A 132,306-nucleotide genomic window follows, 5' to 3' on the forward strand; every position below is an offset into this window, starting at 1 on the left:
CTGTGACTCAGTACCTGGAGGAGAAGGGAAGATGGGAAAGAGTTACCTGGCAAAATCAACAGAGTACAAATACGTATCCATCTCTATGGGCTTCTCAGGTGCCTCAGTGGTTAAAAAGTTCTCCTGCCAATGCAGGAGCTACAGGAGACACGGGTTCCACACCTGGGTCAGGAAGATCCCCTGGAGGAAGAAATGGCAACCCACTCCAGTATTCTTGCCAGAATAAGCCCATAGACAAAGGAGCCTGGCTGGCTATGGTCCATGAGGCCACAAAGAGTCAGACATGACTTAGCAACTAAATAGGCACACATCAATCTCTATATCTTCAAGCTAAAAATATATTTTACATAGAATCTATAAATTAAAATAAACATAAAAATAAAATAAATATGTGCGTATATTCTTTTATGTGTGTTAGAAGTATGCATATGGTGGAATTATATTCTATCATAGAATGTATGGGCGTTTGAATAAGTAAGTGAAAAACAGCCCTTTTCACCATCCAAATTTGGAAATAGCTGAGAGGTAGATAAACAAGTTAAACAGATGGAGATGAAAGTATCAGAGTTATTCTGATCTTCAAATAAGTCATGACACATTAATATCACTCCACAGGCTCTAGAGTCTTGCTTGGTCCTTGCCCCAGTCTAAGCAAGAGGTTGGTGTGGCTGGGGTTGGAGTGTCAGCAGCAAAGATGCAGAGGATGGATGGGTTTTGGATGGGGTTTAGTGGTAGGGGCCTCGGGGCTTGCAGACGTAGATTTGGGTGTGGAGGAAAGAGTGACTCAGCCTCAGTCCCAGAGTCTGGCGCCATGGAGAAGGATGTGGAAGGAAGCCCCAGGGAGTGCTAACCTTAGGAAGGGTCTGCAGCCGCTCTCGGGTTTCTTGGGTCAGCTCTTGGCGAGCCAAAAGATGGGCTGCACTTGGAGAGAGAGTGAATCCCATGTTCTCCTATGGGAGTTCAAGCTTGTAAACTGGGGTTAAAAGCACACATGTCAGAGACTGTTCTAGAATGTACTCCGAGATCCATGAGAAAAGCAAGGAAGAATCGGCCTGGAGGAGCTGTAAGGCTCTTTAACAGTGAGGTGGAGTGTGCAGAGGGGTTGTTTAGACAGAGGAAAGCTGAGCTGAGCTGAAGATGCAAGCCGAGGGGCTGGTACCTGTGATATGAACTCTAGAAGGGCCAGGACCAGCCTGTGCTCAGGGCCCACCCCTTGACTGGTTCTCTTCTGAGTTATTTGTCATAATCCCAGGGCTTGTCAGATAAATTAAGTATCCTTCAAAAATATGATATTTCACATGGATGTTATCAATGGATGACAAATAGGTCTCTCCCAGGCTGTGTGTGCAGAGTGAAGTGAGGTCACTCATGCCTGGACATGAGGAGTTTATGAGTCAGGGAGGAGGGCAGACCATTTTGGAACCTACTATGCCAATACCTGCTTCCCTTGTGGCTCAGCTGGTAAAGAATCCACCTGCAATATGGGAGACCTGCTTCGATCCCTGGGTTGGGAAGATGCCCTGGAGAAGGGAAAGGCTACCCGCTCCAGTATTCAGGCCAGGAGAATTCCACGGACTGTGTAGTCCATGGAGTCACAAAGAGTTGGACACGACTGAGTGACTTTTCCAAATAGGAAAAGGAGTACTTCAAGGCTGTATATTGTCACCCTGCTTATTTAACTTATACGCAGAGTATGTCATGAGAAATGCTAGACTGGAAGAAACACAAGCTGGAATCAAGATTGCCGGGAGAAATATCAATAACCTCAGATATGCAGATAACACCACCCTTATGGCAGAAAGTGAAGAGGAACTAAAAAGCCTCTTGATGAAAGTGAAAGAGGAGAGCGAAAAAGTTGGCCTAAAGCTCAACATTCAGAAAACGAAGATCATGGCATCCGGTCCCATCACTCCATGGGAAATAAATGGGAAAAGAGTGGAAACAGTGTCAGACTTTCTTTTTTTGGGCTCCAAAATCACTGCAAATGGTGATTGCAGCCATGAAATTAAAAGACGCTTACTCCTTGGAAGAAAAGTTATGACCAACCTAGATGGCATATTCAAAAGCAGAGACATTGCTTTGCAGACTAAGGTCCATCTAGGCAAGGCTATGGTTTTTCCAGTAGCCATGTATGGATGTGAGAGTTGGACTGTGAAGAAGGCTGAGCGCCAAAGAATTGATGCTTTTGACCTGTGGTGTTGGAGAAGACTCTTGAGAGTCTCTTGGACAGCAAGGAGATCCAACCAGTCCATTCTAAAGGAGATCAGCCCTGGGATTTCTTTGGAAGGAATGATGCTAAAGGTGAAACTCCAGTACTTTGGCCACCTCATGCGAAGAGTTGACTCATTGGAGAAGACTTTGATGCTGGGAGGGATTGGGGGCAGGAGGAGAAGGGGACGACCGAGGATGAGATGGCTGGATGGCATCACGGACTCAATGGACGTGACTCTGAGTGAACTCCGGGAGATGGTGATGGACAGGGAGGCCTGGCGTGCTGCGATTCATGGGGTCGCAAAGAGTCAGACACAACTGAGCGACTGAATTGAAATGAACTGAACTGAACTGAACTGAGTGACTTTCACTGGCTCTGGTGATGCCAATATCCAGGAGGATAAAAGACCAGGACAAAGTGAAGAAAGGGCAAAGCAATCACTGTGCGTGGGGGGTAGGCTGCACAGGAGGGGGGTCAGGAAAAATCAGTTCCTGATGCACAGTGTCCTGATACACTGCCACAGTGTCTGCTGCCATCTGGTTGTCTGGATATGTGAGGCCTAATTTCTCTTTCATGAAGCCAGTTTCAGAAAGACAGTAAGTGAATATGTGAAATAGAAGTTCAGGGGCATGGAAAGATCCCAGAAGTCCTGGTGTTTGTTTGTTAGGTGTTCTGGGAGGAACGAGCAAATAGAACAAAAAGAAAGACAAATCCAAAGAGAGAGAATAAAAGTGAGCAGAATTTCAGAAAGGGACTAGACAACGGCTTAAAAGGAAGGATGTAGTAAGACATAGGCAAAGCCATCTATATACAGCAGAACCAAAGTAAATTTGAGAGCGTCAGGAACAAAGAAAAGCAAATGGCCCATAAAAATAGGAGCTTTTGAGAGAAATTAGACTTTTTGTTGGTGGAACTGAATGAAAGAAGATAAAGAACCAATATCTTCAAAATTCTCAGGGGATATGATTATGCACCATAGTATTCTATACCTAGACAAACTATCAATCAAGTGAAAAAAAAAAACAAAAAAATTAGAAAATTTACTACTCCCAAAGTTCTTTCTGGAAAAAAAAAAAAATGACCAGAAGACGGACTTTAGCAAAATGAAAAATGAATTTAAGAGGACTGTGTGAGATAAAAGAAGTGTCAATAGGCAAAGGAACCAGCCAAATTCATATGTAAGTTTACATGAGCAACTATTATTTTTAAAAATTGTGGTGCCATTATAATACATTAAAATCTCACATGATTTCAATATGGGAGGTTGTGTGGGAGAAAGAGAAATGACAGGTATAAAAGTATTAAGTTGTTTAGGGACATAACATAGAATATTGATTAGCTCTCAATAATGATATTGGAAAAATACATTATTGAATTTGCATAATGCAAATTCAAGAAGAACCCCTAGAATAAAAAAACAGTGGAGGGGGAGAAAACATCTAAAGAATTATAAGCCTTCAGTTCAGTCACTCAGTTGTGTCTGACTCCTTGCGACCCCATGGACTTCAGCACGCCAGGCCTCCCTGTCCATCACCAACTCCCAGAGTTTACTCAAACTCATGTCCATTGAGTCGGTGATGCCATCCAGCCGTCTCATCCTCTGTTGTCCCCTTCTCCTCCTGCCCTCAGTCTTTCCCAGCATCAAGGTCTTTTCCAATGAGTCAGCTCTAAAGGAGAAAAAGAAGCAGCAGCAGGAGGAAGAGGAGGAGGGGGAGAGTAAGAATGAAAATTCTTGTGTATATGCTTTTGGGAGAGACATAAAAATTTCTCTGGGGCAGATACAATTTTTATTCCTAAAACTGCAAAGCGTAGGCGGCATGACCAGTGTGAAAATGGCCTGAGGAACAGTATTATGGATAACGATATTATCCGCCAGTATTCTGAGAAGCCTGGTCTCCAAGGTTGCTGGACCTAGATATTAAAAGGAAAATACAGCCCTCTCTGGGCTCCTCTTCCTAGTTTGCACCTCAGGCTTGGCTCCAGTGCCAGATGGCCACGGGCAAGAGTAAGGGAAATAAGTGCTGCTCCTGCCAGCTTGAGTGGGTGGCCTCCAGTGGTCTTGGGAAGTCCTCACGGAAGGAAGCTGACGGAATAAACTGTAAGACCACTTTATCCAAAAGGGAGCAACATGGTAAAAACAATTAGTAGAGGACAGGACAGCCCATTGCCTGGTGAGGCAGAGGGTGGGGATGCTGTGAGGACAGCTGCAGGTGCAGGCTGAGTCAGGCCAGGGAGTACCTGTGGATGTCAGTTCAGTTCAGTTCAGTTCAGTCGCTCAGTCGTGTCTGACTCTTTGCAATCCCATGAACCGTAGCATGCCAAGCCTCCCTGTCCATCACCAACTCCCAGAGTCCACCCAAACCCATGTCTGTCAAGTTTGTGATGCCATCCAGCCATCTCATCTTCTGTCGTCCCCTTCTCCTCCTGCCCTCAATCTTTCCCAGCATCAGGGTCTTTTCAAATGAGTCAGCTCTTTGCATCAGGTGGCCAAAGTATTAGAGTTTCAGCTTCAACATCAGTCCTTCCAATGAACACCACATCTCCTTTAGGATGGACTGGTTGGATCTCCTTGCAGTCCAGGGGACTCTCAAGAGTCTTCTCCAATACCACAGTTCAAAAGCATCAATTCTTTGGCACTCAGCTTTCTTTATAGTCCAACTGTGACATCCATACCTGACCACTGGAAAAACCATAGCCTTGACTAGACGGACCTTTGTTGGCAAAGCAATGTCTCTGTTTTTTAATATGCTATCTAGGTTGGTCATAACTTTCCTTCTAAGGAGTTGGCGTCTTTTAATGTCATGGCTGCAATCACCATCTGCAGTGATTTTGGAGACCAGAAAAATAAAGTCAGCAGCTGTAGAATAAGCAAGAGGAGGGGCAAGGCTACACTGATGTCTCTCCTCTAGATTGGGAGGAGTAACTCACCTAGACATAACGGCTGTTCTTTCCATCAGTTGGATGAGCGGATATGGACTGGCCTTCAATCAGTACGGGATTCTCTGGCGTGACAACAGCCACATGACCCAGACACTCTCAGCTGTCATGGTGACCTTGCATTTCTGATGGCTCAGCCCTGAGAAAACCTTCAGTGGCACAGAGGACCATGTAGAAGGTTTTGTGCACCTCAATTGCAAGTCATCTGCTCCAGTGATCTTGCCTGGAGAATCCCAGGGACGGAGGAGCCTGGTGGGCTGCTGTCTATGGAGTCGCAGAGAGTCGGTCACGACTGAAGCGACTTAGCAGCAGCAGCAGCCCCTCCTAAGAAAGTCTGGGCAAAAGGGGCTAACTCCATTCCCCTAGAAGGGGAGGTGAGCAGAATAACAGGAAGGGAGTTTGCCCTTAAAAAAAAAAAAAGTTTTTCCTGTGTGAATGAAACTCCTTAGAGAGGAAATAATATCTAAAGAAGCTTTATCAGAAGCTGAGTCATGTAAAACCCTTGAAGTCCCCGTAAGGAATAATGGGCGCCAGTCAAGATGGATTTGACCTCAAGCAGGCTGAGATTGTCTCATTTCATCAGCTTCAGCTCATTTGGAGGGTGGCAGTGACTCACCCAGATGAGGAAAGAGGGGTGAGGAGGGAGAGGAGGAACAGGGTGGTGCCAGCACATGGCCAACACCTGGGCCCTGCAGCCGGGGGCTGGTTATACTCTTGGACATTGTTTGGTCTTGAGGGAACCCCTCCACCGCCTCCCGCTGGGGGGATGTTCCTGTGTCTTTGCTCTGAAAGCAATGAGGAGAAGGAATAAAAGGTCAGATTTAGGCCAAAGAGGAGGGAGAAAACTTCAGTGTAACTTCAAAGCTTCAGCTATCATTCATGAAATCAGTGAGCCATTTTGTCTTTCAAAGGGAAATATCTCTTCAAATTAATGATAATTTACACTACTTCTGAGCATTTGTCTGGCACGGTTGAAAAGAAACATTGTAAAGCTGCCTTAGCCTTTACAAGATAAGTAATCATTTCTTTACAAGATATGTATAATTATGTGTTCTTTACAAGATGTGTATCATTTCAAGAAATGATACCAAGGCCAGGGCTCAGCTCTCTAAGGGGCTCAGATGCTCAGAGCTGGTGGAGGTGGTGGATGGAGGAGAAGTGGACTGGGGCAGGTGTCCAGAGGGGCAGGAAGGGGTGTGGCGAGAGCTCTGGAAGCACCCAGGTGGCCACTGAGGACCACCTAGCTGGCGGTGATGGGGAAAGCCTGCACTCTACAGATGGACATGGGTCCTGGTTTGGATACCTGGTCCACAATTCAGGAGCTACTTGACCTTGGGCAAGTTAGATGGGCAAATGGCAGGAGTGGAGGGGGATGAGGGCACTCCAGGACCATCACAGTGATCAAATAACATGATGAAATGCTTTGCTTTGTACCTGGCCTGTGGCTGGTGGTAGATAGATGTGGATTCTTTTCTGTATATGAACTTGGAGCTGAGAAGACGGAATCTGGGTGGTGCTTCCTCCCATCCAGGCAACTGGAACAGCCAATTGCGGTCCCAAAGTGCCTGAAGCTCCATTTCCCCATGCTGGCTCTTTGGGGCAGTTCAGGGCTAGAGAGGCTGCCCCGCCCCGCCCCCGCGCCCCGCCCCCGCGCCCCGCCCCCGCGCCCCGCCCCCGCGCCCCGCCCCCGCGCCCCGCCCCCGCGCCCCGCCCCCGCGCCCCGCCCCCGCGCCCCGCCCCCGCGCCCCGCCCCCGCGCCCCGCCCCCGCGCCCCGCCCCCGCGCCCCGCCCCGCGCCCCGCCCCCGCGCCCCGCCCCCGCGCCCCGCCCCCGCGCCCCGCCCCCGCGCCCCGCCCCCGCGCCCCGCCCCGCGCCCCGCCCCCGCGCCCCGCCCCCGCGCCCCGCCGCCCCGCCCCTGGTTCCCTGTCTCTCCTGAAGGCGGGAGCTTGCTCGCCCAGCTGGCTTTGATCAGCCTCTCACTGGGCCACTTTTCTGTCTTCATTTGTCCTTGTTTACGTTTCCTTGCAAACAAATGTCATGCCTTTCCCACGGCTTCTCTCTAACCAGTTTATATTTTAACCCTGTGTAGACAGGGCCGGATGAGACAGGGGATGAGATGGCTGGATGGCATCACCGACTCGATGGACGTGAGTCTGAGTAAGCTGCAGGAGTTGGTGATGGACAGGGAGGCCTGGCGTGCTGCAGTCTGTGAGGTCACAAAGAGTTGAACACCACTGAGCGACTGAGCTGAACTGAACTGAGACAGGGCCAGATTTCTGCTCTTCACCCCAGCCCTATATCCCGGACCCAGTGAGCCAAATGCTGCCTTCTGACATCTGTCCCAGGTCCTGGGCTGAGGGATGTGTCTGTAGGACCTGATATGAAGCATCCTGGGGACGGATGGGCAGGAGGCATGGAGTTTTACAAAATCTTGGGTTTATATGTGTATACATATGTATGTATTTTTCAAATTCAGTAGTATTTAAATAAAACTAGAGGTAATTTATTGCTTGGGGGTAATTTATTGCTTTATTGTGGCTCAGTGGTAGAGAATCTGCCTGCTAATGCAGCAGAAGTGGGTTCAATCCCTGGATCCGGAAGATTCCCCTAAAGAAGAAAATGGCAATACTTACTCCAGTGGGAAATCCCATGGACAGTACAGTCCATGGGGGCCAAAGAGTCAGACACAACTTAGCAACTAAACAACAACAATTTTTTGCTTATTTTCTTACATGTTTATTGTACAAAAATTAAAAAAACAAGGATAAATAAAAGGATGGGGGAACTCCTTTTCCAAAGATAAATGCTGCTCACTTTTTGGTGTTTATCATTCTCAACTTTACATATCTGAGCATGTCAGTCAGTCAGTTATATATATATATATATATATATATATATATATATATATATATACGTGCTAGGTTTCCATAACTGGGTTTGTACGGTACAGTGGACCCTGAACAACCCGGGTTTGAACTTCGCAAGTCCACGTATACGTGGGTTTTTTTCAATAGTAAGTACAACAGTAGGTTGAATCCGTGGATGAGGAATCTTGGATACTAGACGTTATATTCCTATTTCAGCTGTGTTGAAGATGGGTACCCCAACCACCAGAGTTGTTCAAGGGTCAGTTATATATGGTTGTACTTACTATGTTGTGAACATATTTTCCCAAGTTCTTCAGGAACAGCATGGCATCTCTTTGTTTAGTTATCCCATATTTTATTCAACCCAGGGGTTCTCAAACTCAAATCAGTCACACGGAGGATTTACTTAAACCCAGAAGGCTGGATGTACTGGGGTTGAACCCAAGAATCTTTATTTCTAACAAATTCCCAGGTGTCAAGGATGCAACCCAATCAACCAAAATTCCTTTCCTGGGACACTGGTTGCTTCTGAATTTGTGAGCAAAAATAGCACTGTATTGAAAATAGGTCAGAAAAATCTCGGCATACTGTTAATTTCCTGAAAGATAAATTTCTAGAAGTGAGATTGCTGAGAGTGAGGGTATCACAGGTTTAAAGTTGTTGCTGCATATTACCAGAACATTGTTTCAATCTATATTTCTACCAGAGTATGCCGGTCCTGGACCTTGTGTTTGTTTAATTCTTTTTTTTTTTTAAGATAAAATGTGTCCATCTGATCTAGCTAATCTATATAGAAAGCTAAATTCCCCCTCCCACAGGCTGTGTGAACCCAGGAAACAGCACCAACTGCACAGACGCTGTTTTTTCATGTTAATGGAGAAAGGACCCTCCTTTGATCGCATTTTTAGATTGCTGTGAGAATCATGAAATGAGGGCAGGATTGAGTGCCCTTTCTACACTGTGACTCACTTGCAGATGGGAGGGTCTGAGCACCTTCCTGAAGAATTAAGCAGCAGCCCCTCTTGTGGAAACTTCCTGAAAGTTAGAATTACCCGGAGAAATTTGCCTAAAAGGGTTGTCTTCCCAGCCAGAACTGTGGGCTCCATTAACTGTATGCAGGAGGCCCTAGTGGTGGGACAGCAAGTGTTTAACATTCTGTCCCTTCCCTGGGGTGGTAGTGGGACAAGCAGGAAAGACCTTGATTTTAGACTTTGCCAATTACCATGATGTAAATCCTCCCTCCGAGTCCTCTTACAAGCTGCCAACGTGTCATGAAATGTGGTAAAATAATTGGGAATTGAGGAGTTTTGAATATTTGTTACTTTTGTGCATTATATAATCTAATTATAAGTTGATATGATTCTGATTTTGATAAAAGCTGTTTCACAACTGGCTTTCAAAAATTCTTGACAGATTTAGCAATTGGTTTTCGTAAGCCAGTCCTAGCTGGCCCCAGATCACCACCGGCTTCCCCTCTTGGTTATAAACTCATTAAAAATGCAAGTCACTTTCTGGAAGAATAACGCCTGGTTATGCCAACTCCATTTTTTAACATTTGGCTGTGGGCAAAACACTGGCAATCTGAATGATTTGGGTTCCAAACCTTCGACATTTATATATAAAACAGTCTAATGTTAGCCTTTGCAAGGGCTGGGGTCTGGGGTCCTCCTAAGACGTCTGGCTCCCGTGCGTGGCTGCCAAGCTCCTCCAGCACACACTGGTGGTGTAGAGAGAAACCCAGCAATGTGGAGGAAGTAGGCTTTGTTTCCGGAACCTCAACAGTGAGGTCTCGAAAGATGTGTTTTTCAGCTGCTGCCGTCCTTGCCTTTTAATTTTCTTCGCTTGGCTCTATCGCGATCAATTTAATTTGTTGTGGGTAAGGAGGTGAATCCTATGGAGTGATGCTCCTTATCATGCTTATGGACTGTGATTTTCCAAAAAGCTGACCTGATTTGTGTGTATATTGTGGTCCAAATGCCAGCTAGTCATACTCTTTTCACAAAGGCAGGTAAATAATATAAAAAATTATTTTGAGATGTCTATACTGCTGTTTCACTGTTAAGTACCACTGCCTGTGAATTTGTGCTGTATCAATAGCTTATTGTATTTTGTAGCTAATAAAGTAATAATAAATTTACTGAGTTAACTTCAAGCTTTAGGGAATCATTTTAAAGCTATAAACCAAAATTTAAATAATATGCAGATGCTTTTCGTCTTCTCTTGTAAATAACAGACAATTCACTTATGCTCTCTTCTGATCTTCAGCATATTTATCGGATTTCTGACAGCCAGAGTGGGCTGGGGACAGCGTTTGCGGAGAGCTGTCTGTCCCTTGTGATGTGAGTCAGCGCTGGTCTCCTTCTCACCAACGCTGGCAGGGCCTATCTTTCCTTTCCAGGACTGGTGCCATACTGCCCAGGATGCTGGCTGGCTCAGGTGGTCAGGGGCGGGGTGCGTTGCTCACTGCTTTCTGCCCATTCTCTGTGCGCTGGGGGGTGGGCTGCAGCCCAGGGCTGCCTCCTTGACACTGGGACCCTCCACGTCAGCCCTCTGGGCATGCTGATCACATGGAGCAGCCTGCCCGCTGCAGCAAGACCAAGTGAGATTTCTCCTAGGAAGGCAAGGGTTGTTCACCGCAGCAAAACCAAGTGAGATTTCTCCTAGGAAGGCAAGGGTTGTTCAACAACTGAAAAATCAAGCCATGTTAATAGAATGAAGGGATAAAATCATGTCAATAGATACATAAAAAGCATTCTAAAAAAAAAAATCGACATCCTTTCATGATTAAAGCACTCGGTAAATTAGGATTTGGTGGCTCAGTGGTAAAGAATCCTCCTGCCAATGCAGGAGACGTGAATTTGATCCCTAAGTAGGGAAGACCACCTGGAGATGGAAATGGCAACCCTCTCCAGTATCCTTGCCTGGGAAATCTAATTGGATAGTGGAGCCTGGTGGGCTACAGTCGATGGGATCACAAAGAGTTGGACACAATTTAGCCACTGAACAACAACGACGAGTTAGGATTAGAACTTCCTCAACACGAAAAAGGCCACGTACAAAAACCAGCGATGTTGTCAACAGTGAAAGATTTAATGCTTTCCCTGAAGATAAGGAGTAAGACAAGGATGCCAGCTTTCAATGCAACAGGATACTCAAGTTCTTGCCAGAACAATTAGGCAAGGGAAAGGAATAAAAGACATCCGAGTGGAAAAGGAAGAAGTAAAACTATCTCTGTTTGCTGATGACATGATCTTATGTATTAAAACCCTAAAGAATCCACACCTCTGCAACAAAATCTGTTTGAGTAAGCACATTCAACAAAACTGAATTTTAAAGTTGTATTTCTATACAATAGCAATGAACAATCAAAAAAAAAAAAGCATTAAGAAAATGGACCCACTTACACAGCATCCAAAAGAATAAAACACCTAGGAATCAATTTTAATCGAGGAGGGCAGGTTTTGTACATTGAAAATACATACATACAAACCCCACTGTGGAGGCATTGCTGGAACCAGCCTCACGCACTGCTGGAGTGCAGCCAGCGGTGGACTGGTGTGGCTCATGGACTGCCTTACCTGCTGGCCCCTCAGTCTTGGCCTTGGGTTCCTTTCTTGGGAAATTTCCTGTTCTCAAGGAAAACGCAGCCTGACCCAGCCTTCCTGGAAGTCCTCCCACCTTACTCCCTTACATTCCTGGAAGGCGTGGGACCACCTGCAAGGCTGTGGGTGGCAGGCTGGGGAGGGACAGTGGCTGTTTCCCCTGGGACACGTCTACCATCCAATAAGTAAGCCCATCAACTTACAAAAGAGACATTTTCTGAAGGACTGGGATAGGAAAAAGACAGTCTTAAGACAGGAGTCTGCAATAGCCATTCTGATCACAGGGATAAAAAGAAATCATCCCAGTTCTGATTGCCTGGTTGCAGATACCTTGGATGTGAGCTGAAGGCTGCACAGGAAGTCAGCCCAGCGCATTTAGAAATTGTGCTGTCTCACTGATGGTCTTTAGGGTCCTGGGATCTCCCCTTCCATGCAGAAGCCATGCTTCCAGAAAGTTCTCTCAGAACAAGTTAGCAGCTGATGTCCTCAGCGCTGTATCCGAGGTGGCCTATGGCCAGCACATTTTAGACACAGAGGGGAGCAAGAGCCAGCCCTTTCCCCAGAGCTCTCCGTGTGGCTCTCTAAGAACCATCAAGGGGAGGGCCCAGCAGCTGGGGTCTCAGAGCTCCTGGGTACACGCGTGGCCTTCAGCTGGAGTGCCCTTCCTCCCAGCTGAGGTCACCTTTTCAAGGAAATACAATTTGGAAAGACACTTCTGAATCCTCAAAACTTGTTGAATCTTTGCAGTCTCATGGAGCCAGAGCTGGGGTTGAGGGGGCGCTCTGGGCCAGGTTGGGGCTCTGGGGCACAGCCAGGGATGTGCCCGAGAGGCCCACAGGGGTGTCCCCCCTCCCTGCTGCCTAATGACAGAGGAGCCCTAGGCTATTTGTGTGGGCGCCCTGAGGTTAAGGTCAGGGAGACAGCCCCAAACAAACCACAGAGAAGCAGCAGCCTGTTATTAAGTCTGAAGGAAAACAAAAGCAAAAGTCCCTTCCTCATTCACTCGGGGAGGCTGAGGGAGAACTCTTGGTATCACATTTCTCTGCGGCTGAGTTTTCCCTTACGTGGTCCACTGACTCACTTCTTTTTAAATAGTGACAAGAAGCAACAGAAAATGAACTCAAAAGATGATACTTCTCTACTCTGATCCTCAACTTATCTTCTGGCACTTTCTGTGCAGAGTTAGCACAGGCTAAGGTCATAAACAATTCCTGGGAAGTTGGCTTTCACTGGGATGAACTCCCAGTCTGGAGCCTGCCTTATACCTGGCAAGCAGCGTCTAAGGCAACTCACCACCTCCCCACCTCCCTTGGTGTTCAGTCTGACAATAGAAGTGTTTTGAGAGGGGCAGTGACAAGGTGGCCCTAGTTTTTAGTTGAAGGGGGGAATGTTGTCCACTTAAAGCGCTTTACACAGCGATCGGCTCAGCGTCAGAAATGATGTGTCCTGTACACCAGCCCGGGTAACGTCAGGCTCCTTGGCCAAGTGGACGGGCTATTTCTGGAGACTCATGGCTCCAGGATGAATGATCTGATTCTCCCCGTAGCCTAAACTGTGGCACAAGCCCATCTCTAGAGTTAAAAGGGAAGGGAAGCGAGAAGTGGCGTCTCTGTTTCCTGCTGGGGCTGTGGCTGGTTCGCTTCCTGTTAGTTTCTTCTCAGTGGAGAAAGAAAAGGGAGGGGGTGCTGAGAAGAGGAGGTTTTGGAGGAAAAGTGGAGACTGGAAAATCCTCCAGGCCTTCTTGATGAGGTTTAAGACTCGCATGTGATGTGTGAAATGAGTTGGCCAGGAGTCAGAGCTCCGAGAAAGTGCTGTGCTGGTCCTTCTGGGGCTTCGCACACCAACCCTGCCGGCTGCGGCAGTGGAGCATGAAGTTCTTGGCGAGGGTGGAGACCCAGCTGGAAAACTGCGGGGGCTGAGGCATTAGGGGGCTGGGTGGGCCTGATCTCTTACCATCCTCCCCTTCCACTGCCCCCCTCCCCCTGCCCGGGGAGGGCAGGAACCCTGTATGGGTGGCCTCCGATGAGTATCTACTTGGAGCAGAAGATGGGGCCGTGACAGAGAGCCTGCCCATGGCCAGACGCTGCTCAGAGCCCATGTGAAACTGAAGGACAGTGGCGCATTTCCGCACAGCTTTGCTTTAAGCACACACCCCCCCTTCCACCTCGCTTCCAGTAAGCAGGCCAAGAGGAAGAGCGTCGGGCAGCCTGACAAAGCAGTCCTGCCTCCGGGCTTGAGGGCTCAGCAGTCCATCCTCCCATCTCCTATGTGTGCTTGGAGGCCCAACCTCCATCTGTAACATGTGGTTAACAGTGTCTCACTGGTAGGACTGTTAGGGGGGTTAGCAGGAACATATGTAGATTCTAGGGCAATGAAGGAACTGACCCAAGTACCTTTGGAAAATGGTGCTTTCAACTAGAAACTCAATGGCTAAACACAAAAGGAACTGTGTGGAAGCACTGTACTCTAGGCGTTGAAGTAGCTTCCCAAGAGTTAACAACTTTGAAGCTGCCCTACCTGAATGCTGGGGGTGAACAAGCGTGGAAATAGGTGGTGGGTGGTGGCAACCTTCCTCCCAAGTTGCACTGGGGGTGCCGCAGTGATCAGCTGGGTACACCGTAGTCCTGATGCTGTTCAGTGAGCCATTTCACCAGAACCTACATAAACAGTGCGTGGAAAATCAGTCTACTGAATCACTATGGTTGAGTAACAAATCACCCCAAAACTTAGTGTGTGAAGCTGCTCACAGTTTCTGAGGGTCAGGAATTCAGGCAGAAGAAGGCTGAATTCAGAGGTGGTGGCTTTTCTCTCCCTGAGAAGTCTGGGACCCCAGCTGGAAGATCCAAAGGCTGGAAGCCAGAATCACCTGATGGCGCATTCATTCACATGTCTGGTGGCTGGCTGGGGTTTTTGCCGGAACTGTTGGCTGGAACACCTCCACGTGGCCAAGGCTTCCTTACAACATGGCGGCTGGGGCCAGAGGAGAGAGAGACAGAGAGAACCCAGAGGAAGTGATATTGTTTTCTACCACCGAGCAAAGTCTCCAAGCATCACCCCTCTGCACTCAGTTGCTGGAGTCTGTTACAAAGTCCACTCTGGTTCAGGAAGAGGGACTCTGTCAGGGGAGGACTGTCAGCTTCACATTCTAAGAAAAGCCTGTGGGATGGGAGCACAGGTGTGGTCATGTGGGGAAAATACCTCCAGTCACCCATAGCTCCACTGAAGCTTTTTCACTTTCCTTGACGTTACCACTGCTCCCGCTGCGGTGTGATTGCTTCCTCTGTGCCTCCGCATTCATCCACAATACAGACTTGGTTTAGGGTTTTGTGGGGAGGGGTTACATGTTTAGTGTTTACATACGTAGGATTCACTTATCTCTTGCTTTTTTCACTTAACATGAATTTACTTACTAATACATGTAGATCTCTTTAATGCAGTATGCTGCTGCTGCTGCTGCTGCTAAGTCGCTTCAGTCGTGTCTGCCTCTGTGCGACCCCATAGAGCAGCCCACCAGGCTCCCGCGCCCCTGGGATTCTCCAGTCAAGAACACTGGAGTGGGTTACCATTTCCTTCTCCAAAACATGAAAGTGAAAAGTGAAAGGATACCACAGTTTGGTTATGGTGCACTTTAGTTAGCTACTTCTTTATATCGATGGATCTTTGACAAGTTTCTTTTTATTTTCTATTGTGAATACTACTGTAATAAATATTTCTTGATGTGCTGTTTTATGCACTTAGCACAAAATGTGAATGCTTCCCAGGAAGTGATGTTAGTTGCTGAGTTGAAAGAGCCCGCTTTTCATTGTGATGGGTGCTACCAAATTTCCCTTGAGAAAGGCAAGCCACGCGCTCTCAGGTAGAGTATAAACATACTCATTTCACTGTGTTCTCACCAGCACTTAACAACTGTCAATCTTTTAAATTCCTGTCTGCCTCGTGGGCGAAAACAATATACTTACATAGCATGTGTTTTTAATTTGTTGTTTCCTTCCCAGAATTAGGTTGAACATCTTTTCATATGTTTATCAGCCATCTGCCCTTCTTCTCCTGGGGATTGCTTATTCATTTCCTTTACTGAACTATTCATTTCAGTTTTACTAAAAAGCAGAGAAGTGGAAACTGAAACAGTGAGTTTTTTGTTTTGTTTTGTTTTTTTTTAGCAATGAAATTAAAAAGATTCTCAATGCTGGTGTTGACTGATGCATTTAAGTTTAGAAAAGCCACACTATAATAATAAATATTAATTTATATTTTCTTTCTAAATATTTTACATTAGAAAGTTACCCCAGAGTCACATGAAATTAGTCTTAGTTGTTTTATATGAGGTAAGGCCAAAGTTGATTTTTTTAAAGTGAATAAAAATGTTCAGCATCATTTACTGACTGAGTCTTTTTTTCCCTCCTAGACCTTTATTTACTTTATCTCTTAAAAATTCAAATATTAATACATAACGTGATCTTTCTCTGGACTACCTTTGTCTTCCATTGATCTATTTATTTTTTGTGCTCTTACTGTTTATTTTTATAAGGCGAGTCTCTTGATTTATTAAGGGAGAAAGAACACACTTACAGCGCTTCCTCTTCCTGCCAGGGAGCTCTGTCTCTTTACAGGTGCTAGTGTGACTCTCCATCATTCAGTAAAGCTCTGCGGCGTTTTCCTTTACGCGGTGGCTTCTAGTTCTGGAGAGGAGACTACTTCAAGGTGCTGTCTGTGCTGGCGGTGGTTGTGTTGCTTTGGGGATTATTTTCAACCAATCATCTTCTGAGCTGTTGAGAATTTGGGATCCAGAGGAATTGAGTTGGTGAGACTGAGCAGGGGTTGGGGGGATATGGGGAGAAATGTTTTGGGGGAAGTATGCTCAGGACATCCTGGAGCAGAGAGAGATGGCAAGCCGCAAGAGGTGCCAGAGCGACTGAGCGTGGGGTGAGGTTTGTGCAGGAGGAGAAGCAGGAGGGGACTCAGAGTTGAGGGACGAGAACCAGCCTGCCTTGGGGCTGCAGGGATCTGAGGTTCAGAGAGAAGGCAACTGCCCTAGACTGACTCGCCCGTGTTGGTCCATCCAAATACATGTCCGACGTGTCCACCCGCATTTATCCATTAACTTGACAATAATCTCTGGAATCCTCGTGAATGTGTCAATGTATTCTACTAGATGCTGGAGATATGACGGGGGAAATGAATGAATGACGTCTCTTTCCTCGTGGAGCTAACATTTAAGCAGCAGCAGACGAATGCTGGGAAGTGGTCATGCCTGTACACGCACACGTCATAGAGTCTGAGGGGAATGGATTCCAGGAGGCTTGGACAGGAGTCGTTTCAGAGACTGCAGAGAAGAGTGAGCCATGTGGGGCCTAGGGGTGGGCACTCCTGGCAGAAGGAAGGGTAAATGCAAGGCCCGGGGGCAGGAGCACCCCTGGTGTGCTTGAGTCCCTAGGCCTGAGCGAGGGTAAGCAGAGAGCAGGGACACGCGCAGAGGCACCTGGGTCCCCAGGCCACGGAGCGCCAGAAGCTGCAATGAGACAGCGGTGGGGACTCTGGAGCAGTGACGGGAGGCAGGACTGTGGCCACCTGCTGCAGCCACAGTTCAAGGTGGGCCCCTTTGAGGTTCGGTGATGATCATGTGTATGCGAGCATGTGTGCGGTTAAGCAAACGTGGTCTGAATGTGTGTGTGTGTGTGTGTGTGTGTGTCTGAGTGTCTATGTATGTTTGAGCGTATGTGTGCCTGAGCGGTTGTGTGTGTCAGCATGAGTGTACGTGTGTTCATGTGTGTATAAGTATCTGCATGTGTTTTTAGGCATTTGTGTCTCTGTGCATATACGTGTGTGTGTGTGTGTGTGTGTGTGTGTGCACGCGTGCATCTCTGACAACACGCAAAGCAGGGAAGGTCCTGGAGGGAATGAGATCCTGATGGGGAGCCTCTCCTGGCAGCCTGGCTGGGGCTGTGTCCTGGCCACGGGTCACAGAACAGACCAAAGTCACTGATGAGGTCACAGAATAAAGCCAGGAGCCTAGTGACCACGGGCACCTAGCAGCCACCTGGACTGAGGCCAGCGGAGGCTTCAGCACTGGCCGAGCCAACTCTCACCCAACAGCGGGAGCTCTGTGCCCCCGGGCGCTCGGGTCATCATCATGAAGCACCACTTCACAGACCGAAGGGGAGAACAGTCACCCACGGACCAGTCCACCCTCAGCCTGGCCAGCCCGGAGTCCACGGAGGAGAGCGTACAAGCGCACCGGACAGGTCGGTCGAAAGGGAGGGTGTCGCTGGTGTGTCCTTGAGAGGACGGGGTCCTGGAGGGGGAGGGGAGGCAGCGAGTCACCCCTCCGTGTTGTCGCCACAGTCCTGCGTGGGCCATAAACATGGGCCGTGGGTTCCCTGGGGCCGCTGCTGTGAGCACACAAGGTGACTTCAGGAGGTATGAGGACAGCATCCTGAAATGTTAGTCGTATCTTTTAACTTGCTTTGAAAAAACCAGAATTGTGTCGATTCTGTGATTTCAGCAGTGATATAAAAAGTTCCTTCATAATAAATGGATGGAAGCTAATCTGTAACATCATTTTGAAGTGGCCGTGGCTGGCACCCAAGGGTCACACCATCTTGGGGCCGACTGACTGGCACCGACTCTGTCCATATTTCAGTGCTCTGTGCTTCAGTTTTCTAACTTGTCAAAAATCAGAGCAATGCAATTTCTTAAGGTTTCTTGAATACCGAAAGAGTTAAAAATATGACAAGCACTTAGCGTTTATGTGGTGATGGGATCCAATGAGGGTTTCAAGGAAAGTGTCAGATTCCCCTGGAGGAAGATGAGACATGTCCCGCAGATGCCAGGGGGAAGGTAGGGCTGACTGGTCTGGCAAAAGCACTCCCCCTGTCAGGCTTTATTGAGCTGTGATTCGCATATACAAACCACATCAATTTTGTGTACAATTTGAAAAATTTTGGCAGGTACACATTTGCTTAACCACTGTCAATACCATGATGCAGAATCTGTTCATCGCCCTCCAAAAGTTCTAGCGACCCTTTGCAGTCAGCTCCCCTGCTGCCCTTAGCTCCAGGTAACCCCTGCTCTGTTCTCTCTCACTACAGTCTTGCCTTTTCTAGAATGTCATCCAAATGGAATCAAATACTCTATGACCTTTCCCCCTAAGTTCTTTCATTTAGCGGAATGCCTTAGGGACTTACCAACGTTTGGCACGCAACAGTGGCTCACTCCTTCTTATCAGTGAAGAAGATCGTGCTGTATGGATGGGTGTCCCGCAATCTGTATTCAAGTGGTGGCCTTTTGGGGTTTAGTCAAGGGCTTAGATAGTACATTCATACACTATTTGATCTTTGTCATCACATCCATAAGGCGCAGCTACTTCTCTACATTTGACCCTTATCATCACCCCAAAAGGAAAGTATATCATCCTTAATTTATGGGGAAACAGGCACGGAGAGAAAAAGTACCTGCCTGCGGCCCCCAGAGCTTGCATGCTTTCAGAGACCTGCAGTAGGTTGTGGTGCTGATGAAAATGTCCTTCCACTTCTCAGGGCCCATGAAGAGAGAGCAGCTGTCTCCACGGCCAGGCCCAGCCATTCCCCAGGCGGAGAACACCTACTTCTCGGGCGAGGGCCGGCGGATGCTGAGCTGGAGCAGCTCGCTGTCATCCCAGTCGTCCTCTGAGTACCGGTCCTACTCCCAGTACCAGTCTTGCTGTTCCTGCACTCACGGGGACCAGGACGCTGCCCAGCAGAGCATGTGTGCCTTCTACACCCACGTGCAGACCGTGCAGGGTGTGGCCGTGGCCTGGGAGACCGACAGTGGCTTCGAGCCGGTCACCCGGCAGCCTCGCATCCATGAAGCCGAGTTCATCAAGAGGCAGAGGCGGAAAGGCTCCTCCTTTGAGATGGCTTCCAACACGGACCTGCGCTGGGAACTGGAAGCCAGCAAGAGCGCCAGCAGCTCAGAGCCAGAGGACGCGGAGCTGCTGGCGCCCCTGGAGTGCTGCCTGCAGGAGCTGCGGGACACCCCGGACTGGCTGGTCACCACCAACTACGGGCTGCGGTGCGTGGCCTGCTGCCGCGTCTTCCCCACGCTGGAGGCACTGCTGGAGCACGCCCAGTACGGCATCCAGGAGGGCTTCAGCTGCCAGATCTTTTTCGAGGAGATGCTGGAGAGAAGGAGGGCCCGGGACCAAGGGCAGGAACAAGAGCCAGAGGAGGAGCAAGAGAGCGCTTCGGACAGCAGTGAACGTCCAAGGCCCCGTGTCAGGACGCCTTCGTCACAGTCACAGTTGCAGAAGCATTGAGCCGGAGGTATGTGCCCTGCCCTGTCCTCACCTCCGGCACCTCAGTCGCTCCTTTCCCGGCCATCAGGACCAGAGCCACCAGGGCAGGGAGAGACGGATGAGGGCCGGGAAAGGAGGCGAGCGCAGTGTAGAGCTGGGAGGGCCGTGAAGACGTCGGGGAAGTCACCCTCCCAAAGGGCACAGCATTTCAACAGAATCCATTTCAAAACGTGAATCAAGTGTTTCTTACAGTGGATGCAAGACCCGAAAGCCCGCAAGCTTGTGGCCACGGGGATTTCTATTTTTGCTGTTGGGTCAAGCAGGTCATGACTCGCAGGAGAGACAACTCCAAATGAAACTTCAGCCCTATTTTTTTCATTGTTAGGAACGCATCATAGGCCCTAATTCTATATCTTATTTTATTGGAATTAAACTTGAATAGCCCAAAGTTTAAGGCAATGGCTAATGGAGTGAATCATGTTATTGGGTTGGACCCACAGGACATTGCCATTTCTGCAGGTTACTCACTGGCACAGACATCTTGAGAATGGCAGGTTCCCAGAGGTAGAGATGGGGCTGGATAAGTCCTGCTGAGCCTAAGCTCAGCTATGCCAACTGTTTTAAAATATTGCTGCAAAATTTGCCTTTGCCCTTTCATGTGTTCTTTCAAGAAAATACTCGGTGGCCCGCTGTGTGTCTGGCATGCTGGTGGGCACGCACTCCAACTCACAGTGAGAGGCAGCCAGGACAGGCAGTTGCAAAGGGAAGGGGAAGGCTCCCATGGAAGGCTCCCGTGGAAGGCTCCCAAGCTCATGCTGGTTGATAAGGAAAAAGAAAACTTTCCAAAGAGATTGATGCTCACAAAGATTTGGAGGGCAGGTAGAATTAGTGAGACCAGGAGTTATCTTCAGATCAACAAAACTAAGAAAGATGGTTTCTAGGAGTGGGTGAGCCTTGTTAATAGGGAGAGCAAGTGGTATTGAGCTGAGGCTAAAGCATTTCCTATCATTTGTACATGGAGATTGCTGACGGCTATAGGAGAGCAGTGTTGGGGACTGAGGGGGGCAGAAGCCAGACGGGCGCACACACACACACACACAGACACAGACACACAGACACAGACACAGACACACACACACACACACACAGCACTGGACACAAACATCAGACAGCCCTGCTAGTGAGTTTGTCTAAGAAGGAAAGGGATGATAGTTTAGCTGGATGAAAGGAATCTGCAAAAAGGCAAAGATGGGGAGAGAGAGAGTTTATACGCTAGTGGGAATGATGCAGAGGAGGGGGGGGGCTGAGAATGCCAGAAAGATGAGAAAAGAGGGGTCACGTAAGTGAGAGGAGACTGGATCCGACCAGATACACAGACCAGCCCCTGAGGACAGTCCCTTCATGTCCCCTGGCATAGGCACCTGGGCAGTCAGGTCAGGTAAGGCTTGGCAGCCAGAATGATAGAGCTTAACTTTTTTTTCTCTGGAAACTGCAAGGAGCTCTTGAGGAATTTTAAGCAAATCAGGTTGGCCCCTGTGAAAGATCTTTGAGCAGGGTCAAGAATGGATGAGATAACATCCCTGGCAACAAGAGGTGCAGCTGAAGAGCTGGAGGCTCTCGTGTGAGTTCACGAGACTTAGGAGACGGGACTCATGGGTTTGGGGAAGTGTCTGATGAGGGCGGTAAGAGGGAGTTGTCCAGAATGACTTCCAAGTTCTGTGCTTTTTCGCCTGAGTGGTTGGTGAGTGTAGCTTCTATTTTGGAACAAAGGACAAGGTTTGCTGGGATGCCCATGAGCCCACTTTTGAATGAGCTCAGTCTGTGATAGAAACCTTTGGAAGGGAGCTAGCTGGAAGAATCCGGGGCTTGGAAGAATGTTGAATGAGATGGAGGTGGACGTGCGGTCGTCCATGCACGTGTGGTTGCTATGGTGCTTTGCGTGGCCTAGTGTTGGACGCCTTGTCTACAGGTCCCAGCGCAGCGGGAGCCGTGGGGTCATTCTGGAACAGATGTCCACCAGGGGATGAGAGCTCAGCCCCACTTTCAAGAGGCGGCAGGGGTTCAGACTTTCTCAATCCACTTTGAAAGAGGTTGCAGAATCCCCAGGAAGAAGAAAGGGACAGGACAGTGGTCCAAACTTTGTCAAGCTCTTATCAGAAGAACTGTGTGGTGTTCGAGGGAGTCTAGTGGGCAGGGGGACGTCCCTGGTGGCTCAGCTGTAAAGAATCCACAGCAGTGCAGGAGACCCAGGTTCGATCCCTGGACCGGGAAGACGCCCTGGAGGAGGGCATGGCAACCCACGCCAGTACTCTTGCCTAGAAGACCCCATGGACAGAGGAGCATGGAGGGCTGTAGTCCATAGGGTCGCACAGAGCCGGACACGACTGAGTAACTAAGCAGCAGCAGTGAGCAGGTAGAATCCAAGGACAGTCTGGGAGGAAGAAGCTGAGCCAGAGCAAGCACTGGCAAGGAGGAGGACTTTCCTATTTAGAGGTTAGTTGCAAAGGAACCAAAACGAGGCATAGCATGTAAGCTCTGGAATCTCAGCCTTTAAAAGAAAGTGTATTTTTGTGTGCTGCTGCTGCTGCTGCTGCTGAGTCGCTTCAGTCGTGTCCGACTCTGTGCGACCCCATAGGCGGCAGCCCACCAGGCTCCGCTGTCCCTGGGATTCTCCAGGCAAGAACACTGGAGTGGGTTAAACACAGATTATTCTAAGAGCCAAGCATTGTTCTAAACACATTACGAATATTAAGTCATGTAGTGCTCTCCGCAATCCAGTGAGGTGTAGGTCCTATGATTAGTCCTGTCCTATAGGTGAGTAAGCTGAGACCTTGCCAAGGTCATAGGGCTGGTGCACAGCAGAATCAGTTTTCAAACTCAGGCAGCCTTTCTCCAGAGCCTGCACTCTAACCATCACACGGAGAAGGCAAATTGTAACATAAAGACAGATGCAAGGTATTTATAAAAGCAAACATGTCAACTCCACAGGCTGTATTTTCTTTGGATTCAATAGTAGCAGCTGGAGATCAGGGCAAAAATAATGGGTGTTCAGGACCAACGAAAGATGACAAGAACCTTGGGGAAGCAAACTTCTAATGTAGCGGATAATTTTAGCTGACATGGATGAAGGAAGGATGGGGCAAATTTTTTCTTAAGATAATGACTTATTTTTAAAGCGTACCTTAAACTCAGGTAAGTATTCATTTGTGGTTTAAACTTATCATTTTGTAGAGACCTGGGACCTCCATCAAATAAGACGAGGATCAGGGTGAGTAAGGGGAACCTTTCCAGAGGATTGTGGGATCTCAGACGCCCTACATCTTGAACCACTTTACACCCTTTATTTTCCCAGACTATAAAAAGAAATGGAACTTGTTTTATGAAATGTACAGAAACGTGATAACAAAGCCTGACAAAAACGGTGCTGAAAGAGTGAAAAATATATTGATCTCACTTAGAAACACAAAATGATATCAAATCAAATTTACAGCGTGAAAAGAACAGTTCACCAAGACGTGAGTCTGGGTCATCTCATGACTGTAAAGACAAAATTAAATCTAACAATACTTCATATGGAGAGAAGGATCTTATGATAGTCTCAGTGGATATTAAAAAGAGAAATATTTAAAAACCCATACATTTATTGTCAATTGTTTTTCACCTATGGTGCCTAGATAATTCAACCGGGGAAAGAATAACCTTTTCAGCCGAAGCAACTGAATATGCAAAAGAGTGGAGCTGGTATGGTCCCTCACACCATATATAAAAGTTAAAATAAAAGAGATCTAAATGTAAGAGTTAAAACTATAAAATTCGTAGAGGAAAACAGAGGTGTAGGTCTTCATGATCTTGGATTAAGCAGTGGTTTCTCTTAGATGTGACACCAAAAGCACAAGCAAATGAAAATATATAAACTGGACTTCATGAAAGGTAGAGACTTTTGTGTTCATAAAATATTATTAAGAAAGTGAAGAACAATCCAAACAATGGGAGAAGTAATTGCGCGTCACACATCTGATAAAGATCTAGTATTATACAAAATATATAAAGATTCTTATAACTCAATAAAAACCAAGCAACTGAATTAAAAAATGGGAAAAATTTGAAAAGCATTTCTTCAAAGGAGGTATACAAATGACTAATAAACATATGAAAATATACTCAAATCATTAGTCTTTAGAGAAACGCAAAACTACAGTGACATGCCTATAATAAAAATAAAAGATAAAGATATAATAAGAAGCATTGGTGAGGATGTGGAGAAATTGGAACCTCATACATTGCTGGTAGGAATGTAAAATGATGCAGCCACTTCAGAAAATATTCTGGCAGTTCCTCAAAAAGCTAAAAATAAAGTTAGCATATGGCCCAGAATTCTGATAATTGAAAACAAATGTCTGTGCAAAAACTTGTACGTGAATATTCATAGCAACATTATTTCTAATACAAAAAAGTGAAAATAGCGATCTAGTGATGAATGGGTAAACACAATTATTCAACCATAAAAAGAATTCAGTACCAATCTATTCTGCAACAGGGATGAGCCTTGAAGATACTATTCTAAGTGAAAGAAGCTAGACACAAAGGGCTACAAATACATCGTTCTATTTATGTGAAATTTCCAAACAGGCAAATTTATAGTGATGGAAAGCAGATTGATGATTGCTTGGGATTCAAGGGAAGAAGAGGAATGGGAAGTGATTGCTAATCAATTTGGGGTTTCTTCTTGGGGTGATGAAAGCATTCTTGGCAGTGGTGATTACACAACTTTGTGACTATCCTATAAACCACTGAATTTTATGCTTTAAAAACCTGAATTTTATAGTATGCAAATTATATAGCAATTAAAAATATCATATACAACAATAATTCGTATATTATGTTTTGAACTGAGGGTAGAAAATTTCTTCAGATGATTGCTGTGGTTTTTCAGTTGCTAAGTATACCCATCTGAATGCAGAGATCCAAAGAAAAGCAAGAAGAGATACGAAAGCCTTCCTCAGTGGTCAGTGAAAAGAGATAGAGGAAAATAATAGAATGGGAAAGACTCGAGATCTCTTCAAGAAAATTAGAGATACCAAGGGCACATTTCATGCAAAGATGGGCTCAATAAAGGACAGAAATGGTCTGGACCTAACAGAAGCAGAAGATATTACAAAGAGGTGGCAAGAATACACAGAAGAACTGTACCAAAAAGATCTTCAGGACCCAGATAATCACGATGGTGTGATCACTCACCTAGAGCCAGACATCCTGGAATGTGAAGTCAAGTGGACCTTAGAAAGCATCACTATGAACAAAGCTACTGGAGGTGATGGAATTCCAGTTGAGCTGTTTCAAATCCTGAAAGATGATGCTGTGAAAGTGCTGCACTCAATATGCCTGCAAATTTGGAAAAAACAGCAGTGTCTAGAGGACTGGAAAAGGTCAGTTTTCATTCCAGTCCCAAAGAAAGGCAATGCCAAAGAAAGTTCACACTACCGCACAATTGCACTCATCTCACACGCTAATAAAGTAATGCTCAAAATTCTCCAAGCCAGGCTTCAATAGTACATGAACTGTGAACTTCCACATGTTCAAACTGGGTTTAAAAAAGGCAGAGGAACCAGAGATCAGATTGTCAACATCCACTGGATCATGAAATCAGTTAGAATATGTAATTTATCACAATTTTTATTCAACATTGTTCTGAAAGCTACAACCAATTCAATAAAACATGAAACAGAAATGTTATATATAGTGGACAGAAAATTCTGTTCTTCTTTTAGGAAAAGGATATATTTACCTTGGAAGCTCAAATAAATAGAATAAAAGAGGTAACTGAAAGACTGAGACAAAATGGATATCAAAAGTTTCATATGTATTAAATGTGACTAAGAAATAACATGGAAAATTGTCCATTTACTAGATAAATAGAAATTCATGGAAATACTACAGGTGCAATGAAATATCAGTGATTATTTCCAGTTGATAATTGTCAGTAAATTTCAGTTTTCCTGGAACATGCATTATTCTCTGTTTTCTGTTTGAGGAAGTATGGATTTTATAATGAAAAGGCAATAAAACATTTAATCAAACATAACCTGAGGTTAGAAGTGACACAAGGGACCTTCAGCTTCCACATTTGTGGTCTACAGACCACACTTTGAAAAGCCCAGCTCTTGACATCTTAAACTTTGGCTCTTCTGAATTAAATCAGCTTTGATTTTAAGAGCACATTATAATGAATGAGAACGCAGCCAACTCAAGAGTTAAATTGCAAAGCTCTTTTTGTGGTGTGTCCTCAATTCTGATAAAGGTTGAGAGCTGTGAGTTAGAGGGAGATCCTGGGAGAAAACCGGCGGGAGGTCAACGGAGAGAGGGTGACAGACAGCAACACTGGGAAGAGAGCAAGATGATGGAGGGGCTCTGCAGGCAAAGAAGGGGCAGGCATTGCTGCTGTTGCTGCTGCTGCTGCTGAGTTGCATCAGTCGTGCCCAGCTCTGTGCGACCCCATAGACGGCCGCCCACCGGGCTCCCCCGTCCCTGGGACTCTCCAGGCAAGAACACTGGAGTGGGCTGCCATTGCCTTCTCCAGTGCATGAAAATGAAAAGTGAAAGGGAAGTCGCTCAGTCGTGTTCGACTCTTAGCGACCCAAGGCCTGCAGCCCACCAGGCTCCTCCATCCATGGGATTTTCCAGGGAAGAGAATTGGAGTGGGGTGCCATAGGCAGTGCAGCAGGATGAAGGAAAAATGAAGTTGGAGAAGGGAGAGAGAAGGGGGAAGAGAGAAATGGCAGGCGCTATGGAGGATGCATTGACGGGGGAACGTGACATCACCAATGTGGTCCAGGTATGAGGCTGGTGGGAGAGGATGAGGGTCCATCACAGATGGTGGAATCCTGACTGCCCTTTCCATGGGAGTCTCTGAGGTGTTCAGTTATGGATGCTGTCATGGGTTGAATTGTGTCCTTTGCTCCCAAATTTCAAGGTCAAAGTCCTAACCTCTAGAACCTCAGAATGCGATCTTATTTGGAGATAAGATCTTTAAAGAAGTAGGTAAAATGAGGTCATTATTAGCACGGGACCTACTCCATTGTGATTGAGGAGGTTAGGGCGCACATACACAGAAGAAAGGCCATGTGAAGACACGGAGAGGACAGCCATTGGCAAGCCAAGGAGGCAGGCTTCAGCAGACAGCCCTGCAGAGGCCTTGATCTTGAACTTGTCCTCCAAAGCTGGGCACGAAACATGTCTGCTGGCCAAGTCCCCAGTCTGAGTGTCTTGTCAAGGCGGCCCTAACAATCAACTACAGATGCTGAAGAACAAGGGCCAGAGCCCAGCAGGCAGGTCCGTGTGTCTGGTGGCGAGCCTTCTGCGTCCCAGGTCCTCAGGAAAGTGACCACACAGTGAGCGCTCAGTCAGTGCTTGCTGAGTGATATACCCGGAATGGCACGAAGGCATCTGAAACCAAGAGGTTGACTTTTGGCAAATACAGAGTGGCGTACCGGTCCTGAGCATGCAGAGTGCTTTGGGCTGGGGCTGGAGGGATTCTGCATGTGAGCATGTGGCGGCCTGGAGGTTGGGTAAGAGAATATGGTATGTTCCCTTCCTTTCTACTCTAAGCCTCTACTGCTCCCCCTTTCAGGGAGACAGACTGGAAGGGCCCACCTGGAAATGAGCTGGGTCAGGGCTGACGAGCACCAGGGCCCGCTGAGCTGTAGGGAAGATGGAGCAAGCAGTTCATGAAAATGCCATGGTGACAAGATCATGTGTGTACACACGTGTGTGTGTGGGGGGGTGTGGATGAGTGTGTGTGGGGGGGTGTGGATGAGTGTGACTGGCTGTGTACATATGTGTGTGCTGGGCTGTGCTGTGCCTGGCTGAGGTGGAGCACAAGGACCTAGAAAGAAGGTCCATGAATGATGCTCTGATGGGCTTGTTGGGGCTTACTGATGCTTTGTTGCTGGACTTCCCGCAGCACACCCAGGAACTGCAGGGCCAGTTACCATCATCTTAGGAAGAGAGAGAATTACTGACAGCACTATTTTTGCAAACTTGAATACTGTTCTTTCAAACGCCAGGAACTTTCTTACCGGGCCCACATTGACTTATTTTTTGCTGCTTACGCAATGACTTAAATAACAAATGTTCTAGCTTACAGTTCCTTGATGACTCTAAAATAAAAACAAATTTATACATTAAATACAAAGCAATCACATCAGCAATAAAACTCAGATTGGCAACATTAGTTTTTGTCACTGTTGGGCTTGGTGCTGCAAAACCAAGTTGCCTCCTACCTGAGTACGGGATTGAATGCAAGGCAGAGTCTTCTGGGGCTGATGGGTCCTGACCGCAGCATGGTAAGATGACACGATCTCCCAGTGTGGACAGTATGTAAAGCTGTATCATCTAAGGTCATCCCGGTCGCCAATCTACATGCGAACAAGGGCACAGAAATCAAGTGCCACAAAACGTTTATAAAGTGTGTAAGCTGAAAATCCATGTGCTTTAAATTTTTGCCCTAAAGTTGTAAGAATTCTATTAGGGAGCATGGGGAGCCCTGGAACCCTCATTGAGAAATGAAACCAAGCAGCACTCGTGCGGAACACCCTGCCTTTATTCCACAGACACTCACCCACTGCTTCCTCCACAGCCAGGGCCTGGGCTCAAGCAGGAAGGTCACAGAGATGATGACGGCCAGCGTCTGGTCTTGGGGATCAGAGAGTCCAACCGGCACATTTAGGGAGCTGTGTGTGGAGGTTTGTATAGGAACACGTGGGAGCTCTGAAGAGGGGCGCTAGCTCCGTCTTCGGGGCTTGGAAGGCTTCCTGGAAGAGGTAGTACCTCCTCAAGCAGAGTCTTAAGAGGATTAGAAACCCAGCACCTCCCTGACGAGGCAATTAGTCCAGATATCCCAAACTGAGATAGGACTGGGACTCTGAACTTCTAGAACAAAGGCTATCGTTATAAAGAGGGAAAAGGTTTGTTTTGTCCTCTAGAGAGCTCGCTCCTTTGCCCCCACAATCTTCTCTTCAGGCAATTAATGGTTCAGCAATTTCATCATCGGAGAGCCATTCACTGACTTAAGACTTATCCTTCTCTATTTTGATAATAATATCCTCGGAAAGCTCACATACTAATTTAAGCCTTTTACATGAATTAATTCATTAGTTAGCTATAGAGGAAGTCCCTGAGGGAATGGAAATGGAGTTAGGGAGTGACCACGGAGAAGAGTTAGGACCAGATCTCATAACTCCTCTGTGGAGGGGTGGGTGGGTACTAGGGGGAAGGAAACATACCCTGAAGATGTCTGATCTCTCATCCATCCGTGTGTGGAGGGGGGTACGTGTGTGTGCCCGTAGGGGAGTGAGTGGGATGTTTTCTCACTCAAAAGGAGGTTACTCTGGATGCTGCACAAAGCACTAGCTTCCTGCATCTTGTCCTCATCTAGCCAGGAAGGCTGGGAGGAGCAACCTGGCCTGGCTGTGGTGGAGGCTGAGCTATCAGCCAGGCTTCCCTTTTGAGCAGCCCTGGCTCTGTTTGGGCCAGTGTTTGGGAGGCAGCTGAGCAGCCCTGTCTCTGATTTTCCTGGCCCAGGGGAGCTGAGAGCTGGACTCAGCACTCCTCCGCAGAAGCAGAGAGAAAAGCCAGACTGGCGGTGAGAGCCTCGGCTTGGAGATGCCTCGTCCGAGAGCAGCATGCTGGCCGTAGCTGACGGAAGACCGTCAACAGACAGTTTGTCCTTGCGCACGACTCTGAATCTCGTGCGCACGACTCTGAATCTCGTGCGCACGACTCTGAATCTTGTGCGCACACTTCCTACAAACTCCAGAAGCCTTCGCTTGCCTGAGTCAGTGACCTGCCGTCGCTCTCTCCCGTGTCTAACGTGGGCATGGTTGGCATTTTGTGTGCACTGTTAGTTCCCCTGCAGGACTGCCCGCTGCAGTCTAGGGCATTCATGTCATGGTCTCTGAATGTTAGTTGTGGATCCACCCCTCAAATCATCGTGACCAAACTGTCCCACACATTTCGAAACCCCTAGGGGGTCCATGCTGCCCATTGAGGGCTGTTTCTCCAAGGACAGGCTCTGCCAGCCTTGAGCACTGATCCTTCCTTGTTTAATTAAACACAGAGTGATAAGTAGCCACAGCAGACAGTGAAGCTGGAGCAGGGAGACCAGGATGGGTTCATCAGAGCGGGGCTGATGGAGCTCTGAAGCGGGTGGGTGCGGTGCGAAAGCTGCTCCGAGCTCTGGATTGCTGTGGTCCAAGAAAGGCTGCTCTTTAGAACAAATGTATGGACACCAAGTGGGGGAAAGTGGAGCGAGATGAACTGGCAGATTAGGAATGACATCTATACGGCGTTTCCTCCTCCAGGGGATCTTCCCAAAGCAAGGACTGAGCCCAGGCCTCCTGCCTCGGCAGGCAGAGTGTCTCATCCTCTGAGCCGCCAGGGAAGCCCATATGTACAGGTTTCCCTGGTGGCTCAGATGGTAAAGGGTCTGCCTACAATGCAGGAGACCAGGGTTCGATCCCTGGGTCAGGAAGATTCCCTGGAGGAGACGGCACCCCGCTCCAGTACTCTTGCCTGGAAAATCCCATGGACAGAGGAGCCTGGCAGGCTCCAGTCCATGGGGTTGCAAAGAGTCAGACATGACTGAGCGACTTCACACACACACACGTATAAAAAAGAAGATTAATGAAAGCCTACTCTTTAGCTCAGGGAATTCCACTCAGCGCTCTGGTGACAAAGAGGGGGTATGTGGATACACATTGCTGCTTCACTTTGCTGGGCAGCAGAGACGAACACAGCCTTGTAAAGCAATTGAACACCGATGAAAAAGGCTGCTACTCACGGACATCTCAATGTGTGAGAGGAAAGAAGGATCTTCCGCCAGACTCTCCGTTTTTCAATCCCAGGTTAGGGTGAGCGATCTTCTTGATTCTTTTGTTACTTCTGCTTCGGGATTAGCCATCCCTCTCCTTGTTAGCCGACCTTGGTGACCGAGTCTTCAGTCTCCTGGCTCCCTACCCCCACCTCTATTTCTCAGCTCCCTTTATCTGCTCCCTCTTTGTCTGCCTTCTTCTTCCTTCCTCCTCCCTTCTTCCCTACTGTTATGGGCTGAATTTAATCTCTCCCAGAATTCACATGCTGAAGTCCTCAACCATAGTATCACAGAAAGTGACTGTATTTGGAAATGGGCCCTTTAAGGAAGTAGTTAAATTAAAATAAGGTCATTAGGCTGGGCCCTAATCCCATATAACGGGTGCCCTTATAAGAGGAGAAGATTAGGACCCAGACGCACAGAGAAGAAAGAGCAGGTGAAGGCATGAGGGGAAAATGCCCACACACAAGCCGAAGAGAGAAGCTCCAGTGGAAACCAAACGTGCTGAGACCTTGATCTCAGGTTTTTAGCTTCCAGAACGGTTAGAACAATTTATTTCTGTGCTTTAGGTCCCTCAGTTTGTGGCACTTTGTTATGGGAGCCCGAGAAACAGCTTCCTTTCTCCATTTCCTAGAGTAGCCGCACAGCCCCGAGATGTTTACTGATGGCCCACCATGTGCTGGGCAAGAATGCGCTTTCTAGGGCTCAGCACTCAGCCCTTCCCCTGTCTCAGATCCCAGACAATGACCCTGGTTTCCAAGGCATCTGCTATTGGCTTGAGGATGAGTCAATCGTCTTTCCTTTTTCTGTACCCTCACTGTGAGCCACAGCCTCTAAAACTCAACACTTTCCTTGGATTACTGTCAGTAACATTGGAGATATTAGACTCAGTGAAGTCCCTGCTTCCAAACCTAGTGGTGCCCTCTCTGTGATGCCTGGAGGACCCTTGTGACATCTCCCCTCCTTCACTGACGTCACCCACCGTCGTTGGGATGAAGTACCAACTCCTGGATCTGGCATTCGGGAGCCTCTAGGGCTTTGTTCCTGCCTGTACGTCTGCCCACATCTCACTCCCCAGATGCAACTGGTCTATTAAGCTCTCAGGAGCAAGACTTGAAATGTCTGTGTCTTTTAATTTGTTATTATTGCCTTTAATATCTTTGGCCGGTAACATGTGGGATCTTAGTTCCTTGACCACAGATTGAACCCTTGTCCCTGGAGCAAAAGTGCTGATGCCCCTCCTCTGGCCTCCGGTCACTGTACTTCGGCAATCTGCTCCCTCCTCGGGAACAGTCCCTTACCCTCTGCTGGTGGGCCTCTCCCAGGACACTAGAAGGTTCAGCTCAAGGGCTGCTTCCACTGTCAAGGTTTCCAGCAAGACGAGGAAGAGGAAGCAGGCATGGCCTCTGCTGTGATCAGTGATACAGATGACCTGCCCTCATTCCAATCTCTTCTATCTGGAGCCTTCTAGAATCTGCTGCTGCTGCTGCTGCTGAGTCGCTTCAGTCGTGTCCGACTCTGTGCGACCCCATAGACGGCAGCCCACCAGGCTCCTCTGTTCCTGGGATTCTCCTGGCAAGAACTCTGGAGTGGGGTGCCATTTCCTTCTCCAGTTCTAGAACCTAGGGGCCATTTTTCTTATTTTTCCTTCCTGCATCCAGCCAGCCTGCAGAGCCTGACAACAAGCTAACAATCACTGCGAAGGTCAAGGAATGACCTGAATTTGTATCTTACAGCTTGGTTTGCAGGAGCTCTTTCTAGCTGGCTGTACTGTCAGCCTTATAGCCTCACACCTCCTCACCTTTAGGGAAAGACCAGTGCATTCCCCACCCCCTCCCTGCTTGTGCAGGGGAAAGATGCTGCAATTTTTGTCCAAATTCCAGCATTGCTGGCTCGTGATTTCTTCCTCTGATTGGATAGATGCGTCCTCTGTAACCACGATCTCTTCTTTCCTATCCTCTCTCTCATCAGTCACAGCTGAAACCTCTTTTGTCCAAAGTTTACTCTTTGTTCACTCCCTATTGGTGATCATTCAAGCATGCAACTAAGTACTTTTGGCTCCAAAATGCCTGTGAACAGCAAGAAGGAGGAGATCTTAAAAATCACTTGTATAAATCCAGACTGAAAAAGCAACACAGAAATCCGCTGAGCACCTTAGATGGGGGTGTTTACATTTCCTTGGTGCTTTTAGCTTAAGAATATACTTGCTATACACAAAGTCAAGCTGATTATAAAGCCATGCCATCCTCTTTCATCTCACACCCGGCTTTAGCAGACAACTGCATAACAGAAGAGGAAAAGGAGACCTCCACTTCATAGCCTGCCACGTAATTTATTTTAAGGGCACTTGGATTTCTAAGATTCTTTCAGTAGTGACTGATACAGATTCAGGGTTAGTTGAGTAGGGCCTCAGCATAGCTTAGTGTTCACAGGGATCTGGACCAACTTCAGAACAGTCTGAACACTCATCCAGAAACCCCAGACAGGGGGATTTTTAGAAGAGATAACTTTTAAAAATAATTGGATTGTATTATTCTTCTAATTCAGAACACAGTCAGACCTGATGGAGCCAAGAGTTGGACAAATAAGTTGGTGGAGAATTTTTAAACTGTCTTAAGGTTGTGAGTGAGTTAGCAGGCAGCAAGGTGAAGGGAATTATCGGGAAGGCCTTTGCTATTGTATCCAGAATAACTGAAATCCTGAATCTCATCTGGGTCATTGATGGTGTCTGCCCTGGAGACTGGGTGTCTTTCCCTGTTCCTATGTCATGCAGCAAAGGTCGAGATATTCTGGTAGATTATTTCAGAAGCTGAAAAGGACTGAGAGAGAGCTGCAAAGAAAATACTGAAAAGAGAATACTGTTAGGTGTCACAGAACTATAAGAAAAGCACTTTTCAGCCCCTAAATCTCCAGCACAACATCAATTTTGGCAAAGAGAAGGCGAGGCAAAGGGTGGGCCCTTAAGTCTGATTTTGGATTGAATATCTGCTCACTTCTGCAGGGAAAGATATTTAGAAATGATACTAAAGCGATAATTGGCTCCCCTGAGTGTGCCCCACCTGTGTAAAGGGCTCTTTCTACTTTCCACCCACGGGGAGTAAACCGCAAGCACAAAGGTTGAGGTCGGAGGTCACAGAGGACACCACACAGTCCTGCCGCTTGCTTGGCTTCCTGCCCACGGGCAGTCATGCTGCCTTGCCATTTTACATACGACACCATCTTCTGGACAACGAGGTTCAGCGAGGTTATGTTGTCCAAGGACCCACAAGTGGTACCCAGGGTGGGATGCTGGTCAGCTTTCAGAATCAGCATTCCTCCTCTGGCATCCTTTCCCCTGTCTCACCAAGCACTGTCTTCCATAGTCAGAATCCAAGTTCTCCATCCAGACACTCTGTGGCCCAAGAGCCCTGGATAGGAGACCTCTTTGAGCTCAAGCTTACTAACCTGTAAAATGGACCCTGGGACGTCACGGGGGTGGGGTGTGAGGTTTAGTTGCTCATACATGCAAAGTGGTTTCCCAGCTCTGGTCTGGAAGTCTCCCAGAAATGTCTGTATTCCTGGGTGGTAGGATCCCGTTTGACACCAGTTCTTGCCCTCACGTCTTGTTCTTGGCATCAGACCCAGCAACCTTGCAGCCAGTTCCCCACGGACTCCTCGGTTCTGCCACCCTCTGGTGAGAAGAGGCAGGGCTGCTCCCTGCGGTCAGGCTGCCTGGACGGTCAGCCCCGTCCCTGCAGAGCCCTGCTGCTTGTGAGCGTCCTCAGCTAGAAGAGTCCTGTGGACGCTTGGCCCTAGGACTCCAGGAATACCTGGCGTTTGGAGACATCACGAGTGCTGGGCACCCGCTGGCCTGGGCTGCAGGGTGGACTTGTCCTCTGGGACATGACCCGGGGCTAAAAGCAGCCAGCGGGCAGTACCACCTCTGTCCCATGCCCTCCCCACCCTCATTCACTGGTCTTAGAGGGAAGGAGACAGGGGCCATGTTCTCTTCTTCCTTCAGGGGCCCCACTCCAAGTTAGGGTCCACCTTTCCTGGAACCCCACAAAGCCCTCCTTTGACAGACACATGCAAAGCATATCTAACACACATTTTCTTTGCCCCAGAAGTGCTGGACTAACACATTAGTCAGGCTCTGGCCCCAAATTTAGAAGCATGGGGCAGAGATCAGGCACTGACTCAGGGTGAGACGGGCTGAATGGTCTTCTCACCACACCCTGGCTGTGTGGCCAGGAACAGCCCTTTCATCTCCCTGCCTCTGCTTCCTTACCTGCAGCGGTAATAGTAAAGACAGGTGACATTCACCGGCCGGGACCGGAAACAATGCCCTGCTGGAACTGTCTCACTTGATCTTCTTAAGCACCCAGTGAGGGACATACCCACTTCCCCACCTTGCAGATGGAGGAAACTGAGGCGCATGGAGGCTGAGGAGCTGCCCCAGGGTCTCACAGTGGCAGGGTTTAGTGGCATGCTCCAGAGTGTCTAGGCAATGTCTGTGGCTAGGGCACCCTAAGCAGTTATCACAGTTTGTAGCGTCTGCACACTCTGAACTTAACGTGTGTGACTCTCCGTTTTCCAAGCACCCCCATGCACGACATCCCCCAACCCCACTCGAATTCAGCTACTCCTTGGCTCCCAAAGGTCTCTGTGTAGAGACAGCAGGAGGCTTGCTGGGCAGCAGGTTAGCCTTAGGTCCAGGAAATCCCCGCATTTGGTAGTTGCCACCCCCACCCCCCCCAGCTTTCACCCAAGGTTCCAGACACCGTCCGCGTAGCAGTAACTGGCCTGTGATGCAAACTGACCTCCAATATCATTGCAGCTACGTATGCCCTGTGTCCGACCCATTGCCTCCCAGAACCTCAGTGTTCACATCTGTGAAATGGGAGTGGTGAAATGAACCGCCTGCAGGTTTTGGTAGAGGATCGCCGGCGGGGCCTCGCCCTCGCCCGCAGCCCAGAAGCCCTGGCCGGGCGTGGGGCAGGCGGCCGGAGGGGCGGGGGCCGGAGCGGGGCGGGGGGCGGGCGCGGGGCGGGCTGCGCGGCGGCGGGGTCGGGGGAGGAGAGGGGGGCGGGTGGCGGGCAGGCGGTGGCGCTGCTCCCGCGTCACAGCGCCGGGCGCGGCGGGGAGATGCGGCTCCTGGCGCTGGCGGTGGCCGTGCTGCTGGCGCGGGCTCCGGCCCCGGGTAAGCGCGGCGGGACCGGGTGGCTCGGGGACCCTGGGCGGGGCTCGGGTGGCGGGGCCCAGGGAGGCCGGGGCTGGGGACCTGGGACTCGGGCCTGGCCGGGAGGCCCTGACGCCTCCGGGCCGCCCCCTCCCGGTCCCCGTCGGCGCCCGCGAGCCGGGGTCTGTCGGTCCGGGCGGCGGAGCCCAGCGGAGCCTCTCGAGGGTCGGGGCTGCCGCGTCCCCGCCTCCCCTCCCGCTCGGCTGGGACCCCAGCGCTCCGCCGGACCCTCCGCAGCCCGGTTCTCTCCCAGGGGCCAGGCCTCCAAGTGGAGGATGCGAGCGAGTCCTAGTCTTGGCGTGCTTTCTGTTTTCTTCCCAAGTCAGCGCCGACGACTGTTGCAGATTAGTGGGCAGCGACTTCCCTTGCATTCTCTTCGGAGAGCTCTTTGGAGGACCGGTCCGAAGGGGCCGCAGCTGCCGCCGGCCGTGGGGTCTGGGGACTTGATCGCGGGCATTTTGCGATGACCCGTCCTGGGGAGCTAGGGGATCCTCGGCTGGATGAAGCCGGGCCCTTTCCCCTTTCCCTCTGGGGTTTCTGCTTCCCACTCCTAAGGTGCTGAAGACTTTTATTTCCCAAGGCTGAAAGGGCAGTGTTGGCTAGAATAATAGTAATAATAAATATATGGATGGCACTCACATTTCCTGGGTGCCCACTGGGTGTTAACAGTTATCTCCTTTAATCACACAGTGCTTCAAAGTAATAATGACAAGAGTAAATATATATCCAAGTGCTTTGCAAACATTAATTCACTTAAACTTGTCTCTGAGGGAAATGCTTATTATTATCCCTTATTTTATAGATGAGGAAACAGGCCAGGTCCATGAGTTGACTTGCTTTAAGTCACAAAGCTTATACCTGGTTTAGCTGGGATTTGAACGCAAGAATCCTGGGTCTAGACCGCTTTTACTGGCTAGGCTGTGTTGCCAGTGTTTTTTAAGTAAGGGGGCTGATGAACAGAGTTAAGTAATTTTCCAGCATTTGGGTGGGTGGCCCAGCATTTGAGCCAGCATAAATCGGGTCTAATGGGGGAGGGACTTGGTTCCCAGTGGGAAGAAATTTACCCCTTGTCCCCTGGCTGCCAGTGCAGTGGGGTTTCCAGTGAACTTGAAATCGGCCCTGTGGGAAATGTTCTTCACAGTTGTTGCTGTCTTGGCTCACAGTTCCTGGAGGTTCGACTGAGAGAGTTGGGCCAGGGCAGCTCTAGTGGCCAGCAGCCAGCAAGATGCAAGAGGGAGGTGCAAGGGTGTCTGTTCCCTGGGCTCTACGACCTTTAATCCCAGGTGCTGTCAGCAACGGTGTCCCCAGAGAGGGGCTTTTTCCAGGAAACCTCAGGAGCTTTGAGAACTGGAATCAGGGAATCTTTATTTATTTGGCCACGTTGTGCGGCATGTGGGATTTTAGCTCCCCGACCAGGGATCAAACCCACGCCCTCTACATTGGAAGTGCAGAATCTTAACTGTGGACTGCCAGGGAAGTCCCCTGGAATTCGAGAACCTTTAGTCAGCCCTGGCTGTGCCCAAGGCTGTGTGATGATGGGAGCTTCTGCTTGTGCTGCCCTCAGAGTGCCAGTCACTCTTCTAAGCTTTCCGTCCACAGCCCCTGGTTGCGGCACCTCAAGGGAAGGCCTGGCAGGTCCGCTTTATACCTAATTCTGGGCTCTTAACCGCTGCACTTTTCTACATTTCTCTTTGGGGAAAGTGGGGCCTTAGGGGTTACCTGGTCCCACCCGTTATTTTACAGCAAACTGAGGGGGCAGAATATTTACTCAAAGCCACGCTGTCGTCCACATTGATGCTTGAGAACTGTCTCTGATGCCAGATGGCCTCGTGGCTAATTCCAGCCCTGTCATGTTCTGTGTGAGCTTGAGCAAGTGGCTTAGCTTCTCTGGGCTTTAACCCTCTTGTCTGTAGAATGGGGATAAACATACTATGAGGATAAATAAAGAAAACACAACTAAAGTGCTTAGGACAGTCCTTGGTCTGGAGTTCACACCCAGTAAGTGTTAGTGTCCATCCTGGATACGAGCTATTTTAAGGTGACCACCTTAATATGAAGGCATTACCCTGTGGGCTGGATCTCTGCTTGGTACTCGGTAAACACTGGCTTCGAGCGCCATGGGTTTTAAAGTGATACAGTTGTATTTCTTTCATTTGTTTACAGGGGGAACCAGCTATGTAATGTGTGGGATTCAGTGCAAAATGGAAATGCAGGGTCCTTCATTTTAAACTTTTTAGGCTTTTAAAAGAGCAACAGCAGAGATTAAATCAAACGGAGCCCCTCCAAGCTTAAGGCCCTGCGTGACTGCTGATCACGCCCCCGAGAAGCCCAGCCTTCTCCCTATAGATCTCTGTGCGTGTCACTTTCTGTTATTTCCACCTGCCCTGTTCTCAGAGCATGCACACATTTGTCAGTGTTTTAAAGGTGCTTTTCTAAAGTAGCATTTTTATGTATTTAAAAAAAATATTTGTTTGTGCCGGGTCTTAGCTGCGGCATATGAAGTCTTAGTTGCTGCATGTGGGATCTGGTTCCCTGACCAGGGATTGAACCCAGGCCCCCTGCCTCGGGAGTACAGAGTCTTAGCCGCTGGGCCACCAGGGAAGTCCCTAAAGGTGCTTTCTTGTTGGAGCCTTATACTCACCATGCAAGGCGTCATCTTCCTGCTTTTGAAATGAGGGAACTGAGGCCCTGAGGACCTCACTCCTAGTGGAACCAGGTTTCCAGCCTGGCTTTCTTGGATTCCAACCCCTGGCTCTCTGCCCAGTCCTGCCACACCACTGGCAAGGCCCTGGGCCTTGAGCATCCTCGCGCCCAGCCCATCAGTGGAGGGCATATCTGCCTACCAGGTAATGGTACATGTGCTTGTTGAAGAAATAAGGTTCTCTGCAACAGGAAGCCCGACCGTCTGTTTTGGGTCAGTCTCTTTCTTGCCCATGTTGTCATATTCCTCCTTTGAGAACTGGTCCTGGGGGCCCTGACTGGCGTGCAGTGGCCCCTCCTGAGGTCTGTCTGCAGACTAGGTGGCTGCCTGGGCAATGGTGCGGTGCACTTCACTGGAGGATACTGATCTTCCCATTTCCAGCCTGCACTAGGCTCCTCCTGCCTCAGGCCCTTTGCACAGGCAGAACCATCTTCCACGGAGATCATCGGCTCACTGCTGCCCTGAATTTGTGTCATGAGCTCCGCCTCAGCCTTCCACTCACCCTCACCTCCCCAGGGTTTCTTTCCTCCCTGACACACGGAGATCAGAGTCTCACTCTCGGTTTTGTAAGCCCCGCGTCGTTTCTGTGTGGTACGTGACACTTTGTAGTCACGTTCTCCTGTGTCTTCTTCCTGATGGCTGGTGTGGTGTCTTGTCCACTGGACCCTCAGCTCCTTGAGGTCGGGGTGCCTCTTCTCACAGTCCTCGGCGCATGGCTGTTCTCAGCAACTATTTGTCAAGTGATTAAGTGAGCAAAGCATAAGCTGGGGTGTGAGCTGGAGGGAGCGGAGCGCTGCGTGTGCAGGTGGCCGGGGTGGGGGTCTACCTCCCACCTCGCTTCCCGGCAGCGCAGGACCGGAAAGCAAGGAATTTAGTTCTCCAGCACAGAGAGTGACTTCAGTGCTTCTTCCTCCTCTGCTGGAGAGGGGAGACTCTGCCCTGCCCGGGGCTACTCCTTACCTTATGTGGTGTCAGAGTGTCTAGGGACACCTGACTCTCCTGTCTGGTAGCTGGCTTGGTCCACCTTGCCTGCTTTGCCCCTCTGCCCTGCAGGGTGTGGATGCTCTGTTGTTCAGAATGAGACCCAGAGAGCAAAGGCTAGGAGCCCTCCCTAGCACCACACTCTAGCCAGCCTGTCTCTACTGCGCGCCTCTGGGCCGCTCTGCAGTTTCTCTGTTGAGCCGTATGCTGCTGCTGCTGCTGCTAAGTCGCTTCAGTCGTGTCCGACTCTGTGCGACCCCATAGACGGCAGCCCACCAGGCTCCCCCATCCCTGGGATTCTCCAGGCAAGAATACTGGAGTGGGTTGCCATTTCCTTCTCCAATGCGTGAAAGTGACAAGTGGAAGGGAAGTCGGTTGAGCCGTGTGGGGCCTGAGAATTGCCATGGGCAGAAGCTGTGCGCTGCTCTCTAGTATTTAAACATCCAGCTCAGCAAACGTCTGCAAGGCACTGGGTCCTCTACCTGCGTTTTCTCCCTCCCTCGAGCAATGCCGCTTCTCACAGCTGTTTGCCTTTGGGCGGAGTTGTGTTCCCTAGGCTTGAGGTAGTCATTTCCAGTGTAGAGCGGAGGGCATTACCTGGGGCAGTGGCCTTCTGAGAAGGTCATGGTATGCATGGGGGACCATACAACCTGAGAGCCTGTGTCTTTTAACAAAGCTAAATGCCCCGAGGAACCTGTCGGCATTACCGTTCCAGTCACCACCCCCATATTCTCGTGTTGGAAGTAGGTGTAAATATCTGGGCTGGTGGTAAGGCCAGGGCTGAAATAAGCCTTCCTGGGAGGAAGGTTGTATTGCCTCACTGGGGCCGCCGTCACGAAGTGCCACAGACTGGGGGCTTCGCCAACAGAGTTTCGTTTCTCCCAGCCCCAGGGGCCAGAGGTCTGCAGGGCCGCTGTCTTCCGAGCCCTTTCTCCTGGGCTGCAGTCGGCCGTCTTCTCCTTGTATGCCTACGTGTTCTTTCCTCCGTCTGTGCCTGCTTCCTAATCTCGTCCTATAAGGACACCAGTCATGTTGGATTGGAAAAGGAAATGGCAACCCACGCTAGTATTCTTGCCTGGGAAATCCCATGGACAGAGGAACCTGGTGGGTTACAGTCCATGGGCTCGCAAAAGAGTGACTAATCAATGACAGCCTGTTGGATTGGGGTCCTTTCTGAGGGCCTCATTTTAACTTAGTCATCTCACTAAAGGTGCTGTCTTCAGTACAGTCCCATTCGGAGCTCCTGGGGATTAGGGCTTCAGTATAGGAATTTGGGGGGGACACTGTTCCGCTCATAGCAAGGGTCTTTGCACATCAGTGGGAGTGACATGTTTGGGCCATTTGTAAGAGAGGGGCTAACTGAAGGCAGAGAGGCGTTTCCATCTTTGACTGGGGAAGATGGTGCACTTTGCTCCCTTTCCCGGGAGCTGCTAACTCGGCCTGAGCTGCAGAAGTGGAAGAGTTACTAGTTTGCCTCCAGGATGGAATCTGGCCTCCCATGAGGACTGGAGCACTTGGCATGTTCTCCTGGTTTCAGCCACTATAAATAATCCCTCCTTCCTGCAGCGTTAATAGGAGGAGACGAGGGTGTGGGGTCCCGGCTGTGCGCTCATCCCATCCATGCTGTTTCAATTTCCTGCCTTCCCCAGCTCTCCTTGCCTCCACTGGGGAGACCTTGGGGGCAGGCAGAGCAGGACTTCAGTTCTGGAAGCCAGCTGCTCCATCTCTGCTGCTCTCTGCCTGCCAAACTCTTGGGCAGCTGTTGAAGTGGGGTCAGCCTGGCATTTCTGTGCTCTTCAGGGGGCTCCCACCATGGGGCCTGAGCGGACTTTGGGGAAAATGCTCTTGGCCTAATATACCGTGGTGTGTGGGCTGGTGGGCGAGCTGCAGGGAAATGGTGAGGGCAGTCCCTCCTCTGTCCTGTGGGAGTGACTTGCGTAGATAGTGAGATTGTTACTAGGGGGCGTGTGCCTTCCTTGGGTACCTGTTGGTCTGCATTCCCGAGTGAGTGTCTGTCTCCCTGGGTGGCTTTCTCTTTGTCACTGTAAACATACAAGACCTCATTCTTGTTAGCTGAGTCCAGCCAAGCACCCATCTTTTCCTTCTGAATTCACTTCCATCTATTTTTTTTTTTTAATGGTAGCAAAAGACTATCACAGTGCTGTTAGCTGAATAATGACCCCCAAAGATGTCTGCATCCTGATCCCTGGAACTGTGGATGCAGTTTAAAAGGCGCTTTATGGATGTGATTAAGTTAAGGATCTTGGAGTATCCTGGAGTGTCCTGGTGGCCTGGCTTTTAAGAGCTGAGAAGCAGAAGAAAATTGACTCTCAAGTTGTATCTCTGGAGGTGTTCAGTTTATTAAATGAACAGTGGAAACTTTGTGGAAACGATACGTAAGGAGGAGCTTATCACCTGAAGTTTTACCATGAAGGATACTGTTTGTGTTAAACTCTCCCTGTCACCCCCAGGACACACAGGGCCTCACCTTGTTGACTCGCAGCCTCTTCACAGTGGAAGGTCCAAATCTTTACTCTCTTTTTCATCCTTCCTCCTTGCTTACCTGTAGCACTGACCAGGGTTCAAAGTCTTGGGAGCTCTGCCATCCAGGCCCCCAAGTCCCCTCGTGTGACCAGGAGGTGGTATTTCAGGGCTCTTCATAGTTTGGGATGACCTTGGGGACACCTGCTTGTGCGGTAGGGCGTCATGCTTCCTGGAGTTGCTTGCTGGGCAGTGCTGGGATAATGATGTGGGATCTGGTGAGAAGACAGTCCAGCTTGGACAGTAGCAGGCTCTGGGCATCCTGTCCTTCCTGGACTCTGCTGCACTCATGAGCTCCTGGGCTACACGGCTGCAATATGTAATCCCTGCAGATGCCGTGTGGTGTGTCTACTGGGAGAAGACCTTGGCAAGGGTAGCTGGGCTGGCTGATCTTGGGTGGACAGGGAGTGGCGCCCTCAAATGTCAGCTTGCAGTAGAACCGTGGCTGGTGAGAGTCAGCCCTGAGACCAAAGGACAAGACTTCGACCTGGGCCTGGTTTCCTGGAGCACATTTCGGGTTGCTGGGCAAGTCTGGTGCCCCTCTCTGCTCCTGGGCTCATTGGCTCTTTTTCCCTGCACTTCAGCTGTTAGACCATGGATCATGGTCCTAAGAGGCTTGGAGTGAGAGACCGAGGCACCTCTGTCATTCCAGCTCCCTGGTACTAGTTTAACACTCACCTGACCAGTACTGATATCTGCCTTGGTTGTAGCGAAAATAGCTGAGACAGAGAATGGGGCCACAGCGTTGCCTCCTCAGGGAGGCGATGAAACTGATTGAAGCAGGCCTTGGGGAGGCAGGTAGGACACGTGGATTTGATGTCAGCTAGATATTTTTAAGAGCATCCCCAAATTTAAATCTTTATGTGAAATCTCCTGAATTTTAAATATCAGCAACTAACTAAAAAAAGAGAAAAGCACCTAGGCCAGGTGGTCAGTGACTTGCAGGGGATCATCTCATAGGTTGAGGACATGGGGGCCCACAGACTCCATGCCCCAAGGAAGGCTCCCTTGTGAAGGCAGCGTGCGCATAGAAGGAGTGGAGGTGGCCCGCCTCTCTGGCCTGCACATCACTCTGGCTCCTTGAGAGAAGAGGCTGTGTGCGCACCCGGGAGATGGTGGTGGCCTTCCTCATTCTCTTCCTCCCTTTTTTCTCTGCAGAGGTCTGTGGAGCCCTCAACGTCACCGTGTCCCCGGGGCCCGTGGTTGACTACCTGGAGGGGGAAAATGCCACGCTTCTCTGCCACGTCTCCCAGAAGAGGCGAAAGGACAGCTTGCTGGCTGTGCGCTGGTTCTTCGCGAGGCCAGACTCCCAGGAAGCCCTGATGGTTAAGATGACCAAGCTCCGGGTGGTGCAGTACTACGGGAATTTCAGCCGCAGCGCCTACCGGCAGAGGCTGCGCCTCCTTGAGGAGCGGCGTGGGGCCCTCTACACGCTCTCTGTCCTGACCCTCCAGCCAGCAGATCAAGGGCATTATGTCTGCAAAGTCCAGGAAATCAGCAAGCACAGGAATAAGTGGACAGCTTGGTCCAATGGTTCCTCAGGGACAGAAATGAGAGGTAAGAATACGTCTTCTCTCTGGGAAGCGGGGAGGGGGCAAGTCAGAGGGTCTCCCTCCAGCTGGCCAAACAGTGGCCTCCAGGACAGTCCTACTGAGCTAGAATACATCTTCTGGACTCTAAGGGCCAGGCTGTATGAGCCAGGCCATGAGAATGAGGGTTGATCTTTATGGGGATGCTGGCGCTAACCTTTGCTACAGACGTAAAGTCAGGACAGAAGGTGTCTGGCCTCATGCCAGCCAACCTGCCCCTGGGCAAACTTGTTTTGTACCTGAAAGAGGGGACTGGCTGTGTGGTTCGTTTGCCTCTTGCTCAGGTCTGCGCTGCCTTGATTGCTTTGCCTGGGGATGGGAGTGCCGGATGCCTTTGAGAGGAGGCGCACATTGGGAGTGCCTTGATGTGAATTGCCAGGCCTCAGAGCTGGGCAGCCTGGTGGCTCTGATCCATCGCCCAGAGGAACTGATCCAAGCCTCAGGGAACAGCTCACTCAGAGATTCATCCGAAAGTGGGCAAGGGACCAGAGGTGGCCCTCCCTTTCTGGAAACAGATAAGAGGCGTGGGCCGTGTTCTGGAACATCTTAGCTACCAAATGCTATATTTAAGGGTTATCCCTGTTTTTTGGTGGAGTTCCCACGTGTGGCTTGTAGGATCCTAGCTCCCTGACCAAGGATTGAACCTGGACCCAGGCAGTGAAAGCATCAAGTCCTTACCACTGGATCACCAGGGAGTTTTCCAATGGTTATCATTTTTTAACCACTGATGTTCCATTCAAGAAGCCACCTATCGCAATTTTAATAAGACTTGTTATTGTGTGCTAAAATTACATCTTAGATTGCTTTGCACATGAGTTTGGCCTGGTAGAAAATCAAGAGGACCACAAAATAAACCTGATGATAAATCTAATTTTATTTTATACATGTCATTTAAATGAAAAGCAATAGTGATGCTGTTAAAGGGACAGAACCCAGCTGTGAACAGGCGGTTTAATATCTTGTGTGTTACCCCGTGGCTTCCCGGATGACTTAGTGGTGAAGCATCTGCCTGCCAAGCAGGAGACTCAGGAGACTCAGGTTCGATCCCTGGGTCGGGATGATCCCCTGAAGGAGGAAATGGCAACCCACCCCAGTATTCTTGCCTGAAAGATCCCATGGAGAGAGGAGCCTGGTGGGCTACAGTCCGTGGGTCGCAAGAGTCAGAACACGACTGAGCAAGTGAGCACGCATATGTCAAAGTAAATAATTCACAGCTTCATTTGTCTTTGGAGTTTGCTTATCTTCATGTTCTTAAGCACGGAATGATGTATTATCTGAAATGTTGTGCACTTTTCCTCTTTAAGCAAATTAATTCAAGACAAGAAATGACTATTAATATAAATATGTATTTTGGCACAGAAAATAGAAAAATCAGATCACCACAGGCTGAGGAGAGAATCCACTCTGGATATCACTTGGCTCTAAAACATATGATCTTACGTATACCCTTTTAATTTTTATGTTCCGATGTATTCTGGAGCCCTGTGGTAAATCTCTGGGCAGTAACGACTCTCTGCCAATTAGAAGCGATAAAAAGGTTCCTTGCATCCAAGTGAGTGCTGTCGGCACGTCCATTATTTCAGGTGTGTCCCCGTCAGTGAGTGAAGTTGGGTTCCTTCTAGAACATTTATTTGGTTACATGTTACCACAACTTAAGGTGGTTTGCGCAACTACACTGAAACTAATCTCTTTCCCCCACTTCTTGGTACTTTGATCTGCTCTTGTGAGTGTGAGAGGAAGGGGTGGAGTTACAAGGGGGTGTCCAGGGAATTCTGTATAAACTGCAACCGTCACATTCCTGCCGTGTCCCTAAGATGGTGTCTCCTGACACAGTCCAGCTCCTTAGCCATGTGCTTGCAGAGTACTTTCCCAGTGTCTTGCAAAACGAGAAATCTGAACAAAAACTAAAAAACAGACCAAATAGCCAATCTACCCCAACAATTGCAATTTTATTTGCTTTATTTTGTCCGTGTGTGTTTTTGAGTTTCTCTAAAATTGGAATAAGTCCTTGAGCATGTCTGTTGAGGTGACTAAAAAAATAAATAACAAATTATTGGGAAAAAAAATCTATGTTAATAAATGAGTTTGTCCTGGGTTTTTCCGTGGGGACATCTCTGAAAGGGTGTGGCTAAAAAAATATAGGCTGTATTAATTTGGGGCAAAACATAAGTTGTCATTTTATGTTTTAACTGAACAAATCATTAAAGTATGATGGAGAATCGGGGATTTTGAAGAATGGGAAGATTTAAACTGGGGTCTCTGTGAAAACCACATATATACGAGACCGTGGAGGGGGCGAGCTCCTGATTCTGGGAGATGATAATTGTCATCACAGTGAAGAGTGAACATGTGTGACCCTGTAGGTTACTGGGGTCGTGCTGGCCTTATGTTAGAGAATCTGCCACATCCCATGAACCTGCCAGCGTCAGTTTACTGTACGGAGGCAGGAGGCAAGGCAAAGGGCGCCGCGCAGTTTCCTCAGCTGCTTGTGCCACGTGACCATTTCAGTGCGCCCGAAGCCGAGCCTGCAGGGAACCTGGATCCAAGAGCCCTGAGTGCCGTGTGGTGTGGGAACCCTCTGGAGAGGTTTCCAGGAGGGTGGACGTTAGGTTTTATTTCATTTAATTGTTTCATGAGTGATTTGAAAAGGGGGCACATATCACCTTAATGAACTTTACATAAAATACGAAACTGGGAGATGTTCTTAACATCAACAAGGAATAACACATGACAAGTGGGAATCCAGAGAGGTGAGTGATACGAGCAGGATTTAACAGAGTGAGACTCAGTTTGGAAAACGGCAGAGTGATGTACATCTAGGGGCTCGCAGGCAGTGGTGGAGAGTCAATAGGAGGCTGTCCGTGCAGGGACTTCGGTGCTGTCAGTGGCAAATTAGATGCTCATCTGTAGGGTGACAGGGGCTTCCCTGGTGGCTCAGTAGGTAAAGAATCCGCCTCTAATGCAGGAGACCTGGGTTTGATCCCTGAGTTGGGAAAATTCCCTGGAGAGGGAAATAGCTACCCACTCCAGCATTCTTGCCTGGAAAGTCCCATGGACAGAGGAGCCTGATGGGCTACAGTCCTTGGGATCACAAGACTTGGATACAACTTAGTGGCTAAACCCCCACTGCAGGGTGATACGGCAGAGCAGACGGCCCATGTTATTTCCATCCATGTACAAACTGGCCTGGTGTCCCTAAGAAGGAAGTCAGCTGTGTTATGTGGACTCCGCTGGGGAGACACTAGTGTTCACTGCACAGTCTATTTGGGGAGCCTCATTTGTAGAAACACATATTCGATCTAGAAAAGAGTAGCAAGCATGATAATGGAGTGAGAGGCAGCCCTCAGAGGACGATCGGTTTAGCCGAGGAAGCTTTGCTGGGCTCAGGGAATTGCGTATGGACTAGAGTGCTTGGTGGATTCATTTATTCCTCACTCAGTGGGGATTGGTTTCCTGGAGCACCTGCTCTGTACCTTGCTGTGCCAGAAACTTGGGGACACAGGGCGGATCTGTCTATAGGGTGGCAGATACAGAAACAGATATGATGTCACGGTGTCCGGTGCAGTGATAAAGGTGTGCTTGGAACAGTGTGTGAATGCATAGGAGGCCCCTAAGGATGTGAGGAGCTGGCAGTGCTTGAGCCGCCGTTGGCGGTTTATGTGGGGCAGTGGATGAGATGAGCGGCATCTTGGTGGGTAGGGCGTCCCACAGCAGTGAGTCAGGACTGCTGGAGTCTGAACTGGGAGGCAGAGGTGGCAGTGGATTGTAGGGGAAGCAGGCTGGGCTGATGGCAAAGAATTTACACTTGATACTGTAAGCTAGTGTTCTCAACCTTACCTAATGATCAGTATCACCAAAGCCAGATTCTGAAGTATCTGCCCTAGAGATTCTAGTCTGTTCAGCCTGGGTTGGAACTTGAATATTTAACATCCAGTCTAGGTGATTTTCGGGGCTTCTTAGGTGGTGCTAGTGGTGAAGAACCCACCTGCCAATGCAGGAGATGAATGAGATGCAGGTTGATCCCTGGGTCGGGAAGATCCCCTGCGGGAGGGCGTGGCGTGGAGAACTCCACGGAGAGCTACAGTCCATAGTGTTGCAAAGAGTAGGGCACAAGTGAATTGACCTAGCACACTAGGTGGTTTTATCATCAGGTGTGTTTTGGAGACTCTTTTCTTTAGTCCTTGGCAAGTCCGTGAAGCATATGCAGTCTTTTGACAGAGCCCTCTGGGAGGACCAGGCTACAGAGTGAAGAGGCAGTCTTTTGCGGTTGCATGGGCTTTGTGAGAGTGTTAGTTGCTCAGTCATGTCCGACTCTTCTAGACCCTATGTATTGTAGCCTGCTCCTCTGTCCATGGAATTCTCCAGGCAAAATACTGGAACGGATTGCCATTCCCTTATCCAGGGAATCTTCCCAACCCAGGGATTGAACCCTGATCTCCTGCGTTGCAGGCAGATTCTTTACCATCTGAGCCGCCAGGGAAGCCCATTGCACAGGCTTTAAATGATGCCAAATTGGGTAGTAGGAATGGAGAGACATTAGAGGTCAAGTAAGAAGACTTTAATAACTGGATGCACAAGGGAGAAAGCTCTGGGGTGATACCCAGGAGAGTAACACAGTGTGCCCGGGGAGGTTGCCACGACCGGCAGAGGGAGCGTGAGGACGGAGCTCGTCCACAGGGACACTGGGAGTGAGCTGGGGGGAGGCCACCCACGGATGGCCAGGAAGTACGCAGAAATGTGGATCTGAAGGGCCCGCCTGATCCGGCTTGTGAGAGCTGAATCTGAGTCAGGCAGGTGAAGTCACCAGGGGCTGAGCTGATTTCCCAGGGGCAGGGGCCAAGGCGAGGAGCCCCGGGAAACACCAATGTTTGGGGCAGCAGATGGAGCTAGCTTGGCGTGGTGTCTGGAATGGGCTCCTTTGGGCCAACCCCATGGCTGCCTGGAAAGGGCAAAGTCTTTTCAGTAGGAGAGCAGCAGCGGAGGGTAAGGACGCAGCGGCTTCTTCCTCGGTCCCAGACAGTCCCACAGACTGGGAAATTCAAAGGTGCTCCAGGCAGGAAGGAGGTGCATTGGCTTGATTCCGCTGCTAGGTAAGTCCTGTGTCCTCTTTATCGGGAAAATGAGGAAGGGAGACTGACTGATAGCCGTGGGTGGATCGAAGGGGCGGTCCCTCCCTCTGGGGTCACTGCAGGGCCCCAGCTGCCCCCAGGATGGACGTGAGATGGGAGAGGTGAGTGGGGGTCTTCACTGCCAGGGTGGGGTGAAGGGCCTCTCTCCAGCCCAGACCACAGGGACCCCTCATGTGGCGTCTGAAGTGCCCCCTCCACCCCACACCTTGCTCTCCCCGCCTTCCAATCTGCACTTTGATTTGCCATCTTAACAGCTCTGTTCCCTCTGCCTTAGTTCCAATAAATACTTTCATGGTGGGGAAAAAAAAAAGGTCTCTAGGAAACAGCTTCTGGCTCATTCATCATGAGCAGGGCAGATGCAGGGGCGGACCTCACTGGAGGTGAGACCGGAGGAAGTGAGCTACACAGCCCTGCCCTGGCCGACACCAGAATATGGGGAGGCCCAGTCTGGAGTGCCGCGCGCCCAGCATGGAACAGGCCCAGCGAGGCTGCAGCTGATGGAACAGGGAGGTCAGGATGGGAACAGAGGGAGCATGGGCAGTGACTTGGGGTGATTCCCAACAGGGAGATGAAGCTGTTCAGCACAGTCTCTTAAGAGGAGCCTTACTGATGGTTGGGAGGGTCAGGGTTTTCTGAATTGGAGGCTTCATAGATTGATGAATGCAAAGTTTTCCAAATGTTCTTGGTTCCTTTAGGCCAAAAGAAATAAATAATAAGTTTGCTTTTTAAGTAGTTGGGTCCAACAGCCTTAAAAAGGATTTCTGGTCTAAACACAGAGCATAACGTATCCCTAGGCATGGAGACGAGCTGTTGTTCCCTTTGGGGTTGATTCCAAGATCACTTACAAGTCGAGGTGAAGATTTGCTGTTTTAGGGGGCCACCATCTGTCTCTAGGTGCAAAACAATGAATTTTAACCACTTGTAATCAGTTTTTTCACACATTGTGATACTTTCTGACAGTTACATTACCCTGTCCCTGTAGACACAAAGGTGTTATAGCATCTGTCCCTGCGTTTGGCCTGTGCACCCACCCCTGAGTGGTACTTGTAGTGCCTCAGGCGTGCAGTTTATAAAGGAAGCTGCCTGTCTTCCTTAAGCCTTTCCGCACAGCCTTCGCCCTGTCTGCCCCGCGTCGCTTCATCCAGGTGTGTGCTGGTTGGCTCTGTGCCTGCTTTCTCTAACCATCCTTGGCCTCCCTTTTCTGCCTCTGCTCCCCAGGCTTTGGCGGTGTCTCTGCCTCTGTGCCTTTGCCACCCTGTCTGATGCCCCAGCGGCCTCCCACATCTGTCCTCCTTTCTGCACTGATCAGCCTGGTCTCTCTCAGGACACGCAGACCCTGGATAGTTCTAATCACGAGGACAGCCCTGAGGGGGTAGACCAGCTCCTAAGCCTGGATTTTCTTCAGGAGAGTTTCCCAGATGAAGCCTGAAGATCCCTGGGGCTCCTGGTCAACGATAGGCTCCGGCAGAGTCCTGGGTGCCACGTGTCCCTAACAGTTGTTGACACGGGCCAGTTAGGGGCTCTGCGCGAGGGTGCCACATGGCCCCTTTCCACCAGGGAGTGTGGGCCCCAGGGTCTCAAGAGTGGTGCTGCCATCCATTTCGGCCTCTGTTCTTAGGGGTAGAGCAGCCTCCACTCCTGGTTCTCCAGGCTTTGTATAGAATTATTGTCAATGGCTTTTCAGCCTGGTTCTGCCACCCACAGATTCAGAAGCAGTCTGATATTCTAAGCAGAATTGAATCTCCTTCCTTTCAGATGGAGATGTTTTCATTAACAGAGAAAATGCTAATAATGGAAGCAATTTGTAAGGGCTGTCTCCTGCAATTTAAACAGTATTTCAGTCTAACCCCAAATAACATATTTTAACAAACCATATTGTTATTTGACTTCAGATTATATAAGCAAGCTTTAAATGTTACAAGTGGACAAAGAACATGGAAAACTGTGTTTACCCTAAATGTATTTAGGGGAAAAGATGAAATTATAATTTCTTATCTATTTAACCCTGAAATATTAGAGAGAATTTAATAATTGCATCTGAAAGTACCACCACAGGGAACTGATATTTTAAGTTTCAGTGGAAGAAATTAAATAATTCCTTTTTCCCCAGAGACACAGAGCAGATAATTAGGAATGAGATTAACTAAACATTTAGTGGGGCTGCTTAATTAAGCAAGCTCACATCCTGATGTTTAAAGTGTCAACAGGTCCAGATACTCAAAGGGAACAGATTGACAACCAGCGTGTAATTTAAACACAACTTCAAACAATCCTTCATCGTGTCTCTCCTCATTCTAACTGCCATGGTCTTGGAAGAATTTAAGAGATTGGAACAAACTCAGGAGCCTGTATGAAGCTCCAGTTCATGAGCCTGTGATCCCTCTGCTTTGCCCAAAGAAAGGTACATGTGGGGAGGCTTGATCCCCACTGTCCTGGGACCCAGCCTCATAATCTGGAGGAGAAGTATGTCGCGATGGGTGTATATTTGATAGACTCTACTGACACAGCTAATAGAAAGTCTGGAAAGGCCGTAGAGGAGGCTAACACTCACATGAGAGTGAGGAAGAGACAGGCCACATTCTTGGGGGGGCAGGAGAGCTTCAAGTGGAGGATAAGGCATTCCGCTGGGGCCGCAGGGGGAGGGGGGCTCTGCGACTGCGGGCCCCGCCCCGCCAGGAGCGGAAACAGCCGGAGCAAAGGCCTGGGTGAGGGAGAAGAGGGGTTTGCAAACAGCTGAGTGGAGCTGGGCGCGTGTTTGCGGTTGGTGAGGGCTGAGGTCAACGGTGGTAAGAGGAAGCCCTGGTCAGGGACCTTGACTCCAGGTGCCCGGTGGAATTCTCAGGCACACCCACATGCCTGACACGGACTTTTTAGATGAAGGACTGAATACTCATGGTTTTGAATAAAATGCCATTTTAATTACTAGTAGCAAGGAGAGGAAGGTGGTAGCAAGAAGATAAGATATAGGGACGTCCTGCTGGTCCAGTGGGTAAGAATCTGCCTGCCACTTCAGGGGACGTGCGTTCAGTCCCTCCTCCGGGCAGATCCACAGGCTGAGTGACGGGGAAACTAAGCCCGTGCACCTCAATTACTGAGCCCATGTAGAGCCCGTGCCCGCAAGAGAAGCCCCTGCAATGAGAAGCCCAGACGCCACAACTCGAGAGTAGCCGCCACTTGCCGCCGCCAGAGAAAGCCCCCACGCAACAGCAGAGAGCCATCAGAGCCAAAAATAAGTAAAATGAGGATAATATATAGATCTATCCCAGGGTCGTGTCTGGAGAGGGCTTGGTAAAACTTGCCAAGCCTTAAGTTTTAATATTTTCTAAATACACATGGCCATGGGCAGAGAAGCCTGGTAGACTACAGTCCATAGGATCGCAAAGAGTCGGACACGACTGAGCGACTTCATTCATTTGCATTCTGTAGCTGATTCCATTTTGGAATGCACAGCTCTTAGCCCACTGCCTTGTCACAATGGGAAGTCTATTTAATATGAGTATTTGTTTGCTCTATTGCTGTATTTTCTAGAATTTATCTTAGAGTGAATGCGAAGGAAAGAGTGGCTTAAAATAGACAAAGTTGGAGCTTTTCCTTTCTCATTAGCTGCTCCATCACTGCAGGTCACCCAAAGGTCCTATGCACACATATGGCTTTGCCCAAGCCCTGAGAGAGACCGCCTTCAGCCTGAGGCTTGGAGGGTCAAGGGAGAAAGGAAGCAATAGGCAAACTTCAGAGAGCAGAAACAGAGGCGGTCTCTGTGTCTCTCTGGGTTTTCGTTGCCTTTCTTGAGAACACTGAGTCAGTTATAAATAGTGAGGAAGCAGCTACATTTAGTTTTTTCCTTGGGAAAGCATCTCATCGTTGAATAAGAAAGGTCAGTGAAATGACTGTATTAAGTTTTGAATCTGAGCAAAGGTATTGCCTCCTCTTTTTTTTTTAATTTTAGGGTCTTGCGCGTATTTCGTATCACTAGAGCTCATAACTCAACCTATGCCCTTCAGTTTAATCCAGGGAAAACAAGAGTAACAGCAAGACCTACAGCATAAACATTTTACACAAGTGTTGTTTGCAAAGAACTCCACAAGAGTCCCTTGATAACCTGTCTCTGCGCAGAAATACAAGGCGAAGAATACAGCTTTCTCTGGTCCTTGCAGACTTTTCTCTCCTATTACTCTATGCAGAATGTTGCCAGCTTAAGGTCTGAGGGCTTCCCGCCTCCATCTGTAAGAAACTAAGACCTCTCTGGCCATAAAGTGATCGTGATAGACCCAGAGCCAGCAGCTCCAAGGTTAGAGCCCTCCAGAGAAGTCAGCTTCAAAGGCCTGGTGAGCTGGTGTGATCCCACTGCTTCTGATGCGGATCTTCCATGGGAAGCAAGGTGCTGGGTAGGCCTGGGCTCCCTGCCCTGGGCTCTCTTCTCAGCCTTCTACAACGTAAGTTGGTCCCAGGACCAAGCTTTCTCTGGGATACCTTGACCCACCAATACAGCATCATAGTCATCCCATTCATCCATTCAAAGTAACTGTGACTTGTTACGGACTAAGAAGGATTCTGGGACGTGAAAACAGGCGCAGTTCCAGCCTGCATGGAACTTCCTTCAGCTGGAGGAGGGGGATGATGAACCGGACCAGTGAGCAAAGCGTAGTGATGCATTCTAAGGCAATGCATTCAGCAGGGAGAGAGGGTATGAAATACTAGGTAATCACTGGAGGAAGGCCTCTCTGCCTCAAATTCTCTCCAAGTTTGAGTCTGCCTTTTGGGAGACACATTATCCTTTATAGACGGTCTGCTCTTTTGAAAATAACTTCCTTGGAAGCTGTGTTCTTCACCTTGTATTTCCCTGCACTGAGACATGTTATTAGAGGGCTCTTTTGGAGTCCTGTGTAAACAACACTTGTGTGATAGTCTTATTCCTTAGGTCGTGCTGTTGCTCTTGTTTTCCTTGGGTTAAACTGAAGAGCCTTGGTTGAGTTTTGAATTCTAGACCCTAACCTGGACTAGACGGGAGATTGAGGCCTAGGGTCTGGCTCCTCATGACCTGAATCCCCTCTCCCATGTCTCTTGGGACTCACCTCTTTCTGTCCTAGGAGTGTGTGAGGCAGGGCTTCTCCATGAGGCTTCCTGGGACCTCGAGCCTCCGAATTGCCACAGCTTTGTGCTCCCTAATCCCTCCCCCAAAATACTTAAACCAGAAGTTCAGGGATCATGCCTGGGAATCCTCAAGAGGCCTAATGATTTCCTCTGTACACTAATGTGTTAAAAACCTTGATCTTCGGGCGCTCAGTGAAGGTGGTAGAAACAGGAAGGTAAAGGCGTGTCTCACAGATCTGGCGCCAGTCCTCCCCGCCTCTGGGCTGCTGCTTCCCAGCCTCCTCACTCCCCTGTCTGCACCCAGGCCCTCCCCACGCTTCTCTCTACCAGCTCCTGCCTCCCAGAAGGTGTTCTGTGTCAGAAATGTGCTCCTCACTTTGGATGTAGCCCCTGGTTGTAATTGAAGCTCCTTTAATCATAGGATTCTTTGTGAAAGGAATTGGAGGCCCAGGTAAGCAGGTGGGAAAGAATATTGGGAGAAAGGGGGCTTTCCCAGGGCCTCCAACAATCCTGAGCCCACCATTCCATGAATGATGGGGTTGGGGGTGGGGTGGGGTGGGTCAGTCCTTCAAAGCAGGCTCAGATAAAGGTGTCTGTATCACTGGTGAACGGGAGACTAGGGAGGGAACAGGAAGTCCCTCAGTTGAAGGGCTTTGTCACAAGGTCTTGGCATGAACTTAGGGGGACACAGTCTGCCACAGCCTGTGAAATCCGCCCTCCCCAAGGGAGTCTGCAGGATGCTCTGTCCGAGTCAGAAATCAAGGGTCTCAGATTTCACACCTCTCTGCATGGTGGTTGCCCCGCAGGTCCCAGCAAAGGATACTTGCCTAAGATTCCTTCTCTCCAATCTGCTTCCTCCAGACACGAAGCTGATAGGATCGTCTTGTCTTGGTGCCTCTGGGCTGTGTTCTTCCAGACAGTTTGATCCTGAGGCTGCTTTCAACCAGAGGGCCAGGATGTGGTGGCTCTCACAACCCACCCCTCTTAAATTTCATCTGATTCTGCTGTCTTGGGGGAGGAGCCCAGAATGCCTGTCACTGTTATCAGGCCACCACCTCACCAGAAGGGCAGCCCACCAAGTGCTGGGGTCCCCAGAAAGTTACAGAGCCATCAAGAGGTCAGCTGATGACTTAGCTTTTGAATGCTCTTTGCTTTCTCTTTATCCTGTGGCCCAGACCCATTGATAAATGGGCACAGGAGTCAGAACTCAAAATGCCGACTATGTTTCTGATAAAGCTGTATTGAGAAGAGTAGCTTGGTGCTGAGGCCAAACTGGGCTTCCTTTTGCTTCTGTGATCGGTTTTACTTCCTCTTTCCAGGCCCCATACCCTGTGGGAGGAGGTAGTCCTTGTACAGCCCTCCCTCACAAGACTTTTGGATGCAGGAAGGATGGAAGAGGCAAGCCTCCCTGGGAGGCCGGGCTGGCACCATTCCTAGCATCTAGAGTAATGAACCTTCTCCAGGAGGGCACGCTGCCCAGCCCCACATTAGCTCTTGGCTGAGAGGCTGGGCTCTGAGCACGGGGCAAGACAGAGGCCACCTTGAGCAGGGCATTGGCCTGACTCTCTGGACTCAGACATGTGTGGCTGGACAATGTATCACATTCACTTTGAGATAGCACAGGATTAGCAGCTGAAATAAGATAGCTACGCCGAACCTTGGGAAAATCTCAAAAGCTCTGGCAGAATTGATGTAAAAATTTTCTTTTTTGTAGGAACAGATAAGATTATGACCAATGTTGCTGATCTTCATATGCCAAACAAGGTTGCTGTACTTTCCCATAAAGTAGCCACACTGGAGAGAAATGAGGAGCCTCCACAAACTCCTTGCTTAGAGTCCCTCAGCTTTGAATCCCAGCTTGTTGGTTCTTTCAATACCCATTTCTACAAGTCCACTGGGGAGACCTTATTTATTACCTTTAATCCCAAATAAGGCGAAGGGACTGCAGACATTAAGCCACAAGGGAAGGAACTCTTTCTTATGGACCATTTGGACATCTGAAGAGTCACACTCTGAGACACAGGGCTGACATTAAAGGGCCATGCTATAATTAGGTGTGGGAATTAGAGCAGGGAATAAGAGAGACCAAGTTGCTGTCTTATGGGGCTAAGGAGCTAAGCTCTTATGGAGCTGTCTTACGGATAAAAATGGCTCATTAGGTCTCAGGCACTGTTCTGAGTACTTTCCATATATTAACCCTTCTGGCTTCACACTCATCCTGAACTTATTATCATCCCTGTATAACAAATGGGGAAGTTAAGTGACTTGCCCAAGGTCACATAACTAGCAAATGGCAACTTAGTATTTCAACCCAGTGCACATCAGTGCATCCCGCACTTCAAAGTGCATATGATTCAGCCGAGAAATTTGGGTTTAAAAGCGGATTCTGACCCAGTAGATCTGGGTTGGGGCGCCTGCAATCCTGTAGTTCTGACAAGTTCTCAGGTGATATTGGCGCTGGTGGTCAGTGGACCACACTTAGAGTCGTGAGGCTCTGGACCATGATGGGTGTCACTGATCTCCTGAAATCTAAGGTCCTCAGAGGTCCATTTATTTTCCTTTTGGTATTGTCTTTATTAAGACTCTGTGGTTGTCCTAGCCTGGGCTCAATTCGTTGAAGATAAAAACTCATTCAAACTAATTCAGGAGAGAGGTGGGAACGGTTTAAGGATACAGGACTGATGGGATGCAAGGTTAGAAAATGACACGTCAGCCTCTTGGTGCCCAGAATCCGTCAGGATCATGATCTCCGTCCTCTGCCTTCCTTCGGCAGCTTCTGCCCTTTCTCCATTTGCTTTCCTGTTTTCCAAAACGGCTGCCACCCCAGAGTCCATAGACTTTTTCAACCCCAGGACCTACAACCACCATATGTTCAGTTCAGTTCAGTCGCTCAGTCGTGTCTGACTCTTTGTGACCCCATGAATCGCAGCACGCCAGGCCTCCCTGTCCATCACCAGCTCCCGGAGTTCACTAAAACCCATGTCCATCGAGTCGGTGATGCCATCCAGCCATCTCATTCTCTGTCGTCCCCTTCTCCTCCTGCCCCCAATCCCTCCCAGCATCAGAGTCTTTTCCAATGAGTCAGCTCTTTGCATGAGGTGGCCAAAGTACTGATGTACTCTGTTTAAATTCTTGAAGGGGGAATCTGATCAGTTGCTCTGACAGTAGATTATACGGGCTGTGGTTGGGGCAGATTAAGCAGGAAGGATGTTAGATGAATTGTCTGACATATCTAATAATGCATGAAAGACCAAATGTCCACTGAGGGTTCGTTCCCAGATGTCCAAATTGCTTTCTTTCAGGGGCCATCAGAAAGAAGTAGGTCATTTATTTACTGGACATCTACCAGCTGCCAAGCAGTGTGCCCCAAGATGGTGATATGGAGGTATCACCTTTTTGGTTTTTGGTTTTGAAAAATTTAGGATCTACAGGGAGGGGAGTTGTTTCCCACAGGACAAAACCTTCCTTCTGAGAACAATTATAAAAGCTGAAAAAGTAGTCTGCATTTCAGTTTTCTTAATTTATCAGGATTTTTTCCCTAAATTTATCTTTATTTATATTTCATAGATAATATTTGTGTGACGTAATTACACAATGCCATATGTGCCTATGTATTTCAGCTATCCTAATTGTTCTCTGAAGGACAGATAGATTGACTGCAGAGAAGAGCGGTGACGGAGTCTAATTGTGAAAGTCATTTATAAGAAATTCAACCATTCTTATGCAGTGCTTGACTGCAAGGAGATCCAACCAGTCCACCCTAAACGGGATCAGTCCTGAATATTCATTGGAAGGACTGATGCTGAAGCTGAAGCTCCAGTACTTTGGCCACCTGATGCAAAGAACTGATTCATTGGGAAAGACTCTGATTCTGGGAAAGATTGAAGGCAGGAGGAGATGGGGACGATAGAGATGAGATGGTTGGCTGGCATCGCCAACTGGACGGACATGAGTTTGAGTAAGTTCCGGGAGTTGGTGCTGGACAGGGTGGCCTGGCGTGCTGCAGCCCATGGGGTTCCAAAGAGTCGGACATGACTGAGCAGCTGAACGGAACTATGCAGTGCTTGTTTAGAAAAGTTATGCAGAAAGTGACAATCAGGTTGTTTATGAGGCAAACAGCTTTTGGCCGTTCTAACTGTGAGATGAAAATTGGAAGGTCTATGATAATTACTTGAGACTTTCTATTGGGGATCCTTGAAGTAAGGGCAAACCAGAAACAGACCATATCCTATAAAAACTGAAACTCAGCTTCTGAACAGTTCATACTCTCATTGGATTAGGAGAGCATCCTCCTACTCTAATTTCCTATGAGGAAAAACAAAATTTCATCTAGAGTCTCCATGATTTTCCATATACAATGTCTGGCATTCGAGTTAAAAAATTATCAGGCACATCAAAGGACAAGATCAAAATGAAAAACAGGTAACAGGGAACACTCTTGCATTGCTGGTGGGAATGTAAACTAATACAGCCACTATGGAAGACGGTAAGGAGACTCCTTAAAAAGCTAGGAATAAAACTACTGTATGACCCAGTAATCCCACTCCTAGGCATATACCCTGAGGAAACCAAAATTGAAAAAGACACATATACCCTGATGCTCGTTTCAGCACTGTTTACAATAGCTGGAACATGGAAGCAACCTAGATGTCCACTGACAGATGAATGGATAAAGGAGCTGTGGTGCATATACAAAGAAATACTACTCGGCATAAAAAGGAACACATTTAAATCAGTTCTAATGAGGTGGATGAACCTAGAGCCTGTTATACAGAGTAACAGTAAGTCAGAGAAATAGTGAATATTGTGTACTGACACATATGTATGAAATCTAAAAAGATGGCTCTGATGAATTTATTTTCAGGGCAGCAATGGAGAAACAGACATAGAGAACAGCCCTGTGGACATGGGAGAGGGGAGGAGGGAGAAGGGGAGATGTATGGAGAGAGTAACGTGGAAATTTACAATACCATATGTAAAATAGACAGCCAATGGGAATTTGCTGCATGGCTCAGGGAACTCAAACAGGGGCTCTGTGATAGGCTGAAGGGTGGGGTGGGGAGGGAGATGGGAGGGACATTCGAGAGGGAGGGGACATGAGTGTACCTATGGCTCATTCTTGTTGATGTATGGCAGAAAACAACAAAGTTCTGTAAAGCAATTATCCTTCAATTAAAAAATTAGAAAAATAAATAACAATTTAAACAGTCTTAAAGAAAAACAAACAATAGAAATAAGCTTATGGGTGATGCAGATATGAAAGCTATCAGGCATGTATGTAAAATAGTATGATTAATATGGTTGAAAAATTAGATGACATGCTGGAGAAATTCATCAGAGAGTGCAGGCTTTATAAAAAAAAGAGTTAAGTGAATGATCTATAACTGAAAAAAATACCATAAATGAAATGTTAAGCTTAGTAGATGGGTTTAAAAGCAGCTTAGACACAGGTGAAGAGAAGATTAGTGATCTGTGTGGTAGACCAATAGGAAATACCCATCCAAGACCTGGAGAAAAATAAAGATGGAAAAGTCAGATTTGGAACCCATGGCAATAATAATATAAAAGTTGGGGGGGGCAATAAATAGAGTTAGAATTTTAGGCCATCCTCGTCATATTCCTTTCCTCTCGTATTATTTGGGTCCTAGATTCTCTTCTCCAGAACTCTTCAATGCAGTAACCAATGACCACGTGTAACTATTTCATGTAAATCAATTAAATTGAAATACAGTTACAAATTCAGCTCCTTAGTCCCATGCAGACAAGTCGCGTCTCACTTGCTCAACAAACGTGCAGCGGCAGCTGTGCATAGGTGCTGAGCGCTTCCCTCACCTAAAGTTCCACTAGACAGCGCTCTCATCCCCCGACACTTACGTTTTCCCATTTGGTTAATTTTTAGATTACCCCTGTACATGGAAGCTTTCCCTGGTTCTAGACGCTTTAGTATTACATTCAAGGCTTGAAAAAGTAGTGAGAGTGTTAGTTGCTCAGTCATGTCCAGCTCTTTGCAACCACATGGGCTGTAGCCCACCAGGCTCCTCTGTCCATGGAATTCTCCAGGCAAGAATACTGGAGCGGGGAGCCATTCCCTTCTCCAGGGGATCTCGACAGGGATCGAACCCAGGTCTCCTGCATTGCAGGCAGATTCTTTATTGTCTGAGCCACCAGGGAAGTCCTGTAACTCAGTTGTGCTTCCTGATGACTGAAAGCAGGCACAGTGAATTCAGTGCTTAACCACTCACTGAAAGCAGACAAAATAATCTCAAAATCAGATGCATGCTACTGTGTGACTGTCTTACATGGAGAATGGTGCTCAGAGTACTGACCCGGAGTCATCAGAAGACCTCAGGCTTCTCTAGAGATACCCAGCAAGTGCACTGCATTTTGGAAAGATGTAGTAAGTATTAACATATGGGGTGAGTAGGATTTCTACTGAACTGAGTACCAGAAACTTAATTCCCTTCTCTGGTCTCTTACTTATCATGTGTAAGTCATTGCATCTTCCCCTGGCATGTGAATTGTGGCAGTTAAATGTGGTTTTTGCAAATGTGAAAATTACTTTATAAATGTAAGTGCCATGTATCCCATATGATATGATCTTTTGGACTGAAATGGACCAGGTTCATAAACCACTTCATGCTATGCAACTTCTTTTTTTTTTCTTTTTCTGTCTTACAGTGATTTCCCTCAAATCTTCTGAAGATTCATCCTTTGAGAAAAAGAAAGAGACCTGGGCATTTTTTGAAGGTAATTCTTACTTATTTCTTTATTATAAGATGCAGCCTCACTTTCAGATAATAGGAAATGAATAGAATAAGAAGAAAGGACCCCGACTTCTTAGTTTTTTCCTGACATCGAACAGTTTTCTTGCTTTAAACATAGTCAGGAGTAGGATGGGAATCCCTGGAGGTATCAGTCCACAGATTTTGAAAGAACAGAGTTGAAAGCTCCAATCTGCATAATTTGGCGTTGTTTGTTTTTCTTCACGGTTCCTCCTCCTAAGTGATATTAAGGAGAGACCTTTAAGCAATATAAAAAGGCAAATTACATCTACTGTGACTAATTTTATCTCAGGTGTCTTAAGAGTTTGGGATTCTGGAAACATTTGTAAACCTTAAGCCAGTGATTTCCACCCATGTTAGAGTCACGTGGGAGCTTTAAAAATACTGTTGCCTGAGCCACATCTCTAGAGATTCTGGTTAAGTCGGAACTTGTTAGAAGTTCTTTGTGAGATGCCGGCCTGCAGCCATGGCCCTAGAGAGATGTTTCCCAAATCTGGTTCCAGACCAGCAGCGCCAGCATCGCGTCAGCAGCAGCACCCCTGGGAGGCTGTTACAGACGCACTGTGCTGTGCCACCACGCTTGTGGAATCAGAGTCTCTGGGGGTGTCACCCCCGGAAACCTCGGTTTTAATAAGACCTCCAGGTGATGCTGATGTATACTCCGACTGGAGCTTTAGAGCAGTGATTCTCAACAGGAGGTAATTTTGTCCCTCTAGGGGATATTTTCCAAAGTCTGGGTAGTTTTGGTTGCCACAATGACGTTTTGGTGCTACTGGCATCTGTTGGGTCTTAGAATGCACAGGTCAGCCCTGACAGCAAAGAGTTATCTGGCCCCAAAGTTCAAGAATGCCCAGGCTGAGAAAGTCTATGGCCTTAGAGTATGGACAGCTCACAGAAATTATTGTAAAGTGGTTGAAGATTGTGACTGTAAGCAATGAAAGAATGTACTTGGTGAGATCTCAGGCAGGACCTTTGATCAGTTAAAAGAAAACAGATTAATGTTGAGATGTGATCAGGAAATTGTGAAGGATTACATCTTGCGAGGCATTGCAGTTTTTGATGATGTCTGGACCTTGCAAAAAGGATCTAAGGAGGCCTGTGTTCCTTGGGGCTTCACCATCACCTTTTGTTAACTCAGTGAATATGAGAACATGCTCATGGCAGACTGCACTTGGATTCAAACCTGCCTTTTCCAATAGCTTGTTAATAACAGTGACTTGAGGAACTGTCTCCCTAAGAAAAACGTAACCATAATTATGAACCTGGTTTGCAAGCCATAAAGTGTCATTCAGGTAGGCCATTAGGATTGTTTCATTCTGAAGTCATAAATATTGCATTTCTCAGGTTGCACGTTACTGTAACAGTGATTCTTTGTATTCCCTGCCTTTTCTTCTGCACGTTTTGTAGATGGCTTTTTCTGTATTTAATGATCTTCTCCAAGTAAAATAATCCACAGTTCCCTCCCTTAGCCTTTCATTCAGTGAATACCCATTTGTTAGCAAAGAGATGTGTGACTTTCATCCTCACAGAGTGAGGCAGTAGAAAAAGCAATTGATGTGCCCATATTCTGAGGCTGCCCTATAACCCAGGCAGTGGGAAGCGGGGCACGTCTGGAGATATCCTGGGGCTCTCTAAGACAGGTCACTGGCAGATGTGCCAGGAGGAGCCCTGTTTATCATCCGATGCATAAGGATACCCTGGGGGGTGTTGTTAGCAACCCAGACTTTGGGTTGCCCCCCACTCCCACCCCTGCCAGTAATCTGATTATTACATTTAGGAAGAGATCAAAGAATTTGCACTTCATCAGGGCTTGAGGTGTTTCTGGTGCAAGTGATCCGAGGACCGTTTGAAAATACTATGGCCCCAAACCCAAGACTTTATATATTTGGAAAGACTGTAGCATTTAAAAGTCTGTACACACACACCTTGCTGTACAATCGCAATCTCTAAAACATTTTGTATAATTAATGCTTACTTTTTAGTTCATGTATGACTACAGAATATCAGGGTTACTCTCAATCTAACTCTACACCAATCTGTAGCCCATGGTCTTCTCCACACAGAGGATTCGGTTTCTACAGAAAAGGAGGACTGGGATTCTCAGTGTATATCCTGCCTCAGAGCAGCTGTGTCCAAAGTGCTCTTTCCTTGTGATTTCGGCAGCAGCAGCATCTGTGGGTTTTGCTTTTGTAACCCAGCCACAGTGCTGACGAGGTCAGGGGTACAGCTGAAACTCGCTGGCGTCTGATCCCAGGCCTTTGCCCTTTCGTTCCTGGATGGGAGAGCAGCGGCAGCGCTTGAGGACGGATATCTGTCCTCCTGGGACTCCGCTCAGCCTGGCTGCATACCTGCACCACGAAAAAAGCATTGTCAGGCCTCTTGGTGAGATGCTGGAGTAGGCCAAACTCCCTCCGGGCTATAGCTCAGGTATTTCGCCCCAAGCAAGATATTATTACCGGCTGGATAAAAACGTGAGTAGAAGGACCTGGTTTTCTCCACAGAACTGCAAAATAGGGATTTGTAGTTGCCTTGGAAATATTGAGGATGGACATTAATTTTCTGGATCCAGTGGCCCGGGGGGAGTTGAGCTTCTTCCCTGTGCTGAGGAATGCTGGGGTCACTGGGTTTCAAAGCAGTGCTGAATTCTCCAGCCAGGCTCCTGGTTGCCCAGCAACAGGTGCGCAGGCTGCCTTTCATGGGGACTGCTCTGCCTGGCCTGGCCTGGTGTGGCCGGGCTCTCTGAACGGATGGGAGCTGGCGTGCAGGCACAGCGCACCACATCTGGGCCTCCCGGGAGCGTGCACATCACTCCAGCCTGCTGGCCCTGCCATCTGCTTCAGGGAGGCCTGGGCTAGGGGCGGTGGGGAGACAACTTTCTGCATGGCGGCTTGCAGTTGAATCTAACAAAGACGTTGGTGTCTTTGGAAGTCCAGCAGCAGAAGATGAAACTGCACGTGATGTCGGAGAACATAGCAAGATTTTTAGAATTATTTTGAATGTTCAGGTGTACGTGGTATTTGAAAAGCTAAGCCCGGATTTGGTTAAGTGTAGATGTTTTGTTCAGCTTGAACCTGAAGGTGAGGATTCAGCCTCCGGACAAGCATTGTTTGGCCTGGCCCGAGTTTTACAACCTCTGAGCTAACATTTATAATGAGAGAGGCGTTTATATAAAAAGTAAAGGAAAAGGTGAAAGATTGGGCAACTGTGGGCCAGTATCCAGCCTGAGAACGGCATCTGGAACCATACTGTGTCACCCGGGGAACACTTCGGCTCTAGCTTGCTGGCAAAGACCATCCTGGAGTCTTAGTCATCGTTTCCGATGGCTCAGGGTTTAACCTTTGTTTTCTGAGAAAGACAGGGGAGGTGGTTTTAGTGTTCTGAGCAGTTCCAGCAGGGAGATAGCCTTTCTGCAGCAAAGGGATGCTTGAAAACAGAGGGAAAAACCAGCAACCGGGATGCTACCCAATCCAGGGAAACCTCAGGTGTTCCTGAGCTTTATCTCCTCCTGAAAGGTGATACTGTGTCATGTTCCTGTGGCTTTGAGAGCACAGTAGAGCAGGCCTGCTCTGTGCTAAGCCTGTGGGGACCCACGTGAGGGTGGCTGGTGCCTGCTGGCCAGTGTCCACAGCCCGGAGGGCCTGTGTGTTTGGTGGTGCAGCTGAGCCTTCCGGACTGGCCAGATGGTCCATGACTCTGCAGCCGTGGCTGCCTGTGGAGAGGCCCTCTGTGCACGCGGAGGAGGCTGTGATCTGAAACTGTCACGTGGGCCTCCTGGAGCCCGGTGCCTCCTGCCTGAGAGTGAGCCACAGATGTCTGTAGGAGGTTTTGGGGGACACTGGTGGAAGAGCCTCCCTGCGACCTCATCCCTCTTTGGTTCCTGCAGTCCTGAAACCAGAGACACCATCTGATGAAGAGGGGAACTCGTGACTCAGGTGGCTCTGCTCCATCGACACAGAAACTTAAGGAAGAGAGCTCTTCTGTCCATCCCAATCCTGAAGCCCAGTTGCCATTGCCTTTTGCTCCCGGGGCCTGAGTCTCGGAATCCTTTTGAGACAGCTGCTGCACCCACCTGCCCGCGTTCTGCCTGCCTGGCACTTTGTGTTGTTTCTCAGCCTCTAGGGCCAGAAACAGCTCTGTAGTCCTGTTCCCGGAATAGTTTGCTCAGCAGTGTGTGAACCCAGGGCTGGCCGTATGTCATTCATGTTCTGGCCTGTCCTGTATCCTGTCATGAGTCCCAGGCTGCGACCTCTGCTCTGTCCCTTGGAACTTCATGTTCAGTGGAAGCCCAAGCTGGTCCCCCTAACTGCCCGCTTCCAGAGTTCTCTGCTGCATTAAGCTGCAGAGCCCACGCATCTGAGACACAGGCATCTCTTTAGAAAGGCAGTTTTGATCTCACTTGTGGGAGACGGTTTTCTCTGTGTCTCCTCATACCCCACTGAGCTCCTTGACTCCAGTTATCTGGCTTTGTCCCCACCATCCTACAAAAGGGGCTTTCCTCCAGGGCTTTTCCAATAGCTTCCTAGTGGGAAAACCCAATGGTGGTTACCAGTAGCACTGGACGCGACTGGGGGAGCTTTCTTGTGACATTCTCCTGGCTCGGCTTCCACAGCTCTCACTCGGTCCTCCTCGGCTCCTGTGCCTGGCTCCCGCTCCATTTGTAGGTTCTCTCTCTATTGCACCCAGCCAGCTGCCCTGCTCCCTAAATATTGCCGGACGTGCTTCCGTCCCCAGCAACCTTGTCCTGCTCTGCTTTCTGTTGATTGAACCCAGCTCTCCTGTATTGCAAGCAGATTCTTTACCCTCTGAGACACCAGGAAAGCCCCTTTCTATTGATACTTAGCTTATTTTTAGTCTAGGCTTCGAAGTTGCCTTCTAAGAAGCTAACTCAGGCTAGCTTAGGTGAATATGCTGGCTGAGCCTGAGACCAAGGGAGGCTCTCCAGGGATGGGACTACCTAGGGCCTCCCAGGGGACCCTGAGATGTGTGATTCTGTTCCCTTGCTTCTCCAGGCTTCCATGCAAGCCAGCCACCCCAGGAGGCTTACGGCTTGCTCTTTCAGCTTCAGCACTTAACCAGCTGCTTCTCCCTGTCCTGATGGCTTTACAAATGTGCATTCTTGCCAACTCAGCAATTCCACATCCAGGAACTTAAATCTTGAGAACACAATGTGAGAGAGTCATTAAACTTTAAGGTTATGAATACTCATCTTTAGAATCATTTCTTATAGGGAAGTTAGGAACACTTTGAGTAGCCAATGATAAGATACTAAGTTACTCATGATGATGTATTCATGGCGGAAACTTTTATCATATTTTTCAAAATTAAAATAACTCTTTGAAAAGATCCTAATGAGAAAAAATAAAAAACAAGGTATAAAACAGTTATGATCTTAAAGCTATATGCATATACATCATAAACTGTAGCACCTCAGAGTGATGGATGGCTGTTGACTTCTCTCTTTCTTTTTCTGCTTTTATCCTCTCTCTGCATTTTTGCATTTTCTATGTTATTTTAACTACAGCTTATCACAGTGGTTCCTGCAAACCTCCCCGAGCTGGATGGGTCCCTCTTCTGTGTGTTTCTGGTACTGGGCACATATTTCTGTGGTTTGGGTACCATGTAGCCCTCTGATTTCTTGACAAGAAGACATTTGGATGTTCATTATTATATTTCTGTACTTAGAAGCAAACTGAATATCAGTTCAGTTCAGTCCCTCAGTCGTGTCTCTCTTTGCAGCCCCATGGACTGCAGCGCACCAGGTCTCCTTGTCCATCACCAATTCCTGCAGCTTTCTCAGACCCATGCCTATTGAGTCAGCAATGCCATCCAACCGTCTCATCCTCTGCTGTCCCCTTCTCCTCCTGCCTTCATCTTTCCCAGCATCAGGGTCTTTCCCAGTCAGTCAGCTCTTCGCATCAGGTGGCCAAAGTATTGGAGCTTTGGCATCAGTCCTTCCAATGAATATTCAGGACTGATTTCCTTTAGAAATGACTGGTTTGATCTTGCTGTCCAAGGGACTCTCAAGAGTCTTCTCCAACACCACAGTTCAAAAGCATCAATTCTTCAGCACTCAGCTTTCTTTATGGTCCAACTCTCACATCCATACGTGACTACTGGAAAAACCATAGCCTTGACTATATGGACCTTTGTTGGTAAAGTAATGTGTCTGCTTTTTAATATGCTGTTTAGGTTGGTCATGGCTTTTCTTCCAAGGAGTAAGCGTCTTTTAATTTCATGGCTGCAGTCACCATCTGCAGTGATTTTAGAGCCCAAGAAAATAAAGTCTGTCATTGTTTCCATTGTTTCCCGTCTATTTCCCATGAAGTGATGGGACCAGATGCCATGATCTTAGTGTTTTGAATGTTGAGTTTTAAGCCAGCTTTTTCATTCTCCTCTTTTACTTTTTTTTATCAAGAGGCTCTTTAGTTCCTCTTCACTTTCTTCCATAAGGGTGGTGTCATCTGCATATCTGAGGTTATTGATATTTCTCCCTGCAATCTTGATTCCAGCTTGATTCCGATCTTGATTCCAGGCTGAATATGTCTGTTGGCTAAAAACATTCAAGTCAGCAGAGAAGTATTTTTGATAAGTTCAAACATTTACAAAGTTCAAATATCTGTGGCTTTTTGGTTTGTGAGCTTTCCTGGTAGCTCAGATGGTAAAGAAGCTGCCTGCAGTGTGGAAGACTTGGGGTTTGATCCCTGAGTTGGGAAGATCTCCTGGAGAAAGAAATGGCAACCTGGGAAATCCCATGAACAGGGGAGCCTGATGGGCTACAGTCCATGGGGTTGCAAAAGTCAGAAATGACTTAGCAACTAAACCACCACCACCACCAAACTTACTGATCAGTTTGGAAATGTTGACATCACAAACTGTGGAGACATACAATTCATAAACGTGTTATGTCTTGCCATTTATTTAGGTCTTCTTCAGTTTCTTTCAGCAGCCCGCTCACTGGACTGGACTCGGAGGAGCCTGGCGGGCTACAGACCATGGGGTCTGTAGCAGAGACGGGACGTGAGCCGGGCAGGACTGAGGGACTCACACTTTCACTTTCACTTTATTTTTGCTTCGCAGAAGCTTTAGATAATGCTTCCAGTTTCCCTTTCAGTTTTTGGGCAGTTTGGGCATTTTATCAATTGGATTAATAAGTTGATCACTGGAGTTTAAGAAATGGCTGTATATATTGTTATGGGCTAAATGTTCGTGTCCCCTAAAATCTGTGTATTGAAATCCTAACCCTTAATGTGATGGTATCAGGAGGTAGGGATTGGGGGCGGGGGGGGGGGTAATGAGGTCATGAGCATTGAGCCCTCGTGAATGGGATGAGTGTCTTTATATGAGGGGACCTGTGAGAGCTTGCTTGCTCTCTCTCTGTTCTCCTTCACGTGAGGATACCAGGAGAAGAAGTCTCCAAACCAGGAATAGAGTCCTTATCAGACACTGGACCTGCCAGTGCCTTGACCTTGGGCTTTCTAGTTGCTGGAACAGTGAGAAATAAATTTTTGTCATCTAATTCACCTGGTCTTTGGTATTTTTTTAATAGCACCTGGTTTAAGATAGATATGAACATGATTTAAACTTTGGACTCTAAAGCAAGCTTATTTTGAGACATTTGTAGATTGATGTATATTTCTAATAAGTAATACAGAGATTCCTTGTACCAGTTTCACCCTTTTATCCAGTTTCTCTCAAGGCATCATCTGGAAAGACTGCAGTATGACATTGCACCCAGGATATTGACACGGATACAGCTGAGATACGGAATATTCACTACAAGGCTCCCTGATAGCAAGACCCACTTTTTTCCCACCCACTCCCTCCTTAATCCCTGGGAACCACTAATCTGTTCTCCATTGCTACCATTTTTGTCAGTCCAAAATACTTTGTGTAAATAAAATCATACAGTATGTAATGTGGGGGGATTTTTTCCTCACTTAGTATAAGACCGTGCTAAGAGTTGTTCCCTTTTATCACTGAGAGGTGTTTCATAGTGTGGATGGAGTGCTGTTTAACCATTCACCCACTGAAGAACATCTGGGCGGTTTCCAATCTGGGGCTGTTATGAGTAAAACCGCTACAAACATGCACAGCTGGGTTTTTGTGTGAACTGAAGTTTTCATTGCTCTGAACGAGTGCCTCCAGAGAGTGACTGCTGAGCTGCATGGGAGTTATTGGTGTGTCCTTTTAGAAACTGCCACACTGTTTTCAGAAGTGGCTGTACCATTTTACTTTCTCACCAGCAAGGTCCGAGTGACCCAGTTTACTCCTATCCTCATCCGCATCTGTTATCTTCCTAGTTTTATTTGGTTATTCTGATGTGTACATGGGACATCTCATTCTTCATATGGATACTTATAGAACACAAGTCTTAAGTTTTGATGAAACCCGGTTCAATAAATGTTCCTTATTTTAGTAATGCTTTGGTGTTAAGTCTAAATATTCTCTGCTTAGTTCTTGATCTCAAAGGTTTCGCTTCTCTTCTCCCAGCGGTTTTCCTGTGTCTCCTTCACATGTAGGCGTGGGTCGTTCCGAGTTGCACTCTGATGCTGTGTGGAGCTCTTTGTCTGGGGCGCCTGCTCTGGGCGGCCTGTCCTGGCGGTGACCTTCGTGCCCCTGCCTTTCAGATCTCTACGTGTACGCTGTCCTCGTGTGCTGTGTGGGGATTCTCAGCGTCCTGCTCTTCACCCTGACCATCATCTGGCAGTCTGTGTTTAGCAAGAGGAAATCCAGAGGTAAGAGCATGGATAAAGTCATGTCTGGAGTGGGAGCGGAAGCAAACCACAGACAGACGGAAGGCGGCCGGGCAAAGTATCACTTTGGTTGAAAAACGCATCCTGCGTCGGGGGTTATTTACCTGTGACTGGTAAGCAAAGTGAGTGGGGGAGGTATGTCTCCCTTAAACTCTGCTACAATCACCCGTAACCACTGTTGACATCATTGCAGCCCCCCCCCCTTTTCTTAAATCCCTTCCTTCTGCGGTTTCTGAGCACCCTTAACCTCTCTCTTCCTCTCAGAAGAGTCTGTGGAGTCCAATGACCCTGGCTTTGATTCTGGTTCTGCTGCTTAAGACTGGGTTTTTAGACACATTCCTTACGAATTCTGAACTTGGGCTTTCTTATTTTATTAAATGACATGGAATGGACACCACCTTCTTTAGACTGAATATTGCTGTGTGTTCTTAATTTAATTACGGCATCGGACACTGTGCCTGGCAGGGATTAGAAAGGCTTCCCTCCCCTTCTCCTGTCCAGTCTGAGCATTCACTTCATTCCGCCTCCTTCCTTGTTGATATCCATGCCCCCTGGATTCTGTCTTCAGCCCCTTCCTGCTTTGACCTTTCTTCCTTAGGGACTGCAGTCATTGCGACTGACTCTTATCTCCCTATGAATACTGCCTGCTCTCTCTCCCTAGCCCCCTCCTCTCACCAAGCCTCCATGACACGTTTCCATCAGCTCCTGTGTGTTTCCTCTGAAATACCCTTCCTGTGCCCTTCCACTTAGGAATTTCTGAAATAGACGGGGACAGTGCAGCTCCCAGAGATGACCTGGGTAATAGCTGGGCTTTGGAATTAAAATAACTCCAGTTCAGTGACAACTCTTCATGTCCTATCTGATGACTTACCTGCCATGTCTCACCTTCTCCGTCTAAGTAGTGAGGAGTACAGCAGTGTATCTGTCTCACAGGACTGTTGTGAGGATTAAGTTAGAAAAACACAAATGAAACCCTTAACACATTCTGGTTCCCTGTCAGCACCCTGTATTTATGATGACATGTGGGTATAGTTATTAACATGTATAATGGTTACTGTTAGCCTAAGTTCATAAAGCTGGCAAGTATTACATTTGGAGCTCATGGCTTAAGGGGCAGATGAAACAGGGACACTGGGCAGCATTTCTAGAGGGGATTCTCTGCAGAGGCAGGGCTAAGGGAACCAGGGAGAGATGGAGAGGGAGGCCCTCAGGAACCAGCACCCATGGGATGCTGTGTCCACCCTAGACCTTAGGGGACAAGAGGAGGAGAGGTTCTGGAACGTGTGAGAGCTGCAGCTTTCAGAGAGTAGTCACCACTAGGAGCCTCGGAAGGACCTAGCCAGGCCAAACCAGGCGGGAGCAGGGAGTGAGCCAGGAGCCTCTACTCAGCCCCTCCCTGCCCTCCTCCTTCACATGACCCGGGGATGCTTTCCTTTGGTCCTGCCACACAGACCTGAAGCCAGAGGGAAGTGCGTAGAGGTCGGCCTCCAGGGCCTGAGTAGAGTGGAGAAGAGTGATGATGACCCGGATGGGAGCACGGAGCCCGAAGCACTGGAGACAGAGCCAGAGCTATAGGCAGGTCCGTTCTCCACAGCCCGAGCCCTGCCCACTCTGCTTGGCGCGTGTGTGCGGCGTTCCAGGCGCCCCCCTCCATGCCTGTGCCCGCCTTCTCCACGTGTGCAGCCTTTTCTCCTGTTGCAGACCCCTGATGACTTTGATGAACTCGTGGTGCGTGTTGCACACGTGCAAATGTGTTTGCCTCCCTGCAGGCGGATAGCGTGCAAGGCAGGGACCGTGCCTCTGACCCATTCTGCTTGGAATTTGGCAGATGACAGCTGCTCACCAAATGGTGGGCAAACGGCTTTGTCTCCCAGCTGCTTTGCTCCCAGCTGCTGGAGTTCGGATGCCACATGGGCAGTCCCCAAGCCTGTTTTGCTGTAAAGGCATCTCTTCCTGGGCTCAGGCGCATAATGGAGAAATCTGCCTGGAGCTGCAAGTCCTGTTAGGCTGTGGGCAGGAGCAGGGAAACAGAGCCACATAGGTAGTTCAGTAAAAGTCCTTCTATTCCAGAGTCAAAAAGGCAGACCAGGACACATACTCCAGGCCCCTCCAAGAGCCACTGGGAACCCAGGTCTTAGCTGCCCTCAACCCCCTGGGAGTGGGCCCAGATGGCCTCATGTGTACCTACATGCAGCATCTGAAACCCTGTGAGCTGTCAAGGGCTTAGCCTGAGCACCCACTGCAGGCTAGACCCCTTGTTGGTCCCTCCACATTCTCATGAATCCTTACTGCCAGCCCGAACAACAGCCCTTGTTGCTCCCTTTTGACTAAGGACACAGCTGGGGAGCTTGTCCAAGTCCCCAAACAAGGGAGTGGGAGAGCCCAAGCCCAGCCCCATCCCAGCCTTCGTGTTTCTGCTCAAGAAAACCTCAGCCATCTGGGGACGGACCTTGCTGAAGAGTTTTCCTTTAGCCTTCCATGTGGTTGTTGCTGAGGTCCTTCCTAGATAGCAACTCATAGCTCCCACAACAACTTGGGGCTTGGCATTGGTCTGGTACAACTGGGGTTAGCCCTCACCTGGACATGGTAGCCTTAGAGCAGATTGGCCAGACCCTCAGGAGCAGATCTCAGAGGCCCTAACATTGCTCCAGGGACTGGCAGGATGGGGGCATGGCTGTGACAGGGACAGGCCCGGGGGGATGACAGCCTTCAGCCTGGGTGTGTTATCTGGGACCCTTAGCCATGCAGTGCATATAGTGTGGCCCGAGCTGAGGAGGCAGAGAAAGGTGGCCAGAACCTTGGGCTCCCAGGTATCTTCCTATTAGAAGAGGTGAGAGAAACAGCCCTTCCTTTTGGAGTCCTCAGAGTCCGGAAGATCACACATTACCATTTAAAAGCACCACATCCTGAATTTCTGCTTCTATGCCTCTGTGTACAGCGGTTGCCTTGTGTGGCACCGAGAGCCTTTGAGTCAAGAGCCCTGGGTACTAAGCTATGGCCCGTGGTGGAGACTGGCTCCAGAACCACCCTTTATTGCTTTTCTCCTCTTCCTGGTCTCCCTTCCTCACTCACCAGTGGGTTTCCCAGGATTCCTTCCCACATAGACTCTGCACTTGAATCCTTGTCTTATAGACAAACTCTGCTTCTGGGGACCCCTAGCTAACACAGGTGACGCAGTTGTCATCAGCAGTGATTATGCTATGCATGTGTAAGGGAGACTCCAAGCGAGGTCTAGTTATATTTCTCTGTAAAATAGTATGTGTATAAAATTTTGCATTAAGGTTTTAAAGATGTCCTTATTCCACAGGTCTCTAGGTATTAAATTGTTTTTTGGATTGAGTTTTCAGTAAATATTGCGTGATTAGTAAAGATTTAGAAAATGAATATAAAATTAATCAAAACCACATAAATATATTATAAATTTAGATAAATAATTAATAACACAAGAAGTAAAATGTTATTGGAAATGGATTCTTACTTTACTTCATATAGCCTTGTATGGATTTACGTAGTAATAGAATTGAGGCATCATTTCTATTCTTATATTGTAAATAGATGTTAGCTCTGCAAAACCTCAGTATGAAAAGAGGCAGGAATGGATGGTTTCCCTACACTACTCAATACTTTAAACTGCTTTCAGGTTATATGTCAAAAGTCATAATGATCTATCATGGAAAATTATTTTAATTCTCTACCAGCTGACAACTGGGTTAGCTCATATTTCAATCCTTGTTGAAAGCAAAACATTGGAAACCTCTCCTCTAGTGAAAAGTTTATGTGCCCAGTCATTAGTCATTTGCTTTCTCAACACTGACACCGATAGTCCAAATCATTTATTGATTCATTGAGGCCATTGACGTGCCCACTGGCTTTAAGCCCCAGGACAGGTCTCTGTAGTACAAGTCAGGATGGGTGAGAGGAATGCCTTAATTTTATGAAGGAGAAAGGCTCATTTAACAGGGAGGGAGGGAAAGGAATACAGCCAGAGCTAGGGCAAGTTCCAGGGGAATGAATTCTAAGGAAAGAATACCATGGGAGGTGAGGATGCAGAAAATGATGTCCTTAAAACTGTTCTTTCCAGGGGTATGCAAACCCCAGGCTAAAGACCACTGACCTATATAGTAAGCTTAGGATAGTGCCAGGAAGACATGGTGAGTTCAATAAATATGAACTATGATTTTATTATTATTGCAACTGTAAATTAGCCAGCAAATAGTAGGTATTTAGTGAACACAGTGCAGAAAGAGTTCAGTTACTAACAAGGGGTTGGATCAGATAAACCAAAAGAACTCCCCAAAGCTGAGACTCTGTCATCCTGGTCTGGAGCCTGCATGGGTCACCTCCGTCACAGATCACTTCAAGTGCAGGAGCTTGAAACAACTGTTTTGTTTGCAGATCAGGAAGGTGACCTGGACTCAGCTGAACAGTTCTTCTGGCCTCAACTGGATCACTTACGCAGCTTCAGCCTGCTGGTGGGCACTGGGGCCTGGCTGCTTTGGGGCCTCAGCTGGGACGTCTCATGTCTGTTCCATGTGGTTTCACCTTCCCGAGGGCTAGCCAGGCTTGTCTGTGCGGTAACAGAAGAGTTCTCTGCAATGAGAGAGAGAGAGCACAAGCCTCAAGGCACAGGGCCTTTTATGCTTCTGCTTGTGATTCTTTGGCTAATGTTCCATTGGCCAAAGCTCATCGCATGGCCAAGCTCGGTGTCAGGGTAGGAGGGAATACATAAGCATGTGGAGAGATAGAAGATATTAATGTGTGATTCACTGGGGCCATTGATATAACACTTTCCTGCACAACTCCAGGGCCCTGTGGCTGTTTCAGCTTTACTTCTATTTGAGGTAAGTTCAACAGTGAGCTTAGATTGGACACTTATTAGGATAATTGCCTAGGTATTCTTATTTTTCCTCTTCAGCTAGAATTTTTTTTTCCCCCTGAAGGCTACCTACTGTGGAGAATGTCATTGCAAAAAAAAAAAAAAAAAAGATCATCTTTCCCAGGGCCTCCTTTCAGTCCTGGAAGAGCTTTGATCATAGAAAGAAAACCCACTTTATAGAGAGGAGCATCTAAGTGGAAACAAGTTGCCCTGAGAACGCTTTCTCATAACTAAGGCAGAGCTCTGAGATTGGGTGACTCTGTCATTCCAGGACTCTTCAGATTAGAATCCAACTCAACCTGGCTTGCCAAAAAAAAAAAAAAGAGCATGGGGGCTATGTGACCAGGAAGTCCGAGGTTCATGGCTCCATGCCTGGCTTGGTCCAGGTTTTGAACGATGTCAAGTGTCCGTGGCGTCCTTGCTGTGAGTCTCCTGTGCTCACCCAAAGATAACCTGGAGAGGCGGTTAGTGCAAATGCTGGGCGACACCTGGCCACCCGCATTTCCTAGCAGTTCCGGGGCACACGTGTCTAAGACAGTGTATTTACCATCTGCAGTTCCAGGGCACACGTTTCTAAGGTCGTATTTACTTACCATCTTCTGTTTCTTCTTCCTTTCACAGTGAGACACTATTTGGTGAAATGCCCTCAGAACAGGTAAGAATATTTTCTTCCTTTTTCCATGTAAAATCTTTGCTGTTTTACTTTCTTCTGATATTACCAAGAAATTGTTTAAATTCGTATGTTTATCTTAAGGTCTGCATATTAGTTTATAGATCGACCTAAAAACATGTATTCTGCATGCACTCACATGTGTCCAGATTTCAGACTCTGGTTCTCACTCCCAGAGGGGCCGGTGCACATGTGACTCATGCTGGCCCAGTGTGCCTGCTGGAGGAGGCTTGGCACCTGCTCCCCAGTGTGGGAAGGGACTGGCAGATGGACTGAACCACCTTGATGCCTTCTGACCACAAACACCCCTGATCCCTTCCACCAATGCCTACTTGTTCTGTGCCCTACTCTACAGAATGTGTCCATTAGTGATGGCTGTGCCAAGAGGCCAGCCTTTTAGTGGATGGGACACACCTTGCAGGTAACAATAGTTGTAGTAGACACTGCAAACTCGAGAGTATTTAGAAATTTGAGACTTTTTTCCCAGACAGGATGAGTAAGATCAGTTTCTCCCTGCTCTTCTTCCCTGCCAATAAGCATAACTATCAATTCTGGAAATAATATAAGAGACCAACAAAGGAGGACTCTGAAAGGTAGTAAGAAGAAAATTATGAGAGGCAAAGGCAAAGAAAAAAATCTTAAAAACAACCAAAGAGAAACAATGTATTACCTACAGGGAAACACAGACTTGAATGACAGTGCAGTTTTTCATCTAAATCCGTGGAGGGCAGAAAGAAGCAGCGCATTTTTCTATACAAACAGTAACAAGAGAGGTGGTAGTTAATATCAAATAAGATATCCTGTAAGACAAGAAATATTACTAAAGACGAAGAAGGAAGTTTTTTTAATTATAAAAGATGAACTCATCAGGATGATATGACATGTTGCCTGGGCCTAGCTACAGAGCCTCAACATACGGAAAACAAAAAACGGAAAATTGAAAGATTTTCAATTATTCTAGAGCAACAGCTGGAAGTGCCAATGCTCCACTCTCAGTAATTGATAGAGTACCTAGGCAGAAAATCAACCAGGACACAGAAGATGAAGCAATTTTACGTGACAAGTAAGAATGATTTGCCCAGTGATTGCATAATATATTCTTCTCAAGTGTATTAGGAACATTCTCTAGGATAGACCATATACTAGGTCATAAAACATATCTTTATAAAATTGGGTATTTTATTTATGTAAGAAATCATACCAAGTCTGTCCTCTGACCACAACAGAATAAAATAAAAATTCGTGACAGAAAGAAATCTGGGAAATTCCTCAATGTTTTGAAAGTTCAAACAACATACTTTTAAATACTGTGTGGGTCAAAGAAGAAGTCAAAAGAGAAATTAGAAAATATTTTGAATTAAATAAAAATGAAAACACAGCATATCAAAACTCATTGGATGCAGCTAGAGCCGCAGGATGCAGCTAGAGCCGCAGGATGCAGCTAGAGCCACGCTCATGTAAGAATTCATGGCCCTTAGGTGCCGAGATCAGACAAGAAGAAAAGTCTAAAGTCGGTGCGTTAAGCTTTCACCATAAGAAACTAGAAAAAGAAGTGTGAGTGAAATCTGAAGTAAGAAGAAGAAAGAATATAGTAGAGATTAGGGTTAGGGTTAGGGTTAGTAGAGATTAGTACAGAAATCAATAGCATGGAAAACGCATTCACGAGAGCGCGCACGCACACACGCGTACACAGAGAGAAGTATCAGTGAAATCAGAGTTGGTTCTTTGTAAAGGTCAGTGGACCCGACAAACCTTAAGTTAGATTGTCCACGAAAATAAAAAAGAAAGATGAAAACCAATTACCAAAATTAGGAAGGAAAAAAGAAGTTCCTACAAACCCTATAAAAATGAAAAGGTTATAATACTTATAATCCAAATGTATTCTAACAAATTAGACAACGTAGATGAAATGGAAAAATTCCTAGAAAAACAAAAATTTTCCAAAACTGATTTAAAAATAAAGCTATAATCTGAATACAGAGAAGGCAATGGTACCCCACTCCAGTACTCTTGCCTGGAAAATCCCATGGATGGAGGAGCCTGGTGGGCTGCAGTCCATGGGGTTGCTGGGAGTTGGATATGACTGAGTGACTTCACTTTCAGTTCTCACTTTCATGCATTGGAGAAGGAAATGGCAACCCACTCCAGTGTTCTTGCCTGGAGAATCCCAGGGACGGGGGAACCTGGTGGGCTGCCGTCCATGGGGTCGCACAGAGTCGGACACGACTGAAGCGACTCAGCAGCAGCAGCAGCAGTATAATCTGAATAACCTGTAATAAGTCAAGAAATTAAATTGTTAGCAAAACACTAAAAAACTCGTAAATATAATAGTAATGAAAAGGAGTACATTCACAGATACAGAGAGCAAACGTGGTAGTCAGTGTGGAGAGGGACGGAGGAGGGGCAAGATAGGGGTAAAGGGTTAAAAGGCACAAACTGTTCTGCATAAAGTAGGTGTACCGCAAGGATATATGGAACAACACAGGGGATACAACCAGTGGTTTTCCCCAATATTTTATAATAAGTATAAATGGGATATAACCTTTAAAAATGTGTATCACTATGTCGTATACCTGAAACTTGATTAGGATCGTACAGCAACTGTACCTCAATTTTAAAAATGAGCAAAAAGATTTGAATAGATAGTTCCCTAAAGAAGACATGTAAATGGCTAACAAGCTCATGAAAATGTGCTGCATATCATTAGTATCAAACAAGTGTGATTAAAACCACAATGAATGCCACGCCGCCAAACGCCCACTGCAATGCTGCGGTGAAAAAGGCAGTGTCAGATGCTGGCCGGGATGTGGTGCGGCTGCACATTGCTGAGGAGCATGTACAATGGTGTAGCCGCTTTGGAAAGACAGTGCGGTGATTTCTTAAAACAGTAGACATAGACTCAGCCATACTCACTATTATTTATTTGGCAAGAGGAAACTTTTGTAGAGTGACAGAGATGTTCTAAACCTGTATTGAGGCAATGGTTGTGCAACTTTATAAATCTACTGAAATTATTGAATCGTATGCTTATGATCAGGGAATTTTATGGGGAGTAAATTATGCCACAAGTGGGCCTTAGAAAGCATCACTACAAACAAAGCCAGTGGAGGTGATGGAGTTCCAGTTGAGCTGTTTCAAATCCTGAAAGATGATGCTGTGAAAGTGCTGCACTCAGTGTGCCAGCAAATTTGGAAAACTCAGCAGTGGCCACAGGACTGGAAAAGGTCAGTTTTCATTCCAATTCCAAAGAAAGGAAATGCCAAAGAATGCTCAAACTACTGCACAATTGCACTCATCTCACATGCTAGTAAAGTAATGCTCAAAATTCTCCAAGCCAGGCTTCAGCAATGCGTGAACCGTGAACTCCCTGATGTTCAAGCTGGTTTTAGAAAAGGCAGAGAAACCAGAGATCAAATTGCCAACATCCGCTGGATCATGGAAAAAGCAAGAGAGTTCCAAAAAAACATCTATTTCTGCTTTCTTGACTATGCCAAAGCCTTTGACTGTGCAGATCACAATAAACTGTGGAAAATTCTGAAAGAGATGGGAATACCAGACCACCTGACCTGCCTCTTGAGAAATCTGTATGCAGGTCAGGAAGCAACAGTTAGAACTGGACATGGAACAACAGACTGGTTCCAAATAGGAAAAGAAGTATGTCAAGGCTGTATATTGTCACCCTGCTTATTTAACTTCTATGCAGAGTACATCATGAGAAATGCTGGACTGGAAGAAACACAAGCTAGAATCAAGACTGCCGGGAGAAATATCAAGAACCTCAGATATGCACATGACACCACCCTTATGGCAGAAAGTGAAGAGGAACTAAAAAGCCTCTTGATGAAAGTGAAAGAGGAGAGCGAAAAAGTTGGCTGAAAGCTCAACCTTCAGAAAACGAAGATCATGGCATCTGGTCCCATCACTTCATGGGAAATAGATGGGGAAACAGTGGAAACAGTGTCAGACTTTATTTTGGGGGGCTCCAAAATCACTGCAGATGGTGACTGCAGCCATGAAATTAAAAGACGCTTACTCCTTGGAAGAAAAGTTATGACCAACCTAGATAGCATATTCAAAAGCAGAGACAATACTTTGCCGACTAAGGTCCGTCTAGTCAAGGCTATGGTTTTTCCTGTGGTCATGTATGGATGTGAGAGTTGGACTGTGAAGGAGGCCGAGCGCCGAAGAATTGGTGCTTTTGAACTGTGGTGTTGGAGAAGACTCTTGAGAGTCCCTTGGACTGCAAGGAGATCCAACCAGTCCATTCTAAAGGAGATCAGCCCTGGGATTTCTTTGGAAGGCATGATGCTAAAGCTGAAACTCCAGTACTTTGGCCACCTCATGCGAAGAGTTGACTCATTGAAAAAGACTCTGATGCTGGGAGGGATTGGGGGCAGGAGGAGAAGGGGACGACAGAGGATGAGATGGCTGGATGGCATCATGGACTCGATGGACGTGAGTCTGAGTGAACTCCGGGAGATGGTAATGAACAGGGAGGCCTGGCGTGCTGCAATTCATGGGGTCGCAAAGAGTCAGACACGACTGAGCAGCTGAACTGAACTGAAATTATGCCTCAGGAAAAAAAATTTTTTAAGCATATGCCCTGAAAAGGCTCCAGTATTGGCATTTCAGACACTGGAAGAGGTTATGGCTCGGGGGACGCCATAGGCTGTGGGGAGGTCAGCCTGCCAGTGTTTCTCGGAACTTGCATCTAGCGTCTGGCCTTAAATCCTTAGCAAGCGGTGCGGGAGTCTGCTTCCTTCCCTTCCCTCATTTCCCCTCAGTTGCGTCTATTCTGAGCTGGTGCTGATGTTATAAGTACAGTGAGGATGTCACCCTAGCCCCGTGGGCATTAGAGCTTGGTCTCCCCTCAGTCCTGCAGAGCCAGAGGTCAGAGATGAGCACAAGGTCCCACTCAAATGCTGCCGCCTTGACCCGCTGGTGCCGTCAGCGAGACTGGGTGCCTGAGCTAAGCTCGTCCCGCGACCTGTCTCCTGTTGGGCCAGCCCACAGATCTGCCTCTGGAAAACCTGCCTCTCTCACCGTACCCCAGGACCCTGCAGGGACTGGATCTGCCCTCTTACACCTGGGCGCTCTTCTGGCTTGCACTCAGCTTTCTGTAAAGAACCTCATGCTGATTTGCTTAGTGCAGGCTGTGCTCTGCCACGGGGCCTCTCCTGTGAACCGGTCAGCCCTTGCCGTTTTGACTGGCCTTGACCTGAACTGTGCTCTGCCGCTATAGCCCAGGCGTTTCTTTTTCCTGTCCCTGTTGTGCCAGGGAGCTCCCACCTCTGGGCTCCATAATCAGTGCTATGGCAGCGGGCCCCTGGGCCCCTCAAGCCACGACTGGGATGAATGTCTGTCTTTGTCCTCTGGCCACTTCCTCCTAAGGGAGAATGGGCAGAGAGCGCAGGCAGGGGAGGGGCCCTCAGGAAGAGGCCGCGTGCTGGCCTTGAGGCTGTGGTCCCGAGAGCGAGGCCTTGCCAGGTGACTGGGGCCGAACATGGGGGCGCTAGGGGATTCCTTGACTTTTTGAGAGAAGTTCAAACAGGAGGAAAACAAGTTTCATCTTCATGTGTGCCGGCCCTGAAGTCGGAAACTGCCGTCTCCTGGGAGGGCGGCCTTGACCTGCAGAGCTGGAGGACTGTTCCTTTCCCACGGCGGATCACCCTCTCCCGGAGCAGACACTTGGGCCTTAGCAAGCATCTCAGGGCGCTGCAAGATTTCAGCTATCTGGAGAGCAGCTCAGCGGATGACTGTGAAACTGTACCCCAAAGCTCCAGAAAATCGGATTGGAAATGCAAGGCCACTGATTTCGTGGATGTATGACGTGCTCCCACTCTCGGCTGGAAAATCCCTTGGGCAGAGGAGCCTGGTGGGCTGCCGTCTATGGGGTTGCACAGAGTCGGACACGACTGAAGCGACTTAGCGGCAGTAGCAGCAGCAGCTCCCACACCGTGACTCCTCCTCGGCGCACTCAGGGGCCTCTCTTCAAGTTCAGTCAAGCTGTCAAGAGGGAGGATGGGGCACAAAAAGGCAGTTCCCAGCCAGCACATTTCCTGACCTTTTGCTTGAACTCGTCTTATGCACTTGAGATAATAAAGTATCTCCAAGTGGGAGAAATTAAGGTGGGCGTTATGTTATCTGTGCTGATAACAGTTACAGCTGAAGTCGTCCAAGCTTTCTTCATGTTTTCTGGTGCAAACACTTTCTCAAGGATAGACAGTCAGGTCAACAGACTCTTTACATGTTGGATAAATTATAGGCACAGCTTTACTATGTTTTATGAGCTTACGTTAAAGCATTTTTCAGTCTTTTCTGAAACATCAGAATTTTATAAACATTTTAAAACATACTTCACAATCGAAGTATGGGATTACTAAGTGATTTGTTTAGGGTCTTGGAGAGAAGGCAGAGATGTGATTTCAAAGAGAATATAAAGATATGTGCTCCAAACTGGGGTATGTGACTAGTTGCTTCGTGTGTATTGCAGCCAGCTGAAGCCTAGTGAATAGGAGCAGTGTTATAGAACATTTATTCCTTCTGTGAAGGGCCGTCTGCTGTGATGGTTAGAGATTCTGTGGCCAGGCACCCTCAGTTCACATGCCAGCTCTGCCACAGACTGCTGTGTGCCTTTGGCTAATTTTTCAACCTCTCTGATAAAATGAGGGCAATCATAGCTCTAGCAGGTAAGGAGTTGGGAGGATTTCAAGAGTTGGTCTGTATAAAGTGCTTCCAACAGGTAAGTGGTGAGCTCTGTGCAAATAGTCCTGTTATTATTCAGTCAGTACTTATGAGTGTTTCTTCTGTAGGCTTGTAAGGCCCTTTGAATGAGTGTGAAATAACACCAGCCCACGCCTTGAGGTCTGGGAGACCCAGAGGAACCAGGCGGTGGCTGAGCCGTGGCCACAGCGCTGTCGCGGGCACCCAGCGGGGGTGCTCCCAAGCCTGTCTCAGGGTCTCCTGGGGCTGAGGTCTGGGCTGGGTCTTGGAGGTTGAGTTAGAGCATTCCAGGAGAAGAGGGATGGGGGCAGCAGCACATAGGAGTGGGGCGGGAAGAGCACGGCTGGGGAAGGGGTTTCGCCCGCGGGGTGAGGGATCTTGGAGATTCAGGGCAGAACAGCAGGCTGGTGAGGCTGGAGGTGGTGGCAGGGCAGATTGCAGAGGGTGGCAGTCATCGTATTAAAAGTGATCACAAAGCCTCATGTATTACATGCCTGGCGCAGTGCTAAGCACAGGACACACACCATCTTCTTCTGGCCTCACAGCAACCCCATGAGTGGCTGCTGTGATTATCCCCATCCTACAGATGGGAAACCAGTCCCAAAAGAGTGTGGATGTTGGTGAGGTCTCCTGACCAGTGAGGGCAGGAACAGTACGGCTACCAGCCCAGGCCCCCTGGCTCTGGGGCTCACACGCTGGCCCAGGCGTCCTGGGGGGCTTGGGTCTGACTGTGAGAGCTCTGGTATTGGCAGTCACAGAAATGGACGAGAAGTGGGTGCTGCAGGAGAGTCAGGGCGATGGAAGGGGAAGCGGAAGGGGCGTGGCTGGAGATGACTGCAGCGGCTCTGCCTCGTCCCGACTCCGGAAAGTCCAGTGAGCTCCGGTCATAGGCATCGATTTGTAGGTGTCTTCCCTTGTGACCACATTCAGCTGAGCAGGCCAGGGGGTGAGGGCTGGGACGACAGGCTCCCGGTGTGTGTCTCCTGGTCTCGCTCCCTGCATCCCTGAGGACATCGCTGTGCTGTCTTATCCTGGCCCACCCGGGGGCTCAGGCTCACCTCCCTCCTTTCAGAGCCCCAGGCAGAGGCAGGCAAGGGGAAGACGGCCGTGGTGATGGGATCTGGTTATTCCTGGAATAACACGAAAAGCCTCCACCTGGTTTTGGCATCAGCTGGAACTATGCCACCTGCTACGTGGTGGCATGGGAGCAGTCTCTCAGCTTCTGTGGGACTAGGTCACTCTCCACCAAGTGGGCATCAGCTTGCCTTTGTCCTGTAGCTCAGGGTTGTCATGAGGGTTTAATGAGATAATACCGGCTGTGGACTAATTCCTCATAATTACTCATCAAGTGCCCGTGTACCTCTGTGGCCGAACACTTGATGGGGTTTATTTCTAATCCTCATAAAAAGCCTGCTAGGTACAAATTACTCTCCCCAGACTAAGAGCATGAGTAAAACTGCCAACTCGTAGATGAATAGCTAGCCCTCTATACTATTTACAGACCTTTGGATTGCAAGTGCAGATGGTCCTACCCAAGAGAAGGCTTGGCTGGCTCCTGGCCGGGGTGCTGCAGGGTGTGGGCCTCCACCAGGGGACACTGGGCCCTCGGGGCCGTGACTTCTGTCCCCAGCCTCCCCCCAGGCTGCGCTGCCTCCAGGTTTTGATGCGACTCCAGCCAGTCCTGCTCCCCCCAGGAAAGGAGAGGTGGCTCAGGAGCCTTCACCCAGGCCTCATGGAGGACTCATCTTGCTTCCCCAGGAAGCAAACACAATTGCAGTCACTGCTGTGGGACCAACCTGAACCGTGCTCTATGGCCAGAGCGTGAGGTTGTGCTGAGCAGGGGTTGGGGGTCAGTTGAGCAGGGGTTGGGGGTCAGTGCCACCCAAACGGGTCCCTTCAGCCGTAGAAGGCAGTGAGTGGATGCTGGGCAGATAACCCCAGGGATCTCTTTTTGCCATTATGCTTATGACCCAAAGCCAACCCTGCGTGGAAATGGTGAATATTAAGGAAGCACCTCCCAGTCTTACCAGTCGGTGTTCAGAGATCTTAAACTTAAAAACTAAACCTAAGCCTGTGTGCAGACTCCGTGAGAACTGGCAGGGACTGCAAAGGACGAGCTCTCATGACAAGACCAGCAGAACCTCTGAGGTGATGTAAACCATTTATGATGAAAGGCCAGGGGGAGGCCTGGACAGGAAGGTGCCTTGGCAATTACCTCACAAAGGAGCAGCTCTTATCCTGATGCTCTTCGCAAAATGCATGCAAGAAGGTCGTATGCAGAAAGTGATGCATCAGGACCCCCAGGGTCTGCAGGTCCTTTGTACGTGCTCCCACCCTGGTGCAGATTTCTGAGAACTCTGCCAAGTCCAGCCAGCTCCCTGTTCAAGGAGAGCAGATTCCATAATAATGATGATACCAATGCTGGTAAGACAGTCATAGGCGACACCCATTTAGTGCTTCTACTTTCCAGAGGTAGTTCTGTGTGTTTGACATAGTGTGATGTATTTATGAGAAAAAGTCTTTTCAAGGAAAGCACCATTCTTCCACCTTGAGAGTGAAGTTCTCCAGGCTGTACAGAGCTCCTGGCATGGACTGTGGATGACCTTGTGTGGCAGTGGAAGCCTATGGAGCGCCTTCAGAAACCTCAAGCCAGATGTCAAGAAGCTCACCCTGTTTGCACTAGTCCTTGGCCTTTATCGATGGCAGTTGACCTTGGTGAGGGGGGGCCCGTAACTGCAAATGACAGTGAGTTGCTAACATAGCTGTCGTGACCCACAGCCCCCTACAGACCCTAGCACTCAGTCCGGCCTCTCTTACCAGGACAGAGCTCTCAGCAGCTGCGTTTAGTACAGACTGGAAATGCAGTGAAATGCTGATGACGCCTTCTGCTACCTTCTCTTTAGGAAGCTGGTTTAAGCCCAGAGCAGCCTTTCTGGATCTGGCTCTATCGACCTTCTTCCTGCCCTAGTTTTCTTGCTCTCTGTTGTCTGGGCTGGGCCCAGAGTCCTTGCTTCAGGGCCTGGCGGCAGATGGAACTGGTTCAGATCCCAGTGTGCCTGCCTTGACCCCTCTGAGGCTTCGTTTTCCCATCTAGGAGGGTCAGAGGTTACGGCTATCAGGTACTTTTCACAGTGCCTTGCGTAGGGGAGACTGATAAATGCAAATAAAAGGAGATATCACATTTTTCTTTCTTAAATGAGAGAAATTTTTTAAACTGATAAATCTGGGGTTAAAAAGGATGAAAACATGAATATGCTTACCCATTGACCAAGTGGCTATAAAATAGTACTAACTTGTCAGAAATCATTTTGACAGTGGGTATCGAATAGCCTTTAAAATGACCCTTTTTTTCTGAACTAATACTTCTAGGTCTAAGAATTCAAAAAACAGAAGTCTAAGAATGGAAAACCATTATGCACAAATATATTTATAGCAATGTTATTCATATATCAAATTGGGAAACAGATGCTTAGATGCTGGGGAAAGGCTAAGTAGACTGCAGCATGTCTTGTCATTAGAATAGTAGGAGGGTATAGCAATTTGGAAAATGTAGATTAAGTAAAAAGAAGGATGCAAAATTGTAATACAGTTTTATTTTTTAAAAAACAATGTAGAAGAGCTAGGGAAGAGTTGAAATTTAAATCCATGCAAAAGTTTGCCCATGGATGTTGCTAGCAGCTGTTTATTCATAATCTCCAAAACTTGGGAGCAACAAAGATGTCCTTCAGTAGATGAATGAATAAACAAACTCTGGTACATTCAAACAATGGAATATTAGTTGACATTAAAGAGAGATGAGCTATCAAGCTATGAAAAGACATGGAGAAAACTTAAATGCATATTTCTAAGTGAGTGAAGCCAGTCTGAAAAGGTTCAGACAATGTATGGTGTTCTGGAAAAGGCAATGCTATGGAGACAGTAAACAGTGGCTGCCAGAGATGGGGGAGAGGGATGACTAGGTGGAGCACAGAGAAATCTGGGGACGTGGAAACTATTCTGTACCTTACTCTAGGAATGGATACACTATAAATTTGTCCAAACCCATAGGATGTACACCACCAAGAGTGAACCGTAATTAAACAGTGACCTTTGGGTGATAATGATGTGTCAAAGTAGTTTCATTAATTATCGCAAATACACCCTTCTGGTGGAAGAAGTTCATGATGTGGCTGGGCAGTGGTCTGTCTGAAATCTCTGTACCTTTTGCTCGGTTTTGTTGTGAACACAGAACTGCTCAAAAAAGAAATAAAACATAGAAGAGGGAAAAGACTGGAAATACTTACAAAGGTTACGACAGACTTATTGTTTTTGTTTTCATGTCTGTAATTACCATTTTAAAACATGAACATGCATTAATTTATAATGGAAAGAAAAAAAAACATTTCAAGAGTTTAAGATGCTAGGAAATCAAGCTGTACGTGTGGTTGTGTATTTAAACAATCCCGAGGGTTTCTGATCCCTTTTTCCCTCTTAGTGGCCAGGGTTTTGTAAACACACATTCCTTTTGGCTATTTGTGAATTTACACAGTTGACCTTATCCTTAAAGTCATGGCCAGTTAGAGTTTCTGCCCGATAAAAATAAGCTGTCTTTGGGGACTCTTGGTGTGAACTATGTTCTTAGAAATTTCCCCACTAGTCACTGTGTGACTCAGTCTTTGTTATTTTAAAACTCTGCTGCTGCTGCTGCTGCTAAGTCGCTTCAGTCGTGTCCGACTCCGTGTGACCCCATAGATGGCAGCCCATCAGGCTCCCCCGTCCCTGGGATTCTCCAGGCAAGAACACCGGAGTGGGTCGCCATGTCCTTCTCCAGTGCATGAAAGGGAAAAGTGAAAGTGAAGTCGCTCGGTCGTGTCCGACTCTTAGCGACCCCATGGACTGCAGCCCACCAGGCTCCTCCATCCATGGAGTTTTCCAGGCAAGAGTACTAGAGTGGGGTGCCATTGTAGGACTGTATTAAAATAGCCTATTTTCTTTTATTAAATGTATACATATTTAGATAGGTATTTGTGTTTAATTTACTGTTTTTCAAAGATCATTCTGTCACATGTGTGCATCTAAGTCGCTTCAGTTGTGTCCGACTCTTTGCAACCCTATGAACTGTAGCTCACCTGGCTCCTCCGTCCATGGGATTCTCCAGGCAAGAATACTGGAGTGGGGTGCCAAGCCCTCCTCCAGGGAATCTTCCCGACCCAGGGATCAAACCCGCATCTCTTATGTCTCCTGCATTGTTGGGGGGGGTTCTTTACCACTAGCACCACCTGGGAAGCCCCTGTACAATCACATGGTTTAGTAATTTAAAAGTTAAATAATTAATTTTAAAACTATATGTGCAGTGATAATTCTCCCTGTCCAGTCTTCTATCTCTTTAGTTCCTCAGCACCCGCATTCTAAGGAATACTTTTTAAATTCTCTAATGAATATTTCCAAAGTTTCTCTATGCTTGTGTACATAAATACTAATATATATCATTTTCTCCTTTTTTTAATACAAAAAGTGACACGTTTTACACATTGTCCAACACCTAGCCTTTTCACTCAACAGTGGGTCTTTCCTTATCCTGGTATAAGTAGCTTCCTCATTCCAGTTTCAAAGGACCCTCTGTGTGCGTTTACGGATTCGCCATAATTCCCTTCCTCAGTCCCGTGCTGGTGGACAGTTGGGTTGTTTCTAATCTATTGCTGTTACCAATAGCACGATAATGACTTATATGGACCTATTGTACCCATGCAAGAATATCCACAGAATCAATTCCCAGAAGTGAAACTGCCAGGTCATAGAATATAAACCTTTCTAATTCTGATAGCCCTGTGATCCTGATTGCTGAATTACTCTGCATCAGGAAGGGTTTCCACTTGTACCCTCAATACTTCTGAGTGCCTGACTCCTCACACCCTTGCCAAAAGAGTGTTCTGCCTTAAGTCTGATAGTTGCCATTCTGATGTGTGCAGAAAGGAAGTGCAGTACATTTTTATTTGGATTCCTCTTTCTTGAGGAGGTTTTAGCACGTTTTCCTAGGTATGAGCCTCTCCTCTTGGGTGAAAACTGTTTACCGCCTTTGTTCATTTTGGTTATTGGGTCATATTTAAATGGATTTCTAGACGTCCTGTGTATCATGGAGATAGCCTCTCTCGGTAACTGTACTTGCCTGGCCGATTATGTGTCCGAGGACAGGAGAGGCACGCTCCTCTGGGCTGTTGGAGCCAATAGGACGCACCTGAAATGAGGCTGATGGCCGTTCAAGGAAGTGTGTGCGCCCTGTCACGCCGGTGGCCCTGGCAGCAGGTCTCACGTCCGGCCAGTCTGGGCTTGCAGTTTCTGTGTTGTGTGCTTACAAACTGTGGCTTAGGGCAAGCCACTTGGCATCTCTGACTCTTGGTATTCTTACCTGTAATATAAGGCTTACCCATTACTTTGGGTTATAATGGATAACACATAGAATATGATACTACAGTGATTATGTAAGTAACCACCCAGATGAGTGAAAGCACTCACCATGAGGATCATTTCTGGCTCTGCCTTATAGGTGACGGTGCAGCGGGAGGATATGGCCAATCACGGTGGCCCCGGGGGTCCCAGCTGCAGTTCCCCAGGGTCCTTTCTCACTGGCCCAGGGGCTGCTCTGTCTCAGGATCGTGAACCACAAAGGCATGTGCAAGGCATGCTGGTGTTAGGGGATCTCAAGGAGAAGTTTTTAGTGCTCTCTGAACACCCTACTGGTGATATAGCCAGACTGAGTAGACCCATTAACTACGTGTAAACCACTAATCTATACATCCCCGAACAATGTAAGCAAGCTGGCCCCGGGTCTCTCCAGAGATTTTGGAACTTTACACATCACATAGTCCTAGCTAGCTCGTCTCATCATCCTTAGCCAAGGGTCAGTACCAAGCATCCCTGGAGATAAGCCAGAGCCATCTCATTTCAGCTCTAAAAAGCTCCTGCCTTACATAGGTCCGTCTGGGTTCTCAGAAGCTGCTGCTTGGAACAAAGCTGCCTTTGCCTTCACCTGGGCCTTTTCCTTCTACAGCTCGGGGGAGACGGTCACAAGCGTGACCAGCTTGGCTCCACTGCAGCCCAAGGAGGGCAAGAGGCGGAAGGAGAAGGCTGACGTCCCTCCCGCAGTTCCTGCCAAAGGTAGGGAGCTAGCCAGTGGTCACCGCGTGTGAGCGCAGCACCTGGGGCCTGATGTGAGCTTAGGGCGGGAGATGGACAGATGGGGATGCAGCAGTCCTGATTGTGTGGCCTGGAAAACTCCACCTAGATTCTCATCATATCTGAGCCCTGTCCCTGAGGCGGGCTGGTGGGGGGTGGCGCCGCTGGCCACACACGGCTTTAGCAGGGAGCTGCGGGGGTTGTAGTGAGGGGGGGTCAGCCTCTACAGACTGTTCCAAAGTGTATTTCCTTCTGAACTACTAACGTGATCTGCGCAAAGCAGGATGGGGCAAAAGGGTGTCTGTTCATTTAAGGGGAAACGTTTCTCTGATTTTTCTAAGGATAAAAACCAGGTGAGCAATGTAGTTTGGCTTTGTTCTAGGGATAAAATGAGGGTTATTCCTTGACTCGAAGGAATCATGACGGAGCAGCACAAATAAGGGAGATGGGCATTTCCTGAGGCAAGAACTACAGGTGTCTTTAAATAGTTCCGAAAATAACGGTGGCTAATTTAGGTCATACCTCAAAGGTTTTGATATAGAGTTGGGAATACAAGGGTTGCCCCAGTGAATAATTTAATAGCAAGACAAGATCCATTGTATTCCTCAGCTGGGGCTCTCTAGGGTGTCCCCTAAGCGCCCATTGAGCCCTGTGGCAGAAGGCAGTGGTGCTGAGTCTGAACATACATCAGTGGACAGAGAGGCTGGGAGGCACGGGCCTCCTGGGAGGCGTGACACGGGTGGGTCTGGGAGGGAAGGGAGTCCCTGCTCTGGGCTGGGCAGTGTACTGATGTGGAGTCTCATTCTATCAGGGTGGTCAGTGCCCTAACGAAAGACGAAAGTGAGACTCAGAGAACCACGTGGGAGAGCCTGACTTTGGGTTCAAGTCCCAAATCATTTAAATACTAGTCAGTTACATGACATTGCAGGAAGAGCCTTGGTTTGCTCCTCCATTAAGTGGGGACAATAAGACCTTCCCTAATGACCTCACAGGGTGGCTGTGAGGGTCAAAGGTCACCACTGTCAGGGTTAGTGTGCAGCTAGGAGGAAGCCCCAGGGAAATTTCCAGTCTCAGCCTTAACCAAGGGTACTTGGTTCTCACCTGCACATCTGACCTCTTTGTAGCTGGTGGTGTTTTGTCGACCTTGTTGAGGAGAGAGGAGGACATGTCCAAAGGCTAGGAGGGGACCACCATTCCCCAAAGGGCAGCAGTCCAGCTGTTACCTGGATCAGAAACTAAAGTTCTTCCACGAAGGCAGGAAGGGGCCCAGAAGACTCTGTGTCTGTGGTGCTCATGGTGTGTGGACTCTAAGGGTCCTGGGAGGAGCTGCACACTGAACCCTTGATGTGTTCCTACAGCTCCCATCGCCACCACGTTCCATAAACCGAAGCTGTTAAAGCCACAAAGGAAAGTCACCCTGGTGAGTAACCACGTTCTCTGTGCTGTCCCCCAAGCCCCAAACGCACTCCGTTCCAAGGAGCACCTTGATTAACTCAAAACATGCTCCAAGTTCTTGGTGCTTCGTCCCCAAGCAAAGCCGTTCTCTCTTCTTGGGTCAGCTTTTGAGCCAATTTTTCTCCATACCTAGGTCCCAGAGTGGCTTTTAAAAAATACATGTGGGATTGCTTTTTATCATCCATGCTCCTTTTTGTAAAGAAGGAAAAAAATCACACTCTGGAATGAATGAAATATAAAGTGGACCAGCTGGTATAAATTTGTCTTGATAACCACTCTGAAGAGACTGCGGAAGAATCTTCCAGAATATATGTCGTACTTTTCATTTTGAAATACTTTTTAGATTTTCAGAAGCGCTGGAAAGATGATACAGAAAGTTCCTGTCCACTCTGCGCCCAGCTTCTCCTAAGGTTAACATCTCACAAAGCCGTGGTGTATTTGTCAAAACTAAGAATTTAGCCTCAGCATATATTACCATTAACTGCACTCCAGATTCGGGTCAGATTTCAGCAGTTTTTCCATGAATGTTCTTTTTCTGGTGCAGGATCCCATCCAGGCTAGCACATGGACGTCACGGTCCTACCTCCTTAACCTCTTCCAGTCAGGACCAGCGCCTCAGCTCTGCAGCCTTGACGCTTTAAAGGGTCATAGCTGCATTTTTTAGAATGTCCCTTGATTGGGGTTTCTCTGAGGTTTTCTAATGATTAGAAATGAGGTTATGGATTTGAGGGAAGCGCAACACAGAAGGGGCATGCCTTTCTCGTTGCGTCCCATGGCGGGGACCTGCTGTGACATTCACCTTGACCACTTAGTAAGGGTGAGTCTGCCAGACTTCTTTTTCCTCCCCGTCCTCCATTAGTTAGAAGTCAGTCACTAGGTCCCGGTCACACTCGAGAGGAGGAGAGTGAAGCTGCACCTCTTGAAGGGAGGGAGATCAAAGACCTTGGACACATATGAAAACCACCAGAGTCATAGTGTTTTAGGGGAGACGCATCCAGCCCGTGCAAATAGTCTGTTTTTCCTTGAACTTCCATCTACTCATTTGCGCGTTCGTCGGTGGGTTTTGCTTGTAGCACTTATTACTATGGTGAGTTAATGCTGATTTCCTGTTTTCCTCAACCCGCCTCTGTTTACTACTTAAAAGTCTTCTACAAGCGAGAGCTGGCTCCCTTCTCTCGTTGATTTATTCACTAATTTCTTTACATCAGTGTGCATACATGGAGACTTAATTTCTTTTCAATGTGTGCTTGTACTGTTTTTCGTTTTGTTGCTAATTTTGTTCAGCAGTTGTATGTTTGTGTGAGAGAGAGAGAGAGACAGAAAGAGAGAGGGAGAGAGGGGCGGAGAAATGGGCAAGCTTATTCTGAAATGTGTATGAATGGCAAAGCAAAGAAACAGAAAAGAGGAGAGTTTGTATATGCCAGTTCACAAAATTTACATTAAAACCGTAGTAACTGAGCCTTGTAGTAAGTAACTGGGCTTCCCTGGCGGCTCAGACAGTAAAGAGTTTGCCTGCAGTGCAGGAGACCCAGGTTCCCTGGGTCGGGAAGATGCCCTGGAGGAGGGCATGGCAACCCAGGCCAGTATTCTCGCCTGGAGAGTCCCATGGACAGAGGAAGGAGCCTGGCGGGCCGCGGTCCATGGGGTCACAAAGATTTGGACACTGCTGAGCGGCTAACACTTTCACTTCGCTTTCAAGTAATGGTATTAGCACAAGAATAGAAATATAAACCAAAAAAAGATAACGAAGAGCCCCAAACTTATCTGCATATGTATTGTCACTTGATTTTACGACAGAAGTGACATTGCAGCGCAGTGAAGAAGGGATTATCTTCTCCGTATATGGTGATTATCTTTTCCGTATATGGTGATTATCTTTTCCGTAAATGGTGATTATCTTTTCCGTATATGGTGATTATCTTTTCCGTATATGGTACCGTATATATGTGGTACTTCATGCCACACAAAAAATTAATTAGTATGAAAGGTAAAAATAAAGCTTCCTAAGCATAATGTATCTACACAAGTTCAGGGCAAGCAAAGATTTTCAAATCTGTAATGTTGCGAGCTTGATGGTTGCAGTCAGCACCTGTGTCCTTCTGAATCCAGAGCGTAAGGTTTTAACCAGCTTATTCAAAGCTTTGTCTCGGAGGGAAACCTGAATCTCTGTGCATGACTCTGACGTCTTCTCCTGGCTCAGCCTTACCCCTGACCTCTTCTGTGCCCAGGTTACCTGCTGTTCCTCTGGACAAGATGGCTCCTCTGTTTTCCAAGAGAGAACCTCCTTTTCCCTGCAATGAACTGTGGGTTCTGTTTTCATGCAGTGTGAGTCCATCTGGTTCATGTCATCAAAAATCCCTCACCATTTCTGCTCTATTGACTATACTGGTCTTGTCCTCAAATACAGCAGCAAAGGTTTTGCTAATTTCAATAGATCTGTGGTCATTCAGTGGACTTTGGGAAACTCAGTTGAACACAGAGGCTGAAATGATCCACTTTCTTAGAGCATCCTGCATCCTGCCCATGAGAAGCAGACTCCTCCGATAGTCTGAGCTTAGTCTCCCAGCTCTGCATGCCGCTGCACGTGTGTGTAGGTGTGAGTGCATTTTTCCAGATCTTTTATTCCTAACCCATGTATTTATCAACAACCTCAAGACTGGTTATAGTTTTGTAAATTCTCCCCATTTTACATTCTAAGCTATTCAGGGCCTGTTGTTTCTAATCTAATCTCTTACCCCTTGTGAAAACAGAAACTGCTCTTTATTGACGGTCCATTGATACATGCCAGGGATATATAAGAAAAAGTGCTTTTTTGCATGTCATCGTATTTAATTCTCACAGTAAGTCCCCCCATTGCTAGACTTGCCTGTGGGGACACACAAATACTCTGCTTAAGGAAAGCGAGTTCCTACAACCCACGGCGGGTAGCGTTGCGTCTCTCAGGAAGAAGGGCTGCTCCCCCCGGATGGAGCAATGTCAGCAGCTCTCTAGTTCACAGCGACACAGTGTGGCCTCCTTCAGCAGTTTGGGGCCACTGATAAATGAAGTAGATTCAATAGCATTTTCAAAAATAACTGGCTCCAATCACACGTTTCTTTGTTGTGGACTTTTTTGGGAGGGGTGGTTAAAACCCCCTTCACATCTAAATTGGCCCCACATGAGGTTTTTTTTTTTTTCATTTTTCATCAAATTTTATTTCTTCAATTAATTTAATTGGAGAATAATTACTTTGCAATATTGTGATGTTTGTACCACGCATCAGCATGAATCGGCCACAGGTGTACACGTGTCCCCTGCATCTTGAACCCCCCTCCCACCTCCTTCCTGACGCTGTGGACTTTTTGTTTGTTTGTTTGAGCTGGTGTGCTCCTCTGGGACAGAAATCCTTCTTGATTTGCACAGAAAGTAAGTCAGGGCAGTCATATATGCAGTTCAAAATGGATTGTTTTATGGAAATATCCATAACGCTGTTATTAAATACCAATTTTCCTGTCCTTTGATCATTTAAGGTATGAAAAGACTTAAAATGTTTTAAACCAAATTTTCCAGAAATGAGTCAATTTGAAGCACCTGCAGCAATACACAGTAAAGGAAAGAACTGACTTTGAGTGTACCTCTGCCTGATCAGCAGCTTAGAGTCAAAAATGCCAGGCCTAGCGTCTACAGGTTTTGGTTAATATTAAGATTTATTTTCCCAGTAGGCCAGGATTGACCTCAGTCTCAATTTGGTCGATATTTATCTCTCAGATCAATAAGTCTTGATGGCAGCTGAAACTACAGTCAATAGCTACCTGTTGACTCACAAAGGCCTTGGTGGGTAATTTAGAAAATAATTTAGCAACATCTGTTCTTTGGGATCGGGTACCAGTTTAGGTGTTTAATTCTATAACTGCTGCATTTTGCCAGTAAGTCCATAATACAGTGTTTCCTGGAGTGGTCAGGGGCCACAGAGCTCTCCAGCCCCCCAGCCCCTCTTTCCAGAGTGATGTTGACACATGCTCACCCCAAGAAAGCAACCTGCCCACTGCCTCCACTGACTCATTGGCAAGAAGGAAGAATCTCCGTTTATTGAGCATTTACTGTGTATCAGCTCCTCTGTTAGGAGCTTTGCAGGCTCCATCTCCCTCATCTCAACCACACATGCCAACTCTCAGCAGACCCTCGGACTCCAGGCAGAAATGACAGGCCTGGGTCCTTGCGTTTTCATCCTCAAAGCTTAACGTCTTGTCTTATGTTTCCAAGATAACATGGCATTTTGCAAGAAGTATATATACCAGAGACTAATAGTGGTTTGAAAGAAAAAATGATAGGACTCAAGAAGAAAAAAGAGGTGAGAAAGGCATTTCAGACGGTTTATAATTGAGGTGTCTAAACTGCCTTCCCCTATTTTAACAAAAGAACCGAACACAACAACCTGTTCTCAAAATTAGCTTATGAAGCCGTGCCTTGTCACCAAGGGTCCTTCTGATGGACGGTGTGTTCCTTTTGTCTAACAACCTGGAATACTGACAATGAATCATTATTCCAATATATCAGTGGTTCTTCATCCTTAAGGGGCCAGGACGCACTTTCCCAAAGCTCAAAATGTGTATCCTTCCAGTTGGCGGTGGGGGGATGGACACGGCCTTCAGGGGACCCCTGTTTCCTCCCCGTGGTCTTGGGATCCCTGAACCCACTGAGATAATTTGCACACTTCCAGAAAAGGCTGTTGTCGCCTCCTTGTTTCAGAAGGAGCAGAGTGCGTTTGATTTCCTTTTCTTGCCCTAGGCCATTTACTGATTCAGAGACCTCGTGGAGGAAGAGAAAGCAGTCTCTGATGGGGAGGCGAGACCTCAATAGCAACAGGGACTGTGAGCTGGAGGGTCGGGCTGGCAGCATCCCCAGAATGACTCATAGAGGGTGCAGCCCGGGGGCTCCTGCCTCAGGGTCACGCCTCCTCACTGAGGCTCCCCCAGTGGGTCACCTCTGTTTCCTCTCTCTAGAACCAAGGCGCTCGCCTGTAGCAGTCTGTAGCTAGAAAGATCAGACTACCCTTGTTCTCTAAGGAGAAACTGTCCCTTGCGAGCAGAAGGCTGAAGACACGGGGAAATCAGGAGCATCAGGGGCTTGATTACAGCAGGTTTCCTCGTGGGTCTCTTGCATCCTGCCTTCCCTCGGATCCATCTCCTGCACTAGTGCCTGAGGGTCCTTCTCAAACGCAACTCCAGCCCTGTCATTTCCCTGCTTGAAACACTCCTGTGGTTCCCCCTTGCCTCCAGGATGAGGCGCGGCTTCCTGCGAGCGCCGGCTGTCGTCGCTGGTCTCCCGCTCCACCCCACCACCCGCCACCCTGTGTGGCCCAGGTCCCCTCACTGCTGGCCCCATGGGCTCCGTCCTGCACCTGCTGCCTGGCCCGTCCTCCCACAGGGCTGCTCTCGCCTCCAGCAGGCAGCTCACACACCACTTTCTTTCCTGAGGCCTCCTGCTCCTCCTGCCCCACCTCTTCACTCATCTGGACTCTCCTAGGCATTGGTGCCACCCTCTATGTCGGGGACTTGCCAATGCCAACTCTCATGGCACGTTTTAGTTAATCTGTTCTATCTAACCCCGCAAGGCACTTGTCCCTGGGAGTAAACGTGGGTGGCCGGCCGTCACCCCAGCTGACTGCTTTCCGTCTCGGCTGTCACCCGTCCCCAGACGGTGAGGCTGGCTTCCGCTCCTCCACCTCCTCAGAGTGTCACCTGTCTCTGGGTCCTCTTCTCCTTGAACACGTCGCCCGGGAGGCTCAGCACTCACAGGTGCAACAACCACCTGTGCAGCGCGTCAGTTTCCTAATCTCAGTCTTCAAGCCAATTCCACAGTGGTTCTTCTGACCGCTTATGAAACATTCCCCAGGGGGCTCCTCATGTTCCCAAACTTAGGCACACAAAATTCATCACCTTCCCCCGGTCCTGCCCCGCCTAGGATATTCCCGCTGTCCAAACTCTAGGCGCCTTCTCCCCCATCCGCATGTCCATTGGTGCCCGAAGGCTGTCTATGACTTCTCAGGCCCCTGGCTTGTCCTTTCCTCCTCCCCGGCCACAGCTGGCCCCCGTGCCCACCGCCTCCCCATCCATCTGACTTCAGGACCGCACCCCCACCCCCTGAGGGTCCTTCAGCACCTGGCCTCACCTGAATCTCAGCACTTCTCATGCCTGACTCAACCTTCTTCCTCACTAGAATTACATCGTGCCTTTTTACAAAGTGACCGTTATGTTTCTCTTACTGTGAAGGCTGTATGTGGTAGACACCTTCACTTCAGTTCAGTTCAGTCGCTCAGTCGTGTCTGACTCTTTGCGACCCCATGAATCGCAGCACGCCAGGCCTCCCTGTCCATCACCAACTCCTGGAGTTCACTCAGACTCGCATCCATCGCATCAGTGATGCCATCCAGCCATCTCATCCTCGGTGGTCCCCTTCTCCTCCTGCCCCCAATCCCTCCCAGCATCAGAGTCTTTTCCAATGAGTCAACTCTTCGCATGAGGTGGCCAAAGTGCTGGAGTTTCAGCTTTAGCATCATTCCTTCCAAAGAAATCCCAGGGTTGATCTCCTTCAGAATGGACTGGTTGGATCTCCTTGCAGTCCAAGGGACTCTCAAGAGTCTTCTCCAACACCACAGTTCAAAAGCATCAATTCTTCAGTGCTCAGCTTTCTTCACAGTCCAACTCTCATATCCATATATGACCACTGGAAAAACAATAGCCTTGACTAGATGGACCTTTGTTGGCAAAGTAATGTCTCTGTTTTTCAATATGCTATCTAGGTTGGTCATAACTTTTCTTCCAAGGAGTAAGTGTCTAGATTTCATGGCTGCAGTCACCATCTGCAGTGATTTTGGAGCCCCAAAAAATAAAGTCTGACACTGTTTCCACTGTTTCCCCATCTATTTCCCATGAAGTGATGGGACTGGATGTCATGATCTTCGTTTTCTGAATGTTGAGCTTTAAGCCAACTTTTTCGCTCTCCTCTTTCGCTTTCATCAAGAGGCTTTTGAGTTCCTCTTCACTTTCTGCCATAAGGGTGGTGTCATCTGCATATCTGAGATTATTGATATTTCTCCCGTCAGTCTTCATTCCAGCTTGTGTTTCTTCCAGCCCAGCATTTCTCATGATGTACTCTGCATAGAAGTTAAATAAGCAGGATGACAATATACAGCCTTGACGTAATCCTTTTCCTATTTGGAACCAGTCTGTTGTTCCATGTCCAGTTCTAACTGTTGCTTCCTGACCTGCATACAGATTTCTCAAGAGGCAGGTCAGGTGGTCTGGTATTCCCATCTCTTTCAGAATTTTCCACAGTTTATTGTGATCCACAGAGTCAAAGGCTTTGGCATAGTCAGTCAAGCAGAAATAGATGTTTTTTTGGAACTCTCTTGCTTTTTCCATGATCCAGCAGATGTTGGCAATTTGATCTCTGGTTCCTCTGCCTTTCTAAAACCAGCTTGACCATCTGCAAGTTCACGGTTCACGTATTGCTGAAGCCTGGCTTGGAGGATTTTGAGCATTACTTTACTAGCATGTGAGATGAGTGCAATTGTGCGGTAGTTTGAGGATTCTTTAGCATTGCCTTTCTTTGGGATTGGAATGAAAACAGACCTTTTCCAGTCCTGTGGCCACTGCTGAGTTTTCCAAATTTGCTGGCATATTGAGTGCAGCACTTTCACAGCATCATCTTTCAGGATTTGAAACAGCTCCACTGGAGTTCCATCACCTCCACTAGCTTTGTTCGTAGTGATGCTTTCTAAGGCCCACTTGACTTCGCATTCCAGGATGTCTGGCTCTAGGTGAGTGATCACACCATCGTGATTATCTTGGTCGTGAAGATCTTTTTTGTGTAGTTCTTCTGTGTATTCTTGCCACCTCTTCTTAATATCTTCTGCTTCTGTTAGGTCCATACCATTTCTGTCCTTTATCGAGCCCGTCTTTGCATGAAATGTTCCCTTGGCATCACCAGATGGTCAACCCCGAAATCAGATTGATTATATTCTTTGCAGCCAAAGATGGAGAAGCTCTATACAGTCAACAAAAACAAGACCGGGAGCTGACTGTGGCTCAGATCATGAACTCCTTATTGCCAAATTCAGACTTAAATTGAAGAAAGTAGGGAAAACCACTAGACCATTCAGGTATGACCTAAGTCAAATCCCTTATGATTATACAGTGGAAGTGATAAATAGATTTAAGGGACTAGATCTGATAGATAGAGTGCCTGATGAACTATGGACAGAGGTTCATGACATTGTACAGGAGACAGGGATCAAGACCATCCTCATGGAAAAGAAATGCAAGAAAGAAAAATGGCTGTCTGAGGAGGCCTTACAAATAGCTGTGAAAAGAAGAGAAGCGAAAAGCCAAGGAGAAAAGGAAAGATACAAGCATCTGAATGCAGAGTTCCAAAGAATAGCAAGAAGAGATAAGAAAGCCTTCCTCAGCAATCAATGCAAAGAAATAGAGGAAAACAACAGAATGGGAAAGACTAGAGGTGTCTTCAAGAAAATTAGAGACACCAAGGGAACATTTCACGCAAAGATGGGCTCAATAAAGGCAGACACCTTAGACACTGAAAACACTCTTTTAAAGTTTTTAAAAATTGTTAAAACTTTTTTTTAATTGTTTAAAAATTTTTTTAAATACACACAATATAAAATTTAGCATCTTAGCCATTTTTAAGTATGCAGTTCAGTGGTGCTAAGTATATTCACATTGTTGACAATTTCCAGAATTCTTTTCATCTTGCAAATGCCTGTACTCATGAAATAATTCTCCACTCTTCCCTTCCCCAGTCCCTGAGAGCTACCCTTCCACTTTCTCTATAAATTTGACCACTCTGGGTACCTCCTATCAGTAGAATCATTTGGTATTTATCTTTTTGTGATTGGCTTGTTTTACTTAGTATAACGTTGTCAAGGATCATTTATGTTGCAACGTGTCAAAATTTCCTTCGTTTTTAAAGCTGAATAATATTTTGATTTATGTGTATTTGTTACATTTTGTTTATCCATTCATCTGTCGATGGACTCTTGGGATGCTGCCGCATGCTATGATGAACATGGATGTGCGTTCTCACCAACGGTGCACAAGGGCTTCCTTTTCTCTGCATCCTTGCCAACACTTGTTTTCTGTGTATTTTTTTGTAGCCTTCCTAATGGGTGTGAAGTGGTGTCTCATTGTGGTTTTGAGTTACATTTTCATAATGATTAGTGATGTTGAGCGTCTTTTTCATGTGCTTTGGCCATTTGTATATCTTCTTTGTAGAAATGTCTGTTCAAGTCTTTCCCCATTTTTAAATCAGGTTTGTGTGTGTGTTTGTAGATGTTGCTTTATATATTCTGGATATTAACTCCTTTCATGTATATAATTTGCACATGTTTTCATCCATTCTGTAGGTTGCCTTTGCACTCTGTTGACTATGTCCTTTAATGCCCAGAAGTTGTAAATTTTGCTTAACGCTAGTTTTAAAGTCATAGACAACTTGTCCATCACTGTGTCCTCAGTGGGGGATCCGGGATCTGCAGACTGTATGTGGAGTGGATGAATTGAAGACAAAGATCTGAGACTGCAGCTCTAGGTCCTCAGTGCTCAATGTGAGGTCCAGGGACCAGCAACGTGGGCATCACCTGGGAGCTTGTTGGGAAAATAGCGGCTCAGGCCCCACCGTAGATTTACTGAATTAGAATCTGCAGTTCAACAGGGTCCCAGATGAATCCGATGCACCTTGACGTTTAAGAAGTACAGTTCTGCGTAACTTAACAGACAGTAGCCAGCTCTGGTTGGGTTATTGCTGGCAAGACCGAGTCATCACTGGCCTCCTCCAGAAACAGCTATACTAACACTTTAGTAAGACAGGTCAGCCCACTTGGGAGAATGGTGAATTTTCTCGTTATCAGCAGAGATAATTAAACATGAGAATCTGCTTCTAAAGGGTATTGTGACTCTCCCTCATTCCTGAAAACCTTTCCTGGATAGCTCATCCCCATCTCAGCTTGGTGTAGCCCTGTCGTTTGGCCTTCTAGGACCCCTCACAGTCACAGGTAGAGAATTCTGACGTGTAGGGAAATGTGTAGCCAAGACCCATTTGCCTGGGATTCCCTTGGGTTTATAAAGTCTGCAATAAACCTGCCTCCTCTCATGGAATCTGAAAGATCAGAGAACGTAAAACTGCCAGAGGATGAGGTTCATTCCATCACTGTTGAAGGGAACCTGTCTTAGGAGAGGGCCTTCCTTCTGCCCAGTGTCAGCCCAGGACTGAGATGCCAGCTCTGTTCAGTGTTTCCCTGGTGTCTGGAAAGAACCCCCCTTCTTCCAGCTTAGTTTTTACTATCCAGAATGTACTTCTAAGACCAAAAAGAGTTTTTCTCTGATCAGTAGCGGAAAAGGGCTTTGAGGCCCATTAGACTCCAGTGATGGAATTCTGAGAAGATTTTAATAATAACCCAAACTCCAGCAAAATTATTTCCAGAGGACACGCATTCAGGTTTCTTGAAGGATGTTTATAATAAGCTGGAGAATTTCTCTTGTTGTCGTTAAGTGTGCTAGCACTGGTTTCAGTTGAATTCTACATGAAAAGGATATATTAACCTGCATAATATATGATCATAATCTCGATTTAAAATTAAAAAGAAGGAAAAGACCCACAAGCACATGAGCAATATATCGCCCAAAGTAAAAGCCTTGGGAAAAAACAAAAACTATGCTTGTCCCACGCTAGTCCCATTTTTAGAGAGATAAAAATTCTATGCCCCCCTCGGTACACATGCACATCCCATTATTGTCACGGGGAGTTATGTATGTCGACGAGGGAAGAGGAGATGCCGGGGCTTCGGAATGGATGAGAGTGGGGGAAACAGAAGTCGTTTCATTTCATGGGCTTTCTTCAGTCAGAGCGGGAGGGGCGAGCAGCTGGGTCTTTCACGACTGAGGTGTGATCACCAGGGAGGCAGGATCAGGTGTCTCAGAAGTGGCAGTGGGAAGATCCCGAATCAGGGGCTCAGCCCTGACGCCGGGTGGTCACTTCCCCGCAGGCCAGGAGGCTGGTTCTGGTGTCCCTCTGCTGCCTTGCGCTGTCTCCAGACAGCTGCTGGGCTGGAGGCTTCTCAACTGTATCACAGGCCAGTGGAGGTTGGTCAAGACTCTGATGTTCTTAAGGATGGCCCAAGTGAAGCCACTGCTTTCCGGAGTCTTTTAAGACTGGTAGCACCCTAAGCACTCATGGGGACCTTTTTTCGGGAGACAATGAGAATCCTCTAGAAGTGATACAGAGGGAGTCTCTCCCGTTCTGTTCTCGAAGGGTAGCGCAGCTGTGTGCTTTCAGGAGGCAGGTGGCGTCGGGACTGACCGCCTCGGAAATGCGTCCCTCCCATTTGCTGCGTCACGGATTCATTGGAATTGTTTGGCTGTTTCACGTTCGGCGTTGACAGGGAGCGTGCGAGTTGCTCTAGGGGTTGCAGCGCGGGCCTCTGACAAAGGTGAATAGGCGTCATAGAGGTGAGCTGGGGCCAAGGACAGCCCAGGCTGAAAGCAGGCCTGGAAGTCCGGCAGGGCCAGTCCGCTGAGTGACTCCGCCTGGCCACGCAGACCCACCCTGCCTTTGGGGGTCTTGAACCCACTCTGGGGCAGGCCCATCCCTGTGTGTCTATAGGGAATGTCCCTGTGAGAGGCAGCTTGCTTTCCATCTCAGCTCAGCTAATTTGCTGCCTTTATTGGGCACTTCATTGTTGGGATCGTTGCACTGCCAGGAAATTTTTTTTTAACTTTTTCATTCTGTTTTATTTTTGTAATCTCATGGAGCAATATCATTTGTATTCATATTTGATTTTTTTTTAAAGCCTATTTCATTGAAAACTTCAGTTTTGAATGCAGAGCACTTCAGAGTTGTTATTAGAAGATTTTTTTCAATCTCAAATAGAGAATACGAGAAATGAAGTACCATCTTGGGGGAAAAAAAGAGTAATGAAGCATCATCAACCTATAGTATCTGTAGCATCGAGCTAGGCATCCAGAACGTCAGGAAGAAGATTTCTACGTGAAGCTCAGTCAGTGGCAAACTAACGGTGTATTTAGGGGATTCTGTTTCCCTAGCCACATTCAGTGCTCATTTATTATTATAGTTTCCTAAAGCTGAATTGATAAATTCTAATAAGCACGTGTGTGGCAATAAGAGACAGCCCTATGAGTTAAGATTATGGAGCATGCATAGAAAGATGATGAGTGCAAACGATCAATTCAGGCATAGGTGCCCGTTGCCCGTGTTACACATAAACCCAGCCAATAAACTAGCACGCCTGCTGCTGATTTGCGTTTGCGCTTCGTGCGTGCTTTGTGCCTTGTGCGTCGTGTGTGACATATGCTGGTGTTGGTAATGGTGTTGGTGCTGCTGGTGACGATGGTGGTGACAATGATGGTTTTGCTGGTAGTGGTACACACACTTTACTTTGATGGTGTATGCCCATGCAGTTACTACCCCAGCGCTTACCGATACAAACACTGAGTAGCTCCTATGTGCCAGGTAGCGCGTAGGTCGGCTATCTTTCTAGGAGCTGAGTTGTAGCGGCATGCTCCAGCCCACTCCTGTCTACTAGAGAGAGGAAATCTCCCTGGCATCTTGAAATCAGCCACTGTGGGAGGATTTACATATGTAAGTCAGCAAATGCTACAAATGAATTTTCTTCTTGGGGGGTCAGCTGCTCAGCAGCTTCCCTGCATGTCACGGGGTGCAGAAGTGGATACATTTGACAGAGCCCCTGCTCCCACTGAGCTGAGTGATGTGGTGAGAGGCTGGTTCTTGCACTGGCTTTGGCGCTTGCTAGCTATTGGCCCCAAGCTTGCCATTTCTTGTGAAATAAGGATGGCAGTAAGAGGACTTTATGCAAAGAGCTATTGGTGCGCTAAGTAAACACAAGGTGCCATCATTGTGTTCCAGTGTGAGAAGACAGAGGATGTACAGTGTACAGTGTACAGATGATGTACAGGACCCTCAAATGTACAGCGCTTCTTAGTGCCGAGGGTGATATGCGCCCTGCAGAGCGAGAGAGCAGGGTAGGGAGCCAAGCAGGGACGTGTTTGATGGGGTGGGGGCTGCCTTGGAGCCAAGACCTGATAATGTGAGGAAGCAAGCCGCACTGCCATGTGGGGAAAGAACATTCCAAGCGGAGAGCATAGCCCAGGCAAAGGCCCCACACAGGAGTGCTGCCCAGGTGTGTCCAAGAAACACAAGGAGACGAGCATGGCTGGAGCGCTGGTCAGCATAGGGGACATATGATGTGAGCTGGGGACAGAGGAGTCCCAGCTCAAGATCCGGAAGGATGAGGATCTTGAAAAGGACACTGGATTTTATTCCAAGTATGAAGAGAAACAACGGGGAATTTTGTGCAGAGCAGTGACTGGCATGGTCCAACTTATCTTTTTAGAATGACTATCTGTCCCACTATTAGAAAATTTCCTGATTTTTTTCTGGGCAATTGTCTGAGCTCCAGTGGCATCCAGCAGTATCTGGTACATGATGTTTTCCAAATAATCTCTGACTATCTTCTTTTCTCTGCTCCTAAATATTTCAAAGGGACCAATTGTTAAAGCAACACTTGTTCATTTCTATGATAAAAATTATAGTCAGAAGAATAACTGAGCACTTGTGTAGCACTTGCTGTTTAGCTGCCAGGTAATTTTCTAAGTACATTACATTTATTAATGCATTTAATCCTCAAACTAACCCTGTGGGATAGGTACTAGTATGGGTCCCACTTTACAGATAAAGAAACAGAGGTATAGAAAGGTTAAGCAACTTACCCAAGGTCACACAGACAATAAGTAAGTCAGTCTCCCAGAGTCCTTGCTCTTAAGTACCACCAGGCAGACCCTTGCTCGAACCGATGAATCCAAGTGTTAAAGATTGAAGTTGATTAGAAGATTGGGATTCAAGAGTGAAGATTTTTAAAGTGGACTTCTATATGGAAGTAGGTAACCAAACACTCTCTTATTCAAAGCATAAGCGTTCTCTTGACTAATACTGCCAGGAAAAGTACTTTTGAAGACAGCTGGGAAAACATGCATCTGGGGTCCATGGGGAAGAGAAAGTGAGTGACTGTATTAGATCATGGAGCTCTCACTGCGACACTGTGAGAAGGGTCACGTATCAGGACCCTCCCCAAGAGCGTTGTCCATAATTACATTTTAGCTTCCAAAACATATGTTGGTGAAATCTAGAGATATCCATCTGTCTGATGACTCATAAGCCTTGGGCCTTTCAGGGCAGAGCTTCGTCACCCTCTAAAGCCTGTCCTCAGAGCAATTAGCCAGGGGCATGTGACTTTCCATCATGTCAGATTCATTCAGGGAATTCACTTTGCTAAACATCCTTTGAATTCTCTAGACTCGGAGCATGATGTGAATTTGCTCTGCTCATGGTCTCTGAATGACTTCATCCAACCCAAGGTGCCAACACACCTGGATAAGACCTTGAAACCTTTATCTTCATCCAAGGCTTCTCTGCTGAGTTACAGAGGCTTTCTAATCCTTCCAGAGTCCTACATAACACTGGGTGTTGACTGTTAGTCACTGGGTAACCATGAGGAGGGGAAGCCGGGTGTGAGGTAGGACTCTGCAAGGCTTATAGATGGCTGGAACAAGGAAAGTGGGCCTCAGAGAGCTCCGCCGTCTCCACGCACAGCAGTGGACAGTCCTGTCCTCTAGGTTCAGCTTGTCACGGTGTGCCTAGGTCTGCAGTCACGGCTGCCTGCTGGGCTTGGGAGTGCAGCTGGATGCCAGCCCCAGCTAAGGAGGATGCTGCTACAGGCAGAGGTCCCAGTGTGCCGCTGACCTCAGCTCCAAGGAGATGGTGAGTTCAGCCCTGGCGTGTGGTTCTAGCTGCAGGGTACCTCGGAAAACTGCATATTCCTACCTGTTCAGTGGGCACCTCTAATCAAGTCTGTTGCCACCCCACATGCTGCCTGGTCAAAGCAGAGCCTGTACCCTTTCCATCCTCTTCCCGTACTGGTCAGAGGCACACTTGCTCCTTTCTTGGGGGCTAAGAGTCCTTTGGGGGTAAGACTGTGGAGAGAGACAAGGCGTTGCCTGAAGGGATTCCAACGAGATTCCCTTCCTCATCCGTCGTCCTCCGATTGGTGTCAGCCCCACGTGTCTGCCCTCAGAGCCTCTGTCCCCCCACACTAAGCCAGGCCTGGAATGAGCATGGAGGTAGGCAGCTCTCCCTGCCCCATTTCCCCTTTATCTGGGGCTCACCTGCCCATGAGCAATGCAGGCCTGTTCTGAAAACACGCTCTCCAGAGATTCGTACCAGCAAAGCTTCCCTGTTGTCTTGGAAGTTCACTCTTCTCCTTTGGGATCTCAGGGTTTGCTGTCTGCCTGGCTGGCTTACCTGGGTGCAGTGCGTCCACATCAGAGTCCTAGTCGCTGCTGCTGACCCTGCGCTTGTAAGGTCAGGGGACTGCTCCTGAGCAGAGGGTGGATTCCAGGCAGGACCGCCTGTCTCTGAGTCCAGGCTCTGCCTAGCAATGGCTGCAGGGCCTGGAGCCATGAACTGCCTTTTAGAGCCTGTTTGCTCCTCTGTGAAGTGGCCGTGAGCACTGGCCCCACCTCCCAGGACTGATATGTGAGGAGTGAGTGAGTTAATGAAGATCAGTTAACAGTCTCTGAGTTCTGTCTCAGAAGGACCACTTCTCAAACCCCGCTGTCTGTTGCCTCTCAAAGTCACTTCTGGATTGTGTCCTTTGTACCATTATTTAACATATCTGTCTTGGAAATGTGTTTATTTTGTTCATTTTGAGCCTTTATTTTCATTTAATGTGCACACCAGGGAACTCTACTTTTTCCTTCCATAATATGTTCAACTATAAATAAATAGGCCATTTGACAGACCCGTGGAACTCAAAATTAAGTCAAGTTCATTTCCAAGGCAAGTTGATTCTTACAGAACATTTAAGGAGTTGGGACCTACAAGTTTCCACTAAAGGCTTTCCATCCAATAGAGCTTCTCTGAATGCGCAGCCCCTCCCCCGCCGAGTGCTCATAGCTGCGCATGTGTGGATGTTAGGAGGGGAGCGTTTGTTTTACCAGGTACTCCTCTGTTGAATAAAAAATGAGCACTTATCTCAAAAGGGGAAGAGGAAGTCTGCCCTCGATAATATGGGTAATATGTAATTCTCTCTTGGGTAAATAGACTCCTGATCGTGCAGCTCGGTAGAACGGCAATCACATTTGCAAACTCTGAGGTGACGTCAGCGTAAACATCCCATGTCCTGGTTATTGATCTGTATCTGCAATAATGGTGTTACCCAATTGAACTTCTGACATTGGAGAACTTGCAGTGGCTGCAACTGCATTTTTCTTTTATTCCTGAAACTTAATTCAACTTGCACATCCATCTGTGATCTCTATGAAAGGGTGTTGTTTTGCAGGAGTCTGCATAGAATGTTAAACCTCTCTCTTTCCTGGTAGGAAAGTTATTTCTTGGCTTAATTCCCGAAAAACATGCCTACAAAATGAAGCACTTAGAAACTTCCAATGAGGAGCTTGAAGTGAGGTGTGTTTCCAGGAGGTTCACCACTTCTGAATTCTTTGAAGCTGACTTTTCTGGTGTTAGCTTTAGCCAGTAAATCCTTCCCCACTGACATATGTTCCATAATCATCACTCTAAAACTGAGGGTAAGTGGGGCTTAAATGAAAAATGGGAGATCCAGCCTGGAGGCTGTCGTCTGCTGTAGCAGCGTCTCACCACTGGCAGAAAGGAAAGGCAGGGGCTGGGAGACATGGCATTCCAAACTCTGATGCTTGCAGACTCACTTGGTTACACCTGGAGTCCAGAAGATTCCATCACTATATTTGAAAACTGGTCTGTGTGATCATCCTTTCCCAGTTCTTCTGAGGGGATGTCGTGTAGTGTGGGAGTTTACTTGGGCACAGCATCAGTGAGAATTTGAGTGCAATTCTGGAATTGCCGAGTCCCCTGGGGACAGTGAGAAGGTAATTACTGGACCACCAGCATCTACTTGAATGGCTAAAATAAAAAGTGCCGGCAATACCAAGTGCCGTCATGTCTGCAGAGCAGTGAAAGCTCTCAGTGTTGCTGGAGGGAGGCAAGGATGGTGTGGACACTCTGAGTGGATAGTCTGGCAGTTTCTTTTGAAGTTAAACATACTTTCCATACAACCCAGCAACCCTATTCCTGGGTGTTTACCCTAGAGTGACGAAAATCTCCCACACAAACCTACAATGAATATTTCTAGCAACTCCGTTCATAATCACCGAAAACTTAGAATGACTCAGATGTCCTTCAGCAGGTGAACAGATAAGCAAAATGTAGCTCGTGACACAGCATGGAATGCTTAGTAATCCAAAGGAGCAAACTGCTGATACGTGCAGCCACCTGGATGGCACACGAGGGAATTATTCTCGGAGAAGAATGCTGGCCCTACAAGGTTACACACCATATGATGCCTTTCACATGACATGCTTTAAGAGAGAAAGCCTCAGCGACAGCGCACAGGTCAGGGCTGCCGGAGGGTCTTGTTAGAGGGAGGGTGGGACTGCAGAGGTAACATGAAGGCAGGTGATGGGACTGTCCTGAGTCCTGTGGGGGCAGTGGGCCCAGAAGCCTGTTCTCGTGTTTGGATGCATGCAATGGGGATCCATTAGGAAGTCACTTTTACCACGTCTTTTAAGAAAATTAAAGTAAGAAAGAAAGAAAGCGAAGCCACTCAGTCATGTCCGACTCTTTGCGACCCCTTGGACTGTAGCCTTCCAGGCTCCTCTGTCTATGGGATTTTCCAGGCAAGAATACTGGCTGCTGCTGCTGCTGCTGCTGCTGCGTCGCTTCAGTCGTGTCCGACTCTGTGTGACCCCGTAGATGGCAGCCCACCAGGCTCCCCCGTCCCTGGGATTCTCCAGGCAAGAATACTGGAGTGGGTTGCCATTTCCTTCTCCAGGAGATCTTCCCAACCCAGGGATTGAACCCAGGTCTCCCACATTGTAGGCAGATGCTTTACCATATGAGCCACCAGGGAAGTCTCTAAATTAAGAAGTGAAACAAAATTCTTGGTGTCCCTGGAAGACATAGTAGGAGGTGAGAATAGATGTTTAATCCGAGCTCGGGGGGTGCACCATGCCCGGGTGAACCTGTGGGGTGGAGGGGCGGGAGGTGCCACCCGCATTGGAGAGCATAGCTGCGGGGCATGGCTAGAAAGATTTAAGTATATATGCACATAAATAAATTAATAAAAATTTATGATAAAAATCTCCTCATCCTTTGGCCAGGGAGCAGTTTGCCCCTGTTCCCATGCTCTGCAGTCAGCTACTAGGTGACGGCGTCAGGGCCACACTCCTTACCTCCTCCCCATGAACACGTTCACTGAACTGAGAAAATTTCCTTTCATTCTTGCCTTTCTTGGGTGCACTAACACGTGTCTACATCTGAGCCTCCATGCCCTCCTGCTCATAGAATTCCACTCCAGACCAGGAGAGTGGGTTCTTCATGACTGGGAGGAAATGGATGAAAAGTGAGATTGAGGACACATAAAGGGGTTCAGAACCTACAAGACACCAAGCAGTTGACACAAATACCAGGCCTCTTTTGGAGGAATAGAAGGAGAAATAGGCTAAGGGTCTTTCAGGCCTGGAGAAAGGAAAAAGAAAGTAAAACCAAACAGTCCTGGGAAAGAGGCCTGTTGCTTCTCACATGTTTAGAAGGTTCTGGGGCTTCTTCTAAGGGGCCCTTACCAGGACTTCCGGCTGTGGGTCCCCAGCCGCCTCCTGTTTCTGGGAAACGCAGCAAGGGCAGAGCCAGGTGTCAGGCTCACGTCTGCGGCCTGGAAGTCCTGCCTTCACACTTTGTGTTTTCAAGTGCAGGCGAGAGCTGCTGTCGGGGTGTTTGTTTAAGTTTGTTTTCTTGAGTGCTGATGTCCCGTGTACCTGCTGCACCCCCAGGACTAGGACAGGGGCTTGAAGAGGGCCATCTGAGGGCCAGAAGCTGTCAGGGAGCTAACTGAAGTGTGTCTTGATTCACTTTCAGAGACCCACTCGCTGCACTCCAGCTCTTGAATTGCCATGCGCACTAGGAGTACTTCTTTCTCTTACATCTAAACACTTCCGTGTTGGCAAGAGATCACCTGAAATGCAGGTGGGGCCGGATAGCAGGCCCCTCACCCTGGCTCTGCGCCGCGGCGGTTGCCCCCTAACCTTGACCTTCCGCTCCCAGCTCTGCAGGCTTCCCTGTTGTTGCTGTTTGTTGTTTTAGTCACTAAGTCAAGTCTGACCCTCTGTGACCCCATGGACTGTAGCCCAGCAGGCTTCTCTGTCCCTGGGATTCTCCAGGCAAGAATACTGGAGCAGGTTGCCATTTCCTTCTCCAGGGGATCTTCCTGACCCAGGGATCGAACCTGCATCTCCTGCGCTGGCAGGCAGATTCCTTACCGCTGAGCCACCAGGGAAGCTGAGTCTTACCTCCTCTCACTGATATGCCAGTATTATTCTCTAAGCTACTTCTTAATGCACCGCAGGCTTCCCCTAAAGCATCAGTGCAGAGAAAGGTAGCTGAGTGAAAACTGGTGAGAAGTCTACATCTCCCCCTTTTTAGTGGCGGTAAGAAATTTATTTCTAGCTAAACAAGCTGGGAAATGTAATTAAGCACATGGTTGATGGGGATAGCCAAGGATGCATGCCAGAAAAACAATAGGTTCTTTAAAGGTGCCAAGGACTGGTATTATGCATCTCCTGTTGGAAACTGTATACACGTCCCGATTCAGAGCCTCTTGTGTGCTGCCTCACATCTTCAATCAAATTATTATATTCCAGAAATATGCATAAGGGAAATGATTCAACACATTTTACGGTGGGTTGTTGCTTGTAGCAGTAATTGAAGTACCTTTCCACTTATGAAAGTACTAATTTTATTTGTTTTTATTGCTTTTCTGGATGCAATTATTTATTTAGTGTGCTTTGGCTTTATTAAATTATGTTTACTATAGGAACATCATAAAAATGTATGAAAACAACGCATCAGCCAAGCCAGCCTGGTGACCTGTATTGAGAAAGCTAGTGTTATTTTTCATATCCAAACATAATGGAATAACTTAAGAATAAACAGATACTCTATGCCAGAAAACAATGCAGTTTCAGAGTAATGTAATAAAACACCTGGACAATATGATTTCATAAATCTTGGTTCTAAAATTTACATGAGTTGGGCTTTGTGTGCTCATTTGAGGACACATGACATTTCTAAATGGAATCATTATAACGTGAAATGTAACTAAACCGAAAGACAGGAGGTAAATGGCATTTTTGTTGACTGGTGAGATGTGAATGACTAAGAAGAACTGTAAAGATTTTTGGCATAGAAGGACAAGCAGGAGGCTCTGATCCATGTAACTGCCCTTAACACTGAAATTTAAAAAGAGCCAGATAACTGTGAAGGCCGCTTGGTGGTGTCCCTCGCTGGTAGGTGCTGGCTGCCGGCAGTTCTTCACATCCTCCCTCCTGTGCCTTAGAACGATGCTCCATCTCGAAAGAAAAGAGTTTTGCTTTTGGCGCACATTTTAAGAGACTTAATGTGGATGCGTACGGTTTATTTGTCCTGAATTTTGGTGAGTTAATCGAGGCATAGCACAGAAAAATGGAAACAGAACTATGACAACCCAACGAAAACCAAAAAAGAAAGCAGAGGGCGTGACAGTGAGCTGTCTCTTACAGCTAGACATCAGTGGCTAGCTGTTACTTTTCTAACTGCGAATTAAAATGAATTAACCTGCTGTTAAATAATGTACCATCTACAAGAGTCAACAAATAGATACCATAAAGGGTGAGTCTCTCCCCAACCACATGGTTTACTTCCCCAGAGGGAACCTTGAAGACCAAGTTCTCGATTTCCAGGTAAGTTTCAAGGGTTTTCTGAGCACATAAAATATATACACGTGTATTTACTCCCGTACACACAGATTTACACGATGGTAAAACACACAGTAGTCATGTGGCTTCATCATCCTTTTTAAAGACTGTGCCAAATACTTCATTAAGAGTGCATCGGGCTGCTGCTGATGTCCACTGATGTGTTTCCCGTTTTCCGCTTGTACCAATAACATTTCCACCACCAACATACAAGAGGACTTGTTTCATGGTGTTTCTTTTCGAAAACTTTTAGCTTGTCAGCTTGAAAGACAAGCACTGATGTCTAAGTGATTCTGAATCATTCTTGTCTTATTTTGAGAGAGGTGGCGTCTCATTTAATACATGTGAGAACCTTTGTATTTCCCTTCCTGTGAAGTCTCTGATCCTGTCTCTTACTCTTTGCTTAATTTTCTAATGGACTGTTGGCCATTATTGTTATTCACTTGTAAGACCCTTTGATCTGAGTTGTGAATGTTTTGCTCATTTTTTCCAATTGTCTTTTGACTTTATTTAGAGAATATTCTGCAATATATCGCATGGAAATCTACATGTCATTTTTCTAGTGCTCCTGGGTTTTGTGTAAGACTTTAAAACACATGTTTTAAATTGGTGAGATTTTAAAAAAATGATTTTTAAATAATTTAATAATTTTTAAAATAATTGCTGAGATTATTTTTTAAAAATTTCCCCACACAGTCTTCTAGCACTTTTGAGTTTATTTTCCATGTTAAAATGTAAAATTTTTGATTTATCTGGAATTTATCTAATGTGAAGAATGATGTGAACAATATGACTGTTTTCAGTTGGCTACCCAAGTATCCCAACACCATTTACTGAAAACTAATATTTGGGTTAATTTATGCATGTTTTCATCAATCCCACTGATGTCTATTCATTTGTTGGTATCCAGAGTTTTAATTATAGCAGCTGTATATTTTTAATGACGCTGGAGTTGGATCACAAATTATTCTTTATTTTAATCATTTTCCTTAATTATGTTAAGAAAGAAATCTGTGACTGTATTATGTTATCAAAAATTATTTTTAACAAAAATTTGTAAATTTTAAATGCCTTTCCAGTATCTAGAGATAACCATATGGTTTTTCTCTGTATTACTGTTATGAATTATATTAACAGATTTTTCTAATACGGAACCATTCATTCCACTCATTTATTTATTCCATTTATTCTACTCCTAGAATAAGATCCATTTGAGCACGATTATCTTTGAGTGTGCTTGTTTGGTGCTGAGTAAATCTGATCTACGCTAACTTACACACTAATAGATGAGACTGTTCTAAAGCGCGTGGCGTTCTTCCTGTCTTGTAATGCTCTGAATCAGTCTAATTACATTGGGAGTGTCTGCTCCTCACAGGGGTTTCTCTGGAAGTCCTCCTGTGCTGCCTGCTCTTGACAGCATTTCTCTCTTCTTCCTCTCTTCCTCTGTTCCTTCCTTTCTTTTCATTGATGGAATCCGTACATTCACGTGCCAGAGTTTATAATTTATATTTTTCTAGAATATCCCTCACTTTATCTTGTATTCAAGGTTTTTGCATTTCCCATTCCATTCATTTCTGCTCTTTCCCTTCCTATCTTGATTAAGTTTTTGTTTTTTTCACTGGTGTTTTTTAAGCTTAGACTTTAGGATATTTTTATTTATTCTCTGATTTTTCTATCTTCTGACTTATATGTCTAGTGTTAACTTTTTTTGGTTCTTCCTCCTGCTTTTGTTTATTCTGTTTTTTTTTCTAACTTCTTAAATTGGGTGTTTGATCCATTTCATCCTTATTGTTTGATATAAATAGTTAACGTTACGACTTTTCTCCAAGTACTACATTCTTAGGCTCTGGCATGTAATATTTATGTTCTTTGCCATTATTTTCATCATATGCTGAAATTTTAGTTTTATATAGATTAAGTCACTTAAAATTTCTAGGTGACAGCGTTCCAGTTTTGTCGTTAATCTCTAGGACTTCCTGTCTGCCTCTGTTTTATTCTTTCCAGCAGAGACTGTCCGTCACATTACTTTTACTCTGGAATTAAAGTTGACTTTGTGGCCTCACGTTGAATCATTTTTTGTAACTGTTCTATGACAACTTATATCATATGGTGTTTCATGCAGGACACCGTGTTCTATATAAGATGACAAGATGTAGCTTCAGGTTATTTAAGTTTGCTGCTGCTGCGTCGCTTCAGTCGTGTCCGACTCTGCGACCCCATAGACGGCAGCCCACCAGGCTCCCCCGTCCCTGGGATTCTCCAGGCAAGAACACCAGAGTGGGTTGCCATTTCCTTCTCCAATGCATGGAAGTGAAAAGTGAAAGTGAAGTCGCTCAGTCGTGTCCGACTCTTAGCGAACCCCATGGACTGCAGCCCACCAGGCTGCTCCGTCCATGGGATTCTCCAGGCAAGAGTGCTGGAGTGGGGTGCCATTGCCTTCTCCGTATTTAAGTTTCACATATGCCTTAAAATTTTTTGTCCGTTTATTTCCCTTTGAATCCCCAAAGTGCTATGGAAATACATGCCTGACGAATGGATGTGTGATGCTGAGCTCCCTGTGGTAGCCTCCAATTGTGTTGTGTTTTGTCTTATAGCCAAAGATTGCAGAGGAGAACTTGACCTACGCTGAGCTGGAGCTGATCAAGCCCCACCGGGCAGCCAAGGGCATCCCCACCAGCACAGTCTATGCGCAGATCCTCTTCGAGGAGAACAAGCTGTAACTCTGCGTCCTATTTAATCTCTGCCACTCCAGTTATTTATGAAACTGTGGATACAAAGTCCTTACTTTTGTATTCTCACTCGTGCCTTCTGCACGGTGGGAGCCCCTTTCCAGCGGCATCTCAGGTGCCTTCAGAGAGGCGTGAGGCTCCTTTCTGTGAAGAGCAGGGGCCGCAGCCCTTTGGATAAATCTCCCAGGACAAGATTTTCTGGGTCTGAGCCCTGAAGGGTGAGGACTCTGATTCTCAGACCATTCAAGAGGATTTTCTGCTGAGCCAAACCCCTTTATATTTTTTTTTCTTCTTTATCTTTTGTTTCTTTTTTTATCTGAATTTTAATCTTCTACCCTCCCTGTATTTGTGATATCAAGCTCATAGTATATAGCTAGAGGAAATACCGTTATGGGCCCAAGTGTGAGATGGTAGAGGTGCACTAATTGGTTTCCAAAGGATCAGATAACATTGCCAGGGCACCCAGAGCAGCATAAAGTGCTTATTGTGAGCAGTCATTCAATATAGCATCTCTTGTTTTAAATAGATGCCCTGACCCTGCTGACTCAAGGGCAGAGAGACAGCTTGTGGGGCAATCTGAGGCCTAAGCTGACAATGAGCTATCTGGATACCCCAGTGCCCATTTCCCCACCCGTTATTGTCCCCAGCCACAGGACAAGTAGAACATTGTTCATTCTGAAGTGCTTCCACCCCTTTGGCAGGGGGGCTTATTCCTGTACAGAGACTATTCTCTGAGAAGTTCTCACTTACCCTTTTCCAAAAGGAGCAGGGTGGTGTGCTTTTGGTTGACAGAATGGAAGAAGGGGGCCTCCTGGAAGTGTGCCAAGGTTACTAACTCTAATTGAACATCCATTCGTGTAAGAGCAAAGTCTTCTGACTGCTTCCCTAATGGTAGGAGAGTAGGAAGTCTAAGCCAGGCTGGAAAAACGTGTCCTGGACAGCCCCTCACACCCTCCCGCCGTGCTGGCCCACTACAACGTGCCTTGCTGACTCAACTTTGCCTGTTAATTCGAACGGACTTGAGTGGGAGAGACGCAGGGAAGCCTGGCAAACAGATCTATGAGAAAGTTGCTCTGTGGACCTGTAAGACGTCCGTGACCTCACCGTTCTGGAACAGGCCAGGCTATCGGCTGTGTTGTTAAGGACATTTACTGTGTGAGTGTACTATGGGTGGGTTTTTACTGCACACTACAGAAATTGTTTGGCTTTGTAATGGACCATGTATATATGTTAAATTATATATTTTAAACACAATCTGAATGTGAGTTGTGCCCCTCTGTACAGCCATGTGAACTTGGTTGAGGTTCTTATCCCCTACTAATCTCAGACTCTCTATTTATACAAAGGTGAGTTAACCTCTCATAGAATTCTTATAATGGGATAATGACTTGGAAGATTCTGGATCTAGAAATTGCTACACAAGTACACTATATTAACATGCATGCTAAAACCAGTCCATATTTTTAAAATGAAGTGCCTTTACTATTTAAAGCTCTCATTGTGTTAACTTTAAAAAGTAAATATTTGTCCATGACCTCAGCTCTATGGTAACTTTCCCAAAGCCCCAGGATGGCTTATGAGTGCCTCTCGTGGTTTCCTGGAAAGGATCCAAGTCAGGAGCAGGTGACGATTTTCCAGAAGCGAAAGTATCCTGACTTTACGAAAAGGAAGCTATTCTCCGCTGCCTGTGCCTGCATCTCGTACTCTCCTTCTTGCCAAGTTTCCAAGGTAGTGAGGAAGCTATGCAGTTTTTGAAGAAGAACTCACTAGAACTTTCCAGACAGGAGGACATCATTTAGAACAAGAGAAAATACAGTCAGTACATCTTTCCTATCACAGTATCCTAGGCATCCTGTCGTGTTTTATCATGGCACTCTTCAGCAGGACATAGTTACACGGTGCTGTGAGGAAGGAAAGTGATTTCCTGATTTGCTCAAGGAGCTATTAAAATGTAGATGGGTGGGGCCCTAGGGGTAGCAGGTGGGAGTGGGGAGTGGGGAGTGGGGCGTCTGAAGAGGTGATGGAGAGAGGGTGATGGATAGGAGGCCTCTGGGCCTCTGCAGAACTGAATCGAACTTCGATCACCTGCAGACCCATGTGTTAAATTCAGTGGGAGCTCTGTGTCATCACATATGGAAATGAATACATTCCGCTAAGAAGAGAGCGAGTTCTGAAGAGCCTGTAGGTTAAAATCTAACAAGTCATTGTTATAGATTCAATTCAGACTCTTGCTCCAAAACTCTGGTCATATTTGCATGAATCCGTGCTGAGGTGTGCGAGCAGGGGGTCCACTGACATAGGGTCTAAGAAGAGGCTTCAAGAGCAACAACTCCTACTGAACATGCTTCCTAAGGGAATCACGGGAGCGCTTGGCAACATCGGAGCACAGCCTGCCCCACTATTACCTAGAAGCAAGCTGTCCAAACTCTGCCCAGAGCTGGGAGCAATGGGTGATTTGTACCTAGTGCTTCTTTGGGATGATAAATCTTGATGTTATTTTCAGAATAAACTTAAAAATAAGTCTCCTTATTTGTTTTCTATCAAATACACCACTACACCTATATTGTCATTTCTAAAGATAAGGAATATATATCATTCAAATGGAAATTAGGAAAAGTTCTTCACTGTGTTTTCGCTGTAAAGCATCTGTGGGAACAACTGTAGATAAGCAGTTTTCAACATGGACAATGGCTTGTACATTTACATGAAGGACAAAGAACCCGTTGCTCAGAGTGGAATGCAGCGGCTCCTGCAGGCAGGGTGCACCGACTCTCAGATTTGGTGGGGATTTGGTTTTGGTCATGCGTGGTGGAATCATCACAGGAAGCAAGGATGGGGAAGGGGTATCCCCAAATGAGACTGCCTTGCCAAGTCACAGCCCTGGACCCTGAGCTAAAGCAGTTGTGATGGGATTTCTTTTAGGTCACATTTTCATTAAATCATCATGTCTCCGTTAACTCACAGGGCAGAGAAGAAAAAGCTAAGCCTAACCCCCCTCTCATATTCATTGGTGTGAAAATGGCACTGGGCACTATATATTTTTTAGTACATAGTCATCAGCCCACACGTGGATGAGCCCAAAGACTCACTCAGGACAAAAACACTAAAGCAGCTGGTGCTTTTGGGGACTGCCCATGGCTTAGTTCACCCCTGTTTCTAACATGCATGACTACAACCTAGGTAGGGCCAAGAATGGGACTCACGCCCCAGGCCACAAAAAACGGGCCAAAGCATGCATGAGGCCTGGTCTGGGCTGATCAGAATTCTTAGGAGAAAGAGAGCATCTTAGAAGGCAGCTAAGCTTGGAGGCCACCTGTCAGAGCCACCTACAGCAACATCTGCCAAAGGGTGAAGCCTCAGTGAACACAGAGACGCTGAGAAAGCAGTAGGTCTTGGGAACGCAGAGAGAAGCCCAGCCTGCAGCCGCTAAGATCCCCCAGACTCTTCTTTTCCCTTTAGATCTTCTTTTGATTCAATAAACTAGCCCCTTCTCCTACTATCTAATTCCTGGTTTTGCTCAAGCTGGTCAGGTTGCGGTCAAGAGAATTCTAACTAAAACAGTATTCAACAAGGCTGCTTCCCAAACTAGGAAGCAAAAGAATTACGCTGAGGGCACCACCCAAGGAGCCCACTTCCATCATATCCAGCATCCAGAATTGTAACCATGAGCCTGTGCCACAATCTGCTTCTCACTCAGTGGGCCCCTCACAGGCCCCTCACGTGGAGAGGGACTGGCTGGCTTCAGGCCCGACGTTCTCCTAAGGGAGGGCCTCTTGGGTTTAGAGGAGGGACTCTGGCGGTACTGAGCCACTCTGGCGGAAGCCGCTCTGCTAGAGTGAGCACGTGTGAGCACCGTGTCACACGGATGTGGAGGGAGCCTTTTTGTGCTGGCTGGCTGTGAAGTTGAGGCTGGCTTCCACACAGAGTATGCTGTCTTTCCAGTATCCCTGACCCAGCACCCCCTGACCCAGTGTCCTCGGTCAAGAGGGAGCCTGTTAAGATAAGGCAGCCATGTGGTGGGGATGTTGACGCTCCCCCTCACCCACCATAACCCCTGCAGCCCGCCCCACACATCAGACAGAAGCTATTCACCAGGCTGGGAAACAAAGAAGAATTTCATGTTTTGGAGGAAGGATCTGCCTTCAGCCTGGGTGTGCTAAGCTCTGGGGAGTGTCCAGATGGATAGGATAGACTGGTGTTCCCTAAACTTTAACATGTGCACGCATCTCCTGGATCATGGAAACAGTGGCTTGCGTTCAGGAAGCCTGGGAAGGGCCTGGGTATCTGAGTTCCCAACAAGCTCCCAGGGGATGCCCATGCTTCTGGTTCCTGGGACTGTTGGAAAATGCAGATCTGGACCCCCTGGGGAGATGATGGGCGTGGCCTCAGAGTAGGAGGCACAGCTGAAGCCCTGACAGGGAGCTAACTCCCCCGGGGAGGCAGTGCAGCCAGGCGCCGTGGGCGCTCCTCTGCCCGCAGGTCTGGTCCAGGAAACAGGCGAGGTGACTGAGGGGTACCAGAGCAGAGCAAGCTTTCGGAGGAGTCAGAGAGGAGCCGGAGAAAGCTAGGTCTGGGAGTTTCTGGAAGGAGAAGGGGCCCAGCAGTGTGTACTCTGTAGTGGTCAAGTAGAGCAGAGGTTAAACTGCTGCTCCTTCTGAATTACTTGCTCATTTCACATTTTTGCTCTTGGGCTTCCCAGGTGGCTCAGGCAGTAAAGAGTCAGCCTGCAATGTGGGAGACACGGGTTCAGTCCCTGGGTTGGGAAGATCTCCTGGAGAAGGAAATGGCAACCCATTCCAGTATTCTTGCCTGGGAAATCCCACGGACAGAGGGGGTCACGACTGAGCGACTAACACTACACACTTTAAATTTTTTTTATTTATTAAAAGATTTATTTTTCTGGGATAAACAGTTCCCCAGACGCACAAGCCTAACAGACTTTGGCACTGAGTGTGTCTGCCCTGCTCAGCCAATTTTCTCCAAAGCCATCAGTGTCACTCCACGGGGTGAAAGATTTGGAGCAGACTCTTGATCAACGCACAGGGTGGGGTTGGAGGGCAGCCACGGCAGGTTTCTGCTCCTTCTGTGGTCATTGATAAAAGATGACTTAGTGCCTGCTTTCTAGCAAACACGGCTCCACTAGCTTCACACTGACGGAGTGTCTGGTTGTTAAATGTTAATGTACTACGTCCTATACTTTAAATAGAATTAGAGATGTTTGCAGCTTTGGCTAAATGCACCTTGTTCTTCCACATTAAAGTTTGTTACAAATGTCCTCCACCAGGAACCAGGAGAAAAACTCATTAGGAGCTGGTCTGTGTGGGGGCCATGGTTGCTATTGAAGAGCTGGCGTCCTATTTCCGTTTATTAAGGCTTTTTCATTGGCGGGGTGCTGGGTGTGATTGTTCCTTGTTTACGGGCACGATTAGAATCTCAAGAGTTTATGCAGAAGTTTATACTGTGTGTCTGAGAGACTGATGCTGTCTTTGGTTTTGCTAAAGGGGTCCACGATGCCCTTTTAGAGACTCTGTGCCAGGACCCTCGCTGCCAGACCTCCCAGAGCGTCCTGATGACGTCGGCCACTTTGCAGCTGGGGAAGCTAAGAGACAGGAAGGGGCTGCTCCTTGGTGGGTAGAACCAGTTGGAAAAGAGCGCTTGACTCCCAACCCAGTGACCTCCATGCAGCCCAATCCAAAGCCCCACACCCATGGGCTCTGGCTTCAAGAAGCCTTCCTGTTCCCACTCTGGCCTGAGGGGCTGGTCTTGGCCTTGCTGAGGATCAGGGCTGCCCAGCCTCGCCTTGCAGGGTCTCCCCTGTCCCTGTCCTTCCTCAGTCCCTCCTGTGACTCCCTGGCTCTCAGGGACCCCGGGCTCTAGGAGCCTCATGGCTGCACCTTGCCCAGAGAGTGGCCCACTTGGAGTCATTTAAGATGTCTCACTCTGCTCCGCTTCCCGTCCTCCCACCTCTTCCGGATTCCGTTTCCGGCTCTTCGGGGAGTCTCCTTCACTAAGCATCCCTCAGTCTCCAGAGTGACACACGTATCTCAGGCTGGGTGGACCAGCCCCAAGCCATCTCTCCTGCTGCTTCCCCCCCCCCCACCCCGCTCCCACCCTCCGGGTCAGGAGCCTCTGCTTCCTGCGCTGCCCCTCTGGTCTCAGTCTCTGCCAGCTGTCCTCAGCCCCATCCCTGCCCTCAGCTCTGCTTCAGGCCTCTGGGGGCGTGGCTAAGCGTGGGTTCTACCGTTCTCCGCGCCGCGTGACACAGGTCCTTTCCCTGACATATCCAGCTGCACACCCTAGGCCACCCCGTAATCACCTCTCCACTCCACTTCAGGGGCGCCTTTCTCCAAGTTGCCATCTTCTCTCTGTACACGCACACCTGGGTCTCCACGCTCAAGCTGCAGCCTGAGGACTCCCCATCCACATCTCCAGCCGGACCCCTCTCCTGACTCCATGCCTACCCACCAGCTGCCCCCTCGAGCATCCCTCAAACCTCTCAGAAGCCACTATCCCATCCTGAGCACAGTCATGGATGCCCCACCCCACCATGCTGTCCAGCAGTTGAGATAATTTATCATCAGAAACTGGGATGATAAAACGAATGCCCAAGGGATAGCATGCATACATGCTAAGTCATGTCTGACTCTTTGCAACCCCATGGACTGTAGCTTGCCAGGCTCCTTTGTCCATGGAATTTCCTAGGCAAGAATACTGAGTGTTTGAGTGGCTTGTCATTCCCTCCAGGGGATCTTTCCAACCCAGAAATCAAACCCACGTTTCCTGCATTGCAGGCAGATTCTTTACCGCGTGAGCCATCGGGGCAGCCCCCAAGGGATGGCAGATACCCTGCGAGAAGTTCTGCACCTTCGAGTCTGTAGTTCTGGAATCCTTCCCCACTTTCATCTCTGATGAAGGGGGCTTGGAGCCTGACTTTTCTCTTGATTTTGACAGTTTGGGGATTTATGCACGTTACTTGTCCGCGTGGTTTATGGATATATGAATAAAGAGACCTTTGCTAGTTTACCAGCTCTTTCTGTTTCATGGGTGGCTTCAGCACTGACAGCATGTGACTGGCAAGAAGGGACGTCGTGAGGGAGTCATCCAGGGTTTGGGACTTTCTGAGTTAACAGGCGTGGGGTGGGGGGAGGTGGTAACAGTCTCCTTTCCCCTTCCCGGGCCACAGCCAAGCTTCTCCCCGGTCTGAGGTCAACCCTGGTAGCCCTGCTACCAGCGCCACCTGGTGGCCATCTCCGAGAACTTGCGGAACTACCGCCCTCGCTGACGCCCCTTCCCGGGGTCCTCCCCGGCCCTCTCCCTCCCTCTGCCTCCGCTACCTCTCCTCCACATGCTCACACATGCCGTTCCCATCCGAACTTGGCCCGAACGGCTCCCTTGCTCTCCTTTTTATCTTGTCTGTTTCTCTCTCTCCCTGCCCCTTCATTCCATTTACAAGAGATCATGTGCCTGGTGTGCCACAAGGAGGCTGCGTGAACGGAGCAAGTCCGTCCAAGCCATCTCTCTGGCCTGGGCGCCAGAGTCAGGCTCAGACCCTCCAGATGAGCTCCGCGTCTGGCGCGCCCTCTCCTCACACAGTTGCCTTCCTTTGCGGGCGTCCTGGCTTTTCTCACTCAGCAGTGTCATTATAGGGTTTAGAGTCAGGAGATGGGATCCGAAGCCCGAGCCTGCTTTGGAATTGCTGTGTGTCTCTGGAAACCCTCTGAGCTCTCTGACCTTCAGCGTCCTCATGCGGACAATAGCCAGCGGTAACAGGATTTAAAGAGTCGTCTGTGTGGCTTCCCTGTTGCAATAAGTTTTCTGGGGAAAAGGGCAGGGCTGGCCTTGCCACCAGCAGCCCTCAGCGTGGGCCTGGGTGACAGCAGGGGAGGGTTGGGCCGGGGTGGAGGGTAAGCGAAGGGACTGCCCCCCAGGGAGGGGCCGCTCCAGGGGCTCAGGACTGGGAGTGCTCAGGCTGGGAGGCCTGGCCCCCAGGACTGGCTCCCCCATCAGCTTGTTCTCAGCTTAGTTGGGAATAAAAACATCTGCTAATATTTATCTGACCCATGTGAACACTAGACCTGGTGCAGAGAAAGCTTTCCAGAACCTTCCCTGAGCCCTGCAATCAGTCTCCATCTCCCGCTTGTGCTTGCTCGGACTGCATTCCCTTCTGAGCAAAGCAATTAAATAACGCCGCTCAGGGCAGATCTCTGTCTGTTTTCTCACCACACTGTCCCTGCAGCCTGTCACAGAGCCTGGTACCCACCTGCTTCTCATTACTCAGAAAGCAAACAAACAGTGAAGGACCGGGAAGGTGTTTTGAAAACAAAAACAAAAAAACAAGCAAACATCAAACACAACTCATGTGGAAGGGATTTTTTTTTTTTTTCTTATAGATTTTGTTCCTCCCTGGAGGCATCCAAATCCTGTGCCTCAAACCACATCATCCAGAGCTTCACAACTCGGCAAAAAGGCACTGCTATATTTATCCCATTGGCAGCCCCTCTGCTACTTTCCATCAAGGAACAGCCTGAAATAACACACTTGTCTGGGGCCGGGGAAGGAGTGGTGACAAAGCCCCAAGGCCCAGCCACTCTGGCTGCGGTCTGGCCCAGCCTGGGGAGGAGGCAGGCTTGACGGGGATACTGGGATATCTACCGCCTCGGGGTCCTGCAGGGGTGCCTCTTCTGTAGGACAAGAAAGAGCTGGGATATTTTCCCAGAGAAGTTCTGGGACCAGGATCAACCCGTCTCAGAACCCGCAGCAGCATCTGAAACCCCCTCCATCGGAGGACCACAGCGAATTCCTAGGAAGACACTTGGCCTCCATGTCAGGCTAATGTGTATAGAGGCTTCAACAATAGTTTACTTCCTCAGGTGAAATCCCAACTCTGGAGCAAGGCGGAGAGAGTAGCTTATGTTTGTAAGTTGCTTCCACTTTCCAAAGGGCGTTTCTGGTGTGTTGTATTTCTCCCCCAAACTCAACACTTACGTCTTTCAGTATTTTCTTTGAGGAAGGCCCAGGGGTTGGTCTAATTTCCGGCCACTCTAGACCTTTCTTGCTACTTAACAGAAGCAGGGGTGTATCCTGCTGCCCCCATACCCAGTGCCCATTCACCCTCCTGTTTCTTGCCCCTGTTAAATTGCCTCTCCTGCCCCAGTGACGCCACGTCCCTGCCCGCCTGCCGTGTGTCATATCCAGCCTGGCTCAGTTCGCCTCTGAGTAAATCAGTGGAATTCTGCAGCTCACAAAAATCTTGCAACAGAGAGAAACAGAACTGAACCCAAGTAAGACAATCGTCTAATGGCTCAGAGCCATCACCCCACGTACCAGGAGCTTTGCTTTCTGCAGTTTCAGTTACCTGTGGTCAGAGTGGTCCAAAAATATTAAGTGGAAAATTCCAGAAGCAAACATTTTGTAAGTTTTAAACGGAATGCTGTCCCGAGTGGGAATAGTGTGATGAAATCCCATACCATCCTGCTTCGTCCCACTCTTCGTGGGAAGCATCCTTTTGTCCAGAGCATGCCTGCGAGTCATGCAGTAGCCATCTGGTTATCAGATGGACAGTTGCAGTATCTGTTCTGTGGTACTTGTGTTCAAGCCACCCTTGTTTTACTTAATAATGGTCTCAGAGCACCAAAGTTGTGATGCTGGCGATTGAGACAGTCCAGGATATTGTGTACTGGCTTACTTCATTCATCATGAGGTCCTAAATTTTCATTCATATCACAGCATATATCAGAATATTTTTCCTTTCTAAGGCTGAATAATAGTTTGTTGTATGTATAGATCAGTTTGTTTAGCTACTCATCCATCCATGGACACTTGGATTATCTCTACCTTTGGACTACTGTGAATAATGATGCTATAAATTTGGATATAAAAGCACAGATCATGCTTTTAAAGGATGCATTTTTTAAAGAGGCTGTTCACCATTGCCCAGGACAGGGCCTTATGCAGTGTTGACTTATTGGTATTTATCACCTCCCTGGAGAAGTAGGTCCCTGCTACTGAGATGAAGATGCCTTTGGAAGTCAAGGTTCTGTTTGAGGAACATGGAAAAATTGTGATATATTAAATCAACAATACAGATATAGTTTAGTACTAAATTAGACATCTATTTTGTAGTTAAGAACATTCTATTTATTTACCTTAACAATTGGGGAAGGGGGTGAAGTGTCCTGAGTGAGAACTGGAGAAAAATTGCAATTTTTTAAAAATAGTGGAACGTTCTAGTAGTCATGTTTTCAGAGTATAGTCTGATATCTAATGGTTCTACTTGGGTAACTATGTGACCGATGAGGGCAGACAGACTCGGGGGCCTCGTGGAGGCCTCAGGCCAGCGGCGTGCTCACCGCAGGCCTCCCTCAGAGTCTCTATCCTAGAAACCTTTGGTCTAAATCCATTTATCCAACTAGTCCAGCTGGGGCCACGCTTGTTTCTGTTCCTTGGGAGGAACACTAAATGCATGAACACCAATAGGCTGGGAGAACAGCAGGACATTAAAGAAAGAGCTGGAATTGTCTGAGCCGTTGTGGGTGACACTGGGTGACATTCTTAAAACTCTTGAGTCTTGGGACTTCCCTAGCAGCCCAGTGGTTAAGACTTTGCCTTCCAATGCAGGGGGTGTAGGTACAATCCCTGGTCAGGGAGCTGAGATTCCACGTGCACTGAGCTCCGAAAACCAAAACATAAAACAGAAACGATACTGTAACAAATTCAATAAAGACTTTTTTAATATTTTAAAATTTTATTTGGCTTCACAGGATCTTAGTTGCAGCATATGGGATCTTTAGTTGTAGCATATGGAATCTAGCTCCTTGACCAGGGATTGAATCCAGGCTCCCTGCATTGCGAGGGAAGATTCTTAGCCACTGGAGCACCAGGGAAGTCCCTCGATGAAGCAAATGGTAAATGAAGTAAAGTAAATGGTCTATGTTAAAAAAAAAAAAAGAAATCTCGAGTCCTGAAGCATTTTCCAGCCACTTTCTTGCTGTTTCACTACTGAACCTCTCAACGTTTCAGTTTCCTCATCTATGAAATGGAGCTGTTTCCCCCAGGGATGGTTACGGGGCTTAAAGAAGCCACGACAGGGAAGGGCTGGCAGCCTCCCGGGGCGCCCTCTGTGCCCAGTAAATGAGGGACACTGCTAACCTCCCACCCGGCCCACCACCCTGCCTCTGCACCCCAGACAGCCGCAAGTCTTCCCCTGTGATGTTCTGACACTAATGGCATTCTTTAGGCCCTTTTGTCAGGATGAGACAAAATCACACAGAAAGCATCGTGGAGAGACTGGTACACAGTAGGTGCTGAGTCGACAGGGACGGCTCTCCGGGAGCTGGTGTTGATGCTGGGTGACGGAGGCTTTCCTCTGCTTTCCTTGCGCTCCGTGCGTCTTAGCAGCTACCTCAGGCTTCTGGCGGGGGCTGCGGGTGGGAGTCCCCCAGTGGCCTCTGCTGAAGCGATACTAATTGTGCCAGGGAGAACGGCTCACTAGAGTGGAAAATAGTTCTCATATATCTAGCTGAAGATGATAATGACCTTTTAAATAACAGAAGCAATTTTATTTCAATACCTCAATTACTCTGAACTCTCAAATGTCAAAGTGCTCGGCACTTTCAAAATAGCTTAATATAGACATTTATAGCACTTAGACACAGCTAGTTTCTTATCTAACCTAATTATGTGTTGTACAGGAAATGGCCAAGCTCACCATCTCTTATTATTTTTTACAGTGATCCCCGCGCACGGCCCTGGGCTCAGCCTGGAGTCTTGCAACTGGAATTTCTCCCTGGTCAAGGATGCGCTGTTCTGGGAGGAGGCAGGGCTAGGTTTCTGCCAAGGGGCCTGATCTCAGCCAAGTGCGGACAGGAGGTTTGCTGTGGGCTCCCCAGTTGGTTAGTAGGCGTAGCCATGCGCCTGGACTCAGGGGATAGCTTCCATGAAGTGAGATCCCCAGGCCACTGGGACTGGAAAGAATGGCCAGAAGCGGGTCACTGGGAGCTGGGGGTAGGCCCTCTGCCTCCTAGGGCAAAGGCAGGAGGTGCCTTCCCCGGATGCGGGTGGTGTGAGCCAGCGTCATCTGGCCCAGGCCTGGCCAGACTGGTACCTTCTCTTGCCATTTTTCAGAAGGCTGTTGTCTTCTCCACTCTGGAGTTCCCAGAAGCCCCCGGCCACCCTGAGTGACAAGCTCCTAAGATCCTCCCTTCATCTCGGCTCCGGCTGTCCCTGGTACTCTCCATCACGGCTCCGAATCACAGTCACCTCCCTGCTGTGTCTCTGAGCAGAACCCTTCTGCAGCTGTTCATCCCCATGCTGGGATATTCCCCCCCACCCCCGACTCCCAGTGCTCGCTCCCCTGCTGCTTCAGCCCTCAGATGCCATCTTATTGGGAAGTCCGTCTTGGCCAGCACGTCCCGCGTTTCTCCTCCTGTGCTTCCTTGGCCCTTCCTCATTTGTTTGTTTTCTTTCTTCTTAGAGAGGTGCCTTACTGAAATGGTATTTTTCTTACATAACTATTGCTTGTGTCTCAAAGTAGAATGCAAGCTCCCTGCAGGCTGAGGTCTTTAAGGAGTCACCGCTCCCTCTCAGCCCTTTGACACACGGTGATTGGTCCATGACTAGTGGGCAGTGAATGAGTGGCCGGGTGGAAGGCCGGGGAGCAGGCCAGTGCCAGGTAGGAAGGTCCAGGGAGGGCGGCTCCTGGCTCGAGGCTGCTTGACAAGCAGGCTCTGAGGCCCGCCTCTCCACTTTCCAGTTATGCCAGGAGCTTGGCTCAGAGAATGCATTCATTGTACATGATGGGTTTTACTGCAACTATTTTTAATTGAAGTCTGGTTGATTCACAATGTTGTGTTACATACTGCTGTACATTTAACGCTCTGCCAGGACTGGGTGTAACTGGTGACATCTTATGGATCTGGAAACTGAGGCTCAGGAAGTTGTGCAAGGCTCCTAGAGCCCCTCAGCTGGGCTTGGGCAGAGCGGGGGATGTGGGCCACAATCTGTCTTCCTTCAAGCCACGTCTTGACCCCAGTTCAGTGTTCCCAGATGATGGCGGCTGTGGTGAGGCTCCCAGTCTGGGGAAGGTCCAGCTGTGTGTAGCTGTTGACGAGGCCTCCTGCATCTGCCAGCCCCTGTCCCCAGAGGGGGCCCCATGCCAGTGGCCAGTGGGCAGCCCCTGCTCCCATCACATCGCCCACCCATTCTCTTTCCTGCGCTCATTCCCTTTAGCCTCTGTTTTCCCATCTCCAACCCTCACTCTTTCTGTTCTCTGCCAACTGTCTGCTGGCACCCAGGCCGAGGCAGCCTCAGCACAACACAGGAGGTGGCTCTCCGGCCCGAGCTTCGTCCCCGTCTCCCCGTTCACGGTGATGCTCGACGCTCCGTTTATTACGTCCTTGGCAAGACACTGAGAGAAAATGTTTGCAGAACTTTAAGGGGCTTCTTTCCATTCATCATTCATTCAATATCCACTCACTCATTCATTCCCACCTTTATGCAGCACCAGGCAGGACCAGCGCTCCTGGTGCCCTGGGAAGTATGAAACAAGGGAAAAAGTGAAATGTTACTCAGTCGTGTCTGATTCTTTGCGACCCCGTGGACTGTAGACCACCAGAGTCCACTGTACATGGAATTCTCCAGGCAAGAATATTGGAGTGGGTAGCCATTCCCTTCTCCAGGGGATCTTCCCGACCCAGGGATCAAACCCAGGTTTCCTGCACTGCAGGCAGATTCTTTATCATCTGAGCCACCAGGGAAGCCCCGCTCTGGGCAGCATAGACATAAAGAAATAGGACATTATCTCCAACCTTGAGGAACTCACAGATGCTTAGAGGACTGGCTGTAAATGGGGAATTTCAACCCAGGGTGTTGGGCTGGGAAAGAGGCAGTGTGGAGTAAAAGGAACCAAGGGGGCATCCCACTACCAGGCCGGCTGGTGCTTTGGGGTCCCTGCTCCCCTGCAGCAGGCCCTGGCTTTGCACTAGCTATCAGAGGAGGCAATCAGGGACCTCTGTCTTGGTGAGGGGACTGCCCAGGGGAGGCAGACAGCAAGTAGAAAAGCTCTTCCCTTTTCCCAGATGACCTGACTGTGGAGGCAGGAGCTCGGCGGAGAGTCAGCCACAGTTCACCCTGGAAGGACAGGGAGGGGCAGGGCAGGCCTTGCTCTGGAGCCAAGGAATGGAGGCTGAAGACAGCCGAAGGGCTCAGTGAGGTCGGAGGTTCCCTGACAGGGCTCTCCTGCAGCAGGGGGGAAGGGTGTAGAGATAGACTCATCCCCATAGAGGCCACCTCAGCTGGGACAGGGCACTCAAACTGAGCTCCCCAAGCCTCAGCTTCACAGACGGTGAGATGTGAGCATTACACGCAGGCAGGGTCTGGGTCCTTTACGCTTCAGCTCCCAGGTCTCTGCAGGACGCCCCTCAGGCCCCTGCCCCGTGCCCCTGGCGTCCTGTCTACAGGACAGCGCTCCTTCACAGCCTTCCTCACGAGCCACGATCTTCTCGTTTTCCCTTTGTCTTCCTCCCTGAGTGGACTGTAAGCTCCCTGAGGGTAAGGACCCCATCCGTCTCGTTCATCACTGTATCCTGGCCCCAAGGAGAGCAGGAGCTTGAGAGATAATTATGAGTAAATGTGTTGAATTGGGCCTCCCGGGTGATGCTAGTGGTAAAGAACCCCCCTGCCAATGCAGGAGGCGTGAGAGAAGCCAGGGTTTGACTCCTGGCTTGGGAGGATCCCCTGGAGAAGAGATGGCAACCCCTCCAGTATTCTTGCCTGGAGAATCCATCCCACGGACAGAGGAGCCTGGTGGGCTACAGTCCGTGGGGATGCAATGAGTCGAACATGACAGGCGGCTGAGCAGAAATGCACTCGTGACTGAAATGGAGGGTGCCTGGCAGAGGGCACTACCCTCAGCGGAATGCTTAGGGGCTCTAAGGCGCTGGGCTCAGTGGGACAGCGTGTGTGCCCTTTTGCCTTGCACGTAGCAAGATGGAATGTCTGTACATTTCCCAAGCCATGCCTCCACCCCGAGGGGCTGGCCCAGTCTACTGGGCCAGTCTAATGCCGTGAACGCTGGAAACAGCCTGCAGAAGCAAAGCGGCGGGCAGAGGAAGGGCCTGCTGCAGACTGGAAATGCTAAACCAGCCTCTTCAAGGCACTTAATTCAAAATAATGATCAGCACTTCATGGCCCAAACCGGAGCTACCTACAGGCTCTACCTGGCCCCCCAGACCACCAGTTTGTAACTTTGTTGCAGTCTCAAGGCCTTGAAGATTACCAGTGTGGGGACTGAGGGGCTGGGCGCCCCTTCCCCTAGGCTGATGGGAGTGTCATTATTGGGTCCGCTGAGGACCAAACGGGCCGGGTACATGAGGGGCCAATCCCCTGGTCACTACAGGCTTCCGAAGAGCTGAGGCCTCTCATGCCAGCGAAGGCTCTGCTCCCTCTGTACCGTGGACAACAAGGTCCCCCAGCTTCTCCAGCTTGTGGTTCAAGGGTGGAGAGCCCTGCTTTCAAGGGCTGTGTTCCTCAGTGCACAGGAGCATGTCATCCACTTGGGATGCCATACCTTTTGTTATTTTAGGAAGTTGCCTGCAAGGTGCTGCCTGCCCTCAAGGTCTGATCCCTAAGGACTCTGCATGCTCCAGCTTCTGTGTGTTTCACCTCTAGCCCCTTGAGTGCACCCCCCTCCACTGGCCCTGCTGCCTAAGCCTCTCACTGGTTCTCAGCCTCCTTCAGCACCAGACATTCCTGGGGCGTGGCCCACTTCCCAGTCATTGCAGAGAGCTGTATCTCTAATAATGCTCTCCTGATAAATGGTGGGAGATGGTCTTGGACAAGGGGCGTGTCTCTGTCTACCAGTTTGTGGGGCAGAGGCCACAGCCAAGGAAACAATGTTCCCTGAGATTTCGAGATTTGGAGGAAGGAGGCGACTGGGAGAGTCCTTCTATTTACTAAGAAGCCATAAAGGTGCTGCAGGGAGCAGCCCATAAGGTGGCGAATGCGTGTGCGCACGCCCACACTCACTCACAAACACGACCCACCCACCTGCGCACGTGTTATACACCCAGGAACTTACCGAAGCAAAACTGATTTTGGTTTAGGAGATTTGATTTCATGCTAAACAAATTTCATCAGGATTTTCATATGAAGGGTTTGTTCCTCCCCAAATGTGCCCTGCTTGGCTGCATGTTAATGTGGTCAAATCCAATCTCCGAGTTCTCTGCAGGCCCTGGAACCGGGTTCTCAGGACTCAGCTCCTGCCTGCTGGCTGAGACTGGGGGAGGCAGTTGCTGTCACTAGTGGCTTCCAAGGCCCTGGGCTGCCCTTAGAGCTCAGGGAACACAGGAATGGAAGCAGAGAGCCAGCAAGGGGCGAGAGGCTCTATCACCCGGAGTGAGAGCCAGGGAGATGCCGAGGCCCTGGAAGCTTGACTGGTGGCACGGAGAGCCCCACGTGGGGGGCTCAGAATGTCAGTCTGCTTAGAAGAAGCGATTCACCCGTCACATACTGAGGACCTGTGGGGTGCATCGGGCGCTTGGGCAGGGTACTGTCCTTTGTGGCCTCTAAGGGATCCAGGGAGCAGGTTGCCCAGACTTAGCACATACAACTACAAGACGCTAGTTAATACTTTTTTCTTGTAAGTATTTATGTCCATGTGACCCTATACCTGTCCAGATGGCGAGATGGGTGCGTCCGGAGCCCTCCTGGGGCCCCAGGAGGCAGAACCATCTTCCTGAGGGCGGCCCCAGGGCCCCAGGAGGCAGAACCATCTTCCTGAGGGCGGCCCCAGGGCCCCAGGAGGCAGAACCATCTTCCTGAGGGCGGCCCCAGGGCCCCAGGAGGCAGAACCATCTTCCTGAGGGTGGCCCCAGGGCCCCAGGAGGCAGAACCATCTTCCTGAGGGCGGCCCCAGGGCCCCAGGAGGCAGAACCATCTTCCTGAGGGCGGCCCCAGGTGCAGCCCCTGGTCTGGTGTTTTCGCAGCCCCGCCAGAGAGCCCTCCTTTCCTCTGTGCGTCTCGAGGAAAGTCTGTGGCACTGGCTCCTCTTTCCCACCGCTCAGAGGAGGTGGGGCCTTCCTGTGAGGGATGGTGGGAGAGCAGTCTTTATCTGCTGGTAACAGAGCTGAGATTTTCCCAGGGCAGGAGCAGGGGCTGCTGCCTTGCTGGTAGAGGTGGGCTGGGTGCTGGTCTCTCAGTGATTAAGAACTTGTCATGGGAGGAGCTCAGCTGGGTGAGAGCTGAGCATGACTGCTGTCTCAGGCTGACCTGGTGAATGTGGGGAGCATGTAGGGGTCCCTGACCCCAGAGGCCCCTCACAAGCTACCAATTCTAACGCTGCAGGCTGAGCAGCAGCGGGCAGACACCTCCAGAGTCACCCTGTCTCTGTCTACTCCAGGAGGCCTCCCTGTGGTGACTCTAGACTCCCACATCAGCATCATCCAAGAGACGAAAGCAGAACAGAGCAGACAGACTGTGGCTTCTGCTCTAGCTGAGACCCAGAGCCTGCGAGTCAGACTTGCCTTCCAGGGTACCCCTGCAGCAAGGCCGTCCCCGTATGAGTGCGCGGGCTCCAGCCCGATGCACCTCTGGGTGTGAGAGTGACCTGCTTCCTGCCGGGTTGGCGCCTCTTTCCAGCCTGGGCAGAGGGCTTCCTGGACAGGGGTGAAAGGCTGTCTACCAGGACCCTGGCACGAGGCCTGGCTCAACAACAGAAGATACCAGTGAGCAAGTGGACGAGTGATGCATTGAAAGATGACATCATGTCAAGGATGAGAGGTCTGTCGTCGGCTTCATTCCGCCATCAGATAAACAGATGTGGTTTCACTCTCAGGACCGGTCATCATGTAGTCACTGGAGTCTCATATTCCAGATACAAAAACTGAGGCCGAAGTCGGCAGGTAGTGGGGACCCTGGGAATGGGGCTCGGGCTCCCTGGTCCCCGGGTGCTTCTCTCGTCTGCGATCATCACTGTGTGTGCCTGGCCCCAGATTCCGGTCTCTGGATGCTGAGCTGCGGCTGCACAGCTTTGCACAGCTCCTGCTCCTAGGCCCCTCATCTCTGCTGGATTTGGGGTGTCCACAGGCCTGCATCCATGTGGTCCTTATTTAGACTTTGGCCCAGTCTGCCAGTGTTCCTGGCCTCTGCCCTGGCTGTTGGGGGCCCTAGTGTCTGCTCTCTCCCCCTTCCTCAGGCCTCTGTCCTGGACTTCCCTCCACCACTGACAACTGTCAGGGACCCCAGGCTGGCTGCTT

At 48.2% G+C, this 132,306-nt stretch overlaps 2 protein-coding genes across 2 annotated transcripts; both read left to right on the forward strand.

Annotated features, from left to right (window-relative positions):
• FAM170B (family with sequence similarity 170 member B) lies at positions 17,748 to 19,910 on the forward strand. The gene is made up of 2 exons (XM_005699381.2): positions 17,748 to 17,859; positions 19,153 to 19,910. Exons 1-2 carry the CDS (start codon positions 17,748 to 17,750, stop codon positions 19,908 to 19,910), a joined length of 870 nt encoding a protein of 289 aa, XP_005699438.2.
• VSTM4 (V-set and transmembrane domain containing 4) lies at positions 35,828 to 115,315 on the forward strand. The gene is made up of 8 exons (XM_018042498.1): positions 35,828 to 35,935; positions 43,356 to 43,754; positions 60,685 to 60,753; positions 69,416 to 69,523; positions 75,039 to 75,072; positions 88,838 to 88,944; positions 90,321 to 90,382; positions 113,921 to 115,315. The coding sequence occupies exons 1-8, from the start codon at positions 35,881 to 35,883 to the stop codon at positions 114,044 to 114,046; spliced, it is 960 nt and encodes a 319-aa protein (XP_017897987.1). The 5' UTR covers positions 35,828 to 35,880; the 3' UTR covers positions 114,047 to 115,315.

The sequence above is a fragment of the Capra hircus genome, chromosome 28, assembly GCF_001704415.2.
Source record: "Capra hircus breed San Clemente chromosome 28, ASM170441v1, whole genome shotgun sequence".
NCBI classification, from domain to species: Eukaryota; Metazoa; Chordata; class Mammalia; order Artiodactyla; family Bovidae; genus Capra; species Capra hircus.

Excerpts from the sequence above, each read along its gene's own strand:
- FAM170B (XM_005699381.2), top strand. The coding sequence starts at position 17,748 with ATGAAGCACCACTTCACAGACCGAAGGGGAGAACAGTCACCCACGGAC. Across the intron at positions 17,860-19,152 it reads CGTACAAGCGCACCGGACAG|GGCCCATGAAGAGAGAGCAG; the intron begins GTCGGTCGAAAG and ends TCCACTTCTCAG.
- VSTM4 (XM_018042498.1), top strand. The coding sequence starts at position 35,881 with ATGCGGCTCCTGGCGCTGGCGGTGGCCGTGCTGCTGGCGCGGGCTCCG. Across the intron at positions 60,754-69,415 it reads GACCTGGGCATTTTTTGAAG|ATCTCTACGTGTACGCTGTC; the intron begins GTAATTCTTACT and ends CCTGCCTTTCAG. Across the intron at positions 90,383-113,920 it reads CACAAAGGAAAGTCACCCTG|CCAAAGATTGCAGAGGAGAA; the intron begins GTGAGTAACCAC and ends TTTGTCTTATAG.